The sequence below is a fragment of the Phascolarctos cinereus genome, unplaced genomic scaffold (genome assembly GCF_003287225.1).
Source record: "Phascolarctos cinereus isolate Bilbo 61053 unplaced genomic scaffold, phaCin_HiC Scaffold_5;HRSCAF=322, whole genome shotgun sequence".
In the NCBI taxonomy this organism is placed as follows: Eukaryota; Metazoa; Chordata; class Mammalia; order Diprotodontia; family Phascolarctidae; genus Phascolarctos; species Phascolarctos cinereus.
The window spans coordinates 247,371,298-247,476,170 of NW_027555958.1; the positions used below are offsets into that span (position 1 = coordinate 247,371,298).

Below are 104,873 nucleotides of genomic sequence, written 5' to 3' on the forward strand. Positions count from 1 at the left end.
AATGCATCCTTCCTCATGTCTCATCATGTGGTACAAATCTCTGTGTGTTGTTCCCTAGGCAGCTATCTGCTGACTTCTAGTTCCAGCTCTGGAATCAGTCTTATTTGCTTTCTTTTTTTTTTTCTTTTGTATATTAGGAGAGGTGCATCTGATACTCAAGGCCATAGATTGTTTACCCTATGGCCTGATATCTTGGAGATGTTCCTGGCAGTTGTAGGGAAAGCTCTGTGCTCCATGGCTCCTGCATTTTGCTCACTGGTGGCCAAGACATTATTTCACTTGACCTCCTGGATTCCTGCCTTTACAATTGATACCTTGGAATCCTAAGCTAGACTTGACCTTGGGTTCTTCAGATCCTATCTTCCCCACAGTAGGGAACAACAGCCAGATTGTCATTTTCTGCTTAGCCTCTCCAACAGAACCCTGTTTCTACCCACGTTCCAGCATGATGGCATGAAAGCATTCTAAGAACATTTGCAACAAACTTTTGCAATGCATGAACAAATAGTATGTGGTGGGAACCCAAAGTGAAGTCAACATCTTGGAAAGAATCCAGGAAAGGTTCACTCATAAGAGAATAATGAAATAATCTACTTCCCCCAACCCTCAAGAGGAGAATGAAACAGAAAAATCCTCATCATACATTTTTTCACTTCCTGTATTTGGTGTTCAGCCAAACTGGCCTCCCTGATGTTTCTCACACAGGGCACTCCATCTCCCACCTCTGCCTTTGTGCTGACTGTCTCTTATATTTGAATTACATACCCTCCTCACCTCCGCTCTTTAGAATCCTTTGCTTTCTTCAAAACCCAGTTCAAATACAATTTTCTGCATTAAGCCTTTCCTGGTTTGTGTCCCCCTCTCCCCAGCTTTCTTTTCCTTTTTACTTTTCTTTTTCTCACCAGTACCTTTCTTTTGAAAGTAACTTTGTATTTATTTTTATATACTTGCATGTTAACCAACATGCATTTATTAAATACTTAATATTATCCAGGCATTGTGCTAAGCACTGGAGATACAAAGAAAAAGCAAAAAAAAAATTGTCTGTGCCCTCACAATCTAATAGAGGAGACAACTTACGTAAATCAAAATATACCTGATAAAGAATAGAAGAAAGGTAACCTTCAAAGGACCATTAGCAGCTAAGGAGACCAAGAAAGGCTTCCTGGAGGACGTGATGCTTAAGTCAAGAATTTAAAGGAAGACCCAGGATCTTAAGAGTCAAGAGTTGAGAGGGAGAGCTTTCTAAACACAAAGAACAGCAAGTGGTGTAGATTGACTAGATCATGGAGTGAATATTGGAAGAGTAGGAAGGGAGCAGGTTATGAAGAACTTTAAATGCCAAACAGAAGATTAATTTTATATTTGATCCTGGAGACAGGTATCTAATGGAGTTTATTGAGCAGGGCAGTGACATGAGGAGATGTACACTTTAGGAAAATCACTCTTGCAGCTAAGTGAAGGATGGATTGTGGTGGGGAGAGACTGGAATTAGGGAGTCTAATTAGTAGGCTGTTGTAATAGCCTGGGAGAGGGGTGATGAGAACCTGAACCAAGGTGGTGCCAGGGCGAATGGAGAGAAGGGGACATATATAAGAGATGTTGTGAAAATAAAAATGACAAGATTTCATAATAGATTGGATTTGTGGAGAAAAGGGTATGTATGCTAGAGATGTAATGGAGAAAAAAAATAACAAGATTTACTAAACCAACTAATTGGATAAATGAGATAGGCAAGAAAGTAAATATCAAAAATGATTATCAGTCCCACTTGGTAGAAATGTAACCTCCTTGATGGCAGAGAATGCCTTATTTTGTATTTGTATCTATCCTGAACATCTACCTCAGAGCAGACACTTAATGAATGTTCAGTGATTGATCAATTAGACCAGTCCTGTTATAATGACTTTTGATACATTATGTACAGCACATATTGCTGGAAGAGTACCATGGTACCAGAGTATAACGTAATAATATATAGAGAGATAAGTTCTTAAACTTTACAAATGGAAACTTTCAAGAATCCAGTCACTTCCATGTTGCAATGAGGTATCAGAGTAGGACTTTAGTGGAAACTAACGTTGCAAATAAGCCATAAATCCAAGAACTGGCTTTCATATGTACAGAGTAGAAAGCACTGCTGAGATTCCACAGTTACTATTAATGGTGTAACATGAAGGGGGAAAGCAGAATAAACTTAAGATCCTTAACATTTACCTCATGCATTTACTTCCTTGTTTAGATATTGATACTGTAATGAACTTATTGTTTGCTTATAGACAGATAAATGTGAATGAGTAATAAAAGTTACAAACTTTCACAGAAAAAAAAAGAAAGATATCAAGTTGTAAACTTGGGTGACTGGAAGGATGGCAGGCTTACTTGACAGTAATAGAGTAGTTCAGAAGAGGGTAGGGCTGTGTGTGTGTGTGTGTGTGTGTGTGTGTGTGTGTGAGATGAATTTTGTTCTGAATGTATTGAGTTTGAGATACATATGGGGCATCCAGATGGAAATGTCCAACAATCAGTTGGTGATGTGGGCCTGAGTGAGGAGAGAGACTAGAGCTGCTATCAATCCATTGTTTGTTTTAATCAGCTTATTTACATATGATTCTTGCCAGAGTCTAGAAGGATATCTCTGAGAAAGAGAGGCAGAACATCAGCTGATAAAGAGCTGGCCCTGAGACCTGGAAGACCTGAGTTCAAGTCCTACCCCTGACACAGACTGGCTGTGCCATCTTGAGCTTAATCTCTCAGTGTTCCATGTCACTTTCCAAGTTACAGGGAACATACCCATCTGTATGAGTCAAGAGTTTCAGCAGTGGGGGCTCAGGGTGATGGCTAGTAGTAGAAGTATATCCCTTGCCCCCACCTCCATCAGGGTTACTCTTAGGATTCTGAAAGTGAGTAGTAACAGCATGGAGCTTGCTCCTTCCCCATCCCCAAACTTGCCAGTTTGAGAGAGGGCTGGAGTGAGTAAATGAACCCAGAGGGAGATGGAGAAGAGAAAGACAGGACAAAGAACAGAGACAAGACAGAAAGAGAGGACAGAGAAGTGAGAGAGGAGGAAAGGAGAGAAGAAGGGGAGACAAGGAGAGAGAAAGGGACAAGAGGAGGAGGGGAAGGAAGAACAGAGGGAGGAAAAGGTTACAGATGTCATGTCAATTTAGATGCCACATTGCATTTGGGTTGTAGACACACCCAGGCTATACTAGTTTCTATTTTAGGAAAAGATTGGGAGAGGGGTGAGAGGAGGATAGAAGACTCTAGAAAAAAGAGTATGAATGGCTTCCCACTAGTAGACAAAGAATTCAGTTTGCTGCGCAATTCAGAGCATTTGTTAATTCTTTGGCAAATCTTTTATACAGTACTCATCACTTATCTTTGATTATTGGCATTCAATCTTCTGCAAAGGTCTTCCTCAAACACCTTCTCTAGTTCCTACTTTTTGTCTGGCCTACCACACATGACTGGTTCCCTTATTTTTCTGTAAGGAGAAGTCTTTCTGTTTATTTTTCCACTTTGCCCCATGTGGGTAAGGTCTGGGCTTTTTGATCCACAGCATGTTTTTCCTGAGTCTCCAGTATGGTGTTTAAACAGGTTTTCTACAAAATGGTAGAATTTTAGTGCTAGAAAGGGCCTTTGTAGATTATCTAGGCCGGAGGTGTCCATAATGCCATGAACAAGATGACCCATCTTGTTCTCTCCACCATTCTCCTTCCCCTGTCAGTTAGGCATGCTCCTCCTTAGGCAGGCAGGTGGGCAGGCAGTCATTCTCTAACCAGCTCCCTCCCCACCTCCCCCCGACCCCTCCCCTTATGTTCCCTGGTCTCTGAACACCGTTTAGGGCACCTGGAAAGGGGACAGGCAAGCAGACCCTTCTTCCTTAGGAGCAGGGACACTTTCAGGGCCTCACCTAGATGGGTGGGATGTATGCCTCACAGGCTGGGGATTCTCCATGGACTCAGGTGGCCAAGCTGGACTGAGAGGGGGAAATGCATGAGCTTTTTATTATAGCCTACCTGAGCTCTTCTCGAATCTTCTCTAGAGGCAACTAGGTGGTGCAGTAGATAGACTCCCTGGGTCTGGAGCTAGGAAGTCCTGAGTTCAAACCTAGCCTCAGACACTTCCTAGCTGTGTGACCTTAGGCAAGTTACTTAACCTCTGTCAGCCTTGGTTTCCACAACCAAAAAATCCTTTCTCTAATAAAAGCCTGTACCAGCAATATTCTTAAATGCCACAAGATGGGACTATTGCTCCATGACAGTAAATTTATGCTCCACATTCTAAAGTGGATGGGATTTTTTTCCTCGATTAAAGTTGAGAATGAGGAAAGGGGAGACTATGAAGATGTCTATATTTTTAACCTTTAGGGAGACATTCAAATACTTTTTATAGCAAATTCTGGCTATTTAAAAATTGAGGATTGTTTTTAATTTGAAAAGAACAATATTGAAGAAAGAATGGTATTAGCCAGTCATATCTTCACAACAGAGTTCACCCTTTAGTTAGCGATTGAATTAGATGACCCTTTAAGTTTACTGCCATTCTTACTGGATAATTCTACAGTAGCCTCCTTTACTTCCAAGGTTTTGGTGCACATGGAGACTGTTATTTCAAACACAGTAGCCACTGAGCTGCGTGTTTCCCTGATCACAGGGAATACAAGAATAAGAGAAATGTGTGTGTGTGTGTGTGTGTGTGTGTGTGTGTGTGTGTGTGTGTGTGTGTGTGTGTGAGGAGCTTTTCTTCCCTCTAGACTGGCTATAGAATCTGGATTCACATTTCCTGACTGTCATGGAAATGATTTCCAAGGTTTCTTTGTTAACTTGAAAAGGTGTTACATTCCAGGTGGAGGGTTATTAGGGAGCTTTCAATAGTTGTGAAACCGAATTTCAAAAAGTGACACTGGGTACTTTGGGGCTTTTCTTTTTTTGGGGGGGGAGATGGGAGTGGAGCACTGTGGGTTGTTGCCAGAGCATTTTGCAGGCAATAAAGAAGCCTGTTTGGAATATAGCCTGAGGAAGAAAGAAAACAAACCTTTATTAAGAGCCTCCTATGTGACATATTATCTAACTATAATCCTGGGAAGTAGACGCAATTAGGATTCCCATTTTACAGAGGCTGACAAAGCTTTACTGACTTACACAGTATAGTACTGATAAGTAAATGTCTAAGACTGGATTTGAACTCAGGTGTACCCTGACTCCTGCACTGCCTAGCATCCCTAAGGAAGGTTTTTTGGTTTGTGGCAGAAACCCATAGTTGCAGAAATAACGAAAAACAACTTTAGAGGGCCTCAGAAATCTGATCAAGGCCAGGACCTGTCACACCTCCACAGGAACTAGGATGAAATAGCCTCTGGACAGAAGTGATAGAATCAAAGTGTGGAGGAAGATATATGTCTTTGGACATGGCCACTGCTTGGGTTGCTTTGGCTTGACCATACTTATCTGTTACAGGGTTTTGTTGTTTTTGATTTAGAAGGCATTGGATACGGATGGTAATGCCAAAAAAAAAAAAAAAGGAAAAAGCATGCTACATCTACATCCCTGGACTTGGAGTCAGGAAGAAGATCTGAATTCAAATCCAGCCTTAGACACTTATTAACTGTGTGACTTCTAGGCCTGATTTCTAATTCAATTAAAGAGTGACCCTAGGCGAGTCACTTAAGCCCTGCCTCAATTTTCTCATCTCTAAAATGGAGCTAATAACGGTCCCTACTTCCTAGTATTGTGAGGATCAACTGAGATATTTACAAAGCATAGTGCAGTGCCTGACACTTAATAAAATGCTTGTTCCTTTCCCTTTCCTAAATGGAGATGCTCCTGGGGTTTTATGGTGTTAATATTTCTTTTTAAAAAAAAGGAAAAGAAAAGAAAAGAAAAGAAAAGAAAAGAAAAGAAAAGAAAAGAAAAGAAAAGAAAAGAAAAGAAAAGAAAAGAAATGGGGCACCTATGTGGCACAGTGGATAGAGCACTGGCCCTGGAGTCAGGAAGACCTGAGTTCAAATCCAGCCTCAGACACATAACACTCACCAGCTGTGTGACTCGGGGCAAGTCACTTAACCCCAATTGCCTCACAAAAAAAAAGTATTAAAAAAAAAAAAGAAAGAAATGATAACCAATGTGGGGGAAGTTGCTATATTTTACATATAAGCACATATACTTGGGAACAAACCCTTATTTGTCAAGTTTTTCACCGAAGTTTTAAAATTTGTTTTTAATGGCTCTTGATATCTATTCCTCTTTCTAGGCCCTACTCTCATGCATTCTTTGAGTATGGATCTAACCATGCATTCTTTTTGTTTGTTTAATTTACATTTATATTGATGTCTTTCATTTTTACATCACTTTCATTTTCAAAAACATATCTCCTCTTCCCCACTCCAGATTGCCATTCCTACTTAAAAAGAATGAAATATAATTTATTGCTGTATTTTTTGAATCTTCTCTTACATTCTGCCGTAAGCAGGGCAATGCTTTGTTTTTCCTTTCTCATTTGGTATTTAAGTTTTAATATTTAATATTTTTCTTTTCTTATTGTATATTTAAGTTTTAGTATTTAAGTTCAAAATAATTACATTTTTTACAAAAGAACAAAAAATAAAGGGAAATGGAGAGAAGTTCAGCAAAACTAACCCACATATTAATGACAGCTGATTATATATGCAATGTTCCACATCCGTTCCCCACCACCACCACCATCTCTGCAAAGAGAGAGGTGCATTCTCTCTCTCTCTCTCTCTCTCTCTCTCTCTCTCTCTCTCTCTCTCTCTCTCTGGAACAGCCTTTGATTATGAATTCTCACAAGTTAGAGAGTAGTGCTAGTTGATATGGTTAATGAATGTAGTAAGAAAATGGTTGTTGGGCTAGGGATGGTGAGACTGGGGACTTGGTGTGTGGCAGGAATGTGGATGGAAGCATGGTGAATGTGGCCAGACTGCCATTCATGCTCAAGTAGGTCCTATGAAGCTAGAAAGGCATTTTAAAATAAATTTATGTATTTAATTTTAGTTCTCAACATTCACTTCCATAAGATTTTGAGTTCTAAATTTTCTCCCCATCTCTCCTTTCCCTCTACCCCAAGATGGCACATAAATTGATATAGGCTCAACATATACATTCATATTAAACTTATTTTCACAAAAGGTATTTTTTTAATTAAATTTTATTTTATTTTCAAGTCGTCTGCCTTCTCTTTCTGTCACTCCTCCCCTCCCTCCTTCCAATAAGAAAGTAGGAAAAACGAAACCCCATTACAAACATGAATATAGTCAAAGCTAAGGAAGTATTGACATATTCTGTGTCTATATCAAGAGTAGACCAGGTAAGTTCAAACAGATTCCAAGAGGTAGGTGAATACCTGTTCTTTCCAAGTATGCCTGGCATTTCCATAGAAAAAAGGGGAAGGAAATAAGCATTTATATAGTGCCTACTGTGTGTTAGGTCCTGTACTCATTTGATTCTTACAACAACCCTGGAAGATAAGTGTTATTTATTATTTATTATTAATATTACTTTATATGTTTGTATATTATATATATATATACATTCTTATTTATTATTATAATTTATTATGAATAAATATGCTATTTATTATCCCCATTTTACAGTTAAGAATGTGACCTGCCTGGGACCACACAGCTAGTAACTGTCTAAGGCTGACACAGTTTGGGGTTGCTGGGAACCCCAAAGTGTAAGGGTACAAGGAGACTCTGCCTGGAAAGAATTCAATCACCCAGGCCTCCTTTCAGTCAGAGGGAGGTTTATCATAACACCAATAGAAGCAGGCTAGTTTCTTAGGGAATCTGCAGCTTGATAAGAATGGGACTGATAGTTTTATACATATATATATATATATATATATATATATATATATATATATATATATAAAATATATACACACACACACATATATTTTTTATGTATGTGTATATATATAAATATATATATATATATATATACATACACACACATATATGTGTATTTTTTATGTGTATATATATATGTGTGTATATATGAAAGGAAAACAGGTAAATAAAAAGATTTTGATGTGATTAAGAAGAGGTAAATTGTCTGGGGTGGGCCAGGTCCAACCTTGAAAAGATTAGCTGGGATTAAGGAGTATCAAATAAGGTAATTAAGTAATCAAGATGGGCTGGGGTAGGTCATATGCTTTGGGGGAGAGCCAGTGATCTGGGCAGCTGAAAATGTGGAAAAGTTCAGGGACTGGCTTGCTTCCAGACACATAGTCTTTTCCTTTAGGAGTCCAGGTCCCATAACCCAATCAAGGTCATATTTGAACTTAAAACTTACAGATTCCTGGCCCAGTACTCTGTTTCCAGCACCATCAGCTGTCTCTAGAGCTGAGTAAAACAATATTCTTCCACAGGGACTAGTGTTCAAACCCAGGTCTATTTCTAGTAGCAGGGGCCAAGTAGACCCTCAGACATCTCCTCCTTCCCCTCTTCCCATCCCCACTCCCCCAGGAAGGAAAGGTAGAACTATTTGGTAGGGCTGAAGGAGCTAGAGACTAATAGGAAATTTTAGAATCATTATCAGGTGACAATTTTTTTTTTAGAAATGGCAGCTCATGGAGACCATCTTCTAAAGGTGAAAGGCTGATCACTTTACATCTATTTGGAAAGTGTCCACACTGATAAAATGGTTACTTGTTTTAAAAAAAAAGTATTTTGTTGTTGTTCAGTCATATCCGACTCTGTGACTCCATTTGGGGTTTTCTTGGCAAAGATACTGGAGTGGTTTGCCATTTCCCTCTCCAGCTCATTTTACAGATGAGGAAACTGAGGTAAACAGAGGTAAGTGACTTGCCCAAGGCCATACAGCTAGCTGGTAAATATCTGAGGCTAGATTTGAATTTAGGTATTCCTGACTCCAGGCCCTGTGCTCTATCCACTGTACTACCTAGCTGCCCTAAAAATTATTTAGAAAATATCAATTATCTCCACTAGGCTGCTGAGAGGCAGTGTGATAAAGAACTGGCCAGGGAGCTATAAGTTAATATCCTGCCTCTGACACATATTGCCTGGGCAAGTCACATACCACTTGAAAGACCAAGGTCTCAATGATATGCCAAAAAAAATATTCCTTTGAAACAAAATTTTTCATCCTACTTTTTTTTCTGTGTTCCTTATGGATAAAAAAAGAGAAAGTGCACCGTGTCCATTGACAGCAGAGGCAATGTTAAATTCTGGGGCCATTAGTGTTCCTGGCACCTCTCAGTGCTCTAGACAACTCAAAGACTAGGCTATAAATTGCATAGAAGATGCTAGAAGGAGTCTCTTCTCTTTACACCAATGAAATCACTGGTCCAGTACCCATCCCCCACTAGAATCCAACTAGGATGAAAATATAGATTAATTTGGGGAGGGGGAGAGGACAGAAGGATGCAATCAGAAATGGGAATAAATGTGAGCTGTTAGGAGAAAATGCTGACTCTTATGTCTTTTGATCTCATAGGGCCTGCCTCTCTTCAATATGATCTCATCGTTGTATCCCAGCCAGAACCCAGGGAACCTCTCTACATGGCCCTTGGATATATAAATAATCAACTCTTCCTTCACTATGATGGAGAGAGTAGAAGAGCAGTGCTGCAAAAACCATGGAATGATACAGAGGAAGGGAGAAAAGTCTGGGACAGGGTGACCCAGGACCTTGAGGAGAGGGGGAAAGAACTGAGAGTGACCCTTCAAGATATTCTGAGACAGAACAACCAGAGTGACAGCAGTGATGGTGAGTGTGAAGGATAGGGGTATGGGAAGGGCGGTGGTGAAGACTATGGGAGATGGGGACTGAGGTGGGAATAAGACCATGGGCCTACTGGGCCATGTCAGAACTTCCCTTCTCCCTTTCCCATGGAGCCTATTTTAGAATCTCAAAAGGACCCAACCTGAGTTCCCTTGTAACCTGTATGGGTGGATTAGGGGAGCAGGGAGAAGGTTGTGCCTTAATTGAACACCAAGCAACAAGGTGAAGATGGGCAGTAGTTATTTATCCTAGGGGTGGGTGGTTTCAGGCTCTCACACCCTTCAGGCCACATTGGGGTGTAAGCTCCAGGGCAACAATAGCACCAGAGGGTTCTGGAGGTTCCGATTTGATGGGCAAGACTTCCTGACCTTCGACCCGGAGAGACTCAACTGGACTGCAACCCATCCAGCGGCTAAGAGAATTAAGGAGAAATGGGAGGACTGGTTCCAAATGAAATTCCCTAAAGTCCATGAGGAGGAATACTGTTCTATTCGGCTCCAGAGATACTTGGCATCCTGGAAGGGGATCTTGGAGAGGACAGGTAGGAATCGCAGGACAGGAGTTTTCCTTTTGATTCATGGGTGTGGTTTGTGCCTCAGATATGGTGTATTGTGAGTTTAAAAGAGTTTATAGGAATGATTGATCCATGGCTCTCCTCCCTTGAAGCTTTCCTTATTCTCAAAAAATGCCTGTATCGTCTATCTGATGAGGCCCACACTCTATTCCATTTCAGAGCTACCAACTGAGGTGCCCCCTGGACCTAACCTCTTGTCCCGTGGACCCCTGCAGGTTGAACTACTAATTATCAGCATAGGCCTCATCTTTGCTGTCCTCGTTGTTGTTGGAGCTCAGCTGTGGAGGCGGATGCAGGCAAAGCCAGGTATGGAGGACCAGTTTGTTTATGGAGTTGGATAAAAGAGACTGTTGGGTGGCGGAAATAACCGATAGAGCTAACGGAACTGTAGGCAAGGAAGGAACTTATCAACAATTCTCTCCTGGCCCAGGGAGAGGTGGAATTTAGCATCATCAATGTTTCACCTTCTCTCTCTTCTTTTCCATAGTAGCAAGAAAGGAAACGTGTGTTTATTAAGTGCCTACTAAGTGCTTTACACACATTATCTGATTTGATCCTCACAACAACCCTGGGAGGTAGGTGCTATTATTGTCCCCATTTTACAGATGAAGCGACTGAGGCAGCTAGAGGTTAAACAACTTGCCCAGGGTCACACAGCTAATGGTCTGAATTTAGGTTTTCCTAACTCCAGGCCTAGAGATAAATCTCCATCCACGTACCACCAATCATGCCTCAGGCTCTACTTACACCTTGATTGGCAGCATGGAAAGAGCACTGAAATTGGAAGCAGGAGAAGCCTGGGTTTGAATGCTAACACTGACACTAGCTATGTGATTTTGTTGTTGTTGTTGTTGGGGTTTTTTCAGGCAATTGGGGTTAAGTGACTTGCCCAAGGTCACACAGCTAGTGTTTGGTCTGAGGCCTGATTTGAATTCAGGTCCTCCTGACTTCAGGGCCAGTGCTCTATCCACTGTGCCACTTAGCTGCCCCCTAGCTATGTGACTTTGGGCAAATCCTTAACCTCTCTGAGTTTCCATTTCCTCATCTGAAAAATATGGACAATACTACTTGCTCTACCTCCATCACATGATAGGAGGAAGGTGCTTTATAAACCTGAAAGCGCTATATAAATAGGAGTTTCTTGCCCTACAAGATCTATGGAGAGGGGTTGATTTGGGCTAAATGAACCAGAGATGATGCTTATAGTGACAAAGGAAGGGTATATGGGCTTCAGTCCTCTTGACCCCCCAACCCCATTTCTCCTCTTAGCTAACCTGAGGGACTTTTCTTACTCTAGCATGCATTGGAAAGGAGAGAAGAGGGAGACTATGGACAGGATAAGGGACTCCACTCTCCTTATTCATATTTCCTTTCCTTTCTTGAATCTGACTTTTCTTGGCCCCATATGAGGTTTTCTTGGAAGAGATGTTAGAATGATTTGCCATTTCCTTCTCCAGTTCATTTTATAGAAGAGGAACTGAGACAAACAGGGTTAAATGACTTGCCCAGAGTCACCCAGCTAATGAGTGTCTGAGGCAAGGTTTGGACGCATGAGGATGAGTCTTCCTGTCTCTAGGCCTGATGCTCTATCTACTATGCCACCTAGCTACCCATCTCCATCAATAGCTTTCATTTAGTTATCTTTCTTCTTCTCCTCTCCTTCCCCAGAGATTAGACCTACCCGAAGAAGTGAATGGAAATCTGCCCACCCTCTTTTCCGAGGTGAGTCACTGTGGGAAATTCTAAGGAGGGTACGGGACAGAGTGAGGTAATGTATTCTCCGTTCTTGAAAAGGAAGAGATAGAATTTGGTAGAAAGGGTTGGATGGATGGACTCAGGCTCCCAGGATGTTGCCTTTAGTGGAGAATTCTGACCAGATCAGTATATTCTTATTTTCCTTCCATGTCACTACCTTTTTGTCGAACCTAACCTGACCATCTTTAGATTTTGCACTCTTTTAAATCTAATCTCCTGGGCCAGGGGCAGAAGGAATTCCCTCTGTTTCCTCAAGGAATTAATCACTGTTCTATGAGAGAATCATGTGGGGGATTCATAATTGAAAGAGGAAGTTGGAAGGAGGGTAAAAGACAGAGCCCCAGAGCTATTGGAGATGACAGTAGCCTTGGGTCTGTGCCTCTTAGCCCCTTCCACTAAGTGTTTCCTCCTTGCGCATTCTGGGAGAGAGATCATCTTGGCCTCTTGTTCATTTTTGCAGGTTTTGGTAACTTCAGAGAAACTCAGAGTGTGGTGTAGGCAAGACTTGGAATCAGGAGATGAGGGTTTGTATCCAAGCTTCAACACTTAATAGCAGTATATTTGTGGGAAATTCACTTTATCCCTTGGAGCCTCAGTTTCCTTGTGTGAATAATGGAGGAGTACCTATGCTATAGGGTTATTGTGATCAAAGAATTCTGTAAACCTTAAAACACTATCAAAATGTAACAGTTGATGGTGATAGTGAGGAAGGCGGGCTAAACTATTCTCTCCCTCAGTGGAATGGGTGGCTGAGAACAATTTGTTCCAATGGCCATGAAGGCAGCTAAAGCAGACACTGTAGAGGGGCTTAGAGCTCGGTTGGAAATCAAAGACACCAAAGTCATCCACTGCATCCTGGGCCATCACCAGTGATCCTGACTTTTGTCTTGCCACTGGACTTTGATGACTCTAGAAGAGAGAGTGAGGCTGATGATTTTATGCAACTCTGCCTCATTTAAATCCAGTTCATAAGTCAGGACATTGTCCCGTGATATCATTGGTCCTCTTCAGAAAAGAAGGATGAACAACAACTTGAATTAGGGACATACAACTTTTTTTTCTTTTCTCTTTTCTTTTTTTTTTTTTATGAGGCAATTGGAGTTAAGTGATTGAGTGAGTATTATATGTGTAAGGTCAGATTTGAACTCTGGTCCTCCTGACTTGACTCCGGGGCCGGTGCTCTATCCACTGCACCATCTAGCTGCCCCTGTTTCATTCTTTCCTGCTTCATGGGAGGGGCCTTCTTTTTGAGCCTGGTATACCAGTAACAAGACCTTTGGGTTAAAGAATTAAAATGACCTGCCTACAATTTGCTCCCTCTAGCTTGACTCTAAACTGGCTTGTGATTTATTCCTGAGAATAGCTGAATTCTGAATTCGTATGCCAGGCTCATACAGTCTACTAAAGTTCTCCCTTTTCGTACTATAGTTGATAGCTCCAAGCCCCCAGATCATTTCCTGGTGACCAAACATTTTGCTTCTTTATAGTAAAGATCTCTCCCTTATTCTCTCTGTACTTGTAAACTTGGTATAATGTAAACACAGTTTAGCATTTTTGCTAGCCAGTAGGATTTTATGCTAGGTAAATGGGATTTGATTTGAACATTACAACCTAAGAACAAAAGCCAGCCCATCCGGATAATTGGAAAAGGAAAAATCCTATTTGCTATCACATAGAAAAAGTGCCTAGATTCCTCTGGTCTCTCCAGCTGACCTCTTGGAGCTGTGAAATCTATGATACTGCTGCTCTGGCTTCTGCTGGATCCCAGCATTGGGATCTGATATGCTTTTATTTGGCAGCATTTTCTTTGCACCCACATCCTTTTTCCTGCTTGCTTGGTTCTCACCTTTCTTCCTGCTTGGGAGTCAATGTTAGGCCCTCTACTGTCTATTTCTGCCCTAAAGGCAGGCTAGAATGGGTTGTTATTGTTTATTCTATTTCAGGCCTGAGCTCTAAAGATTCTATATGGTTGTGCTGAGCAGACTGGATACCCTTACCCCTGCTCCCACCACCCCAAACACACGCACTTGTTGGGAAGAGCTGAGAATGATGCTACAGACTCCTCAGGAAGCCGTCTTGGCCCAAGGGGCTCTGATCTAAGAATAGATTAGACAGCCCCTGGACAAGACCAAAACATGTCCATCTTGAGATTGCTGTTCAATAACGTACTTGAGAAAGGAGACAAAAAGAAGGAAAGGAAGCCAGGGGCCCACCCGGAGCCCATGTTCTATGTGGGAGTAGCCACTGCAGGATGGAAGGAAGAGTACAGTTCATTTCCTGCAAGCCCACTCCCCCCCTCCCATAAGTCTAGAGACAGATCACTACTTGTCTTATGGGAGGGGAGAGAGTGAGTCAGAAGTTGTGTCTCCTTTCAAATGAGGAAGTACCCTGCCCCCATGCCCATGTTACAGGGCAAATTGATGACCAAAGCTTCACCCAAAGCCTGCTATGTCATGCCAGAGTGCTGGGTTAGTAGCACTGAAGTAGTCACACATCATCCCCTGTGTGGCCATGTGTTGAGCCAATACAGATGGTTGATCAGAACCAGGGAGGGCAACTCTGAGCATGCTCCATGAGATGGCTCTTATTTCACATTAATTTATATAGGGATATGTACACCTGAGAATAGGGAAGGAGGAAGAGAGAGAGAGAGAGAGAGAGAGAGAGAGAGAGAGAGAGAGAGAGAGGGAGACAGAATGAGAACATATGAAGGAGGTGATAGCCCTGTAGTATACTGACTGATCTGTGTGAAATTTTTTTGTTGTCCAAGAAAACAGTTTATTAAGATGTCATGAAAAATATTTTCAAAAATTAGATGAAGTCCAAATATGAAAGATAAAATAAGATTTTGCATGAAAATTAACATGATTTTCATAGTAATATTGCTAAGTTCCACACTAAAGTAAAGCTCCTTCCTATAACTTCCTTCAGTCTGTCTCCATCTCAGTCTTGGTGACTCTTTTAAGTCTTTGTTCTTAACCAGGGTTGTCAAGTGTCACTGATAGAAGCTAAGCACTTTAAGCAGCAGCCACATTCCCAACAAGAAGCATCTAGTTAATTTCACTTCTGCTTCTGCAACATGATGTAAAAGAGAACAGGGGGAAAAAAGTAGGGGTTTTTTTTTTGTTAGTTTGACTTTCTCATTTTCAAGTCAAAGTACTGTCTCCTTAATCTTCCTTGGTGATCTTGAGTCTTCAAATCTACCATAGCTTGACCTCATTTCATTTGACACCATTAACTGCCCTTGTCATTTCAAAAGTTAATATATCCAATATAGAATTCATTATTTTTTCCCCAAAACCTACCTCTCTTCCCAACTTCCTTATTTCTTTTCAGGACATCACTTTCATTCACTCCCACCCCCATCCCCATTCAATCTGTTGCCAAATCTTGACTTTACCTCCATAACCTATCTCACATCCATTTTCTTCTGTCCTAAGCAACTACCCCAGTTTAGGTCCTCTCACCTGGACAATTGCACTAGCCTCCTAATTGGCTTCCCTGTGTCTATTCTCTCTCCTATTCAATCTATCATCCACATAACTACCATCTTGGTATTCCTAAACCATGCCATGCTCCTGCTCAAAAAGATTCAGAGGCTTCTCGTTACCTCTAGATCAAAAGGCAAAGGCTTGGCATTTAAAGTCCCCTTCTCTTCACTACAGCAGGGGCTATTTTTGTCTTTCTTTGTAACTCTGGTGCTAAGTACTGTGGCTGGTACATGTTGTTATTTCAGTCATTCTACTTGTGTCTGACTCTATGAACCCATTTGGAGTTTTCTTGGCAAAGATACTGGACTGGTTTGCCATTTCCATCTCCAGCTCATTTTACAGATAAGGAAGCAAAGGCAAACAAGGGTAAGTGACTTGCCCAGGGTCATACAGCTAGTAAGTGTCTGAGGCCAGGTTTGAACTCAAGAAGATGAGTCTTTCCTGACTCCAGGCCTGGCGCTCTATGTAGAAAACATTAAATAAATGCTGGTTGGACTCCTCGGATCAATATTATAGAGTTTGCACCAAAATTATATGTATTTGGTTCATATTGTCCCTATTCAGAGTTAACTTTGGGGCTCTCAAAATAAAGCGCATTTCTAGGTCTTTACAGATGTAGCCAAAATAGATATAGTTTCTATGCAAGTATTCAAGGTAACAATGCATATGGGATATAGGACAATGTTCATTTCTCCCCATAACATTGTTTTAGCATTAGACTTCCACAACATAAGTTCTTCCACATGGTTGATAAGATATTATAACTTTATTTAAGCACAGTTACAAAATTTAGATCACAACTCTGGTGACGGTGGGGGGCAGGGCTCAAAACTCTTACTAAATCATAAGAATTCTACCTTTCAATGCAAAAAGTACTGCATTATTACAATTTTTCTTTTTTTAAAATTGTATTTGTTTTATTTTAATTTATGAAATGAAACAAGCATGTCTATAACAGAATAATAAAAAAGATTGCAATGAAAGTACAAATCTATTATGTGCAACTTGCTATTCCTTTTAAATATGTAATAAAGAAATTTATCATGTAAATACCTTTTTTTCTTTCCACCCCCCCCCACACCCTAGAGATGGCTATCATTAGACACAAGTTTTTAAATACACACACACACATACACACACATATATATGTACACATACATATATATATGTATATATATATTTGAGATATAAGACCTTTATATGAGAAACTGTCTATAAAAATTTTTTCTCCAATTTTCTGCTTTCCTTCTGATCTTGGCCATATTTGTCACAGTAGAATTCCATTATGCCCATATACCACAACTTATTTAGCCATTTCCTAATTGACAAGCATCCCCTCAATTTCCAGTTCCTTGCCACCACAAAAAGAGTTGCTATACATATTTTAGAACATATAGGTTGTTTTCCTTTTTCCCTAATCATCTTTGGAAAAAAGACCTCATAGTGGTGTTGCTGGGTCAATCACATGTCTGATATTCTCCCAAAATTCTACAATACAAGAAAAACTAGAAGCATAAAAAATATCATGGGTTTTTTTTTAATTTTTAAATGTAATACCAAACTGCTCAATGTGGGGTCCAGTCTTGCCCAATGTACAATAAAAGAAAATGAGGCAGAGATCCAATCCAATAGCACTTTATTAAAGGGTCCATGGCCCCCCCTAAGGAAGACCTTAGGTCTTCCTCACAGTCTGAGATGCCTCCTTTCCTTAAATGCTTAGTTTTATAGTGCTTGATACCCAGTTGATACAGTAGAGGCAAGGTAAAATATGTAGTCTCATTGGTTGATAGACCTATATCTTATCCTTCCAGGAGAATCTTCAGTTTATGCTTGTGATAAATTAACTGGTAGAGGATATCCAAATATACCAGAGCTGATAGTCTTTCATTGGTCCCATGTTGGGCAATAGATTGAGGAATAGACTTGTAAGCAGATCCTGCAATGAGAAGATAGGATCACCCATTAGTCAAGTAATCATAGGACCTGTTGGCCAAGTGCCATAGGGCCATTTCCCTAGCCAAGGGATAATAAGGGTAGAAGTATAATAAAAAAAATAACTGGGGCACTTTCCATATCATTGAGTCACTCCCCACCACACTGGGTTTGGCCATTTACTCATCAGGCATTGGTTAAGCAAATGGATTTACTAGATTGACAAACTGTATATCAGTAAACAAGTACAACAGTAATATTCAATGCCCCTGTGGAGCCAAACTCAACTTAATAATACTAACCAGGGGTCTACATTAATCATTTCTCACACCAAGTTCTTCTCAAGTCAAATGTCAAGTATGCTGTTGGATAAAATTTTAACTTAGCCTTCTTAGAAAATCATTTATCTCATTACATTCCAAAAACAAATAAAAGTAGTCAACATTTATACTGTGCTCACTATGCTAAGCACTTTAGAATAATTCTATTCCTCCAGCAATCTTGGGAGGTGAGTGCTATTATTTATTATCCCCTTTACATATAAAGAAGACTGTATAAATTCTTCTGATACACCACAACTATTAATTCTTTTTTTGGTCTATGTTTTCTTTTGCAACATGGCTAATATGGAAATGTTTTGCATGACTGCACATGTATAATCCATATCAAATTGCTTGCCTTCTCATTGAGGGAGCAGAGAGGGAGGGAGAGAATTTGAAACTAAAAATGTTTTAAAAAATGTTAAAATTTTTTGTTTATATGTAAATGAGAAAAATAAAATTAAATGCAAAAAAAGTCAATTATTAGTTTCTGAATCTGAAAAACTGATCTGAGTCCTATTCCACTGTTTTAGTAGTTTTAGCGTCTTCTTTTAAATTTTATGGCCTACAAATGATTTGGGTGCAAAGTGGCAGCCCCTTACAATTTTGAGGAAATTAGTGATTTAAGAGAAAGTAATTGCATTGCTGCCAATTTTCCCAAAGGGTAAAGAGAGACAGATGGGTTAAAATAATTTGGAATGAACAGAAGAGAGTATTGATCTTGTATTTCCATTTCTTTCATGTATTTATTAACAAGTTTAATTAGTATTGCAGAGATTCTTTTCTGTTTTCATGGTAGTAGGTTTCCCATTCAGGTCAGTGCAGCATTAGTCTTAACCTGTGTTATCTTCATTTCTGATAAAAAACCTAATGGTGACCGCTGGCATATGCTGATCCGATATGTTACAATTTCGTATTTTGTGTTTCTTCAGTAATAGAGAGACAGTGAGGGAAATGCTCAGTGGAATAAAATGAAAGGTTTTTTTAAGAAATGAAATAGATGCTTTATTTAAACATTTCTTTCTTCTTTAACATAAAAGGCATTATGGTATGTAAGTGGAAAGGAGATTTTCTTAAATTGATTGATAATAAATTGGGTCTAATGCTTTCACCTAGATGTTTTAGAAATGTCATGTGGTATTTTTAATGTCAAGTGCTAAATTGCTAGTTCTGCTCAAATAAACAGAGACACATTCAGCCTTATAGCCTAGGCTACTGTTCTAGTATTCCTGCCTCCTCTTTCCGTTTCTGCTACTGCAGTTTTGGGTATCTAGCCAATCTTTCTTTTCTATCTTTGCTGACTTCCACTCAGTTGAAAAAACTTTGTAAAGACTGATTCAAGCATAGAACTATTGATTTGCTCACCACTATGCTTACCTGTGATAGGCCGGGGATCCACAATCAGTTTTCTCATCTGTACAATGGCGATGTTAATATTTTTACAGATGTCAAGACAAAGGAGAAAAGATTCTAGAATTTTATTTCCCATCACTAGTGTGAAGAGAGTATTTCTTATTAGCAGAAATATTCTGGGCTATGTTTCCAGGGAGGCTGTATGTTTAGCTCGAAGCATGGTGACATGGCCAAGTGAAGAATCTGAATGTCAAGGAATGTATAGACGAAAAGTTATCCCTTTTTTCCCCCCCTAACCTTCCATCTCATAGAATCAATTGAGTCTTTGTCTGTCGACATCATTATGCAATGGCTACACATACAGCATTCTGGGGAATATAGTACAGAGAATTTCCAATGCTCTTTTGATTCTAAGACTTTCGGGAAATCAAGTTTTAAGACCTTTTTGTCTTGGTAAGCCCTCTACACCTGTACTACGTTACTTACAAGGTTGTTACACAGATCAGATGAGGTAAATTAGATGTAACATGGTGCTGGGACAAAGTCATTGGGTGGATCAGAGGCTCCTGGAGCCTCCTACTTGATATTCTGAAAGCCACGAGACCATCACTGATGAGAAGGTGCCTATCATTCCTGTGAGAGAAAAGAGAACTGAAATTTTTTGAGAATCAAAAAGAAGAGGGGCAGCTAGGTGGCACAGTGGATAGGGCACCGGCCCTGAAGTCAGGAGTACCTGAGTTCAAATCCGACCTCAGACCAAACACTTGACACTTACTAGCTGTGTGACCCTGGGCAAGTCACTTAACCCCAACTGCCTAAAAAAAAAAGGAAGAGAGAGAAAAGAAGAACTTTGGGAGCATGGGCCTGGAACTGGGGAGAAACAGAGAAAAAAACAAGAGAGGGAACCTTGTGAGATACTTGATGCCATTACTGATGTTGCAATAGTTGAAGCTGGAACGGTCCTACCAAGAAAAGAGGTGCTGGGAAAAGGGCTATGGCTGAATGACATAGGGCAACCTGGAACCAGCGAAGAAAGGTGAAGACTGTCTAATGTGGAAAACAAAAACTGGTGAACTTCTCATCTTCCCACCCCCTTAGTTCACTCTGCCTTACTCTCCTGAGTCTAAATCCCCTTCTTCACTTTTCTAAGACATTATTTGCTTTCTGTTTTGGCACTTATTTTTTCTAATAAAAACTTTTACTGTATTCATTTGTGTGTATGTATTGAGGAGGGCATTAAATGCAGTGAAGGGGGTGAGAGTTGGTGGAGGACAATGAGAGAAAGAAACAGAGAGAAACTTCTTATTTGCTGGGATTATCAGGTGAGGGCTCACAGCAGGGAAAAGGTCAAATGAAACTATACTCTCCTATTCTCCTCTCCCTAGCTGGTTAGAAAGCCCTATCCTCCTCCATCTCCCAGGGTGGAGTCGGGGCAATAACTAAGGAAAAAGTTGGACCTATTGGGATGCCTGAAGTGAGGAATTGGGAAAGAAAGGCTTTACTCAAAGGAGGGACTGAAAAATGGGGTCAAGAAGAGTCAGACGAGACTGAAAGGACTAAACATCAACAACAGCAGATAGCATTCCTCTGCAGTCAAACAACTCCTATCCCCATTCACTGTCAGATAAGCAAAATGCTATCTAAATGTAAATTATGATGTCAGAGTTGTGGATGTGTGTCCTAACATATCCCCTAAATGGGAAATTAACTTCTTCTTTTATCATCACTCTTAATTTAATAGGAATGGTGCTCCAATCCGTTATAAGACCCCTGACTAGATTCTGTTCAGCTCACTTTCAATTTGCCCTATATGGATTTTTCCCACTCTGGATTATCTCGATTCATCTCAGACTTTTTTTCCCCTTTACTACCCAATAGAGGTTGCAGCCATATCTTCAAATTTTTGGAGGCTGTTTAGGGAATACAAACTGATTAAAATATTAGAAAAGTTCAAGCTTCAATTAATTAAATTTCTAGTATTTAAAGACACTACTGTTGCTGGGTATTGGAGCTAAGAAGCCAACAATTAAACAATCCCTGACCTCAGGGAGATTACATTCTGGTGGAGGAGGGTATATACAATGAATCCAGATAAGTGTAAAAAGATTGGGAGTGAAGGAGACAAAGGAAAGGTCAGACAAAAAGGCTCTAGGAATATTTAAGAAGAGAGAGAATACAAAATAGCTGGGAGGATCTGGGGAAAGCTTTTGGAGAAGACGAGAAGATATCAGAACCGAGAGTAGAAAGAAGATAAGAATTTAAGGGGGGGGGCAAGTCAGGCCATGGGAGATGCCTTATGCAAAAATACATTTAGGCAAGATATGAAATATAGAGTTAAAAAATAAGTAGTTAAGTTTGGTTACAATATAGTTACGTGTGAAGAAGAGAAATGTAAAATAAGCAAGGCTGCCAGAGTTGCAGCAAGATTGGAGAAGGAGGGGAAGGGTAAATGGCTGAGTATTTTTTATTATATTCCAGAAGCAATAGGGAACCATTGTAGGATTTTGAGCAGGGGAGTGACACAATCAGATCTGGACCTTGGGAAGATTATTTTGGTAGCAATGTGAAGAATAGAACAGGGAGGAGAGAGGTTGTAATTATGAAGTCTAATTAGGAAACTTTTACAATGTTTTAGGGAAGAGGTGCTGAAAGAAGTTTAAATTAAGAGGAAAGGAACAGGCATTTATTAAGTGCTCACTACATCCCAAACACTGTACTGAACAACTTTACAAATATTTCCTCTTTAATCCTCACAACAACCTTGGAAGATAGGTTCTATTATGATCCCCATTTTATAGTTGAGGAAACCAAGGTAAATAGTGGTTAAGTCACTTGCCTGGGGTCACAGAGCTAGTAAGTATCTGAGGTAGGATTTGAACTCAGGTCTTTCTGACTCCAAGCCTGGTGATCTATCCACTGCAGCACCTATCTGCCTCTAATTAGAACAATGACTGTGAAAATGGACAGAGGAAATAGATTCAAGAAGCACTGAATCCTAAACCTGACCTGTACTCTTCTACCAACGTCCACTAGTGTCCCAGGCGGGAAACAGAATAGGCTCGAACTTATACTGGAAGAGTCTGGTCCTGACTCAGGCCAGTCCCCTGGTGGTTTAGGTTTGATTATAGAACAAAAGAAGATAAATTGTAGCTCATTCAACACTTAAGAAAAGGAAATTTACTTAGCCATAGCAAAAGAGGGATATTTATACAGAATACACATTGACAAAGCTCGGTTACCTGAATTGCCAAGCAGAGCAACTTGTGGCTGTTTTGTACTTAGAGGGGTGAGGAAGTGATGTCAACAGTTTGAAGCTTTAGTTATCTGAGTCAATCAAGTAGCAAGGAAAATGTTGATACTTTTTATGGGAAAATGAGCCTAACTCTCATTGTGGGAGGGGGGAGGATGTTGCTCCTACCCCAAGTCCCGAGGTAGTTAGCACAAATTCAAGGGATGCTTGTGGCCGAGGTAATTCACAGTGCCTGGAGTCACAGCTCAGGCCTGGACATCCTTTCTCTTCCTCAGACTGTCATTTGCAGGCATGCTATTTGTGTTGGATAGGCAACTTCACTGCTAAACTAGGCTGCTCCCTAGCTGTGCTGAACTGATTCTTCACAGGGCATGGCATTTCAGGTGGACAGGCTGACCTGGCTGCCAGGTGGTGTGGTGAATAGAGCTCTGGGCCTGGAGTCAGGAAGTTAGTGTTGTTTGGTCATTTCAGTCTGACTTTTCATGATCCTGTTTGGGTTTTCTTGGTAAAAATCCTAAAATGATTTGCCATTTCCTATTAAAGCTCATTTTGTAGATGAGGAACTGAGGCAAACAGGGTTAAGTGACTTGCTCAGGGTCACATAGCTAGTATGTGTCTGAGGCCAGTTTTAACCTCAAGAAGATGTCTTCCTGACTTTAAGCTTGATGCTGTATCCACTGTACCACATAGCTGCCCAGAGTCAGGAAGACTTGAGTTCAAATCTGGCCTCAGACACTTACTAGCTGTGTGATCCTGGGCAAATCAAACCTCTGCCTCAGTTTCCTCATCTGTAAAATGGGGCTACTAATAGCACCTATTTTCCAGAGTTTTTGTGAGGCTCAAATGATATAATATTTGTGAAGCATTTAGCACAGTGTCTAATCAGGAAGGGGGAGCCTGCAGCCTCAAGGCCACATGTGGCCCTCTAGGTCCTCAAGTGCCACCCTCTAACAAAACAATTTGTTCTGTGAAGTTTAGATTCAGTCAAAAGGCTGCACTTGAGGACCTAGAAGGCTACATATGGCCTTGAGGCTGCAAGTTCCACACCCCTGGCAGACTCTTAATAAATGCTTATTTCCTTCCTTCCTTCCTTCTTTCTTTCTCACCAAGGCAGTTTTTGATGCTGTGTGTGATTGGTCACAAGTTATGTGATGCAGTTGCATAACCTTTCAGGGTGGTAAATGACAGGGGCAGGGTTAAGGTTTGAGAGGAGTGCCAAAGGGAAACCAAAAGCTTCTCTCCAGAAGAAGTATGTTCTCTATGTTTTTGACAAAGATGAAAGAAATTACTGAAGCTTATTTTAGGAAGACTGTTAACAAATGCTACAGTCACAGTATCAACCTACCTCAGTGACTCCCAACATCTTGGGCCACCAAAGAAGACAGAACCATTGCTAGTCTCAGTGTGCTCCAGATCATCAATGAACCAAATGCTGATGCTGTTGCTTATGGCTTGAACAAGAAGTTTGCTGCTGAGAGAAATGCCTTTGTCTTTGACCTTGGAGGTGGCCCTTTTCAATGTCTCCATCCTCATTTTGAACATGATGTCTTTGAATTCAAGCCTATAGTTGGGAACGCCTACATAGGTGGAGAGGAATTTGACAATCGTTCCATTACTGAGTTCAAGCACAGATACAAGAACATAAGTGAGAACAAGAGGGCTGGCTGTTGCTCTTGTACCGTTTCTTGCAGAACCCAGGTCAGTATTGAGATGAGCTGCCTCTATGAAGGTATTTATCTCTATACCTCTATTATCAGTCCCCACTTTGAAGTGCTGAATGCTGCCCTCTTCCATGGCACATTGAACACCATGTAAAGGCCTACCTAAGGGATGATAATCTAGATAAGTCACAGATCTATGACATCATTTTGGTAAGCAGTTCCAATCCCATCCCCAAGGTCCAGAGACTTCTTTCTATAGGACACCTTCAATGGCAAAGAATTGAACAAGAGTATCAGTCTGGATGAGGCTATTGCTTATGGTGGACTTGCTGTTGTTCGATGTTATTCTTCTTTCCTTAAATATTGAAACTGTTGTCTGAATTATGACAGTTTTGATCAAATTTAGTGCCACCATTCCCACCAAGCATCTACAGACCTTCACCCCTTATTTAACCAATCTGGCATGTTTATCTAGCTTTATTGACGCTGAGAGAGCAATAATAAAAGATAACAACGTACTTAGTAAGTTTGATCTCATTGGGCTCCCCTCTCCCCTTTTCCCCAGGGTGTTCCTCAGGTTGAAAGGACCCTTAGCTTTGAAGTAAATTGCATCCTTAAAGAATCTGTTGTGGATTGTAGAGCACCGGCAAGAAGAATAAGATCACTATCACCAAAGACAAAGGCATGAAACACTGAAGATAAGAAGAAGAAAGACAAATTATTTTCCAAACGCTCACTTAAGTCTTGAGTTTGCCACATGAAGGTGTCAGTGAAGACTGAGAAACTCTGAGGCAGCATTACCAAGCTTAACCAGAGAGCAGAATGCATGCCTGGAGTACATTCAGTGGATTCCCAGGGGGTGTGTGTGTGTGTGTGTGTGTGTGTGTGTGTGTATTTCTAGCAGCATTATTATAGTACCAAAAAACTAGGGGAGGGGGAGTAAGTGGCATGCAATTGGGAATTATTAAACAAACTGGGGCACTTGATATTATAATATTCCATATAATATATAGTTATATTATATATTATATAAACACATTATAAATATAAATTAAAACAATTTATTTACATTATTTATATATAATTTATATTGTATATATTTGTTCTATTTAATATAATATATTATATTATATTATATTATATATAATTATATTTATATATAATTTATATTATGTTAATTGATAGTATACTATTTAATATATTTATACATAGATAAACAAATAGATATAATATAATATATAAAAATACATGTGTTATATATGAATATATAAATTATATATAAATATAATATATCGTTATATAATTGTATTATAATACAGCATATAATATTATATTCAATAGCAATGTATGATATATTCGGTATATATTATATTCAATGTTCAATAATATAATAATGATAATGAATATTATGATGTAAGGAACAAAATGAAGAAAACAGTAAAGCATGGAAACATTTGAACCAATGCAAAGGGAAATAAGAAGAACCAGGCAATCAATATATTCTATTTCTTCAACAATGTATATGGGAAGAACAACAAAAAGGAAATTGAATGCTATGTAATTATAGTGATGACTTAACATCTTTGGACCTTAGTATTCTTATGTGTTTTCATTTGCAAAATGGAAGTAGGGAGGTAGGGAGGGGGAGACTAGATAACTTGGAAGGTCCGTTTCAGCTTGTATTATATATTTCAAATATACTCCATAATACGATTGCATCTCTCTCCCCCTTCTTTTCAGAGGTAAAGAAATATGAACGTGGGATACTTAAGGTACTGTCAGACTTGATTTATGTGTCAAATAGTTTTGCCGAACTGCTCCTCCAACCCTTCCTTTACCACACCTCTTTTTTATTCTTTGTTCTAAGGGATGGTTCTTTGGATGAGGGAGAAGAAAGGGCTATATAGGGAAATGAAATGATGTAAAAAGCAAAGAATGTCGCTATATTGGAGAAAAAGCTCTTTTTTTCTCTCTCAGATTTATCTGCAGCAGGATCCTCCACCGTGCTCTTGTGGGAGGGCAAGGTACAGAGATGTTTGCTTTATCATACTGCCTAAGCACTAGGTTATGCACATTTGGCTTTAAGTATCTTTCATAATGGACTCACCACAGGGGAGTCTGTATCCTAACACAGCTTTCCCTCACTTCCTGTCATGGGAGCGAGCACACCTCCCTGTTTATAGACCCTAAGTGTACCATCTTCTGGAGACTAAGCTGGGTAAGGAAAGGAAAAGTTTGAAGGCTTGGACCAGAGTAGGGGGTATATGAGACAGTGTGTCCTGTTGTCACAGGGGGGCACAAATTGCCAGAAATTTGGCAATGGGAGAGTGCAGCAGTACAGGAGGATAGGCAGGCTTCTATGTCACCTGAAATTTGAAACAAAAAAAAAAATCCATTCCAGGGAATGGCCCATTCAAACTCACCTAGTCCTCTCTACACCTCTCCCACTTGCCCTTTCTTTCAAAGTGCCTGACCTGCCTGTAATGGGTAGCTTTTCAATAACTGGAATGGGAAGAAACAGAAATGGTGGAAGGAACCAGCTCAGATTCATGAACATTTTAAATCCAAGCATAGCAAATCTCAATATGTAAAGTTCCCAGCCTTTCAGAAGGACTCCAGCACCTTTTTATTCACCCTCAGCCCCTTAATTCTTGGGGAAACAGGTGAATCTCCACTGTGGGGAGAAGAATGAGTACTTTGGACTAAAGCTGTAGGTTAAGGGAGTTAATCTTAAGTGGAATTGTCTTGCCTCTGTGGGTAGAGGGGTCTCCATCACTGGAAATATATATGTATATTTTTTGTGAGGCAATCGGGGTTAAGTGACTTACAGCTAGTATAGATCACACAGCTAGTATGTGTCAAATGTCTGTGGTCAGATTTGAACTCAGGTCCTCCTGACTCCAAGGCCAGAGCTCTATCCCCTGCACCACCTAGCTGCCCCAATCACTGGAAATCTTAAAGAAAAGACTGAATAGACTCAATAGGAATGTTGAGAGGATTTTATTCTGATAGGGATTGAACTAGATGAGCCCTAGGATCACTTTCTTCTCTGAGATTCTGTAATTCTATGAACACTCCTAGTCTAACTCTGAATGGTAACCTCTGGAAAGAGTATTGAGTGTGAAAAGATGGATCCACAAAACTACACCAGTGAAAGGAATATGTGGAGGTACAAACCTTAAATGCTTCCATCCAAGGCTTTGAATTCACATACCGTATCAGGAATGCTTTCTCTTCATCGTCTCTTAGACTTTCACTCCTCTGTCATTGTTACTGGTCAAATTCCATTTCTCTAAATATTGCATTTACTTTGGCATGAATTTGCAGGCTCACAATCTCAACTGATTTTTTTCTCAAGAATTTTTATACTTTGTTTTCTTAAAGTCAATAATGAAGAAGCAAAAATGTAGCAAAAAAAGAAGTCTTTGGTCTTCTTGTCATTTCCCTGGACCAAAACCTTTTTCTCTTGGGTTTTCCAACCTTATCCTGACAATGAATTCAGGCTGAGCTCAGTGTCTTCCCTGGCCCCATTTGTAATCTTCCTTCATACTCCTCCCTGACATTCTGGGTTCCTTTTCCCCCTTCTCCAAAAGCCTAGTGAGCGATGTTGAAGCAGGAGAAGAAAGTTAAGAAGATATCAGAAGGAAATTGCACAAAGAGAACTCCACACTCTTATGCTATAAGGAGCTGGTATTGATCATAGATATGGTAGGAGGAGGGGAGGTAATGAGGAAGATGAGTGTGGTAAGGTTCAGACATCCATATTCCTCATCACGTGATGTAAGTCCCTACATATGCATAAAGAACAATTAGTAACTTGGGTGCCTTATACATCCAATACATGTGCCTGCTTGGATAATTCTCTCATTATCATGACCTTCCCATGAATTATTGTGATGGTTTTCTGTCCTTCACTTCCTCTTTGTCAGACCTAATGTGGCATTTTGTGTTAATCTTGCAAAAAAAAGGGGTTTTTTGAAGGAAGACAGGGAACCCCTTAAACATCAAGCTGTTCACGTTGTGGAACACAGAACAAACTTCACCACAAAGGTTATTCTCCAAGGAAACTATTCTAATTATGGCATGTCCCTAGTTTTGCCCTCCTAGAGAATATCATAGTTAATAAGTAATACCTTCTAGATATTTGAATGGGGAACAGGTGGCATTATAGTCTACTCCCCCCCCCCCACGTTTCCCAGTGGGCATGAGAAAGAGACTTTAGCTTTCTATAATGGATATAGGGCAGGATCCTCTTAATCCAAAGAAAAGGCCCCAAAGGCATCATATGGATTAGATTCAAGGAGAAGTCTTTCTATTTATTTAATAGAAGTCAGACTCCCCTTGTTCCAAGCTGACTCCTTCCATTGGCAGAGATTGGGATAAGAAGGCAGTGTTCCCTTTGGGAGATAGTTCTGAGGTACAGCTTTGGGCCCTAGCAGGAAGATACATGACTAAAAACATATGATCAGAGGTAGCAGGCATGGTTCTGGAGTTTTGCTCTTAACCTTGCTTCCTGAGAAGCAATGTGATATGGTGGAAAAACCACCTGTGTTGGAGTTGAGAAGACCTGTTTTAAAGTCCCGACTCAGACGCCTATTCGATGCAAGCTACCTAATTTCTCTGGGCCTCAGTAGCTTAATCTATGAAATGTGGATAATAATACCACTTTTCTCCCAAGGTTGTGGTGAGGATCAAATGTGTTATAATGAGGGACTGACCAGTGAGGACTTGGTTCTGGCAGTATATACAGGATGTTCTGCCTGCTACCAACTCAAGTCAAAAGTTCAGTGAGGCTGCTTCTGGGTATGAATAATGAAGGGCCCACTGCAGCATATGATTAGATAGTCTGTGATTTCCTGTCACCAAATAGAAGAAAAGCCTTTTGATTGGCTGCTGAGATAGAATTAAGTATACATGCAAGAGGTACTAACCAGCTGAATCAGCCTCTTCATTTCCTGGTGGTAATTCGTAGCTGGTGAGGAGTGCTGTAAGCCTCTAATATAGGGAGAAATGTAGCACCTACTCTGTCCTTTGAGGCTGACATGACACCTTGAGCACATAGTGCGTCTATTTTTATGTCTCCATTGCATTTCACTTTCTATTACTCTTAGATGAAAACATGCTGGATTCCTCACCATCTCTTATCCCATACCCCGTATCCAAGATGTTACCATGGTCTGCTCATTTCACCTTTGCAACATCTCTCAAATATATTCCCTTCTCTTCTCTGACATTGCCACCACTCTGGTGCCAGGCCTCATCTCCAAAGCCTGGGTTGTTCCAATAATCTGATGGTGGAAAATCTGTCAGCCTCAAGTCTCTACACTCCAGTTCATCTCCATTCAGCCACTAAGGTGATTTTCCTAAAACACAGATCTGATTATGTTACCCCACCCCCGTTACAGAAACTCCCTCTGGCTTCCAGGATCAAATACAAAACGCTCCGTTTGGCATTCAAAGCCCTTCATCACCTAGCCATGCCCTACCTTTCCAGTCTTCTTACATCTTACTCCTGGACACATAGTCTTTGATACAGTGACACTGGCCTCCTGGTTGTTCCAGGAACAAGACACTCCATCTCTGGGCATTTTCTCTGGCTGTTCCCCATGCCTGGATTGTTCTCCTTCCTCATCTGTCTACTGACCCTCCTGGCTTCCTTTAAGTCCCAATTACAATCTCATCTTCTGCAGGAAGCCTTCCCTAACCCCTCTTAATTCCAGTATTTTTCCTTTTTGTATAAAGGACATATAAAGAAAGACAATGTGTGTGTGTGTATACACATACATATACACCTATTTGTGTCTAATAGTAGCCTTCTCTAGAGTAGGGGTTGGGGGGAGGGAAGAAAAAAAGGACAAAAAAAACAAATTTATATGATAACTTTATTATATATTTCAAAGGAATTGTACAGTTTCACATTGCAGTTTCATGTGCATCATCTTTTTTTTATTATACTATGTTATGGAATGCTTGTTTTATTTCACAAGTTAAAAATAAAATAAATTTTAAAAATACTTTCCCTCTCTTAATTATTTCTAATTTATCCTGTATATAGCTTGCTTTGTATGTTTGTTTGCATATTGTCTTCCTCATTAGATTATAAACTCCTTGAGAGCAAGCGCTGTCTTTTGCCTCTTTGTATCTCCAAACCTTAGCACAATACCTGTCACATAGTGGGCACTTAATGAATGCTTCTTGAATTAAATTGAAGATGGAATGAACTAGACTAGGGGCTGACAAACTACAGTACAAGGGCAAAGTCTGGCAGGTTTGTTTTTATACAATCCTTGAGCAGAGATTGGTTTTTTTACATTTTAAAATAAACTTTTATTGTATTTAAAAAAGAAGGAAAAAACCCAACATTCTTAGCTAGTAGGTAGTACAAAAACCTACTTCCCTTAGACAAGGCCTTCAGGCTTTTTATTTTTTTTTTTTAATTTTTATTTTAAAAGGTTTAACTGGAGTCCAGACCTGAGTCTGCTAGCATCTGAGTCATATGCATAGCTGGAAATTACACAAGCAGCTAGCAGCAAAGAAATGACTCATTCAGAAGAGGATCCACCATCTTTGGTAAGTGGGGTGGGAGATGAAAGTTTTGTAATAACTGCTTTGTTTTTAGCCTCCTTTCCCCAGGGATTGAGGCAGGGGGAAGGGGACAGGCCCATGATTTGGGAGTGGAAAATCTGTCAGCCTCAAGTCTCTACACTCCAGTTCATCTCCATTCAGCCACTAAGGTGATTTTCCTAAAACACAGATCTGATTATGTTACCCCACCCTTACAGAAACTCCCTCTGGCTTCCAGGATCAAATACAAAACGCTCCGTTTGGCATTCAAAGCCCTTCATCACCTAGCCATGCCCTACCTTTCCAGTCTTCTTACTCCCAAGCATGTACTGCAGCTTCTCAGAAAGGGGCCATTTCACAGAAACCATAAGATGCCTACCTGGAAGAAAGAAGAGGATCAGACTAAAAAGTCTCCAAGATCCTAGAACTAGGATGCTTGTGCTAGCTCTGTCCATCAGAGCTGGTATGAACCAGCTTAAGTCAGTTCTGTGGTCACCAGCAGAAGAATTTTCAGGTTCAGCAAGCAAACACTGAAAGAGGGAGTTCTAGGTTCAGCAAGTGAACTCTGCAAAAAATCTCTGGTATGTCAAACTTAAGGGATGCTCAGTCTGCCTCTTGATTGGCTGATTCTGATTCCCAGGTCAGTCTGGCCTCCTCTGCACAGTAAGGAAGTGCAAGTTAGTAAAGTCATTTTTCACATTTCACAGATGAGGAAACTGAGGCAAACAGGGTTAAGTGACTTGTTCAGAGTCACACAGCTAGTAAGTGTCTTGGGCCAACTTAGGTCTTCCAGGTAGGCATCTTATGATTTCTGTGAAATGGCCCCTTTCTGAGAAGCTGGAGTACATGCTTGGGCCACAACACAGTGGGGAAATTCAAACCCCTGGTGGCAGTATCTGATGAGACCATGACATGGCCATTCCCACTCATCTTTGTGGCTTCTGTGTGTGCTGCTTAAACCCAAAGTAACCCCAAAGTAAGCTCAGTTCCAGCTGTAGTGCCATATGCATGCTGCCTGCTTTGAGAGAAAATAAACATGCTACAACCTAATTCCATTTGTCTTTCTTAGACCGAACTCTGGAGGATGACAGAAATGACCATGAGACAGAAGTGGTAAACCACTTCAAGAGCTTTGCCAAGAAAACCCCAAATGGGGTCTCGAAGAATTGGACAGGACTGAAACGAAAAAGGCAGTGGTATCAAGTTCAAGTAGAACCTGGGCCTGCAGGCTGCATATTGATTTAGTTTTAAAATGTAATGTTATCTATTTGTTATTGTATTTTTATTTTATTTTGTTAAATATTTCCCAAGTATATTTTAATTTGGTTTAGGTAACACAGGAATATTTTGGCCTTAGGCTTTGTGTTTGACACCTCTGGCCTAAAGCACGAAGAATTTTCATGACTGGTGCAACATCAGTTAGTATTTATCAGAGGTGGGATGTGAACCCAGGTCCTTGTGGCTTGGAGCCCAACCCTCTATCCACTAAGTCATTTTGACTCTTTATATGCTAATAGTCTCCATCAAATTTCTTTCTTTCTTGAAAATTGTGTTGTTATTTTGTAAAGTTTGGTTTTTCTGTGACCAAGGCCCCAAAGATCCCAAGAGTCCTGGCATCCTAACAGATTTATGGCTGCATGCAGCAGGATGAAACAAGAGTTGGTAAAAGTTCAGGCTTTCCCCTCTTTGAAAAAGACACAGGACAGTTTAGTTCTCTTGTTTTTGCTAGAAATGGAGAAATTAAAGGGCAGAAGGTAACAGTTAGCCCCTGGGATCTTTAATTCTATTTCCTAAGCCCTATGGTAAGCCCAAGCTCCCAAGGGTGACCCTGTACCAAAGGTTTTTTGAAAAGGTTCATGATTAACTACACAAGTGGCTTTGTGGACAGTAGAGCTGAACCTGGAACCCAGGCTGGTGAAGTCACCTCTGATTTTCATGATTTTTTAATTTCAGTCCCCCAAAACTATGATAAAATGAGCTGGTCCATCCAGTATTACCATGTACCTGACTTCATACTGAAGACAAACATTTGGAGTACTCCAGTGGCCTATTAATCCTAGATATAGCATAACCCTCTGGAAGCTCCATTTTGGACCAGAATAGGCCCTGAATTGAATCAAAGGCAGAGCAAACTGTCTTCTCTGCTTTAAGGCATGCACACATTTATCTGTAAAATACCAAGCCAAAACCTTTTGGAATAATCACAGGCCATGGTCAGATTATCAGAAACTATGAGCATAAACTAACTAGAGTCACAATCATAGTATTTAGAGTTAAAAGAGGACTTTGGAAATCATCTGAATTGATTTTACTGATAAAGAAACTGAGGCCCACAAGAAACTTAGCCAACACCATTGCACTGGTGAACTGGAATTCCAAGTGGTCTTCTGATTCCAATATACAATTATGGTCCACAGCCCCAGGAAAGATTTTTTTTTTAATCAAAAACAATGTGGCGAATGACTCAACAAAGGAACCTTGGGGCTTTCAGAGGCCTGAGGTGGAGGGAGAGAAAAAGCTTGGTTATTGTGCTATCATGATTAAGAAGTCCAACTCCCTCATTTTGTGTGTGGAGGCAATGGGGGTTAAGTGACTTGCCCAGGGTCACACAGCTAGCTAGTAAGTGTCTGAGGCTGGATTTGAGCTCAGGTCCTCCTGACTCCAGGGTTGGTGCTCTAACAACTCCCTCATTTTATTGAAAAGAATGCATGTGATTACTGAGCTGCTGTTACTTATCCTCGAAACATTCCAGAGAATGGGAAAGATGTTGTCAAAGGACTGCCAAGTGAAAGAGTTGTGGCCTGAGTTGTGTTTTGTTTTGCTTTGTTTTCAGAATGGAGGGGGAGGGGGAGGAGGACAGCTAGGTGGTGCAGTGGATAGAGCTCTGGCCTTGAAGTCAGGAGGACATGAGCTCAAATCTGGAATCAGACCAAATACTTGATACTTACTAGCTGGGTGACCCTGGGCAAGTCACTTAAGCCCAAATTGCCTCACCAAAAAGAAAAAAAGAGTGGGGGGTCAAGGAAATATAGTAGGGCTTGAACAGGAGAGAACAATGGGATGAGTCTCCCAGTAAAGGTATGGATTGAGATTGCAGGGTATGGATCTTTGTTAAAAAGGGAACCACATGCGGAGGCAGACAGTTGTTCCAGACCTTGGATGAGAAGTCATAGGGAATACCTTTGCTTTGTCCTTCAAGGACTGGTGTTGTCTCATTGTAACTAGGGATCAAGAGTCTGACTTTTATCAGAGATACTGCCTGCTCTGGGGTCCGTAAGACTGAGCTATAAAATGATCACCCCTTCTACCTGTTTTCAGCTTTTCTTTTTATATGTTGCTGGCCACCATTCCTTCCTATTTATTATCCCTGCTACATCTATAGAATAGGTTTTCATTACCTCTTGCTTAGGAAATTTCAGTAGGCTCTAAATAGGTTTTCTTATATTCAGTTTCTCTCCTTTTCAGTCCATCCTTCTGTATGTTGTATCACTGTGCTCCAAAATTTGGAGTCCCTGCTGCTTAATGAACAAGATTCCAGCATACGCCTTCCTTGCTCTCTGCCCACTGAATTTTTTTTTTTACTTTTCAGGCAATTGGGGTTAAGTGACTTGCCCAGGGTCACACAGCTAGTAAGTGTCAAGTGTTTGGTCTGAGGCTGGATTTGAACTCAGGTCTTCCTGACTTCAGGGCCAGTGCTCTATTTACTGTTCTACCTAGCTGCTCCTGCCCCCTGAATTCTTATCCAACCTTTAGGGTCACCTCAAATCCTTCCTGTTCCTTGAAGTTTTCCCTTATCCTCCCAATTATTAAGGACCCTTTCTGTCTCAGACCTCACTTTGTTTTATGTCTCTTTCAGGTGCTTTAAAAAAAAAGTTCCTTTTAAAAAATTTATAAACTCTACAATCACCAACAAACAAAAACATACAAAAAAATTAAAAAGGATTGTATGAAACAATGAACTTTTATGATTCATAGTTAAAATATATATGTATATATGTATATGTATATATGTGTGTATATATATATTAGACAGTGGTAACAATTCTTCTATTTCCCCAAGCATTTGTAATTTATTTTTAGTTTTAACATTCACTTCCATAAGATTTTGAGTTCCAAATTTTCTCATCTCTTCCCTCCCCGCACCCCAAGACTGCATGTAATTTGATGTAGGCTTTACATATACATTCATATTAAACCTATTTTCACATTAGTCATGTTGTAAAGATGAATTAGAACCAGTGGGAGAAAAGTGGTAACAATTCTAATGTCCTTTTTATGTATTACAATTTTCTATGTTTGACTATAAGTTCAATTAGAGCAAAGGCCCTAACTAAATTTAAATTTTGTATCTCTCCTAATATCCATCAATATGTCTGCACACAGCAGTCTCTCTCTCTTTTTTTTTTTTAGGCAATTGGGGTTAAGTGACTTGCCCAGGGTCACACAGCTAGTAAGTATCAAGTATTTGGTCTGATTCCAGATTTGAGCTCATGTCCTCCTGACTTCAGGGCCGGTGCTCTATCCACTGCGCCACCTAGCTGCCCCAGACAGCAGTCTCTTTAAAAAAAAAGTTGAATTATTTAATTGAATTCAAGCTGTGTCACTTTCATCCCTACCTTGTTTTTTTCTGCTTCCCTAGCCTTTGCTTACATTCAAACCAACTTGAACCTAGGAACAATAAGGAAAGTTGAAAAAATTAAAAAGCAATAGGTGTTTACTATAGGCAGAATACAAAGAAAAGAAGAGCAGAGACACAAGAGGGGAAGACAAGTTGGCAGGTAGATTTACAGCACAGTTGCTGTTCAGTCATGTACGACTCTTCCTGACCGTCTCAACCTTCATTTGAACTCAATTCCTGCCTAACTCCAGACCCAGTTTTCCATCCACTGTCACACCTCGCTGCCCCTCATAGTACAGTACTGATAGGGAATTAGAAGAGTGCTGGTTGTCATTTAAGACTTTTTTTTTAATTTTTAGGCAATTGGGGTTAAGTGACTTGCCCAGGGTCACACAGCTAGTAAGTGTCAAGTGGTCTGAGGCTGGATTTGAACTCAGCTTCTCCTAACTTCAGGGCCAGGGCTCTATCCACCATTTAAGACTTTTGGAGAGTGGCTCAATTCCCCATTTCAACAGGAATGTTGTTGTGACAGGATTGTTGTTTAAATGGCTCCTTGGAGAAGAGTTTTCTGGAGAAGGGTTGATCTAATGGAAGAAGACTCCATATATTTCTATTCAGTTATGTTCCTTCTTGATGCAGAGTGGCTCCTTGTTCCATTGCTCAAAGACCTTCAAAAGCTTCTCATCACCTACAGAAAGAAACCAAAACTTCTTAGAACGTTCCAGTGGTTGGCTCCACCCAACATTTCACAGAACCATAAAATTTGACAGTTGGAAGGGAACTTAGAGGCCATTTAGTCTAATTCAAGCCTGAAAAGGAGCCCCCACTACAATATACACCCCACTTTAGGTGGAGTGCTCATTCCCCCTCTTCCCCAACATCAAATGTCAATTAGCCTCTTTGCAACTTGTATCATTTGCTCCTGGATTTCCTCTCTGGGGCCTAATAGAACATATCTAATCCCTCCTCCACAGGAAACCTCTTCTAATAATCAAAGACAGTTATGCCCCCCTCTCCCCACCTCTGAACCTTCTCTTCTTCAGGTTCACCATCCCCATTTCCTTCAGCTGATCTAGATATGACAGAATCAAGTCACTTCACCACTCTGGTTGCTCTCCTCTGGGCCCTCTTCCACTTATCAATATCCATACTAAATGATGTCCCCCAGAACAGAATCTAATACTGCAAATGTGATCTTTATCAGGGTTGAGCACAGCAGGACCCTTACCTCTTTATTCCTGTAATTTATACATTTCTTCATGAAGTCTAAAATTGTATTAGCCTTTTTGGCTGGCCATATCATATTGCTCCACTAACACCCCCAGATCTTTTTCAGATCAACTTCTGTCTTACCATGCCCCTACCATATGATCTTGGTGAATTTTATTTTTTGAACCTAAATGCAAGAAGTTACATTGGTTCTGATTGGAATTTTCCTTATTTGATTCAGATGAATGCTTTAGGCTCATTATCTGGTTATGTCAGCCAACCTTGTCAGCTTTGTATTGCTTGTAAATTTGAAAAGCATTCCATCATACCTTTATCCTAAGCGCTGACAAGTGTGTTAAAGAACACAAGGCCAAACATAGCCTCTCTCTGGAGAGGCTCTCCACCAGAGGCTTTCTGACAAATTGACATTGAACTATTAGTGATTACTCTTTGGGTCCAGCCATTCAACAAATTCCAAATCCATAAGACTGTTTTACATCTAGCTTACACCTCTCCCTTCACTTTTTTCCACCAAGAAGCATGAGATACTCTACCAAATGGCAGCTAGGTGGTACGGGGAATGAGTAGTCACTGGACCTGGAGTCAGGAAGATCCAAGTTGGAACTTGCCTGAAATACTTACAAGCTGTGTGACCCAGGGCACTTAACTTGTCTGCCTCAGTTTACTCACCTATAAAATGGGGAGAATAGTACCTACCTCCAAGGGTTGTTAATGATGCTGAGAAAATATGTATAAAGTGTTTAGCAAACCTTGAATGCTATATAAATACAGTTATTATTATCAAATACTTCACTAAAATCTATATAAACTACCTAGAAAGTATTCTCCTGATCTACCAGTTGCATAATCCTGAACAAAAGGAATTAAAATTAGTCTGACATTTTCTAATTCCAATCAACAAATGAGTATTTAAGCGTCTACTATGTGCCAGTTATTGTGCAGGGGTTATAAAGACAAAGAAAGAAACAATCCCTTCTGGCAATATATTACATTCTAATGGAGTATAAATCCATGTAAAACATACAGCATAGAAACACACACAGAGTAACTAAATATGAGATAGTTTAGGAAGGAGGGTGCCAATAGTTGGGGAGATCAGGAAAAGCTTCATGCAGAAGATGCTTCTTAAACTACGTCTTAGAGGAAAAAGAGAACTCTTTGAGATGGAGATAAAAATGGAATGCATTCCAGGCATAGGGGATGGCCAATGCAGAGGCATAGAGATGAGAGATGGACTATTGTGTCTCAAAGTGCAGGATGGAAAATAATGTAAAGGAGGCAGTTGGTGGCGCAGTGGATAGAGAGCTGGCCCTGGATTCAGTAGGACCTGAGTTCAAATCTAGCCTCAGATATATAACACACAAATACAGGGGGCAGGAAGGTCAAGGAGCCAGGACAGAAGTTGTTTTTTGGGTTTTTTTGGTGGAGGGGGAGTTGGGAGATCAGCAGAGTGGTATTTTATTGTTGGCCTTTGCCTTCTAATCTTGTCCTTGATGACACCTCATGAACCAGCACCAGTCCCAAGAAGTCAGGCCCTCAGGGTACCACTCTTTGTCACCTCTTACCTTAGATGTTGAGGCTACCTGAGTTTAGGAAGGAGAGCTGACCATAAGTAATCTGAGGAACCTTCTGCTACCCATTCGTGCCTTCCTGTTCTGTGGGATTCATATCCATATCCTCCCAAAAATTCACCTCAAGAGGTCCACCCATTAGGCTAGGGGCCTTCCTTGCCTCCTCCTGTCTGAAAGACACCAGTAGAGTACTCTGCTTATCTACCTTACTCTTGCCATAAGACCAATCCATCTTTTCTTTCTATCATACAGTTGTCCGATGAAGGCTTTTACCCCTATTCTTCTTCAAAAGTCCTTGTTGGCTATATATTGCAGCCTGCTCATACTCACCATCTGCCTGTCTCTATTACCCTGCGTGTGATACTCATTTTTAGTGCTTCAGAGGCAGCGGTACGGCATGCTCTGTTGCCATGTAGGAACCCTTAAAATGTTAGTATTAAAAACATGGGCCTTTACTTTCTTAAAAACTGGGGGGAAATGGGGAAGGGGAGTGGTCAGAAAAAGAGCTTTGCAATTTTACCAGAGCCACCGAAGATGCTCTTCATCTCCTGTTCAATTCATTGTCCCTCTGAACTTCCTGTGCAGATACCCTTGTCCAATAGTAATTGGAAGAGTTCTATAATAGAGTATACTGTTCCTAGTCCTCAAAAATGAATTGTTCCTTGCCTTCACTACCATCAATTACCTCCTCCAAGGCCCCATGAAAACTTACCTGAAAAAACATAATTGTCTGAATCCTTCTTAAGAGGATTTCACATTCTGGAAATGAATAAGAGGAGGGTCACCTAAGGAATTAATTTATTAAGGAAATATGTCCAAGGGGAAGAGCAACATGTTATTTAGAATAGTAAATACTAGGGCAGCTAGGTGGCACAGTGGATAGAGCACCGGCCCTGAAGTCAGGACAACCTGAGTTCAAATCCAGCCTCAGACCAAACACTTGACATTTACTAGCTGTGTGACCCTGGGAAAGCCACTTAACCCCAATTCCTAAAAAAAAAATACACACACACACATATATGTATATATATAAAAGAATAGTAAATACTGGACAATGGACTTTTATACTCTTCACACAGAAAAGAGAGGTCTGAGTTGGAAGGAGATAGATAGGCTAAAAAGGACCAAGGGGGTCCGCTAGGTGGCACAATGGATAGAGCACCGACTCTGAAGTCAGGAGGACCTGAGTTCAAATCTGGCCTCAGACACATAATATTCACTACCTGTGTGATTCTGGGCAAGTCACTTAACCCCAATTGCCTCACCAAAAAAATAAAATAAAAGTAAAATAAAAATAAAAAGGACCAAGGAAGTTTCATGTTTAAAGGTCTAGAAAAGCTCTTATGACTCCCCATACCTGACAACCACAAGAATTATGATGGAGATGATAGTAAAAATTCCAGTGAAAGCTCTATCGTTAGTGCCAGTGGGCATGTTCCCAGATGTCGTAGAACCACGTGGATATAAGATAGGTGTTGCTGTCTCTGAAATAAAGAAAGCTACTTTAAGTCAGAACACTACCCTGTGTCACCTTTAGAGCTCAGGTACAGAACCAGAGGCAAGATTAGGGAAGTTTTTGCAAGTTGTGAGTGGAGGCACCTGTCTCTAGGTGTTCAATACCTGTCTTCTCCGGATTCTGCCTCTGGTAATTCCTGAGATCAGCAGCACAGTGCCCCAGAATATAGGCCCAGATGGTCAGTTGAGACTTATTTTTTTCTAAAGTTTTCTTGACTTCCTGGGCCTCCGGAGTGGCTACTGTCCAGGTCAGGTTCTCCAGGGATAAACTGAGGAAGTCTTGTCCATTATATCTGTAGTTCCAGAAGCCTTTGGTATAGCCGTCCATTTGGAGCTCACAGCCCAGAATGACCTGGAGAGTATAAAATCCTGACCGCAACAAGTTACTACACTGTATCTGATACTTTCTTATGTCTGCCACGTAGGTTCCATAGTGATTATACAGCTCCCCCATCCCAACACACACAAAAAAACTTCATACTCACTTTCTTTTTTTTCAGTTTTTTGATAAATGATCCAAAGGATTTCTGCCAGCTCCTTCTCCTGTTTCATGAGATATTCAATATCTACTTTTTCCAACAACTTCCAATCTACATTTTGACACTTGACTTCACAGGACAGGATTTTCCTGTTATTTAAGTAGCCATGGATCATATATGAGAACTGTTTCTGTTCAGGGTAGAAGTTTGCAGTTAAATTGTACCAAAGCTTTTGGGACCCTGAGAAAGACAAGAACAATACATCAGTAAATATACGCTCTGGTTCTAGCCTCCAAGTGTCACTGTGCTATTTTCATCTAACATTCAACAAGCACTTGATGAAAGGGAAACAGATAAAAGTGAAAAGTAGTCCCTATTCATCTTGCTCATACAAGGTCCTGAGTTCTGAGCTATAGTTACCCTGATGTTGAGTTTCTGAGATTGTGTTTTATTTATTTTTTCTTTTTGGAGGCAATTGGGACTAAATGACTTGCCCAGGGTCATACAGCTAGTAAGTGTCTGAGGCTGGATTTGAACTCAGGCCCTCCTGACTCCAGGGCTGGTGCTCTATCCACTGCATCACCTACTTGTCCTGTATGGTTCATTTTTGAATGTGACAAAGTTATAGTATCCTGATGAGATATGGAGATCAGAACTGTTTTATGATTAAAGGATAAATGTAATTTATCTGAATATAGGTGGAAAGTGAGATTTTGGGTTCCTAATCATAAGGTTCACAGAGAGGACCCAGTCTGAACTCAGAATAATAAGACAGATAAAAGGACAGATGTCAGAATTGCATCAGCTAAACTTGAATCTAGAATTGATAAAATTGTTCTTAAGGATGAAATTCAACTGAACACAGGAATATTTTGGAAGCAGAGAACCAGGAGTCACCTAACAGATTAACTACTCTGGCTGAGACATAGTGCCGAGTGAGGTGTTAATTACATGAAGGATCTAGCAATGAAATCATTTGTTCAAAACCAAAGCTGTGTTCATCAAGGAACTTTAATGGACTGTTCCTGAGACCAAAAAAAAAAATAGTAATAATCAAAGTTTCCAAGTCTAGAGTTGTGAATTGCCTCAAAAATATGGGTTTTCTTCAGTCATGTGCCTCCTTGGAAGGTTTCTGTGTGTCCACTCTTCTTCACAGATATTGAGTGCATCAGTAAAGTGAGAATGTGACCAAGTTTATATGTATGAATTGTGATATGCTTTATTATTCATGCATTTGCTTTAATCTTTGAGTACCTTGGCTTTATTTCTTTTGACTTATTGTCATATAAATGTGTCATTATTATAAATGGCTAGTTTTATGTAAATGGAAGCACATTGGTGGAGGCTCAAGAGCTACAGTGGTGAGTAGAGAGAATTGTATTCCCCCTACTTACCACTACAAAGTTACTACTACTTCCCCCTACAAATTTATCCCTAGGACCTAAGAAAGGTCCACAAGATGGTTCTGCTCTGGAAACCTAGACTTGTACTGATTTAGAGCAATTTAAGCCAGCCCAGAGAGTAAGTATTCATATGCTATGTGTAAAAGGTGTGAGGCATTTCAGTTGGATAATTATCCCATGCGCCTATTACATTGATCTTCTCCAGGCTGATAAACTCGCCTATTCTTGCAAGCTCAGAAGTGATTCTTTCACCTCTGATCCCATACTCCAAATGTTTTCAAATTGTTTGAAACAAATTGCCACTTCCAATACATTGTTTAGATAGCTGCACAAAATATAGAATCCAGTTGAGTACTCCCATTTCTCCTTCCTTTGGGAACAATTGTTTACATGCCCAGGCTTGCATGGAACAGAGTCAATGGGAATGCTCTTCCAGAGTGTGCCAACATATTAGCCCAAGCTTTATCCAGGTCTGTGAGGCTACTACGTGCAAAGTGCTGTGTTGTAGCAAAGCTACAGAAAGAAAAGAGGAATAGTCTATGCCCTACCGGAGCTTATATTTTAGCCTATATTGGAAGTAAGAGGGAAGATAGCATAAAACAGTACATATACACAAATACACCATGATGCCACTTTAATGAACACTACCAAGGAGTCTCAGGATGTCATAAGTAGCTATGGCAACCAAGCAGACTTTTACCCAGGGGTCACAGAACTAATGATGGTGGCCTTAGAGAGGATGCTGGGAGGAAAGATTAAATCCATCTTGTTAAGCTATGTGGAAGAGTAGAAAACAGACTAAGGGATCAGAGTGAAATGCTCTTTCTCTAGGTACTTTCCACTTCAATTTCTGAGACTCTTGTGGCTTACTATGGTGGATGGTAATGAGTGAGAGCTGCAAGATGGTGCCAGTGGAAGCAGCTGATTGGGGAGTGAGCTGATCATGAGCACACACATGAGTTAATGACACTTGTTTTTTTCCTTTTTCCTTTTTCTTCTTTCATCTCTAGCCAATGAGAGGCCCTCCATTAACTATCCAAACATACACTTACTAATTCCCCTTCATCCTGGAGAAGAGAGGAGTTAAAGGAAGAGAAGTCTATTGTGTTACCTTATCAGCTTCTTGTAGTGGACATCCCCACAAACCTTTCTCCAACTGATTTCTGTCACTCCCTGGTTTATAAACTTATAAAAGAAAAGGAAAACCAGTGGTCACAGATTTTACCCAGGGTCAATTGGAGAGAGGAGAGATTTTTGCCCTTAAAGGGAAACATTCCTCTTCCTCAGCACAAGTCAAGATGGGAAGGAAAGGAGGACCTAAATCTTCATGACACAGAGAAAGTTTATAAATCTTCAATATCCCATGGATCTAATAAGAGAACTCCTTCAAGTGAACTTGAGCCACTTAACTGAGGACTTGGGAAGGGGTGCTGCAAATGAAGAATGGCATTCAGATAGTTTAGCTTTGGTTTGCTACAATGGTCAATTAGCTGAGAGGATTTCAAGCACCAAACCAAGTTTCCCATCAGAACTAGCCACTTAGGTGGATTAGTGGAATAGGTTAGGCATACAAGACACAACAGTCAGTAACTATAGTAATCTACTATTTGATAAACCCAAAGACTCCAGCTTCTGGGATAAGAACTCACTATTTGACAAAAACTGCTGGGAAAACTGGAAAAGAGTATGGCAGAAACTAGGCATAATAGACCAAAATCTCACACCATACATGAAAGTAAAGTCAAAATGGGTTCACAATTTAGATATAAAGGCTGATACTATAAGCAAACTGGGAGAGTAAGGAATAGTTTACCTGTCAGATTTATGGAGAACGGAAGAATTTATGACCAAACAGGAGACAGAGAACATTATGAAATGCAAAATGGATAATTTTGATTACACAAAATTGAAAAGTTTTTGCACAAACAAAGCCAATGCAACCAAGATTAGGAGGGAAGCAGAAAACTGGGAAAGAATTTTTACAACCAGTATCTCTGATAAGGGCCTCATTTCTAAAATATATAGAGAACTAAGTTAAATTTATAAGAATACAAGTCATTCCCCAATTGATAAATGGTCAAAGGATATAAACAGGAAGTTCTCAGATGAAGAAATTAAAGCCATCTATAGTCACCTGAAAAAATGCTCTAAATCACTATTGACAGAAAAATGCAAATCAAAACAACTCTGAGTACCACATCACACCTATCAGACCAGCCAACATGACAAAACAGGTAAATGATAAATGTTGGAGAAGACGTGGAAAAATTGGAACACTAGTGCATTGTTGGTGAAGTTGTGAAATAATCCAACCATGTTGGAGAACAATTTGGGACTATGCCCAAAGGGCTATAAAAATGCATAACCTTTGACCCAGCAATACCACTTCTAGGGCTGTATCCCAAAGAGATCATACAAATGGGAAAAGGACCCACATGGACAAAAATATTTATAGCAGCTCTTTTTGTGGTTGACAAAGAATTGGAAATTGAGGGGATGCCCATCAATTGGGCAATGCTGAATAAGTTGTGGTATATGAATGTAATGGAATACTATTGTGCTATAAGAAATGATGAACAGGCTGACTTCAGAAAAACCTGGAAAGACTTGAATGGTCTGATGCTGAGTGAAGTGAGCAGAACCAGGAGAACATTGTACACAGTAACAGCCACGTTATGCAATGACTAACATTGACAGACTTAGACCTTCTCAGCAATGCAAGGATCTAAGACATCTCCAAAGGCCTAGTGATGGAAAAAGCTATCCACATCCAGAGAAAGAACTGTGGAGTTTGAATGCAGATGGAAGCATACTATTTGCTTTTTTCTGTTGTTGTTTTGTTTTGTTTCTTCTTTCTCATGGTTCCTCCCATTGGTTCTAATTATTCCTTACAACATGACTAATGTGAAAACATGCTTAATATGGGGCAGCTAGGTGGTGCAGTGGATAGAGCACTGGCCCTAAAGTCAGGAGGACCTGAGTTCAAATCCGGCCTCAGACCAAACACTTGATACTTAACTAGCTGTGTGACCCTGGGCAAGTCACTTAACCCCAATTGCCTAAAAAAAAAGAAAAAGAAAAAGAAAAGAAAATAGGCTTAATATGAATGTATACATAGAGCCTATATCAGATTTCAAGTCTTGGGGAGGGAGGTGGGAAAGGAGGAGGAGAAAAATGGAAAACTCAAAAGCTTATGGAAGTGATTATTGAAAACTAAAAAATAAAATAATTCATTAAAAAAGAACTAGCCAATTAAACAATATATTATTGTTACACCCAAGACAATTAGTATATTACAGATAAGCACTCCTTTTACATGTGTGGGCATACTATAGGTGAGACCCAATCTAAGCTTATTTTCTGTGTATGATTCTATCCTGTACATTGGATAACATTCCTTACAAGTGGAAGCTGCTATTTCTTTTATATGTGGGAGGATAGTTCTCTTTACCCTAATCCTAATTTCCCTAAACCTAATCCCAGGACTCCATTTTTCCCACTAGTTCACCTTGTTCAGAAGTACTATGAAGGTCCTCTCCAGCTCTCTCCATTTGTCATTTTCCCCTTAATCTGCCTCTCTATCTCTCCAGCCTTTTTTTTTTTGTAATTTAAGAACATGAAAATATAAGAACCATCTTTTACTCCTAGATATTCTCTCTCCTCTGAGTTTTTACAACACTGCTCTCTCTTGGTTTTTCTCTTCCATATTTGACAATTCTTTCTCAGTCTCTTTGCTGGATAATCATCCATGTCTTACTCTTTAAAGCTCTGTCTTTTGTTTCTCCTCTTTGCAATTTATATTCTCTCTTGGTGATCTCATCAGCTCCTCTGGGTTTAATTTTCATCTGTCCCTTTTCACTGGCTGTCCTCCATGGCACTCCTTCGTTTACCTTTCTTCTTACTCCCTTCTTAATTCTTTACATTCTGGCTTCAGTCTTCAATGGGTGTCTTCATTTTCTTTCCTATCAATCTCTTTTTAACTCCCTACAGTCTGGCTTTTGAACTCATCATTCGATTGAAAAGATTTCTCCAGTTATCAATGATGTCTTAATTGCCAAATCCAATAGTCTTTTCTCAGTCCTCATCCTTCGTGACCTCTCTACAGCTTGTGAGACCATTGGATCATCTTTTCCTTGATACTCTTTTCTTTCATGGTTCTCTTCCTACCCCTCTGACCACTCCTGTTTCCTTTGCTGATCCTTATCCACATCATGCCTGCTAATTGTAGGGGTCTCCCAAAGTTTTGTCCTGGGCCCTGTTCTCTTCTCCCTCTGTTCTGTTTCACTAGGTAATTTCGTTATCTCCCAAGGTTTCAATCATTACTTCTATGCAGATGACTCTTATATCTACTTATCTAGCCTTAATCTCTCTGCTGAACTCCATGTCCACATATTCAAATGCCTATCAGATATCTCAAACTAGATGTCTGTTAGACATCTTAAACTCAATATGTCCAAAACTAAACTCATTAATTATCCTTTCCCCAACTCTCCCCCTTTTTCTTAATTCCCCTATTACTGTGCAGAATATCACCATCTTCTTATTAAGTCACCTAAGCTCACAAATCAGCTGTCATTCTTAACTCTCTTTGCTCTCTCTCACCCACTCTCTCGTACCTTCCCCCTATATCCAATACATAATTAAGTCCTGCCATTTCTATCTTTATAACATATCTCATATACTCTCCCTTTTCTCTTCTGACCCTGAACCACCCTGGTGCATGCCTTTATCACTTTAATCTCTCCCCATTCCCAGTTCATCCTCCACACAAATCAATCTTCTTAAAGTCTTTTCCCTGAGATTATTCCTAATTTATCCTATATATGTCTATTTGTACATAGTTGTTTGCCTGTTGTCTTCCTCATGACACTATTAGTTCTTTGAAAGTAGGCTTATGAACTCTTTGGGGTGGCAAAGAATTGGAAACTGGAAGACGCCCATCAGTTGGGGAATGGCTGAACAAGTTGTGGTACATGAATGTAATGGAATACTAGTGTGCTATAAGACATGATGAGCAGGCTGATTTCAGAAAAACCTGGAAAGACTTACATGAACTGATGCTGAGTAAAGTGAGCAGAACCAGGAGAACATTGTACACACTAACAGCAATATTGTACAATGATCAACTGTGAATGACTTAGCTCTTCTCAGCAATACAATAATCCAAGACAATTCCAAAAGACTAATGATGAAAAATGCTAACCACAACCAGAGAAAGAACTATGGAGTCTGAATGCATATCGAAGCATACTATTTTTACTTTTTTTTTCTTTCTCATGGTTTTTTCTTTTTTGTTCTGATTCTTTTTTCACAGCATGACTAATGTGGAAATATGTTTAACATGTACATGTATAACCTATATCAGATTGCTTGCTGTCTTGGGGAGGGGAAAGGGGAAGGAAGAAAAGAGAACTCAAAATTTTACAAAAATGAATGTTGAAAACTATCTTTAATGTAATTGGGAAAAAATAAAATACATTAAGGGAAAAAAAAGAAATTCATGGGAACACAAAAATAAAACAAAATACTTCAAAGGAAAAAAAAGTAGGCCTGTGATTATACCTGCCAAAACAGACACAAGAGCTACATGAACATAAATATAAAACACTTTTTATACAAATAAAGTCAGATTTAAATAACTGAAGTAATATTTATTGTTCGTGTAGGTAAGGCCAACATAATAAAAAAAAGACAATTTTACCTAACTAATCTTTTTATTCAATGCCATCCTAATTAAATTACTAAATTACTAAAAAAAATCTTACTGAGCTAAAGAAATAATAACAAAGTTCATTTAGAAGAACAAAAGGTCAGGAATTTCAAAGAAACCAGAGAAAAAAGATGTAAAGGAAGGACCTTACTTACTTACTAGACCTTAAATTATAAGACGAGAGTGTTGTTGAAATGTAAGATGGATAATTTAGATTATGTTAAATTAAAAATTTCATGTATAAACAAAACCAATGTGGCCATGAATAGAAGGAATGCAGAAAATTGGGAGAAAAACTTTCATTAGACAATCTCTCAGACAGTATGTGAGTATGTTGGAATACTGCTGTGTTGTAGGAAATGGTGAGCTGGTTGATTTAGGAAAAAATGGAAAGACTTGGACATATGAAGGAAGATGCTATCCAGCTCCAGAGAAAGAGATGACAAGTAGAAATATGTATGGTACGATTTTACATATATGTATATGAGCATATATGGCTATATATGTGTATGTTATAGAGATCTGTGTGTGTATCTGTGTTCAATTGTACCCTTCTTTGGGGGATGGAAGGAATAGTTAAAAGTATACAGCAGAGAACAAAAGAAAACCTAGAAGGAAGCAAAGCAAAGCTGGGTAGCTTTGAAAACAATATGTAGTATTTATTATAAAGGTTTTCTTGAAATGGAAATTTATTGTTTCATATTGAATTCTCTTATGTTCTGCTGTGTACATGGAAATCTTTTTTCTCTTTTCTCACTTTGTATTTAAATTTAAAATGAATAAAAAATTTACAAAAAAGAATTTTTTACATAAAAGTAGAGACTGGCTTTTTGGTGAGTTTGGGGTTTGGGTTTTTTTTTTTGGCCTTTGTATACCTAAAACTTGACACATTGCCTAGCACATAGTAGGCACTTAATAAATGCTAACTAACTCTGCCTCAACAGAATTCAAGACTCAGCTCAAATACCACCTTCTACTTGAAACCTTTTCCCTATTACATAGATATTTTTGCATATAATCCTCTATCTCTCTAGTTCTCAGTTTTGCTGGCACATAATTGTGCATAATAGCCTCTGATAATTCTTTTTATTCTGTTGAGATTTCACATTGCTCATTTTTTGTTCAGTTAATTGGATTTTCCTCCATTTTAAAAGTCAGATCAGCTAAAGGTCTATTAGTTTTACTAATCTTTTCAAAGAACTAGCCTTTCATTTTAAGTCTGTTTTCCAGTTTTTCTCCTCTTTCAAAATTGCCTTTTTCCGAATTATTTCAGTTTATTTGTTCATCCTCTGTCTTAAGTTGCTTATTCAGTTCACATGTACTCTCTTTCTATTTTGTTAATGCATTTTCCTCCTTTCTACCTCAGTGAGAGCTGAGTCTGGCCCCCCTACCTCACCTTTCTCACTTCCTCCATGCTGCAATCTTAGATCCCACAACCAATGACAAAGAGTCCCCACTCATCCATTCATTCCCTCAACTCAGTTTGTCAGTTGTCCTCTCATTGAAGTAAACTCAGTTGACATGGGAGTAGGACCAGCTCCTCCTGGAAGTGAGAAGGCAATATTGCTCCTTCTTCCCAAGCCTCTCCTCCAGTTAATTCTAGGGGTAGGCAATAGGTCACAGCAAACTACCAATTCCCACACCACTCACTCACTCAATCAATATTTATTAAGAGCCTAGTATGTACTATGCACTGTGCTAAAAGTTGGGGATACAAAAAGAGGCAAAAGATAGTCCCTGCCCCTAAGGAGCTCACAATCTAATGGGAGACAAGAAGCAAATATATACAAAGAAACTATGTACAGAATTGTTCAGTCATTTTTCAGTTGTGTATGACTCTGTGATCTCATTTGAAGTTTTCTTAGCCAAGATACTGGAGCGGTTTGTTATTTCCTTCTCCAGCTCATTTTACAGATGAGGCAAACTGAGGCAAACAGGGTTAAGTGACTTGTCCAGGGTCACACAACTAGTCTGGGGCCAGATTTGAACTCAAGAAGATGAGGCTTCCCCAGGCCTGGCACTCTGTGTACTGTGCCACCTATGTACGGAATAGGAAATAATTAAAAGAGGGAAGGCACTAGAATTAAGAGGAGTTGGAAAAGGCTTCTAAGATGGGATTTTAGTTGACACTTAAAGGAAGTCATTGCAGGCTTTAGAGAAAATGCCCAGAGCCAAAAGATGGCATGTTTTGTTCCTGGAACAGCAAGGAGGCCTGTGTCACTGGATCAAACAATAAAAGAACAGGGGATAAGGTATAAGAGGACTCCAACTGGGAGGGGGCTAAGTTATGAAGGGCTTTGAACACCAAACAGAGCATTTGGTATTTGATCCTGGAAGCAATAGGATGCCGCTGGAGTTTACTGAGTGAGCCCCCTCCCCCCAACATGGTCAGACTTGCACTTTAGAAAATCACTTGGATGACTGGATGGAGTATAGATTGGAACAGGGAGAGACTTGAAGCAGACAGACCTGCCAGGAGGCTATTGTGAGGTGATGAGAATTGGTGGCAGTATCAGTGGAGAGAAGGCGGCTTATTCAAGAGATGTTACAAAGGTGAAATTGATAGGGCTTGGCAACAGATTGGATAATCAATGTGAGAGATGGTGAGGTGTCAAGGATAACACCTAGGTTGCAAGCCTAAGTAAGGAAAGATAATAAGTTCAGTTTGGGACATATTGAGTTTGAGATGTCTGAAAGACAGTTGGAGATGTGAGATTAAATGTCAGCAAAGACGTTTGGGTAGGATAGATAGATCTGAGAACTATCAGCATAGAGATGGAAATTAAATACACTGGAGCTGATGATATCACCAAGTGAGATAGTATAGAGGGAGAATAGGGCCCAGGACAGAACCCTTTGGAATGGAACACCTACCTGGTGTTCAACTAGGGAGACTGAAGAGGAGCAGGTCTGATAGGTAGGAGGAGAAAGAAGAAAGAATACTGCCAGGAAAGCCTAGGGAGAAGAGCGTATCAGGAAGGAAAGGGTCATCAACAGTGTCAAAGGATGCAGAAAATTCAAGTATGAAGATTAAAAAAAGGCCATCGAAGGGGCGGTGGGATGGCACAGTGGATAGAGCACTGGCCCTAAAGTCAGGAGGATCTGAGTTCAAATCTGGCCTCAGAGACTTGATACTTACTAGCTGTGTGACCCTGGGCAAGTTATTTAACCCCAACTGTCTCACAAATTAAAAAAAAAAGACCATTGGACCTGCCAACTAAGACATCATTCATTGGTAACTTTGGAGAAAGACTTTTCAGTGGAATGTTGAGGTTATAATAATAATTATGAACAATGCTGTTAACAATCATTCCTGGTGTTGGTTTACTAAAATTAAGAAGCTTCATTTTTTAAGAAGAGCCAAATATAAGTGTATTGGAATGTATGTAAAAGAAAGCAAGGGAATTCTTCCCACTGTCCAAAAGCTCTGACAGTTGTAATCAGGAAGAACCTGCAGCATTATTCCCACTGCTCACAGCTAAGTTGCAAGGACAACTTAGTTCTGTATGATAAAACTATGAGACGAAGTAGTCATTGGTTTAAAAGCACAATTCACGGTTTATTTTAGTTTTTACAAAAACACTAAAAGAGAAAAACCCCCACAAAGCTTCTATTTATCCTACAATCCAAATTTCATTCCATTAAAAAAAAATTCGGCATGGTCTAGTGGCTTAAATGAACATTTTAGGTCCTCCAAAATCAGTTAAGAAATTTAGAGTAATCATTTAAGAGCATCTCTATAAAACCGTGGGCCAGAGTTGCCCCGGATCTCTGCAGACAGCATGCACTATCACCTCCACCCTGGCCTAAACCCAACAGCACTGTGAAGAAGAAAGTTTAGGGCAACTTTCTACCAGATTAGTTTTCACGCTGTCCATAGCAGGAGGAGTAAATCTAGCCCAATATGACTGTGATGTTTCTCTCTACCATCCCATTCAAGCCAAAGCACAAGCCCACCTCCTGGACTAACAATATAAATTACTTCCAACCCTACCTTACTCTTACCACCAATAATCAATATTCTCAGCAGACAGAATGTCAGCCGACCACAAGTATTACCTCATCCAAACAGTTGTATTTTAAAGGGGGCAGGATCTCAGTTTGGAGCGAGGGGAAAAGGCAATAACACTTAAGTTCAAGTGTTTTATTTCTTGGTAGTTTATAGCATCGGAGGGTCAATTTCTCCGAGCCTGGAGCTGACCAATCAGCGCGCGCGGGGGTGGGGAGAAGGTGGGGGAGGTCCGAGGGTCGTAGGAGGGAGGAAGGTGAGAGGAGAACCTACACACCAAAAAGGAAGGGACCAGGACAGGAGACTATCTCTGCCCATTGATTGGGGTGAGGGAAGAAACGAACTGTCCAACCTCACCACCTTCCCCCCAAAAAAGATGCCTGAGCTATTTCCTCACTGAGGAAGAGAGTTTAGTGATGAACATGCATTTATGGAGCACCTAGATCACAGCGTTGGGGACTGGCAGAGTGCTTACAGATCATCAGCAAAGTATAGTGGGTAAAGCGCTCAAAAGACCTGGGTTCGAATCCTGCCTCGGACCTCTTAATAGCTTTGTAGACCTGAGGCTCAGTTTTCTGTTCTGTAAATCAAGAGGGCAGGGACCCAAAGACTTCAAAGCTCCTGTTCTAAATCGAAGATCCTAGGATCTAGCCCCCCGTTTTACAAATAAGGAAACTGAGGCCCAGGGAGGCTATAAGCAACGTAGTCAAGGTAAGTAGTTGAGGCAGACACTCAAGTCTGGCGCGCTGAGGGGGTTGGGGTGGAGGCGCGTGTGCTATTGGCACCCCTCCCCCCAATCCAGGAAATGGTGCGAGGTTGGAATCCCCACAGCACCCGGCGGTCCGGTAGGATGCGCACCGAACTTGCGAGCGTGGGAGCTCAGCCCTAGTGGAGCAGGATGTGCCGGAGAAGCTCAAACCGCAGTCTCTGCCACCCCTGCAGGGCCCGTCAAGCTCCAAGAAGGGAATCTTGAACGAGGCTGTGGTCACTTCCTCAGTTGCGACACTTAGCACAGTGGTCTACGCCCCCTCACCCCCTTCCCCGCGCTTGATCTATTGGGCCGGATTAGGGCTAGGACTGGAACTGGAGGGTTGGTTAGTGTTGCAGTCGGAGTCCGAGTGTGAGTCGAAATTAGGGTTGGGTTAGAACATACGTTTTGTACGTGTTTCACAGCCAACTTCTCAGCCTTCTGCCCACTTTGAACTTCTCCTCAACTCTCCATATATCTTAGACACTGCTACCTGTCTAGTCCTACGAGATCCACACCCGCCCTATCAGCTTCAGTCACGTTCTCTACCAGCTCATTCAATTGTCTGAGGTGGCAGAATCCCTCTTTTACAGGCTTAGGCTGGGTCTAACTCCCTACCCCATTTTCCCTGGCCACAGTCTGGACTCAGTGTTCTTTCCTGAACGTCCCGAAGCCTCGGAATGTGTCCATCCCCATTTTCCATCCCAACTTAGTTCTGAAAGTTCTGCACGCTCAGTTCCTTCATCTGCAGCTCCTTGAACTCACCTGATGAAACAGCCAGAACATTCAAGATCGCTAGAGCTATTCCCGGCGTGGTCAGGAACCAGAAAGGGGCACTGCGGGTGGGGGCCATTGGTCTCCTCGTGCTCTTAAACTCGCTGCTTTTTCTCTTACAACAAACGAACCACACACACACACACACAGAGCTATTGGAAATGGACTATTTTTCAGCTGGCAACGGAGCTATGCCTAAAGCTCACTAGACCTGCCTCTCTCCGCCCACTCTCCTGACCCCTCCCTTTTCCTGTTCTCTTGTTCACCCTCAGCCCAGAGCACTCGGGTTTCTTGTTTCTTTTTTTATATACCTACAACATACTTTTATATTTAATTTGCAAATGAAGAAATTTTGAATGCTGTGGATAAGTTCACTTACCTTGGTACTGTACTTCCCAGGGATGTATACATTGATAATGAGGTTGATGTTGGCATTGCCAGAGCTAGCTCAGTGTTCGGGAGGCTCCGAAGGAAAGCGGGGGAGAGAAGAGGTATTAGACTGACTACCAGACTGAAGGTCTACAGAGCTGTTGTGCTGACCTTATTATTGTATGCCTGTGAAACCTGATCAGTATACCAGGGCCATGCCAGGAACCTGAATCACTTCCATTTGAATTGTCTTAGGAAGATTCTGAAGATCGTCTGGCAGGATAAGATAGACACCAGACACCAAGGTCCTTTCTCAAACTGAACTGCCAAGCATTCAAACTGTACTTCAGAGAGCTCAACTCCAGTGTTGTTCAAATGCAAAAAACCCAAGACTGCCCCACTAGGCAAGTGTTCACATGGTGGTCAGAAGAAGTGATACAAGGACACTCTCAAGGTCTCTCTTGAGAACTTTGGAATTGATTGTGTGATATGGAAGACACGGGCACAGAGACTGCTCAGCATGGCATGCCCACATCAGAGAAGATGCTGTGCTCTATGAGCAAAGCAGAATTGAAGCAGCTCAAAAGATAGGGGAGATGCAGATTTAGAGAGTCCACCCCAAATATTCACATGGACTATTTGTGCCCAACCTGTGGTAGAGCATTGCGTGCTTGTCTTATCAGCCACAGTAGGACACACTCTAACTTGATTCTAACAGAGTGCTTTCTCTTTCTAAAATTCTTCTCTTGTCACACTTCCAGGCTGCAAAGACTCATACTGTGATGCTGTAGCTCAATGGGCTGGTTATTCCAAGCCTCCAGAAATGTTTTTCCTGACTGGGAGCCAGGGGATAGAGGCTACCTTGCCACCACTTCGTGGTGCTAATACACTCCCTTCTCTCTAAGCTTTCTTCTCATGTCAGAAAAAAGGCTTAGTTGTGTGAGCCCAGATTCACTTAACCCTACATCTGTAATTCTGATGGAAGTTCTGGCTTTTGATCCTTCACTCACTGGCAAAGCTTGGGTGACAGACACACCTTGGAGTCAAAAATATTTCTACCCTCCCCAGAGTAAAAGGGTTTCCCCACCCACTAGCATTTCCCCGCCTTTTTCTTTCCCAGGTCTCAAGAGCCACTTTTGGGTTTCTCACTTTCCTCCTCAGGGATTTCCCCTCACAAACCTTCCACCCTGTGAGAGTCAACTTCCTGACCCCTCTGGGCATCTCCATCTATTTAACTGTCCTCAGGTTCTCTTTGACATATCCCTTACAATTTCCCAGGTGGCCTTGGCTCACCTTTCTCTGGGTATTCTCACCTGCCAACAGTTCTCTGCCCTTTTCCTTCCCAGATTTCAAGAGCTACTTTTGTAGCTCAATCTTCTCCATCAGGGGGCTTGCCCTTCACAAAGCTTATATTTATAAGTTTATAGTTATAATACAGTTTATAGATTTACAATTCACTATATATTTTTCTCACAATAGCCCCATGAGGCCTTCCTCAGGGCAGTTATCATAACCATAGATTACTGTCTTGTGGTGGAGGGGTTTGCATAGCTCAGTGAAACTGGGGTGGAGGGAAGGGTTCTGACAAAAGGTGATCCATCGGAGAAAGAAATGGCAAACTCCTCCAGTATCATTGCAAAGAAAACCTTACCGACAGTACCAAAATCAAATGAGCCTTAAGGAATCATTGCTAATAGTATGGCTAGTGGAAATGATGGAATTCCAGCTGAGCTACTTACAATCCTAAAAGATGATGCTGTTAAAGTGCTGCACTCAATATGCCAGCAAATTTGGAAAACACAACAGTGGCCACAGGATTGGAAAAGATCAGCTGTTCCAATCCTAAATGGCAAGGAATGTTCAAATTACTGAACAATTGTGCCCATTTCATGCCAGCAGTTATGCTTAAGATCCTGTAAGCTAGGAGCAGCTAGGTGGCGCAGTAGATAGAGCTCTGGCCTTGGAGTCAGGAGGACTTGAATTCAAATCTGACCTCAGATACATGACGCTTATTAGCTGTGTGACCCTGGGCAACTTACTTAACCCCGATTGCCTCATCAAAGGAAAAAAAAAGAAAAAAAAGATACTGCAAGCTAGATTTCAGCAATATGTGAACTAAGAATTACCAGAAGGGCAGGCTGGTTTTCAAAGAGGAAGAGGAACTAGAGACCAAATTGCCAACATTCTCTGGATTATGGAGAAAGCAAGGGAATTCCAGAAAAAACATCTACTTCTGCTTCATTGACTACACTAAAGCCTTTGACTGTGGATCACAACAAAGATGTGGCAAGTCCTCAGAGAGATGGGAGTGCTGTATCCTTTTACTTTTCTTTTGAGGAACCTGTATTCAGGCTAAGAAGCAGCAGTTAGAACTGAGCATGGAACAACTGATTGGTTCAAGATTGGAAAAGTAGTATGACAAGGTTGTATATTGTCACCTTATTTAACTTATATGCAGAGTACATTACGCAAAATGCTAGGCTGAATGAATCAAAAGCTGGAGAAATATCAACCATCTCAGATACGCAGATGATACCACTCTGAAGGCAGAAAGTGAAGAGGAATTAAGAAGCCTCTGGATGAGGGTAAAAGAGGAGAATGTAAAAGATGGCTTGAAGCTTAACATCAAAAAACCTAAGGTCTTAGCAGCTTGGTCCCATCACTTCCTGCTTTTGAATTGTGGTGCTGGAGAAGACTTTTGAGAGTCCCTTGGAGAGCAAGGAGGCCAAATCAGTCAATACTCAAATCAATTAATCCAGGCTACTCACTGAATGGTCAAATACTGAATCTGAAGCCTAAACACTTTGGCCACATGAGAAGATGGGACTCACTGGAAAAGACCCTGATGTTGGGAACGATTGAAGGAAAAGAAAAATGGGAAGGCAGAAGATAAGAGAGATAGATATATGGAAACAATGAACATGAACTTGGACAGACTTCCAGAGATAATGGAGGATAGAAGTGTCTGGAATGCTATGGTCCATGGTGCCAGGAAGAGTCATGACTGAACAACAGGAGGCTATTGAGGTCATTACAATGCACCCTGCATCCTTTCATGCTAAGTGAAATTTGGAAATGTGACCTGCTAGATCTTGTCAAGGAAGCCTGTAGCTGATGTAAAACCCAGGTGTCCACTTTCACCAGGAGTCCAACCCATAGGACGGCTATAAACCCACCCTGGAATAACTGTTTTAGCCAGTCCCACCACTACCACCACTACTTACCTGGATGGAGCCAGAATAAATCCATGACTTCTCCTATTGCATGACCCTGATCTCTGTGATGACAGTAATGTTGAGTTGTATCCTATATTTTAGAGAGGAACCAGAATACTTGTCAGCTAAGTTTCCCCATGGTATTGATCCAGAAGCAGTGAGATGCCCCTTTCATCTTCTGTACATAGGTATGGTGGCCTAGTGGGAATTACAAGCTCAGTGGGGGAAACATGATGGCAACAATAGGGAAGTAGGAGAAAAGTGAGGGCATGATTGGGGTCATCTCTGGTGTTTTCAGAGGTTCTGTAGTCCAGGCCATTGCATCCAGGATGTTAGCATAGCTGTCCAGATCCTGGATGGTTCCTTCAGGGTGCCAGAGTGCTGGAGCTATCTGTGAAGTGTTTCAAGGCAGTTTCCATAGCAGAATCGGGTTGGGATGGAGGGGAAGTGTTGTCAGCAAACTGCTCTGCCTAGTTACCAGCAGATAAAAAAAGAAATTCACTCACCTCCCAGGGCTTTCCTTCAGCCTATAGCACTGTCAGAAGTGAAAAACTCAGAGATCATACAAATGGGAAAAGGACCCACATGTACAAAATATTTATAGCAGCTCTTTTTGTGTTGGCAAAGAATTGGAAATTGAGGGGATGCCCATTGATTGGGGAATGGCTGAGCAAGTTGTGGCATATGAATGTAATCGGATACTATTGTGCTCTAAGAAACGATGAACAGGCTGACTTCAGAAAAACCTGGACAGACTTCTATCGTCTGATGCTGAGTGAAATGAGCATAACCAGGAGAATGTTGTACACAGTAACAGTCATGTTGTGAGATGACTAATATTGATAGACTCAACCCTTTTCAGCAATACAAGGATCTAAGACATCTCCAAAGGCCTCATGATCGAAAATGCTATTCATATCCAAAGAAAGAATGGAGTTTGAATGCAGATTGAAGTATACTATTTGCTATTTTTTTTCTTCTGTTGTGTTTTGTTTCCTCTTTCTGGTGGTTCCTTCTATTGGTTCTAATTTTTACCTCCAACATCAGTAATGTGAAATCATGTTTAATAGGAATTTAAAAAAAAGAAGTGAAAAACTGACCATGATGTTACCCTTCCCCACAGTCTGAGAGGTCATCAATATTCTGTAATTGGCAGTTGGGAAGTACTGTAGCACTGAGTCTATCCCCAGTGCTAGGGGCCAGAGAAATAACAGATAAAGGTAGGAAAGTAGAGGTCAGGTGTTTGGAAGTGGGATTGGGAATTTACCATAAACTCTCTGGAGTGCTAGCTGTCCTAAACAAATGGAATGCTGGCTAGAAGTGTGAGTGCAAGTTTCTTTTTATGAGTGCTTGGATGGGCTGGCTGGGTCCGAGTGCAATCAATAACCTCCAACTCAGCCTCTGGCCCCTTCCTAAGAATTTTAGGACTGAAACTTGTAACCTGAGAAGGATGGGGTTAACTTTGGATGTGAATGGAAAGAAAAGTTTCATGGGCCTGTGGGAATGTGTCGATGACCACAATTTGCAAGTCTTTTGCTAAACTTCCAGGGAAACTTCAAAGCTCCTAAATCAGTCTTCAAGTTACTCTTATCTCTGAGGCAGCACTAGACTGCCAGCCCCCAGAGTCTAGGAAGAAGTGTGGACTCTGTCCTTTCCTTGGGATTTTGGGAGGTTAATATCCCAGACATCTGCTATAAACTCATTTGCTGAGCTGAGCCTGGCTTGTGATTTCACAGATCGAGGTGCCCAAGGTAGAATGGAAGGAAAACAGAAGTTCTCCACTACCCAGCACTGTAATGTCCATATGTGGAACCGTAGGTTACAGCAAATGGAGAAATTTTGATTATTGTGGATAAGTTAATGTACCTTGGTCCACATAGATGATGAGATTAACTCAAGCATTACCAGAGCTGGTTTGGCATTAAGGGAGGCTCTGAAGGAAATTGTGGGAGAGAAGAGGCTGCCTACCAAGCTGAAGGTCAACAGAGCCATTGTGCTGATTTCATTGTTGCATGCCTGTGAAACCTAGACAGCATTCCAGTGCCATGCCAGGAAAGTGAACTGCTTCCATTTGAATTGTCTTAGTAAGATTCTGAAGCTCACCTGGCAAGATAAGGTACCAGACAAGTTGAACTGCCAAGCATTTAAGCTCTGCTGTAAAAAGTGCAACTCCCAATGGTCTGGCCATGTTGTTTGCATGCTAAACTTACATTTACCTAAAAAACTATTTTATGGAGAACTTGAACAAGGCATGTGTCAGAAGCAATACAAGGACACTCTCAAAGTCTCTTATGAACAAGCCTTAAAAAGGCTGTTAGGTATCTCTATATTCAACTCTGTGTGTGTGTGTGTGTGTGTGTGTGTGTGTGTGTGTGTGTGTTGTGTTCGGAGGAAGGGAATAAGAATTTATATAGGGCTTACTATGTGGAAGGAACCATGCTAAGTGTTTTACAAATTTATCTCATTTTATTCTTACAACCACCCTGGGAAGTATGTATTGTTTTTATTTCCATTTTAGAGATGAGGGAAGAGGTGAAGTGATTTGTCTAGGGTCTTGTTGTTTAGTCGATTAGTTGTGTTAGACTCCTTGTGACGCCATTTGGAGTTTTCTTGACAAGGATACTGGCGTGGTTTGCCATTTCCTTCTCCAGCTCAATTTACAGATGAGGAAACTGAGGCAAACAGGAGTAAATGACTTGCCCAGGGTCACACAGCTGTTAAGTATCTGAGGCCAGATTTGAACTCAGATCCTTCTGACTCCAGGGCCAGCATCCTAACCACTGTGCCACCTAGCTACTTCCTTTGTCCTTTTCAGAGAAGAATGAGGATCATCTCATAACTATTCTCCTTGTCCTTTCCCCTATGCTTGTAAACTCTTCTCTTGTAACCCAATTATGAAAAATAATCAGTTCTACCCTTTCATTCCTCTTTTGTATACTACTGTATTCCTTTTACCCTTCTTTCCTTTTTCTTTCTTCAAATCCTCAGAACAGAACCAATCTATCCCACAAGTTCTCTGTTTTATCTATTCATCTTCAAGACACTTTGACATTAGCATGCTAGCATTATATCATCATATAGCTTCTTCCACTTCTTCAAATAAATGTACCTTTCTAGGATTCTCTTTAAGAGCAGCTGGGTAGCATAGTGGATAGAGCGCTAAATTAATTAGTGAATTAGTAAAGACCACTTTCTGTAGAGTTCTACAAAATGGTACACAAGCAAGAACTGTCTGTCTATATCTTCATTGCAGATCCTTTCTATGTTAGGGCAAGGTGAACCTCCTTTTCTTAACTGTATAATGACTTTCAAGTGCCTCATTCCAGCCTAGCATGAAATCTGAACTAAGGGTGCTGATGTTAGAGTTACCTCCTGACTCTTTCAGGATGGGAGGGCTGAATTTTCTGGGCTTTTGACTGTAACTCAGGACAGAGGTCTACAAACCCTGGAATATTCTGGGTTGAGTATTCCTGCATTGAACTGGTCATTACATTGGTCACATGGCCACTCCAGGTGGCTTCTAAGGTCTATACTTTGGGTTTCTGACTTTCTCAGGTGAACCCTCCACTCTCACTGCTTATGGACACAGAGCCTTTCTACACATGCCTCTGGTCCTGCTGGCAAGGCTTGTTTGCCTGTGCCAGTACTAATTTTGCTGATAAGCCCAGTTTCCTATTGTCCATGGGCTTCTGAAGGATTTTTTTTTGGGTGCAGTTATAGCATGGATGTCACACACTGTAGTTTCTAATTGGATTTCTTGATCATTATTCAGTCTGGTGCAATTTTCAAGTTTTTGCTGGAGTAGGTGTGGGTGATCTGCCTCCATTCACATTTGTTGGAGACTTACAAAGTAGCTTCATAAAGATACTCAGCATCAATTGTCTCTAGTCCCCCAATATCTTGGGTTCTCTGTTCTAATTTACCTTATGCTTAATGCCAACTTCCTAACTTGGACTGCCCTTTCCTAGATCTATCTCTCAGCTTTGTAAACGTCAGCTGTCTGTTTTTCTTCTTCCAGTTTTATTTCCTTGGCTCCAGACTAGGGCTTGACTCATTCACTCCACTTGCTCTGGACTCTGTACCTTATTTGTGTAGATCTCATTCACCATGAGTATACTATAATCTCCTGGAGGGCACAGGCTGTGTCCTTTTTATCTTTGTATTCCAAGCCTCCAGCAAAGCTCTCTTTCTTTCATACTAAAATTTTTGGTGAATTGAATTGAACTTGTATAGAGCTGAGCTGAAGTGAGTTGAATTGTATGGAAGATACAGGTATAAAAAGGCCCTAATTTATGGCTCTCTTCTGCCTCCTTCTGGGTCATAGCTACTATGACTACTCCCAGAAACTGTCTTAACAAAGTTACCTCCTTTAGAATACAACTTCAATGCTTTCTTGCTGAATTGTATGTAATGAGTGCTTCCACTGCTATAGCATGGGGATGTTAATGTGAGTCTCAAAGGAAAGCAGACTAGATATCTCTAGCTTCTTCTCTGCCCACCCTTCTCCAAAGAAGATTTTATTTCCTGCAGGAAGGAGAAGCAGGAGGTTGGGAACAGAAACTTGACCAGTTGACTTTCCTCAGAAAGAGGGGAACCCGAGGTAGAAATAGCTCTCTGTTTCCTTAAATATTATTAGTTATGGGGATATGGTTTTCAGGTTCAGGCTAATTTTTTTGTGGGGGGTGAGGCACCTGTGAATATGGTAGTGTGTGTGATAGACTGGTATGACAGAGGGGGTGTATGTCTCACTGGGACTGTATATATGCATGATGACAAATTGTGATGTTTCAGTTACTTAATCTGAAAAATGAGGGGGTTGGACAGATCTCTAAGATCCTTCCTACCTCTAAATTTCTGATCATATGAGTTAGGTGCTGGAAGAAAACAGGTAAGACCAAAGGTAGGTGTAGGAAAGAGGGAGGGTCTATGCATGGATGACTTTAATAAGATTCTTAGACTATGAGTGACTGACTGAATGAAAAAGCATTTATTAAGTGCTTACTATGTGTCAGGCTAAGTATTGAGGAAACACATTATTTTTAAAAGGAACAGTCTCTGTCCTCGAGAACTTTCATTCTACTGGGATAGACAATTCATATAGGGGAATGGTGAGCAGAGAGAATATATGGAAAGGATGTGTGTGTGTGTGTGTGTGTGTGTGTGTGTGTGTGTGTGTGTGTGTATGCGTGTGCATGTATATGGTGTTTCAGAGGCCAAGTATGTTAAAGGGTTTGTGATTGTTTTCTGTGGGTGACTTTTTAATTTCATATGGTTGGAGAAATGGACCACAGCACATGTGTCAGAGAAAATGAATGTGCAGCTATAGGTGAGAGTGTGATTGTGAGTGGCTATGAAAGGGCATCAGAGTATGTGTGACAGTGACTGTATATGGAAGTGTCAGAGTGTGTGTGACTGTGGACTGAGAGTATGTGAAATTGGTAGATGTGAGAATGTCAGAGAATGTGCGCAACCAGGAGTGTCTAGGAGAGCCTGATTGAGAGTGTCAGAATGTGCTGGGTTGAACAAGGTTGTCAGGACGGTGGGATTGTGTGTTACTGTCAGGATATGACTGAGTAAGGTCAGAGTGTGTGTAATCAGAAGTTTTAGGGGCCTTTTATGGTAACTACATGTGAGATGCTGTACATAATTGTGTGTGAGCTACGTAAGAGTGTTGTCTGTTTGTATGAGGGGTGTCTGAGTGTATTTGCATGTTTGAGATGACATATACACATTTACCTGTTCACCCAATTCACTGGTGGCCCTTTGTGGGAGAACGAGGGAATGTGGCTGTGTGGAATTGGCACAGTGTGTGTGTGTGTGTGTGTGTGTGTGTGCACGTGTTGTCATGGAGGACCAGCGTGTGTTTTTTGGGGGGAGGAAGGGGGGAAGTTCCTGATTCTAACTTTGGTTTGTCGTCATTCTAGCCCCTCTTCCCTGTTTCCAGGACTTCCCTGGTGCCACTCCCCTTCTGCCCTGGATTGAGACAAGGGCTCCTGTGTCTTTTGCAGACCAGGGCTCAGGGAGGGGAGAGAAGGGAGGAGCTGTTAGGACCTTCTGGTTAAGAGGAAAAAAGGGGGCAGCTGCTTTCTCAATTGCTCTTTAATAATGGAAAAAGCAATGGCTCAGGATTCAGATTCTTCTGAATTGGACTTGGTTTAAATCTTGCCTCCAAAGCTTCCCATGTGACCTTGGATAGGTTACTTGATTTCCCTGGACCTCAGTTTTCTTATCTGTAAAATGTATGATTTAGAACAGATTGCCTCTAAGGTCCTGTTCAGTGCCGACCTTCTGTGATTCTATAAATGGGCTTTGACAGGAGAGACTGAGCCCACAAAAAAAAATCTTCCTGGCTAAAAGTGGACACAAGACACAGAAACAAGACTGAGAGAAGGTGCAACCTCTATTCACTCTCTCTCTCTCTCTCTCTCTTGCTTTAGGAAGACTCTTACAGGTTGGAGGAGAGGATGAGATATTACTCAGAAGCAGAAGGGATGGCTGTTTCAAAGCCTTAAATTCAATGTCAAAGTTATGTGGCCATGATTTTGGGAGCTTGCCATGATGCTGACAGATATCCAGGAGACTGGAAGAGAAACAAGGGAGGGGAGGGCAAGGGGACATTATGAATGTCTTGGGGGATGCAGGGAGAACCTGGATCCTACTGCCAGAAGACAGGAGGGTCCCAGCTCAGGGGACAGGTAAGACACATAGAACAGAAGAGGGTGGTAGAAATGCTGCCAAAAGCTTTGATGGGGCCTCTCTCATCCCTTTACCGTGAGGGGAAACTTGAAGCCTAGAGATGGAATATGGCTATGGCACGCCAGCCAACTGCTTCCTAACTGCTTAATGGCAAGTTTGGAATAGAAGAATGGATACAATGGGCCTGACCCAGGGAGCCCAGGGAAACATGCCACTTTCCTCTGAGGCAGCTAGATATACCTGGCCCAGAAAGAGTCAGGATGGGTTGAGCCAAGCTAGAGCACTGTCATTAGGCAAAGTGGTTGTGAGGCAACTTGGGTTAAGGGATAGAAGTCCTAGGGTCAGGGAGACCTGAGTCTGAATCCTGCCTCTTAGCTAGCTGTGTGAACCCTGGGCAAACCACTTAACCTATTTCCGTTTCCTTACCTTATAGAATGGAATTAGTATCTCATAGAGTTATGAGAATCAAATGAGATAATGTATATAATGTTTTGAAAACCAAAGAACATTTTATAAATATTGAATCATTATTATTATTATCATCATCATCATCTTCTCCTCTTTAAGAAATTTAGGGTCATCTAATCTAGGGAGAGGGTGGCTAGGTGGCGCCCTAGTACACAGAGAATCAGTCCTGAAGTCAGGAGGACTCATCTTCCTGAGTTCAAATGTGACTCAAACACTTACTAGTTATGTGACCTTGGGCAAGTCACTTTACCCTGTTTGCCTCAGTTTTCTCATCTGTAAAATGAGCTGGGGAAGGAAATGGTTAACTATTCCAGTGTCATTGCCAGGAAACTCCAAAGGAGGTCATAGTTGAACACAACTGAAACAACTCAATGACAACAAATCTAGGGAGAATGATATGCAGGGGGTTATTATTTCTGAGTTTTTATAGTATTTTTTTACCTTATAAGTCAGCCCCAGAGAATGCACTCTTGTGATCTAGAGTGAGTGGAGAAAGTGGGAGAAGGCAAAAAAGGGCTACATGCCAGGGCTGAGTACCTCGGCAGAAGAGAGACAGGAAGGAATTGGGATTTCAGTGAGGCAGGTCCCAGAACTGAGGGAACCAAACCAGCTCAGGAGCCAGAGGAGTCTGAGAAGGTGCCTTGAGCTGGAATTCAGTGGCCAAGGAAATGAAGAGAGAAGTAGGAGGGTGACAGCCCAGGAACCGAAGGCAGGTTGTCTGGACTGGCTCTGGCAGAGGACCTGGAACCCCAGAAAATTGCCTAAGGAGCCTAAGACCCAGAGCTGAATCCTTCACAGAGAACAATCTCCCCAGTGACATGCAGTAGATCAGGGTAGGACCCCTTTTTCCTTGAGACACAGTGCCTAAAGATACTTTCCCCTCTCCTCCCAGTTCCTTAATTCCCACATTTCTTTTTTTCTTTCTTATTTCTTATTATTATTTTTTGGTGAGGCAGTTGGGGTTAAGTGACTTGCCCAGAGTCACACAGCTAGTAAGTGTTACGTGTCTGAGACTAGATTTGAACTCAGGTCCTCCGAACTCCAGGACCAGTGCTCTATCTACTGTGCCACCTAGTTGCCCCAGGCTAACTTCTGATGGCTGTTTCTTAATTAAGAAGTAGGACTCAAACTTTATATCCAAGGTTTGACTCCCGTCCCATCCAATACCAATGCTACCATGAACACATCACCATAGGTAGCCATTATCGAAGTTGACAGCAAAACAGAAATCAGACAAAGTATACAAAGGAGAATATTTGCCAGACAATAGAGAGTAAAGGAACTCTCCCTTTGAAAGCAAGGTGTAACCAAGAAAGAGAGTTTTAGTTCTCACTCAAGGGGAAACTCCTTGAAGTCTCCAGAGTAGCAAGCTAAAAATAGGGACATGATGGAGACTGTCTGCTCTTCTCATATCAGCTTGTTTCTAGAGGCTTTTCCTTCAACAGCCTGAAGTGGGCTTGGTATTGTCCATCTTCTCTCTTAATGCTGGAAGCCAGAAACATCAGAACCCAGAGAGACTGAAGAACTCAGAGAAACTCAAGACTTGTAAAAAGTCCAGAGACTTGGGGCAGCTAGGTAGTGCAGCGTATAGAGCACTGACCCTGGAGTCAGGAGGACCTGAATTCAAATGTGACCTCAGACACTTGACATTTACTAGCTGTGTGACCCCAGGCAAGTCACTTAACCCCAATTACCTCATCAAAAAGCAAGAAAAAAAAAGATGGAAGTCTAGAGACAAGAGACTTAAAGAGAATCCAAAGAGACTGAACCCTTTCCTCTGGCCCTTCATGCAGGTATGAACTATTGATCTCTACAAGAGGAGAGACTTCCATACCAACGAACTCTAGGATTCAGATTACATATAGTTCAAATGAGATAGTATATTTAAAGAGCTTTGTAAACCATAAAATGCTATATAAAAGTCAGCTATGGTTATAAGGATAGCGATAAGCACTGAACCTGTCATTTCATTGGTATAGGAAACTCTCTCAACCAATGTAGGCTGACACCTTCTCTGTAACTTATAGTCTTAGAGAGTTAACTAGAGCACAGAAAAGTTAAGTGACTTATCCAGGGTCACATAGGCCGTATATGTCAGAGATCTGAACCTAAGTCTACTTGACTCCAAGGCCAATTCTCTATCCAATATGACACATTGCCTAGAGCTATTATTAAGTATCATTGTTATTATTATTTGCAATTACATTATTATTACAATTATTGTTGTCATTATTGTTTACAAGGCCTTCAGCCTATTCATCATAGTCTATGCTTGCTGCATCAAGTTTCCACAGATTGACTTATTTCTTTTTCTCTTCTTTACACTACAATCCTATCTCCATTTGTCTCAAGGTCTGCTCATTTAGGGGGAAAAAACCAATCTCCCCAAATTCCCCCAACTCCCTTCCCCCACCCCCAAAAACCCCCCCAAAATAAGCCATAGAAACCATGTAGTGCAACTTCTTTATTTATTCTATACATAAGGAAACTGAGACGGACAGAAATATAATGATTTGTCCAACCAAGGTCACATAGGCAGAAAGTAGCCCAACTTGGATTCTGCCTGTTCTCTAGAAATATGGAGGGGAAAGTACTTCTCATACAAACTAACCTGCTGGTCAACATTGGCTGGCCATTTTGTAAGAAAGTTAACTTGAAGAAACATTCAGAGTTTCATTTTTGTAAGCCAAGATCATGTTATTATGCTTCTTCTCACCCCACCCTTCACCCCCAAACTAGCATGCAGTAAGGTAAAGTTTCTTCCTCCACATAAACCTCTCTAGTTTCCTGCTAGGAAGGGAAAGCAGGGACACCTCACACCTTCACACCATTAATAAAGCCTCCCTTGGGACTGACACAGGCACTCTTCCAGGAAGGCAGGACAGGTCAGGGCAGCTAGGTGGTATAGTGGATAGAGCTCTGGCTTTGGAGTCAGGAGGTCTTGAGTTCAAATCTGACCTCAGACACTGGACACTTACAAACTGTGTGACCCTAGGCAAGTCACTTAACCTTGATTGCCTTACCAAAAAGCAAGAAAAAAAAAAAGACAGGAGGGCAAGATAGGAACAATGTTGAGGGTAGGAGAAAGCAGCTCCAGAGGCTGGTGCAAGGGGCTAGGTGTCAGTGCAGTTAGGGCCTCTTATGGCTGTAATAATTCCTGTGATGTTTCTCAATGCCAAGTTCCCTAGTCACCCCCTTTTTTTCCTTCTTGAGAGCCCCAAGATCTGCCTCCCTGTTTTTTCTTCTTCCCCTTCTCTCCTCCCATTTATTGCTTCCAATCCTAATTTCTTTCCTTTTCCACCCAACAAAGGATAGAACTTATCTTCTTTTTCCTGAAGCAAACACACAGACCATTTATATTTTCTATATTTTTAATTTTCAAAAATCATTTTCTCGCACAGAAAAAAAAATATGGAGTCTGAATGCAGATGGAAGCATACTATTTGCTCTCCTTTTCCTTTGTTGTTTTGTTTTATTGCTTCATTCTCACGGTTCCTCCCATTAGTTCTAATTGTTCTTTACATCACGACTAATGGGAAAATATGCTTAATATGAATGTATATGTAGGGCCTATATCAGATTGTGTGCCGTTTTGGGGGGGGTTTAAAACTCAAAATCTTATGGAAGTAAATGTTGAAAACTAAAAATAAACAAATTAAATTTAAAAATTCCTTTTTCAATTGCATGTAAAAATATTTAAGGTTTTCTTTTTTACTTTTGAGTCCCAAATTCTCTCTCTCCCTCTCTTCCTCCTCTCCCCCCTTCTTGAGAAGGCAAGCAATTTGATATAGATTATACAGGTGCAGTCATGCAAAACATTTCCATAATAATTTCTGTTTTCTAACTAGTAACAGTGCTTGGATGGTTTATTGCTTGGTAACACAGGAAAGTAGACAAGGATAAAAGGTTTTCTTATGATAATAACTAACATTTATATAGTGCTTTGTGCACATTATCTCATTTGAAGTTCACAGCAACTCTGAAGCTGAGACTTGGAGACATAAGCGACTTCCATGGTCACATAACTAATAAATGATAATTCAAACCTAGATCTCCTTGACTCTGTTAAACACTTTGTCTACTACAGTATGCTCTCCTTTTGGCATGGTGCTTATTGGAGCATTCATGAATACTTACTGAAGCCATAATTGTGATTCTAAGGTTTTTTGACCTTTTGAATCAGTTCCAGGTGGAAAGCTATGTGAAATGGGAAGGGCTGGAGAGTAATAATAGTTAGCATTTATATAACACTTTAAGTTTTGCAAAGTGTTTACAAATATCTCATTTAATCCTCAAAACAACTCTGTGAGATAGGTTCAATTATTATCTGAATTTTACAAATAAGGTAAGTGAGGCAGATAGAAGTTAAATGACTTGACTTGCTCAAGGTCACACATTTTGTATGTATCTGAAGTCAAATTTGAACTCAAGTCTTCCTGACTCCAGGCCTAGTTCTCTATCAGTTGCCCTACCAACTCCCTCTAGTCCTGGAATAAAGCCCTAGCTCAGGAAGTAAAGCTGGAGAGATAAGTAAGTCACAGAAAACATAAACCAGAATAAAAAAAAATGCAAATCTAGAGCTCTCCAAAAAGAAGGAGCTGGTAACTTCCTAACAATTGTAAGCAGAGTCTCAAAAGGAAAAAAAATGGATTTTCCACAAGGACTACATGAAAATCTAGATGAAATTAGGCAGATTAAAAAGAAAACAGAATAAAACTTGTGGAAGAAAGAATTAGAAGGAGAATATGTAACTTAGAATAGAAGATGGTAAAATTTACCCAGGAAATGAACTACCTGAAAGCTAAAACAGATAAAACAGAAATCATACTCCATGGGAAAGCAAGAATTATTAGAACAAAATATAAAAGTTTGCAAAAAATAGAAGAAAATACAAGGTATCTGATACAAAATAAGCAAAACAAAATTTGACCGGTCAAGTGGAAATAATTTTAAAAATTAATAGATGCCTTGAAAAGTATGATAAAAAGAAAAATCTTAGATACTATATAGTTTTTGAAAAACATAATAAATGTAAGCTGTCCAGATCTATTAGAGCCACAGGGCAAAGTAAAGATAGGAAAGATCCATTGATGATTTCCTTAAAGGAACCCCAAAAGCAAAACTACCAGGAATGTCACAGCTAAAATCCAGAGATGTCATTGGTCCAAATCCACTTTTTAAAAAATATTTCTCAAGTGTTTTATTCCAATCACAATTTAGTTTACACTGAGTATCTTTAAAATATTGTACACAAAACATAATACAACAATTCCAAAGACAGTCTACTTTCCCAAGTGAATGAAATCTCATGTGGTAAGTTAGTGTCTTACCTTCCCATTTGTTTCATGGCACCTCTCTCCCTCCAGAGGACTGAAACTTGTGCCAACTGGACTTTATTAATTTGAGGCATTAGAACAAGTCTTCTAGGAATGCCACATTTCTGAAGGGGCCTTTGCATGCCACTGGCTATATTTCCCCCCAAGTAAAACATGCTCAAAGATTCCTTCCTAGCAGCCACTAAAAAAGAATCTACAACTACTGTCTTGAAGTCAATGACATTCTTGGAAAAAGAAAAAACATTGAACTGAAAATAGCAGGCATACTCATCTACTATATAAAGGTCAACAGAAGAAGGCACCAAATAAACAGTTAATAATGACAACAAAATAACTCTGAAAAGGCAACAGTTATGAGGGCTTCAGATGACAAACTCAGTAGTGTGAAGCTTCACTGCTCTGTCAAGTCTAAGCTCATAAATTATAATTCAAGTTCGTATTTTGAAGTAAAAATTTACTGTCCTATTTTAAATTAGTTCTACTTTGTCCACGAAGTATGTTTTAGATTCTTTTATGTAAAAATACTCAAACTTTTGTTGTGTGGTCTAAGAGCAACAGGAAAGGAAGCTTTTTCTATGAACAAAATTAAATCAGATCACATAAGCAATGAGACGTGTACATGTTAATATATTTTCTGTGTATTTACAATAAATTCATGTTAATACTGTGACAGAAAAAGTAATGGATTGATCCACAGTATATTATAGAAACCAGGTTTTAAAGATGACTATATCTTTCTAAATTAAAAAAAATTATAATAATATAGGGTTTCTCTTGTTTCTAAAGTAGACTCTAATGTAATGACAAACTCCTGGTAAAATAAAACTGACAAAACCTTGCAGAATGGCAAAGCCCAGAATCACAGGCACTGCAAACAAGCAGAAAGCAGTGAGTAATTTTTTCCAGTGCTACCTAATTAGAGTTGTTACCATTTGAGAGACAGTGTTCTTTTTTATTTGGTGGCTTAAGACAAAATAAAGAACTCGATTTGAAAACGTCATTGATCTAAAGCAGCCACAAACAAAAAGCTACCAATTGGGTGCAAAAAATATAGCCTTATAAGTATAGCACTAAAGTGTAATTACATAACATACCAGACTAATAAATTATGGATGAAAATTCCATAACTATTTTAACCAATTTATCATTATTAACCAGTGAAGATGTATACTGGCACTAAGTTTTCTTCCCTAAAAATTAGAACAGTGTAATTTCTCTAACCACTTCAGACTGTATTTGGAGTGAGGCTTTGGAAACCCTCTTCTGAGTTTTCAAAGAGGAATAGTATTCTAAAATATTATTATTTGGATAGAAATTATTGCCATGAATTTTGATCACCCTAGTATTCAGGCACAATTGAAATACTGGCAAAACTAGTTTCAAGAGAACAAAATAAGTTGAGGTCAGAATTTTGAAATTCAAACTTATTCATGATAAAAATTCAAAACAAAACAACAAAAATCAAACTCCACAAAAGTAGAAAAACTTGATATCCTAACTGAATTCCTCAATCTTCCAAGGGCCCGTATTTAAACAAATCCATCTGCACAAACCTAAGAGGGGGAAAAAATAAGAACCATAGCATGTCAGTCTCATTTTTCCAGTTGATGGTCTGTAAAAAAGGCTGATCTCAGAGGAATATTAACACTTTTGTTTTCCAGCAAGTTACTGTCGTATATCCATTAGGTTATCACTTGGCAAAAAGAGGGAAGGGAGAAGGGAAAAATCAACAGCCCCAATTACCAAGTCAGGGACAAGTGTAGCCAGGTCCTGGGATTACAACAGGTAAGGGTTTAGATGAAGTATTCTCCGCAAACTGCCCTTCGTACTTGTCTGTAGTTACCGGCTAGATGTTCATTTAGAAGTTAGTGTTTCCCTATGCACCAAGAGCAAGTAAATTAATGTCCTTTTCTAATTTCCATTTTAATTCATCTTCTTCCTGGCCACTTAGAATGCCTTCCTTCAGCTGCTTGATAGGAAAATGTTTTCTTTTTCCATTGGTGAAGAGATGATTTCAAAACAGAAAAATATGGAACTGCAAATCCTGAGATGAAAATACGGGGAAATTAAAACCGAAGTGCTTCATTACTCCAACTTCTGTTTCAGTATTTTTCTGGAAGACAGCTGGCAGAATAGAGAGAACTGCTAAAATCATCAGGGCAAATGCTGAGTGAGTTCCAGGAAACAGCTTCTTCTGCTGTTGTAAGCTGGAAGAGTGTTGGTCCTGCTTTGACTGCTACGAAAGATGGCGGTGAAACACCTTCCAGGAAGCCTCCGAGGGCCTGGTCCGGGGGGTCCCTCGCCTACCTCCTCAGCAAGCTTCCCGACCCTGCCTTTCGCCATGGACGTCGCCGCGGGGGGAACCAGAGGGCGCGGGCTCCCTCACCACGCCGAGCCAGAGCCGTCTCCACACACGCACAGCTTCTGCTGGGGCCGCCCGAGCTCACTGCCGCCACCTCACCACGGGCCCCAAATCCATTTTCAAAAGAAAATACGCCTAGCATCCAGATATCCAGAAAGAAAATCAAAGCAGGGGTCAGCAAACTTTTTCTGTAAAGGGCCAGCTAGTAAATATTTTAGGCCTTGCTGGTCAAGTGGCAAAGTAGAGGATATTATGTAGATACTTATATAATACGAAAAAAGAACACCACATTTCCACAATTTTTTTTTGTGAATGAAATTCAAAATATAAGAATAATGAGTTCAATGTTTTGTATAGGTTTATTAATGAGAAGAATGAAATTTTTTTGAGAGACTAATATGTCACTTAATTGGTGTTCATATTTAGTGTTTCCTGTTACCAAAATCAGTTGTAAATGTTCATCTGTTAATGCTGATGTGTAATGAGATTTTACTTCTCATCTCTCTTAGTCCTCTGAAGCAGTCTTTTTAAAAAATATTATTATTATTATTGTTACTATTATTATTATTATTTTAGGCAATCAGGATTAAGTGACTTGCCCAGAGTCACACAGTATCTGAAGTCAAATTTGAACTCAGGTCCTCCTGAATCTAGGGTGCTCTATCCACTGCACCACCTAGCTGCCCTTCCTGTGGGGCAGTCTTAAGCTTTTTTAAAAAAAACAATTAATTAATTAATTTTTGGTTTTCAACATTGACTCCTATAAGATTTTGAGTTTTAAATTTTCTCCTTCTCCTACTCCTCTCCCCGCCCCCAAGACAGTGTGCAATCTGATGTAGGCTCTACTTATACATTCATATTTTCCCATTACTCATGATGTAAAGAACAATTAGAACTAATGGGAGGAACCACAAGATGAAGCAATAAAACAAAATAACAAAGGCAACAGCATTATACTCTTTGGGTGAAACAGTAGCCCTAAGCCTGATATAGTCAGTACTGTATAGAGTTTTCCAGGTCTGCTCCTCTGGCTGGACACTAAAATAGTATTCAACTATTTCAATCTAAAGACTGATTAGGTAGTAGAGAAGACAAGTCATCCCTGCTGGGTTTTCCTTCTCTTGGGCTATAGATGATTGCTACCGGGCAATAATCTCAGGCAACTCTTCACACAACAGGAAACTGATTTCCTATGATCAGCTCTCAGGGCATCCATAGACCTTTTGCTTCCTCAATCAGGTTTCAAATCCTAGATGGTTTTAAAAAGTAACAATCCCAGGTAGCTCCTCAGGCAGCATGAGGGTTCTGCCCATTCTGACGAGCTTTCACTTAGTTACAGCAGTCTGCCAAGCTTCAAGCTCTCTCAGCAGATTGAGCCTGAAGCAGCTGCTGTTATATTCTGATGCTTCTGGGCCCCCCCTTTAGCTTCTTTCTTTAGGTGGCTGCTAAATCCTCCTTTCTGATCTCTGGCTTCTCACCTTCTTATGGCCTCTCTTCTCCTTTGCATTCTAATACCTAAAATCAGGCCCTCCTCAAGACCAGACCCTTCTCTGTTGTTTGTCTTTAATTTTAGAATTGGGCCAATGACATCATGGGTGACATCTCTTTCGAATGAATTGGATTTAAATGAGGCAGAGTTGCACAAAGTTGTCAGTCTCACTCCAGTCAGTAAAGTCCAGTGGCAAGACAAAAGTCAGCATGGCTGGTGATGGCCCAGGATACAGTGAATGATCTTGATTTCTTGGATGTCTGACCAAGTTCTAATTCACACTGAAGAAACCCAAAGCCCACGTTTCTCTCTGGTAACAGATACACAAATAATAAACAATTTTCTCATAGTTTCCAAATAGTTCTTTGATTTATATGATTGCTCAGCTACAACAATCATATATAAATGAACTATTGGACAATATGCATTCCAAGTATCCTTATTTTCAGTCAGTACTGGCGCCTTGGGGATACTTTCAGTTAGAGTTAGTATATTTATCTCTCAGATTCTCAAAATTGTGTTAACCTGCTTTCCCCACAGTATTACATACAAAATACACAGTATTTTTCTTCCCCTTTTAGTAACTAAAATGTCTATATTTGAAAAGGACAATATTTTACACATGCATTTTAAAGTGCCTCACTGACACTCTATTTCTTTTTTTTTGGGGGGGGGAGGGCAGCTCCAACCTCCATCCTCTCAGAAAAACCCATTGCAACCTTTGTAACAAATACGCATAGTCAAGAAAAACAAAACCACACATTGGGCATATCTGAAAAATTTTCTCAATTTGACCTTTCCCTCTCTGTCAAGAGGTGGGAAGGATGCTTCACCACTGGATTTCTAGAAAGTTGTTCATTTTATTGATTAGAGTTCTTAAGTCTTTCTAAGTTGTTTTTCTTTACAATTTGGTAGTCACAGTCCTAGGGCAGAATCTCCATTGGAACATTGCTTTGCATCTAATGCTGCTGTGTTCATCCTTGCTGTGATTTCCCCCCACCCCCACCCCCGTCTATCCCTTTGCTGTATTGCCATATGCTGGTCTTTGAGCTGAGATGCTCTGTTGCATCTCTGCTACTGCCATTGGCAGGTTCCCACTAAATTATATCTGCCACGTGATCTTTTCTTCATCAGATCTTTTAGGTCAATGCCTCAGTGTTCCAGCATAAATGGAGATGGGTGAGCAAGAAAAATGAGGGAGGGTGGATGGATGGTACTCTAGTTTGGTAAGAATGTAAAATACCTAAAGATTTTGGGATCTTCAATATAGAGCAGTTAATTCAGCCACTGATGGAATAAGATAAAAATGAGTGATTTTGAATTGATTGGATTATACCCACAGTAAAGGAATGAGACAAAGAAGGTAAATCATTATAGGAAATTAGGAAAGAGTTGTCATAGAGGTAAGTGAATTAGGAAAAATTAGCGTAGCCTTAGTTTGTGGGAACCCAGGAAGATTCAGGAGGTCCTCTCAGAAATAAAGAGCCTTTGGAAGATCAGGGGTTACGGAGACTTACTGGGCTAGCATGTTGGGGAGGGGGGTGCATTTCTTAAGAGTCCTCAGGTTTCCAGTTCCTTTGGCCTTAAAGGTCCAGACCTTTTGGCCAGTAGTAAGATGGAGTAGAAGGAGGACCCGGTCATCTCACCCATACTTCTGTTAGGTGTGGCAGGGAGTTGGGGATTGGTGTGGGTGTGCTGTCCCTTACAACAGAAAGAGGAGAATGTAAGATGTAGGCTTTGAATGGAGGTATGGGGGGTAAGAGTGACACGAGAGAAGATACACTATGAAAATGGACTGCAGATAACCACTGGAGGCAGAAAGTAGCCCATTCCAGGAAAACAAATGACCAGATTGCAGCTAACTACCTGCTACAGTTTATGAGAGTAAAAAGGATCCAATCTATAGGTTCTTTTTACCTTTGCTTCTCAAAAAAATGCTGGGGATAATCACACCTCGGTTTAAACCTCAGGTAAGAGGAAAAAATCAGCCTCTGAAGCAAAGCTATTGAATCCTTCAATTGAAAACAGTGCTGCATTTTAACATCTATTTGCATTTTCTATAGAATCTGCTTGTTCTAATAAATCACACAGCCATTAACAGTGAATTGTTGAATACAATTAGTTAGGTGGTCCAAGTTAAGAATGACCAATTAAAAAATGAGGCTCTAGTTAATTAGAAGTTTGTTTTTTGTTTTGTTTTGTTTTTTGGTAGGGGAAACTGTGATGGGTTGGGATGTGGAAGATCCTGAGATGGAGCTAACTTAGAGTTTGGCTGTCTTTTGTTTCAGGTTAAGTTTAGAGGACCACCAATTTAGGGCTAGAAGAAATATTAAGGTCATAATAAATTATAACAAATATTTGTTTTTCAGTCGTGTCCAACTCTTCCTGAGCCCATTTGGAGTTTTCTTGGCAAACATACTAGAGGGGTTTGCCATTTCCTTCTCCAGCTCATTTTATAGATGAGAAACTGAGGCAAACAGAGTGAAATGACTTGCCTAGGGTCACATAGCTAGTAAGTGTCCAAGGTCACATTTGAACTCAGGTCTTCCTGACTCCAGGCCCTTTACTCTATCCACTGCACCACCTAGCTGCCCTAATAATAAATATTAGGATCATAAAATTGGAACAGACCTCAGGTATGATCTGGTTCAATTTACTGATTTTAAACGTGAGGAAAGAGTTTCGTAAGTTAGGATTCTAACTCAGGTCCTTTGACTTCCTCTTTTTGCTTTTATTTGTAGCCCCCAGAGATTAGCACAGATTCTGGCAAGTAAGTGGTTAATAAATATTCGTTGACTGACATCAGGCCTCCACCTCTCCAGAGAGTTAAATTTTTAAAAAATATATAATAAATAATATATAACACATTATATGACAAATTGTAAAACATATGTGTATGTGCACACATATCTCTTGCTCTATACTCGGATTAAATGCACGGGAGCAGGGAAAGTTTGGCTAGACTACCTTTAAGCTCCCACTGGCCTAGAATAAGTTTGTGAAACTATAATGCAGCAACCACCTAGGGCCGAAAGGTGGATAAGCCATATTAGAATCAGGACTTCTAGCTCCTCTTCTTCCACACATAACTACAGCGCAACCCTGGGCCAGTCAATCTTACCGTCCCCGGGAAAATCCCTGGCCTGGTAAATCGCAGAACAGTAGCCAATGTCAATCTGCTCTGATAAAGTGTCCTCACTGAGACCGTGTCCTACACCAAAGAAATCACAAATCTGGAACAAACCTCAAACCCAGCTTTAGGCTGGAGGAAGCCTTAGCCAGGCCTCACCGCCGCGATGGCAGTGTCCCTGGGGGTGGGCGGTAAGCGGTTGCACATCAGGCAACTCTGTTCATTTAAAGCCACCCAAACCCCACAACTAAAATTTTAAAACTGCGCAAGACTGCAGCTTTTCCTAGAGGAAGTTTAAATCCTTTCGGTGCCTCCGAGCGCCGCAGAATCTACGCTTCTGTTCCCTGCACCCCACACTCGGTGAAGGGCAAGACTCTGCCCCGAGGCAGCTTAGATCTCCCAGTATCTAGGGGGTGGGGTGGGTGGAGGGAAATAGGGGAGGTTGGGAAGAGGTGCCGCTCCGGGGCCGGGCAGCTGTTGCCCAATGAGAGGTTCCTGAAGGCGGGATCGACCCTCAATGCCGGAGGCTCTAAGCTATAGCAAGCCAGCCTTACCTGGGCCTCAGGCTCCCCTGGCTCCTGGGCTCAGAAGTTTGAATCGCCCCGGGTTCAAGGAGAGATGGGCGTCCAGACACTCACGTTTCTTCGGGTCTCCTGCCACCACGCTACTATGGGTGTTACTATTATTGTTGGAGCTACTGGTTGTTACTGTTACTGGTGCAGCCGCCGCTGCCCGTGACCGCGGGGACTCGTGAGTGCGGGGGCGCCGTGGGTGTGCCGGGAAAGCTGGAGGTGGCTGGGTCTGCCCGGACTGCACTGCCCCATCCCCCAATTCCGACCTGGGACTCTGGCTCCCGGCCATTTTCAAAGGCTCCACCCTCAGCTATTCCAGAGACCCCTCCAGTTCTCTTTTCCACCCCTCCCCCCTTTTCCACCCTCACGCTGTGTTCCCTTAGGTATCGGGCACCGGGCCTAGATTGTCTCTGGTGAACAGGATGAGCTCTAGAAGGTTCCCCGTAGAAATATTTCTTCGTAGTCTGATTGCAAATCTGACCTGCTGCAGTACAGGACAAGTTTATGGCCAAGATTTATACCATTTTCCCAACTTCAGTATCACACACATAACAGATGCACACCATGTTATGGTTTGGGGAGGAATTCTGAGCCCGAATTTCACTTCAAGATACCCTTTCTCCTAGTTCTGGGTCGCGGTGGGCGAATCCCCTCCAGTCTCTAGACAGATCTGACCCCAGTGTTTCTCCCTCAGCATCTCACCATCTGCGTTATGACTTCACGGTTGTCTCAGCCCAGCCAGGGGCAAATCTCTTTTACTGTGCTGGGGTACCTTGATGGCCAGTCCTTTGTGTGGTGCTGCAATGAGGGCCAGAGAACAGAACCCTGATCTCCCTGGTCCCCGGTGCAAGGGCCCTGGTCTTGGGAGAGGCTGAATAGAAACCTGAAGACCATGGCCCAGTGCCTTATTATCAACCTGAAAAACATTATGGGAACCAGAAAGGTGGTGAGCTGTGGAGGAGTGGAAGATAGAAGCTTTCTCCAAGATTATAAGGCTAAGGTTTTGGGGCAATAGAAATGGTAGTCCATGCTAGATCCTTCCCCCCCCTTTTTTTTTTCACTTGGATCACTTCAGCCTTGTGATGCACTGGGGAGTGGGGAAGGTTCTAGAATCAGAGAGCCAAATTCAAATTCTCTCTTTGCTATTTCTTACCTTTCTTGACCTTGGATGAGTCACTTCAGATTCTCTGCACCTCAGTTTCTTCATCTGTAAAATCAGGGGTTGGACTGGATGACTTTCTGGTATGTAAAATGGTGGTGTTGGACCAAATGGCAAGTGAGGTCCCAGCTCTTGATCTAAAATCTTAGTAACCTTTCTAGCTCTAAATGGATCATTTTATGAACCCTGAGCCCCATTAATGTATGAAATGGAGATAAAGTCCCCAAAGGGACAGGACTTAATGTCATAACTCCCCCCAACCCTTCAGACTTCTTTTCTTCAGAAAAGATATTAGACCCCAAGTCTTAGAGTTGAACTTCAGAGGGTATCTACTCCAATTCATGTAAAAAATAATCTCTATATCATCCCTGACAAGTAGATATGTTGACCTTGAATAATGATTTCCAGTGTGGGGAGCTCCATACCTAAGTGATTGTTAAGAAGTTTTCCTTACATGGAGCTGAAATTGCCATCCCAGCAATCTCCCCCCCCCCCATTACTCGGTATGGAGAATGGGTGGGAGTGTTGGTGGTTAAGCAAACAGACCTAATTCCTTTTCCTCGTGACAGTACTTTAAATACCACATTCCCTCAGTCTGGTCTTCTCTTGGCTAAACATCCACCATTCATTCAGGTGACTCTCTTAGGGAATGATTTAATACCATCACCACCCTGCTTTGACCTCCTCTGTATACAGCTGCTTGTCACAGGACATTAGGGCTTGTCTAGTCCAAACTCCTTAATTTTACAGATAAGGAAACTGAGGCCCTGAGATGTGGTCTGATCAGGACACAGAATATAGCAGGACTTTAACCTTCCCTAGTCTAAGTACTGGGCTTCCATGAACACAGTTTATTCTATTATTATTATTATTAGTCACATCACATTGTTGACTTATTGAACTTTCAGTCTACTGAAAGGCCTTCTCCCCCAACTATTATTAATAAAAATTATTTAATATTTTGCAATCCAGTGAAGTAAGCCAGTATCTTTGAAATACACCTACCTTTGCTCCCAACCCACAATATACCAATCCTGGACTGTAGCTAAGGGAATCCTGGGAAAATAATCATTGGGTGGGAGCGACTCCCTAAATGGGTTTTCTGTTTTAACTGGGTAGGGTCTGGAATGGGGAGATTCCAGGGTCTCACACCTTCCAGGCCATGGCTATGTGTGAGTTCCACAGAAACCAGAGCAGCCCTGGTTTCTGGCGGTATGGCTATAATGGACAGGAATTCATGTCCTTGAATTTAGAGATGCTCAACCTGAGAGAAGCCAAGACAAAGAGGTAAGAGGAAGTCAGGGATTACCAGAGGAGAGCAGGCCCAGATCTGGACCTCTTTGGGCAGACCTGCCTCCACCCTTTTAGGAAATATCTTGAGGTTGGGGTGTTGGCACCACAGAAAACACGTTCCAGGGACTAGGGCTCCTACGTAGCTGATGAACAACTGAACAGAAGAAAAATTGTTCCAGAATCTATTGCAATTATTTTCTGTCCCCCCCCCTTTTTTCTTTTTGGTGAGGCAATCAGGGTTAAGCAACTTGCCCAGGGTCACACACTTAGTAAGTGTTAGGTGTTTGAGATGAGATTTGAACTCAGGTCCTCCTGACTCCAAGGTCAGAGCTCTATCCACTGCACCACCTAGCTGCCCCCCTGTCCACTTTTTGAAGCTCTCAGTCTCTCTAATCACCCCCCAAAAAACCCCAACCTACAGGTCAAAACTCAGCTTTTAAGGAAATTTACACTGCTTACTATCAATCTTGGCTCTCCTTGACCAGGCCTCTCAGCACCATGCTCACATAATATGTTTTTTTTTGTAGGATGCTTGTTCATGTTGATTTTTTCTCTCTCTCTTGCTTTTGGGTCTTGTCTAACATTTTTGATGAGGAGATCCTAAGGGTGAAGAACTGTGTCTCCTTCATTAGACTAGGAGCTCTCTGACTTAGAGAGCAGAAGTCATGTCTCTGTCTCTGTCTCTGTCTCTTTTTATTGATTGCCTCATCTTTGCTTCTTTGGATCTGGAAGATTTTGACTCTGGGAGAGTTTAGTTCAAGGTAGTAACTGATTGATTCATTACTTCTACAGCAAAGCTGTATGTTTAGGGGTCCAGGCTTTGCCTTGGTCATTGAGGTCCAGTAGAACAGAGGGCAAAGGATTTAGGGGATTGAAAATCTGATATCTGACTTGAAGTCTCCCTTTTCTAGTATTGTCAATTTATTAAATATGTGCTGTCAAAGATCCGCCATGATAGGAAATACAGATTCTGGCCTTCTTTCTCTCCATGGTTCCTCCATCAGTGCATGTGACCCACCATGGACCTTAAGTAAGAAGTCAATTCTAAGATGCCAAGCATTCAGTTTCTATCCCCCAGACATCACCCTGACATAGCTTCAGGATGGGAAACCAATGAGCAAGGGGACCCACGAATCTCAATCTGTCCAACCACAAGGGGATAGAACTTATCGGAGCTATGTGAATGTTGAGGTCCCCTCTGGAGAAGAACCCAAACGTGCTTGTCTTATGGAATACCGGGGACTAAATGGAACTTTCACTAGGACCTGGGGTGAGAAGCAGGGGTGAAGGGGTGGGAGAAAGGAAGTCACAGGGGCTCAGCCCTAGTGGGAGAAGGATTAGTGTCCATCAAAGCCATTTTCCCTTTCAGAGCCACACTGGCCTAAACTCCCTCCAGTCTGGATCATTTTGAGATGCCTAGCCTCTGTACTGGTGCTTGGGAGAACTACAAGTGTCTTTATCTGGGGGAGATTGAGAAGAAAGAGAACAGGTTTTAAAACCAAGGAGAATGTTTGAGGGGTGGGTTTGGTTAACTGTCTCTGCTTTCCAGTCATCAGCCTTTGACCTGGGTTTCTGCCACCCCTCTCCAGGTTTTTTTCTTACTGAAGATTCTTAGACTGCTTTTGCCTATTTCCCCCTCTCCCCTGCTAGGAAGAAGCATCTATGTTTGGCTGAGAGTAGGAGACATTATTAATCAGGAGTGGTCCTGCTAGATCCCCAGAGAAGGAGATATCTGGGTTTGGGGGTGGGTGACAGACTATGGCTCTACAATGCCACGTTATTTTATGTCCTTTCCTAATTTACTCCTTATCTTTCCCTTCTTCCCTATTACCTCCCACCAAAGTGGACCAAGGAGATCAACATTCGTCTCTGCCACGTTAGTGAGAGGTAGGGGAAGGTGAAGGGGAGAATCATTATGTCAGAAGCAGAGCTAGAAGAGAACTCATATCAAGGGCAAAAAGAAACCAAGGCCCATAGAGGGAAAGGGACTTGTTGCCCCAGACATGCCAGAGTTGGAATAGGATCCCAGTCTCTCAAGTCCTAGTTTCTTGTTTCTTCCATTATATTGTCTTTTACTAAACAAGATGATTTATGTAAAACACTTTGCAGGGCAGTATATACATTTCTTGTTCTTGGTCTTCTCCTCCTCTTCCTCCTTCTCTTCCTCTTCTTCCTCTTCCTCCTCCTCCTTCTTCACTAGAGAGCTCATGGGGAGAGAAAAGAAAGGGCATGGGGGAGAGGAATGATTTCTCTGATTACATTTCCTTCTTAGTTTTTTTTTTAACCCAGCAATATCTTATCTCTCATCACTTTTTTCCTCTAACCCCTAGACAATAACTGTAGTGCTGATTTTTTTTTGAGGTAAGATGATTGGGGGGGAGGGGAGCACTTGTGGGTCAAAGGATATGTGCTACTGGGTTAGAAGATTAATTCATAGGAAGACAAATCTGAGATGGGCAAGCATAATAAGGTTCTAAGGAGTTCCTCCTAATAGTGGCTGACTTAATTTTATTCCTTTCTCTTGCCTTTCAGACACACTGACAGAAGCTCAAGGGTCAGTAGAGCCAGATTTCCCCACCACTGGTCCTTGGCCCAGCTGGTCTTGTTCTGACCCCAACTTGTTTCCTTCCCATCCCCCATACTGACTTCATACTGTTTCATTCCCTTTGACTGAGGAGTCTGTGGGATCGAAGGGCAAACAGTACACCAGCCTAGGCATTCTTCCCCAAATCAATGTGTCTGTTCCTTTCCATTCCTTGCCACACAATGAATCTGTCAGCTTCTTCTCCCTGAGAGGTTGACTCTAAAGCCTGATGGAGGAAAGGGTGCTCTCTCTCAAGAAGTTGCAAGATGAAATCTCTCTGCTGCCTCTTCCCAACCTTCACTTTGATGGTTTTTTCATCATCTGTGTTGGGATGCTCTGACTTTGTACTTTAATAGAACCTTGCAAGAGAAATTTCTGAGGTCAAGTTTGACTTGTCTTTTCAACTTTTGTAGGGATCCCAGAACAGAGGAGCAAGAGACTGAGGGTTCTAGCTCTGTGGATTGAAATCCTCCTATGTCCTGATACCTCCTGAAAGATCCAGAACCCCTACCAAGGAGAACCCCCTAGACTTTGGGGGGGATGACTCTCCACTCCAGGTTTGGTATGATCTATGGAGAAGGGACATCTGGGACTTCACTTTAGTGTTTCTTGAGAGTACTGTATTCCTAGGGTTACTCTGTCTTCATATCTCTTCAACAGTCCAGAGACCTGGGTGACTTCCCTTTTTCTTTAGCTATGGGAACTTCAAAGATTTGGATCACAATCCATCCATTTGGGCCATTGTCCATGCCCTCCTTTAAGATTGCCCAACAGTGGACAGAGGGTCCACTCAACTTTTATTTTTTTTGGGAGGGAGTTATTATTCTAGAGGTCTCAATGGTGTATAGACCTCAATGGGACACACACAAGGATCTAGCTCTGTCTCATGAATATTGGTACCCATGTACCCTCTTCCAGATACAGTAATGTGATGAATTAAGAAGGCATCAGTTGTCATCTGAAAAGCTGAAGGGTTTGTGGGAGAGAGGTGGCTTCTGGAGATATTGGAGAATAGGGATATAGAGACCTATAGGCAAAGGTGTCCATCATGGACTTGGGCTCTCTGAGCAGAGAAGCACATAGCATAGTGAAATGTGGTGAACATAGAGTCAGAAGACCTGGGCTTCTTGCCTTGGCTCAAGTACTTACTGGCTTACTACTGAGCCAGCCAATTAACCTCTCTGTGCTTCAGTTTCCTAGTCTCTATTCTGAGGCTAGCACTACTTGCTCTTGTTACCAAAGATGCTTTTTGTGAGGCTCAAATGCAGCTATGCATAAAGTGATTTTAGCATAATACACCTGTGAGTATTTGTAGTATAGGGCAAAGAATCCTAGCCTGCTAGGCTAGAAGTCATGGCATAGAGGTTCTCCACCCCACCCCATCTCATTTTCTTTCATCTGTGAAAATTCTAAGATTCCTTCCAAGTCCTATCATAATTATGTAATCAGTTATTGTGAACTTCTAGGGGCAGGGAGTTGAATATTTTCTGTTATAAAGGTAAGGGTCTTGACTGAGACTTGATCTCCTCCCCATGGGGGTCCCCCTCCCTTCCCTTTCCTTCTCTACTGGAAGACAGATCTGCAGACTGCAGGACTGATGCATGACAAAGGGGTTTAGATGGCTGAGGGTGAAAGGGAGGTGAGGATGGCTGGGGAGGGGCCCCAGCTCCTTCCCCTGCTAGGATTCTTCCACTAACCCCTTTCCTCCATACTTTCATCCTAAGACCTATAAAGGAGAGGAAAGGTGAGGTGAATATGGCTCCATCTTCATAACTCCCCTAATAACCTCCAGAGGCAAGTTACATCCCAATCTTCAGCCCAAGAGTAGCTAAACACTTTACTAAAACAAGATTTAGGGAGAGAGCTGCACACCCAGGTATGTATAAGTTTGTAATCAGAGGAGACAGCCAGCTGTGTGTACATATATTGGGGAGAAAGGAGGCTGCATAACCAGGGAAATACCTGTCTGTATACAAACCAGGGACCCAGGTGGCTCACATCCAGAGATATTCATGAGCTTATGCACCATGAAGGGACACATAAGAGACCTTTACAAGTACCCAGAAACAAATGCAGAGACAAACATGAAGACACTGACAGGAGACTCTGATACCCTCTAGGCAATAGAAGTCCCCACAGGCCAACCTATAACCCCAGACAGACACAGGGGAGACACAAATACACAAGTGCTGGAGATTCATGTATTCCCCAACACCCAGGGAGAAACAGATACAAGAGCCAAGATACAAGCTGGAGTCTGACCAACAGTACAGGGCTTTAGTGGAAAAAAGCAGGCCCCTCCTCAGCAAAAAAAAAAAAAATTAGTGTCTTGTCTATGATAGATAATAAGCATTTCACTTGAAAATTTGAATTTTGAAGTTAATTGTCCTCAATTTGACAATTTGTAGTCCCCCTCCCCCATTTTTTCTTCTCTGGGCCCAAAACTCATTCGCACAAAAGTGTAAATGACCCATAATGATTTAATAATGTGTGAGCTCTCCTTGAGGAGTTAACCCAGGCTTGTGCCAAAGGAATTACATTCTAAGTGTGGATTCTATCTGGTGGAATATTTCAAGAGGGAGGGAGGTTACTTTCCATTGATTAAAAATGTCAACTTTTCCTTTTGAGCTTCAGCAGAAGCTATCACCTCCAAAGCACATCAAGAACCTTAGGTGAAATTTCATGAAAGAGGAGTCTGACGTGCATAGATGAAAGAAGCCAGAGCCCCTTATGGAAAGATGAAGCCTCCTATATCCCTGGCCCCTGAACTTCTTAATTACCTGGCAAGCAAACAAAAAAACAAATCAGCTTGTCCCTGGAGTAGAAGAATATTAAACTGACCTAACAGCTAATGATGTCCTTTTAAAGGAAAAAGAATAAGAAACAAAAGGAGGACTTTGGGCTCTCTGAAATGGAAGAGGTGGAGAGAAAGGGCAAAAAGAACATTGAAGAGGAGAGGGCTTGGACCCTTGGGTATCTGGGGGGTGGGGAGAAAAGGCAGAGAAGTGGGAGAGAGCTGGACAATTGTGTCTGTGTCCTGGAGGGAGATTCAGGGTATGGGGGTAGTGGAAGCTGGGGGGCAGGAAGCTGGCCCCAGGGGAGCCATCAGGACTCATTGAAGGGCTGAGCACTTGTTTAGGGTTAGAGCTGCCTCCTCAGGGGATCGGGATTGTCCAGCCAAAGCTATTGTCCTCCCTTCCCCCACCCCTTCCCCAGCCAGCCCCTTTGAACCTGACTCCGGAGATTCCCTCCCCCCCCCCAATAGCCTGGGGCTGGATATCTGGACAAGAGAGGTAAAGAAGGCGGAACTGGGGTGGGGTGTCAGACATTTGGGTCCCTGAGGGGGAAGAGCAGACTGGGACGCATTTGGCTGGGTATCTGAGGGGAATTGGATGAGGATCTGTGAGCCCCAGAGAAGCTGATGCCCATGCTCTGTTCCAGAGTAGAGGATTGGGGGTGAGAGGAATGGAGTGACATCTAGGGTACTGAGAGAAGGTGACACTTGGGGGAGGGCAGTCCCATGGCTAGGGAGCAGGTAGACATTTAATCCATGAATTAACTAGAAGATACCTACTTGCCTGGGTACCCGAGAGGTAGTCAGTTAATAGGGGAACCTGGGTCCCTGAATGAAGGATGCAGTTACAGGGGAAACGAAGTCTGACTTTTTGACCGCATCTCTGAAGAAGAGAAACAACTGTGTGGGGTGGGAAGGGGACAAGATACAGTTCAGAGGAAATATTGGTCTAGAAGAAGAGAAACACGAAGAAAATCTATTGGGAGACCCTAATGAATGAATAGGAAGGCAACTGAGCTGTGTAGGTGACCTTAAGAGTCTGACTCTGCTCCTGCCTCAGTTTCTCCCCCTCCCCCTACCTGGGGCGGGGGCAAGGGCGGGGCCAGAGGTCAAGGCCGGGGTGGGAGGGATTGTGGAGGGAGGGGTTGGATTGTCCCCTTTGCTCTCAGTCCTTAAAACCCCGGGTCGGGGTGCCCTGCTTCCGCATGGCCGGACACCTGGCTCCTGAATATTTCTCGCCACCCCCGGGCGGTGGCGGGGCCGGAGGGTCAGAGCCTACGTGGAATTGGCCCGGCTTTCAAGGCCCACCGGGTGGGGCTGGAACAGGGCCGGGACCCGACGGGTGGGGAATGGCCCCGTACCACCCCTTGTACGATATGTGGGGAGGGGGCGTCTACTGTGAACCTCAGCCCAATGTGGGAGTGATGGCTCAGCCTGCTCAGGAGATCGCAGTCCCCGACGGCGATGCAGGACCCGGGGTAGAGAGCCCTTCCGAAGGCAGCTCCCCAGAGCCCCGCGCCACTGGTCGAGTCACCAAGATTGAGCCGGTGGAGAGTGGAGACGAGGTGAGACTGGTGATGAGGAAAGGTAGGATGCAGAGATCCCCGAGGGAATGGAAAGGCTAGGAGTTTAGCTATCTGGGTAAAGTCTGGGCAGGAGGAGATCGGGGACACCTGAGCTCAAAAGGCCAGAAAGGAACCCACCATCTTCTGGCATCTGGAAAAGGAGCTCCGGGCGCGGACATGGGGGGCCCTGAAAATTACTCAGCTGGGAAGTGGGGAGGTAGAATAAGATTCCAAGGTCTTTAGAGGGACTAGAAGGCCCTCTAGACTAGAAGGGACTGAAGGAAACTTGGGACAAGATGCCTGAAGCTAGAGGCGGGGAGGAAGAAGGATGAGTGCTGGATTGCTGGAGGGATCCTGATGCCTGTGTACTCTTTGATTAGGCTGTTTCTGTCACTTTGTGGGTCCATCCGGATGTTCTATGGCCCTTTTTTAGTTTGTACCCAAATAATTGTGCATTTCTCCTACCACCCTACCTTATCCCCTATCCCTTCTTCCCTCTCACTTCCCTTTGCAGTCTACTGCAGAGACTGGGTTGGGTGGTGGTGTATCGCAGTTTGCGGCCTCGGGCTTAGCCATTTTATCTGGTCAGATTGATAGAGCACCCATTCTCCTAAGGTATTGTTCCCTGGAAATGGTGGGTGGGACTGTCCCATATCTTATTTTGGGTGGAGAACCTAGATCTCTGAGGTTGGTGTGGATGCTAGTTTTGGGGAGAGTTTGTCGCTGGATATAAAATGTAGTTGAGTGGCTGTGGGGGCCTTTTGTTTCTGGGAGGTAATGACTAGCTCTGCCCTCATCACTGTCTGCAAATTGTTTAACTTCTGGGTATCAGTTTCCTTATCTGTAAAACAAGTGCTTTGAAATAAATTATTTCTAAAGTCACTTAACAGCTCTTAGGATTGTATGAAATATGTAATCCAAACATTCATGGATTCACCAACTATGGGTTCCCTCAACTTGGGGGGGGCTGCAAATGTTGAACAAACATGTGTGAGATCCTACTGAGCTAAGCTCTTGGAAATAGGAGGATGGAATTAAGCATAAGATGTGACCTCAAGCATACAGTTACCTCCATTGGTAGGTGAGACCAGGATGGATATGAAATGAAAGACATAAATATTAAGTTCAGATAAAGTGCTGTGAGAAATTTTAAAAGGGAACAGGAAGTGCATAATAGAGAAGGTGGGACTTACTTGGTGGGGACTAGTTAGGTCTTGAAGGAAGGGAAGAATTTCTTAAGGCAGAAGGAGTTTGGGTGAATTCATTCCAGATATGCAGGAAACTAAGAGACAACTTAAGTATTCCAGTTTGGCTGGAATGTAAGGGGAGGGGGGATGAGACTACAGGCTGAAGTTAGGAGTGAGGGTCCTTGAGTGCCAGGATTAGGAATGTATATTGCATTGAATGGACAATAGGGGAGTCTTTGAGGGCTTTGGAACAATGGAGTAACCTGATGAGAGCCGACTGGATTATTTTGACAGGAACTGTGAATGATGAACTGACTTCTAGATGAAGAAGTCAGGGAAGAAGGAAAGTGCTCACTTGGGTGGTGGAGTGGGGGTAGAGAGGAGACTGGACAGAGAATACAAAGGACATTCCCTGTTCTCAAGGTATCTGCTATCTAGTTGGAGAGACCAAGTCTAGTCATTTAATGAAAACAATAAAGTCAACCTTATAGGACTATTTTGTACCCTCAAAGGATTTTGGAAAGAAGGAAGATGGAGAGGGTTTTATGGAGTTAGGTTAGAGCTGAGCTAGGCTTTACCAAAGATTTGGATGGGGGAGGGTTGGGGCATCCTTGCTGAAATAGCCTGAGCAAGATATCAAAGGAGGAGTTAATGTGAGGTGTATAAAAGAGGGATGTCTTACTGGAGTGGTGGGAAATGTTGTTGGGTAGGTAGGTAGGATTGTGGAAAATCTTAAAAATGCCCAGCCAAGGACTTGGTGTTACATATAGAAAGTGGGTGAGGAGGGATGTATGTATGTATGTAAAGTAGTAATGATTAGAATGCTGTTTTAGGAAAATTATTCTGGCCTCAGCATGCAAGATCGGTTGTAGAAGGATGAAGACTTGGAACCAGTTATTGTAGTCATTATTATTATATGTTGCATATGTAATGCATACATAACAGGTAATGATTTTATTGCAACTTGGCTGAAAAGTTTCATCTTGGTCACTCTTCCCTATGTTCAGATTCCTTTCTCATTACTCATCCTATCCTTGCTGTCTTAGAGGACAAGGAAGGAGATCTCTTCCCCATGGCTGACACCCCTTAGTACTTGATTATTATCTCACATATTTCTAGGGTCATTCCCTCTGGCATTTTCAATCTCCACCTTTGCACTTGCTTCTTCCTTTCTACCTACAAAGCTATCAGATCTCTTCTTGCCTATGAACAGTGTTTCATATGTTCACTATCTACACCAAGGCTCTTCACTAAAACACATTGCATGCTGGCCGTTCCACCCCAACAAGCTGTTTTCTCATCATTCTATTGAAATAAAATTCTCCAGTCATCAATAACTTCTAGAATGCCCAACTTTCCTCCTCATCCTTCTTAATAAGCTTTGTTTTTGTCTTGTATCCTCAGTACAATACCTTAATAAATATTTGTTGAAATTGAACTCAACCTGGCAGCTAGGTGGCAGTAGTGGAGCGCCAGGCACCTGAGTCAGGAAGACCAGACAAGTTTATTTTCTGAGCGACCTTACTTAGCCTCTGTCTGCCTGAAATATAAAGAAATTCTGGTCTACTCCCAGCTTTTCAACTGTCACCTGGGTGACTTCAAACATTTTCATTCTCTCACGTGTTCTCACATCTCAACTTTGCTGTAATATCTAATTGCCTATGGGACATTTCTTCTCCCCCCCCCCCCCCATGTTCCCTCTGGTGCTTTGAATTGCTGCATGTCAAAAATAGATCATATCCTTTTTTTCCTATCCCTAGACTATTCTTCTTTATATGACTTCCCAAGTTGTGTTAATCGTCCTGCTATTCCCTCTCTTTCACTTCTTTACATCCAGGTACCATGTCTGGAATTATTCTTTCTATTTCTGCTATTAGGGCCCAAGGATAGACCCTATTTAGCTTTCATCTGGACTGTTGCAATAGACTGTTGCCTGATCTTCTCAACTCCAATCTCCTTGAACAAATCTTCCTTGTTCCCGTCCCGTGTATCTGGCTCTAACCTGCCTTTCCAGCCTCACTCTTACTCCATTCCAGCTAAACTGGACTATTTTCTGTTCTAAAATGGTCCCTGTTCTTTTTCATCTCCATGCTTTTGTTTGAACCTTTTTTTCCTCTTCTGCCTGGAATTTTCTCCCCCATGTTTAAATGTTGAATGGATGGAGAAAAAGCAAACTGGTACAGCAGAGAGTGTGGTGCTGGATTTGGAGTCAGAGGGCCTGGGTTGGATCTCACCTCCGGAGGCTAACTTCGTGAGGGTCCCCTCACACCTCTGGGCCTTGTTTGTAAAATGAGGGGACTCGGCCTAGATGATTTCTAAGGTTCCTCTCAGCTCTAAATCTGTGATTCTGTGATCTTTCAAACCTTTCCCTGGTTTTCTTGCCCACTTCCAAGATAGGGAAAAATAGTCTTCATCCTCTGAACTTCCAAAGTATTCAGTAAGCACTCTTGGCACTTAAACAAATCCTGCTTTGTGTTGTGGTTTTATCTGTATATTGCTCTTCCCTTAGGTTGTATTCCTTAAGGACAGACTGTGTTATTTGATCTTCCTGCCCCCAATAATACATGGTTATTAATAAAATGATATGAAATGAATGAATAAGCAGCATTTGGTGACAGATGGCACATTAACCCAGGTGTTTTTTACATAATAGGCATTTAATAAGTGTTGAGTGAATGCATATAGGTGATTAAAGAAAGGGGTTTTCCCCATCAGTTTCAGATCTGGGGTGAGTGCTATCTCCTATTTGCTTGGGTCTTTTTTTTCTGTTCTTCTGAAATCCCCTGTTCATGCTTCCACAGCAGCCACAGGAGACCCCTTCCCCAGAGGAGCTGGAGCAGTTTGCCAAGGAGCTGAAGCGGAAGAGGATCACTCTGGGTTATACCCAGGCTGATGTGGGCATCACCCTGGGGGCTCTCTTTGGTGGGTCCTTTTCTATACATTTCACCCAGAGGACTTCTTTCTCCACTGCCTCATTTGTGACCAGGGACAGAACTTCCTGAATCCATCCCTACCTTAGGTGGGGGGAGCTAGATTCTGGGGGTCCTAAAGGTGGGGGGGGGGACAGGGCAGGGAGGAGTTATGGGACTGTAGGGGAAATAAGGATTTGGGGTCTACAGTGAAGGTAGAAATAGAAGGTTGGATACCAGAGTCCCTGAGGGGAATAGGGGGCCTTAGGCCTACCTTCATTATAGTGCTCCCCCAGCACCAATTCATCCTTCTCCAAACTCCAGGCAAGGTTTTTAGCCAGACCACCATCTGTCGCTTTGAGGCACTGCAGCTCAGCTTCAAGAACATGTGTAAGCTCCGGCCTTTGCTACAGAAGTGGCTAGAAGCTGCAGATGACAATGACCACCTTCAGGAGGTAAGGGGCAGAACTGAGGGGTGGTGGGGTGGGTGTGGAGGTGGAATAAGCCTGAAGAAGAGTGGATCATTTATTTCTCTTTTAACTCATTAATATAGTGCTTAAAGGTTTATAAAGCTCTTTCCTTACAAAGCAACCCTGTGAAGTGGGTAGTGCCAATATTATCCCCATTTCACAGACAAGAAAGATAATGGCTTGGAGACTTGTTTGCAGGCACTGTAGTAAGTATCCTAACCAGTCTTTGAACCTAGGTCTCCTGAATCCAAATCTGTTTACCATTTTTTCTACCATACCCATGTACTTTTGCTTTTTGGTGAGGTGATCAGGGTTAAGTGACTTGCCCAACCGAGGTCACACAGCTGGTAAGTGTTAAGTGTCTGAGGCTGGCTTTGAGCTCAGGTCCTCCTGACTCCAAGGCCAGAGCTCTGTTCACTGTGCCATCTAGCTGCCCCTACCCATGTACTTTTAAACTCAGTGTGTGCCAGTTTCCTTCTCTTTTTATTTCCACCAATCCATACCCCTAACACCGAACACCCAGTTTCAGTCTGTCACCTCAGCTTTCCTATCTGTAAAATGGAAATAATAAGACTGCTATTCTCACTCAATGTGAACTGATATTACTGATAATACATGTGTTATTACTGCTTTTACCACTATGGTAGAAGTTTGTTGTTCAGAACATTTATCCTTCCAGAAGAGAAAACTCAATTTATGTTGACTTTTTTTTTTTTGGTTGTTTTTCCATCCTTTCTTACCTCAGCTGTGCAAAGCTGAGACAGTCCTCCAACAAGCCAGAAAGAGGAAGCGTACAAGCATTGAGAACGGAGTTCGGGGAAACTTGGAAACCATGTTTCTCCAGTGCCCCAAGCCCACACTTCAGCAGATCAGCAATATTGCTGAGGAGCTGGGACTTGAGAAAGATGTAAGTGCTGCTAACTCTTCCTTAAGAACCTGGAGATTCCCACCGCCTTTGTGGTTTTGTTCTGAACTCGCCTTTCCATTCTTCCTTCACTGATTCTTTACCATCTCTTTCCCTCATCTCTGACTTCCTGAACCTTTTCACCCTGACCTCCCATCACTGCCACCCATCCATTAATGAATCCATGGATACTCTACGAAGCCTGTCAATCAAAGCCACCCCTTCCTACCTTTTGGTAGCTGGTAGCCCAAGGAAGAAAGCTAGAGGTGACCAACTTCAAATGACTCCTAGAAATATTAGAGAAAGGAGGTTGAAGTCTATGCCAAAGAATCATACATCTCTAGCTGTAGAAAGGACCTTGGGGACAAGCTAATCTGACCTCTTCTTACCAAGGAAGAAAACGAGGGATTGGAGCAGTGGACTGACTTGTCCCAGTTCACCCAGTGGCAGAGCTGAAACAGACCCAGTCTCCTGATGCCTGGTCCAGTGAGGGCTCTTGACATTAAACCAAGTTCTGAGGTCCTTTCCAACTCTTAACATTCTATAGTACCATAACCGGCCAAATATAGGTACTTGTTAGGCACTTACTTTGCCAGGATTATTTTAAGGCACTATTAGTAAGGATACTATTAGTATCCCACAGGTAGTGGGATAGGGTCAGTGAGGGATTGAAGGTAGAGCAGATACATGGACAGAGAGTCTTAGAGAGAGGCTTAGAATCTAGTTGAGGAGATAAGCTAAAACCTATGAAACAATGAAAAATATATGTAAGTATGATTGCATTGAGTGTTTAAGTCTTATGGTTAAAAACAATGAGTTGTGTTTGGGCGCGAGTGGGAAGTCAGGAAAGATTGCATAGTGGAAGTGGAGATTTTAAAGTGGGCTATTTTATTTATTTATTTATTTTGTTTTTAAAGTGGGCTCTTAAAAAAAAGGTTGGGTATATTCATGATGCAGCTAGGTGGCCCAGTGGATAGAGCACTGGACTTGGAATCAGGAAGATCTCATCTCATTTGAACTTGTGTTCAAATCCAGCCTTGGATACTTAAAAGCTCTGTGACCCTAGGCAAGTCACTTAAAACCCTCTTGCCAAGAAAACCGGTCTGTAAGAATCGGAACCAACTGAAATGACTCAACAGATTGATGATAAACAAGGAAGGATAAAAAAGGCAAATAGGACAAAGTCACGGAGGCATGCAATGTTTCTGCAGTAGATGAAGGCAAGCAGTACAAAATAAGGAGTTATTGTCGATGAAAGGCATGACATTATGGGTAAAAGGAATGTTTGGAGGAAGATTATCCTGGTTTCATGATGGGGATTAGAGAAAGATAGTAGACACAGGAGGTAGGAAAGTGGGCTCTCTGGGGTAAAAATAACAAGGTAATGGCAGCCTAGTTGAATGTATGTGAGAGAAATTACAAAGGAAGAATTATTCAGCTCTTGGGTGGGATATAGAAGGAAAGGGATGAATATAAGATGATGGCTTGAATTTAGGACCATCATAATTCTACTGACATAAATAGGGAAGTCCAGAGGCTGCATTTAAGGGGTGGTAAAAGAAATGATGAGGTGATGACAATACATAATGTACGTGATGAATTTGAGGCAATAATAGAGACACAGGACATGCTGTAATGCTTCCATAACTTCTTTCCTCTGAGGAATAGCTATTTCCTTCTATGATCACTGAGCTATCTCTGCCTTAAGCCCGGCCCTTCTCTCAAGATCCCCATTCTTCACTGAAGGAAAGGGTGAAGAGGGGTCACCCACAGGCCTAACCAGTATCCCCAAGGTATTTCATCCTTCCTTCAATTGTCTTCAGACTTGTCCTCTTTTCCCCAATCATCCATTGCATAAGCACGTCTCTTACTCAACAGTTTTCTCTTTCTCTCTCTTACTTATTCTCTCTTCCTATTTCTAGGTTGTCCGAGTTTGGTTCTGTAACCGGCGTCAGAAGGGGAAGCGTAGCAATAGCAACTCGCCCCGAGAAGATTTTGAGGCAGCTGGCTCCTTCCCTGGGGCACCTATGCCTTTCCCCCTAGCTCCAGGCCCTCCATTCAGTCATCCCAGTTATGGGGGCCCTCATTTCACCACTCTCTATTCCCCAGCTCCTTTCACAGAGGGGGATGCATTTTCCTCTCTCCCTGTTACCCCTCTGGGCTCTACCATGCATTCAAGCTGAAGGGCTTAGCCGATCCTTGGGTGGAGGAGGTGAGAGACTAGAGATGAAGAACCCAACAAATAATTGTTTTAAGGTCTAGGAGCTAGACGATTGAGCTCTCTATATCCTGGGAGTATTTAGGGACAGGGAAGGATGGGATCAATATTTCAGAGATTCATAAACAGATTTTTTGAGGGGAATGGGTGGGAGGGAAGTTGGGAAGTTTGTTGTTTGTTAGTTCTGCATCTCTTTCATCTCCCAACTCTTAAATAAAGCAATCTAAAAAGCAAGTATAATCGAATCAAAGCCCTTCAAATATTTAAAGACCTGTCTTGGGTCTCCCCTATGTCTCTTTCAGATTAAACATTCCTAGTTGCTTCAACCATTCATTAGGTAATATCTAGCATTTATGCAGCACTTTCAGGTCTGCAAAGAGCTTTTTGATTTATTATCTTATTTTGATCCTCACAACAACCCGGTAAGGTAGTTGCTGTTGTTATTCCATGTTACAGAGAGGAAACTGAGGCAAGAGAAGTTAAATGATTTGCTCTGGGTATCTTGGGGTAGAATTCAAATTTGGGTCATCCTGACACTATATAGTCATTAAGTTGCCTGTGCCATATAACATGATCTTCATGTATTTCATCCTCTTGGTCCAAATACAATGGAGTACCACAAACTGAACATTATATACTAGATTTGGTGTGACTAGCAGCACAAAGCTTGCTAGGTTGCCACCAGTGCAGTGGATTAGAGTGCTGGGCCTGGAGCTAGGAAGACCCGAGTTCAAATGTGGCCTCAGATACTTGCTAGCTATGTGACACTGGGCAAGTCATTTAACCTCTGTTTGCCTCAGTTTCTTCATTTATAAAATGGGAGTAATAATAGCACCTACCTCCCAAGGTTGCTGTGAGGATCAAGTGAGATCATATTTGTAAAGTGTTTAGCATGGTGCCTGGCACTGTTTAATGTTAACTAAGGTTGTATGGTGGCTTTTTTTCCCCCTCCTGTTGCATTCATATAATTGGTTTATATTGAGTTTTGTAGGTTGATAAGATGCCCAAATCTTTTCCATAACATTTGTCCTTTGGTCCAGAACTTTGAAGTTGAATTTTTCTTAACCCAGGTGTAGCACTTACTCTTACAGAATTCAGATCACCTAGGATTCAGAGCCTGGGGGGAGGTCAACCTCACTTTCCTATAACCAATCAGTTGCCAACTCTTAAAATAAATTATATATCTTTGCTGCACCATTACAGTAGGATTATTGGATCATGGATCTAGATCTGGAAGGTTCTTTTAGACATCTGGTATGGTGCCTCCCCTCCCCCACCCATTTTTAATCTATCCTCCATGCACAAAGACCATCTAATTGTAGGCAAGCTACTTAACCTACCAGAGTGATGTTACTAAGGCACAGGTATGTCATTCCTTGCTCTCCCTATTAATTCTAGGGTCAAATACAAACTGCAGTAGCATTGAAATTCCTTTATAATCTGATTTTAGCCTTAAAACTTGCCACTATGATCCAGCCAGATTAGCTTTCTTGTTCTCTGACCATACAACATGCCATCTCCTACTTCTATGCATTTTCATATGCTTTTCTCACACTCCTCCCCCTTGATTTTTTGAATCTCTAGTTTCAAAGCTTAGCTGAAACTTCCTCTATATAATAAGACCTTTCCTGATTTCTACTAGGTGCTTTAGGAAGGAATCAAGTATGAAGTGTGTCAAGAGAAAACAGTATGCTTTGATCTACGTTCAGACTATAGTTCTTTATAGCATTTTCCATCATGAAACTTCTGGAATTTAGACATTCTATTTTGAATATATTATGTAAAATGGAAGGACTTTTTGCCTTTGTCCAATGCAAAAGATTTATTAGGAAATCACACTGATTGAACATTAGAGTCCTAGCCCTGGCCCCAGTTGTGCTTGTAGGGGAGGTAGAGTATGAAAAAGAATAAATGGCGAAAGGCAGCTGGATTGGATGAAAGGTATAAAGAGGAGACCTGTGACAGGTTTTGAGGGTATGGAGGGATACAAAGTATCTAAAGGTGTGGGTACAGATACCAGAGTCCTGGGAAAAAAACTTAAGCCCAATAAAGAGGACATTAATACCTACTGGCCTATATCCCTACTCTGCCAGCTATACAAAACAACTTGTGTTTTCTGTACATGAATCAAGGGCATTCTTACTGAGGGAAAAGTAAAGATGAATAGTCTGTTGCAAGCAATAATCAATACACCATATCTTTACCATTTCACAATTAACTGAATTACAGGATCACTATATTCAAATGGATACAGTAGTGTAAAAATATCAAAACATTGCCTTATAAGCTCTTTTTCAATAAGAGAATTTCAAAATTCCCTGAAAGATACAACTGTTCAACAATGCTTGTTTGCCACTGCGGTGGGTGGAGGAGGTGCAGCAGAAAGTCCCACGTTGAAGAGGAATTCTCTGGATACTGAGTTCCTCTAGAGGGTGCTCTTGGTAGATGGCTTTGTTCTCAACCTCAAAATATTGCAAATATTCTAAGCCTAGTGGAAAATTAATAGTAACTCAAAACATTGGCTTTTACCTTAACCGAAAAGATCAAGTGGCTAGATCAAGAATGTCTGTTGTCAAATTACAATGTTCACTTGTATGTACCGTTGCAAGGCAAGCAAAGACCTGGGTTTTTTTGTATTTTTTTATTATACCAACATTCTTCTAATGTTACTGCAGGGCAATGAGATGAATACAATGGACTGTAGGATTAAAAGTGAATATAATGCAAAAGGTGATGAAGAGGCCAGGTGGATGAGAGTAGGCTGAAGCATAACCAAAGAGAAACTCCAAGGAGTAAAAGACCTCAAAGAATTATATGATGGAAACAGAAGATGGACAAAGGATAACAGGTGGAGCCAGTGCTCCACTTGGTATCCCTGAAATAAGTGGACTCTCTTGTAAAGGACTAAAGGGAACACGTTAAAAGAGTCACATAATATGGGCAGTGTTGGAGAGAATTTCTAGATTTATGGGATTGCAGATCCATTTTATTTTTAAAAATTATTTATATGCTTTTATGTATACATATGGCCTCCCCTTAAAGAATATAAACTTGAGGGTGGGGACTCTTTCATTTATGTCTTTGTAACCTCTGAGGTTGACACAGCCAATAAATGCTTGTGGATTGATTATCCACAAGGCTACAGTGGAAGGGACAGATGAAAAGGGTTTAGGCTCAGATCTTGCCTGTGACCTTGAGCAAATAAGTTACCACCTTCTAGGCTTCAGTTTTGCTATCTGTAAAATAAGATTTGGATTCGCTAATTTCTAAATTTTCTTCCATGCTGTAAATGTTTAACACTTGATTCTCTGAAAGACAAAAGATTACACACGATACACTTTTAAGTTTAATCTGCATCGATACACTTTTAAGTTTAATCTGCATCGTTGACGTTTTCTCTCTCACTTAAGTTTAGACAATCAGCAAAACAATAAGATATATCAGGCCTTGCTGTTAATTTCTGAAGTGTAAATGCACACACTGAAAATTTAACTAGTGACTCAGTCTGTTCTAGCTGACTGAAGCACAATCTTTCTTCCAACTCTAAATCTTAGATTCTATTATAACAGGAAGGGGGAGGACCTGCATACCTGTGATTTGGTACAAGGTACTCTCTGTGTAAAAAATTCCCTCTACAGATGTAGATTAGCAATTTTCTTTCTTCTAGAATTAGCCTGAAGCACTGAGATGTTAAGTTACTTACCTTGGTCACACGGCCAAGTCGTTCATCCTTTGTGTTTGAAGGGACTAATGACATCATGGGGTGATGTGAGTGAATTGAGTTCAAGTGAGGCACAGCCAGTATGTGTCAGAAGACTTGAACCCAGGTCTTGACTTGAAGAGCAGCATTCCATCTGCTACACCACCCTGTCTCAAAGGGCTTACTAAAATCCAGGTATGGTATTTGCTGTTAATGGTCTAGAACCTTGCTCAGTGTCACGCAGGTAGCAAGTAACAGGGCTGAGGTTTGAACTCAGGTCCATTGACTTCAAATCCAACACTTTCTACTGTATCACATTGTTTATTCCTATTGGATGGATTCTACAGTTCCTTCTATGTCCTCCCCTAAATTTCAATTAATTATAGGTTTGGAAGAAAAGATAATAAGCTTAATTTTGTCAATGATGAGTTTGAGATACTGGGAGGATACCCAAGTCATTCAAACCACTGGAAATATAGGTCAAGGGGCAGGATTAGAGAGATTGATTTGGATATCATAAGTGTACAGGTGATAGTCTGAAGCACAGGTTTGGGGTAAATGAGGTTTCCTAGAGAGAGCACATATAGTGAAGAAGCCAAAGAACAGAACTTTGTGAAACACTCAAAAGAATTATGATCAAGAAAAAAAAATTGAAGAATAAGAGAACTGGGATGGTGTGGTGTCTGAGAAGCCAAGAGGAGAAAATATCCAGGAGCTGATAGTCAAATAGTATCCAAAACTGCAGAGAGGCCAAGGACTTGCGGGGAGGGGGCGGGGAACCTATAGGATTTGGCGAATGGGAAGGTGGTAGAGTGAACTTTGGAGAGGTCTTTACCTCTGTTATCTGTTAAAAGACTATCTTTATTTCTGGGTTTTGGATTGTTCATGTGCCTTGACCTACCATGTAAATGAAGGATTCCTGTGTTTACACAATCCAAGTGTCATAATGCTCAATTACCCTGTTGGGTCATGGGGAAGTGTTTAATCCCTATTGGGTGATTCCTTGATGCTTTTCTGCTGACTTGTGCTGTTTATTGTATAAAAAGGCCCAGCCCATATTCACCTCTAGTGTCAGTTTGGCCTAAAGGATGCCTGTACATCCATCTATCATACTATGTATCCCAGAATTCAGGAGATCAGAGATTCTGGGTCCAAGGGGTAAACTATATGGAAGATGAAAAACATATTTGTGCTAGGTACATCCTTTGCCTGCCAAAGTCTTGATTAGACCTGTTGGTGGTGAATGTGGCTGAATTTTCCTTGATTAACATTCCACACCAGAGAAGCTTATCAGTCATAGTCATTGATGACTTTTGAAAGAGTAGTTTCAGAAATGGGGTGTGGATGGAAGACACATTACAAAGTACTGATGAGGAAGTGGAGGCCTCAAGTATACCTTTTCCAAGATAGTTGATAGTTAAGGAGAAATGAGAAGGGACAGTAGCTGGACAACTCCACAGTAGGATCACAGCTGAAAAGATTCTTCCACTATAACATACCTGACAAATGGTCCTTCAGCCTCTGCCTGAAGATGAGAAACATAAGTGAGGAGTCCAGTTAGTCATCAGTAAGCCATTTTATTGTTGAATCGTTTTTTCAGTCTTGTCCAACTCTTCCTGACCCCATTTGGGGTTGTCTTGACAGAGATAATGGAGTAGTTTGCATTTCCTTCTCCAGCTCATTTTACAGATGAGGAAACTGAGGCAAGTAGGGTTAAGTGACTTACTCAGGGTCACCCAGTTAGTAAGTGTCTCAGGCCCCAATTTGAACTCAAAAAGATGAGTCTTTCTGACTGCAGGCCCAGCACTCTATGCACTATGGTGCCACCTAGCGGCTCCTAAGCATTTACTAAGTGATTACTATTGTGCCTGGCACTCTGTTAAGTTTCTGAGGAGACAGAATCAAAGAATGAAATAATCCATATACACAAGAAGCTTCCATTCTAATGAGCTAGACAAGTACTTATATTAAAACTTACATTACATTTATAAATACTTATGCTATATAAATACTTACACTACAAGTACTTATGTAAATACTTGCTGCAAAACATCCTAAATAATCCTTATAAAATTAGCTAAAGCTTTCAGATGGACCTGGCAGCTGGAGAAGTTATAATTGATTCAGGTGGAGTATGGCAGAGCTTTCTTGAAATGGAAGAATAGCCAAGAACAGTAAAAAAATGAACTGTGAATCATTGCTATGAAGAAAAAATGCTTGTCATAGGCAAGTCAATACAAAGACTAGGATATTAAAACTTGCATAAAGGTAATTTTTATTTATGAATCTCACAGTTTAAAAATTATTATTTAGTTTTCAACATTCACTTCCATAAGATTTTAAGTTCTCAATTTCTCCTCCCCTTTTCACTCCTCCCTCTCTAAGACAGTGTGCAATCTGATATAGGCTCTACATATAAGTTCATATTAAACATATTTTCACATTAGTCATGTTGTAAAGAAGAATTAGAACCAATGGGAGAAACCACAAGAAAGAACAGTCACAACAACAGAGAGCAAAGAGTATGCTTTGATCTGCATTCAGACTCCATAGTTCTTTTTCTGGATGTCACACTTTTTTTCATTCACACTTTTCTTCCAAAGCTATATTAAAATCTTGTCAAAAGAAGTCCAAGTAGACTTATAAGTTCTAGATACTTTCGTCAAATTAAAGCATCCAGTCAGTCAACAAGCATTTTAAAAGTGCTTGCTATGCACTGGGTACTGTGTTAAGTACTGGGGATAGTTGGGGTATTGCAGCAAAAAGAAAAGACAGTGCCTTCCCTCAAGGAGCTTATATTTTCACGGAGGAAGATAACACATAAAAGGGAACTGGAAATGAAGGGGAGGGGAAAGTACCCAATGTCTGGGTTCAAATCCAATCTCAGGCACATGCTGACTACGTGACCATGAATGAGTCATTTATCTGAAGTGTCCCCAGTCCATTTTTGAAGACTGAATTAGTTGAAGGAACTGAGGATATTTAGCCTGAAGAAAAGATTATCTTCAAGTATGGGAAGGGTTGCCAAGCAGAAAAGGGATTAGACCTGCCTTGTTTGGTCCCAAGGAAGAACCAGAAGCAATGAAGAGTGGAAGCTGCCATAAATCAGATTTAGACTTGATGTCAGGAAAAATTCCTTAACTGATATCCAAAGAATCCAAAACCAGAATGGGCTGCTCCCAGTAAAGAGGGACAGGGTGGGGATGTCCCCTCCTTGGAAGTGTTCAAGCAGAGGCTGGAAAACCACTCATCCAATATGTTATAATGAGGATTCCTTAGTTATGTCATTGTTGTTCAGTTGTTGGTTGAATCTGACTCTTCATGACCCCATGGACCATAGTACACTAGGCCCTTCTATCCTCTACTATCTCCTGAAATCTGTCCAAGCTCATGTTCATTACTTCCATGACACTATCTATCCATCTCATCCTCTGCTGTCCCTTTCTCCTTTTCCCTTCAATCTTTCCCAATATCAAGGTCTTTTCCAATGAGTCCCATCTTCTCATTATGTGGCCAAAGTATTTAAGCTTCAAGCTTCAGTATTTGACCTTCAGAATAGTCTGAATTATTTTCTTTAAGTATTGACTGATTTGATCTCCTTGCTGTCCAAGGGACTTTCAAAAGTCTTCCCTAGCACCATAATTTGAAAGTGTTGATTCTGTGGGGTTCAGCTTTCCTTATAGTCCAGTTCTCACAACCATATATAGCTACTGCAAAAATCATAGCTTTGACTATATGGACCTTTGTTGAAAATTAAAAATAAATTAATAAAAAAATTATTTTAAAAATTACTTTAAAAAAAGATATTTGGAATAACAAGCAAGTTTGGCCTTGGGGTACAAAATGAAGCAGGGCAGAGACTAATAGAGTTTTGCCAAGATAACTCCATGGTCATACATAGCAAACACTCTTTTTCAACAATCCAAAAGGCGATTCTATATATGGACATTATCAGATGGTCAATATTGAAATCAGATTGATTATAAACTTTGCAAGCAAAGGTGAAGAAGCTCTATACAGTCAGTTAAAACAAGACCTGGGGCTGACTGAGGCTCAGATCACGAGCTTCTTGTTGCAAAATTCAGACAAATTGAAGAAAGTAGGGAAAACCATCAGAACCATATAGATGCGACCTAAATAACATTCCTTATGAATATGAAGTGAAAGTGATGAATAGATTTAAGGGATTAAATCTGGTAGATAGAGTGCCTAACGAAGTATGGACAGAGGTTCACTATATTGTACTGGAGGCCCCAACAAAAAACACCCCAAAGAAAAAGAAGAGCAAGAATGCAATGTGGCTGTCTGATGAGGCTTTACAAATAGCTGAGGAAAGAAGGAAAGGGAAAGGGAAAGATATACCCAAATGAATGCAGAATTCCAGAGAATAGCAAGGAGAGATAAGAAGGTTTTCTTAAAGGAGCAAAGCAAAGAAATAGAGGAAAACAATAGAATGGGAAAGACAAGAGATCTCTTCAAGAAAATTAGAGCTATCAAGGGAATGTTTTATGCAAAAATGGGCATGATAAAAGGCAAAAATAGTAGGGACTTAACAGAAGTAGAAGAGGTGGCAAGAATATATAGAAGAACCATGATGGTGTGGTTACTGATCTAGGGCCAGACATCCTAGAGAATGAAGTGAAGTGGGCCTTAAGAAGCTTTGCTAACTTAGTGGAAGTAACAGAATTCCCGTTGAGCTATTTAAAATCCTAAATGATGATGCCGTTAAGATGCTGCACTCAATATGCCAGCCAATTTGGAAAACATAACAGTGGCCACTGGATTGGAAAATATCAGTTTATGTCTCAATCCTAAAGAAGGGCAAAGCCAAAGAATTTTCAAATTACCAAACAATTGTGCTCATTTCATATGCCAGCAAGGATATGCTTAAAATTCTGCAAGCTAGAGTTCAGCAGTATATGAACTGAGAATTACCAGAAGTGCAGACTGGTTTTTGAAGACGACGAACTAGAGATCAAATTGCCAACATTTGGCTGCACTACAGAGAAAGCAAGGGAGTCCCAGGAAAAAAAAAATTTCTGCTGCATTGACCACACTAAAGCCTTTGACAGTGGATTACAACAAAATGTGGTAAGTTGTCTTACTCGTCTCCTGAGAAACGTGAATGCAGGATAGGGTAATGGATTGACTACGGGGTGAGAGAGAGCAAGGATAATATCAGCCTGGGAGAGTGGAAAAATGCCTTGCTGATTGACAAATAACTTCTCTCCCCCCTCAATTGTCTCTTTCTTTGATTGGAGGCCCAACGCTCAGATCTGACTTTGCAGGTATTTATTCCGCAGTAGTTTTGCTTGGTTTTGTCTTCAAAAAATACCACGCCTCACCCAGGAGAAGCAGGGTCACCTGATATCTCATCTTCATGCTTGCCGGCTGACTCAGTTCTTGATATTCACTCTACACCTTCTCTCCTCTCTCATTGGAGGGCTGGAGGGGTACAACAATAAAGTTCTCCCAAAGTCTTCCTTTACAGGTGGCTGGGATCTGGACTTTTTAGGTAACTCTTTATTCTTGTTTTCCATCAGCACTTCTTGCTTAGTTGGGACTCCATCCTACCTCCTCCTGACCCCCTTCTCCTTCTTAGTTTCCTTTCATGTGTTGTGTTTCCTCGTTAGAGTGTAAGTTTCTTGAAGACAAAGATTGTTTTGCTTTTTCTTATTTGTATCTGCAACACTTAGTACAGTGCCTGGTCCATAGCAGATGCTTAATAAATGTCTATTGAATTGAACTGGTTACCTTTTCCACAGAAATAGGGAAGTTTGAAAAAGGAGTGGGTTTTAGAAGAAAGGTATTTTAGACATGTTGGATTTGAGATGTTTCTAGGACATTGGTAACTTTTGAAAAAAGTTTCAATTGAATGATGAAGTTGGAAACTAAATTTCAAAGGGTTGAAGAATGAGAGGAGAGAAAATGGAAGAAAGGAACACGTAAAACTTGCTTCAGCTCAATACTTTACCCTATCAAGATCTTTTTGAATCCTTTCTGCCATCTAATGATCACTTAGGGTAGCTAGGTGGTGGAGGGATAGAGCTTTGGGTCTAGTGTCAAAAAGACTGGGATTCAAATCCAATTTCAGACACTAGCTGTGTGACCCTGGGCAAGTCATTTAACCTCCACCTGTCTCAGTTTCCTCAATTTTTAACTAGGAGGTAGTAATAGCACCCATCTCCCAGGGTTGCACAGGGTCCAGCACATAGTAGGTGCTAGCTATTATTATCATCATCATATAAATGCTAGCTATTGTTATTATCATCTTCCAGTGCATTAGCTAATCTGCCTCACTTTGTAACATCTACAGATTTGATGGGCATGCCACCCATGCCTTTATCCATGTCATCATTAAAAAGGTTAGATAGCCTAGGACCAAGCACAGATCCCTGGGGCTGAGGTCCCCTCTCAAGATGACATTGAGTCAATTTTTGTCCAGCCTTTCAATCCATTCTAACTACATCTAACTGTGTTGTCATCTACTTCCATCTCGCCTTCTTTCCCACAAGAATAGTGTGAGGTATTCTAAAAAATCTTTTGCTAAAATTTAAGCAAATTCTACCTATGGCATCCCTTCAGTTCCTAGCTGAGAAAGCCTATGAAAGAAGGACATGAGATTAGCCTTTCCATGACCTTCTTCAGATGTTCATTAACCATCTCTTTAATATGTTCTAGAATCTTACCAGGAATTGAAGTCCAGGCACTGGCATATAATTCATAGACTCTGCTTTCTTGAAAATGGAGATACTTGCCCTCCTTCAGGTCTTGTTAAAGGAATAATTTTTTAGCTTTGAAGAGAACTGAACATGCCTGTAGTCAGATGGGAAAGAACCAATCAAGAGGAAGGGTGGGATGATGCATGATAGAAAGAGAATGAATTCTATGGCTGTAATAAGATTTTGTAGGAAGGGGAATTTGGGATCAAGGGCATAAGAACCAGCAATGAGCAGGCCTTTTCCTTTGAGAGAACAGGGAAGAAGAGAATAGATGAAGATGCTGTAAAGTTTTGATGTGAGGTGGAAAGAAGCTAGCTGAGGAAGCTCTAGTAAAATGGATTCCATTTACCCAGTGAAATGGGAAGCTAGTGCATATGGAAGCATGGGGAGATGAAGTCAAAGTTGGAGACTTGAGGAGAGAGGGAAAATTGTAGAAAGAGACTGAATACACTAGAATTGCCAAGTAGCAGTCAAGGTTCCACTGAAATTACAGTATGCACAATGTTACTGGGAGAAATCAGCTGGATTTCATAACTTTCTCCACTAATGCTTAATAACCTGGAAGAGTGATAATTATGATGGTAAGGGTCACCCAGAGTTGGAACAGGTCAAGAGATTCTAGGGTGGTGCCTGGTGATTTACTAGGGTCACAGGCCTCTGGGTCACATTGCTCTCCAGATAGCCTTTCCTGTTGAATTTCTAGCTGCAGTCAAATCCAACTGAAAAGTCACTCCATGTAGAAACTCTTGACAGTTTTTCTTCCTCTTCCCCCAGCTAGCCTTTCCCTAACTGTGACCTCATTTCTGCTCTTTACTTCCACCTTTCTGACTCACTTGTATGATTATTTATGTCTTTTCCCCCTACTAGCATTTAGCACCTACTAGAGCCCCCTACTAGTGAATTTAGGAGGATTCTTTCTAAACTTCATAGCTCCTCCAACCCAACACTAAATATAGTACTGCACACAGAGTGAATTTAATAAATGTTTGCTGTCCTTGGCTTCC

At 41.3% G+C, this 104,873-nt stretch overlaps 3 protein-coding genes and 1 pseudogene across 12 annotated transcripts in view; 3 read left to right on the forward strand and 1 right to left on the reverse strand.

Moving 5' to 3' along the window:
• The window catches only part of LOC110199310 (MHC class I-like protein MILL1), a 23,000-nt gene extending 4,678 nt beyond the window's left edge, over positions 1 to 18,322 (forward strand). For 3 of the 4 annotated variants that reach the window (XM_078155486.1, XM_020974093.2, XM_020974092.2), the window contains exons 2-7: positions 9,483 to 9,755; positions 10,039 to 10,311; positions 10,504 to 10,650; positions 12,013 to 12,066; positions 12,560 to 12,623; positions 14,043 to 18,322. In XM_078155486.1, the coding sequence (XP_078011612.1) occupies positions 9,483 to 9,755; positions 10,039 to 10,311; positions 10,504 to 10,650; positions 12,013 to 12,066; positions 12,560 to 12,597 (785 nt within the window). In that variant the 3' untranslated portion in view covers positions 12,598 to 12,623; positions 14,043 to 18,322. Of the gene's footprint in view, positions 1 to 9,482; positions 9,756 to 10,038; positions 10,312 to 10,503; positions 10,651 to 10,831; positions 10,920 to 12,012; positions 12,067 to 12,559; positions 12,624 to 14,042 lie in introns of those variants that run through there. The other variant, XR_013487083.1, reaches the window with a different exon arrangement.
• Positions 18,323 to 35,366: 17,044 nt separating this feature from the next.
• LOC110199312 (MHC class I-like protein MILL2) lies at positions 35,367 to 76,435 on the reverse strand. Of its 5 annotated transcripts, XM_020974100.2 has the most exons (7): positions 76,347 to 76,435; positions 56,321 to 56,402; positions 40,090 to 40,323; positions 39,710 to 39,973; positions 39,447 to 39,588; positions 38,802 to 38,848; positions 35,367 to 35,976 (listed from the first exon to the last, which is right to left on the reverse strand). In XM_020974100.2, exons 2-6 carry the CDS (start codon positions 56,343 to 56,345, stop codon positions 38,842 to 38,844), a joined length of 672 nt encoding a protein of 223 aa, XP_020829759.1. In that variant the 5' UTR covers positions 56,346 to 56,402; positions 76,347 to 76,435; the 3' UTR covers positions 35,367 to 35,976; positions 38,802 to 38,841. The 5 variants fall into 5 exon arrangements, 4 of the variants coding, with proteins under 4 accessions (XP_020829759.1, XP_020829758.1, XP_020829755.1 ...); XR_002321972.2 differs by lacking the exon at positions 56,321 to 56,402 and having other exon boundaries at positions 39,447 to 39,573; XM_020974099.2 differs by lacking the exons at positions 56,321 to 56,402; positions 76,347 to 76,435 and adding an exon at positions 52,719 to 52,942 and having other exon boundaries at positions 39,447 to 39,573.
• Positions 76,436 to 76,453: 18 nt separating this feature from the next.
• POU5F1 (POU class 5 homeobox 1) lies at positions 76,454 to 95,115 on the forward strand. 3 transcript variants are annotated; one of them, XM_020974090.2, is made up of 6 exons: positions 76,454 to 76,542; positions 81,814 to 81,962; positions 89,748 to 89,868; positions 90,180 to 90,310; positions 91,071 to 91,232; positions 93,152 to 93,609. In XM_020974090.2, the coding sequence occupies exons 4-6, from the start codon at positions 90,242 to 90,244 to the stop codon at positions 93,410 to 93,412; spliced, it is 492 nt and encodes a 163-aa protein (XP_020829749.1). In that variant the 5' UTR covers positions 76,454 to 76,542; positions 81,814 to 81,962; positions 89,748 to 89,868; positions 90,180 to 90,241; the 3' UTR covers positions 93,413 to 93,609. The 3 variants fall into 3 exon arrangements, with proteins under 3 accessions (XP_020829749.1, XP_020829748.1, XP_020829747.1); XM_020974089.2 differs by lacking the exon at positions 81,814 to 81,962 and having other exon boundaries at positions 76,455 to 76,542; XM_020974088.2 differs by lacking the exons at positions 76,454 to 76,542; positions 81,814 to 81,962 and adding an exon at positions 85,356 to 85,759 and having other exon boundaries at positions 93,152 to 95,115.
• LOC144457673 (patr class I histocompatibility antigen, B-1 alpha chain-like) lies at positions 76,956 to 81,324 on the forward strand (annotated as a pseudogene).
• Positions 95,116 to 104,873: the final 9,758 nt, after the last annotated feature.

Excerpts from the sequence above, each read along its gene's own strand:
- POU5F1 (XM_020974088.2), top strand. The coding sequence starts at position 85,400 with ATGGCCGGACACCTGGCTCCTGAATATTTCTCGCCACCCCCGGGCGGT. Across the intron at positions 85,760-89,747 it reads CGGTGGAGAGTGGAGACGAG|CAGCCACAGGAGACCCCTTC; the intron begins GTGAGACTGGTG and ends ATGCTTCCACAG. Across the intron at positions 90,311-91,070 it reads ACAATGACCACCTTCAGGAG|CTGTGCAAAGCTGAGACAGT; the intron begins GTAAGGGGCAGA and ends TTCTTACCTCAG.
- LOC110199312 (XM_020974096.2), bottom strand. The coding sequence starts at position 52,806 with ATGGCCCCCACCCGCAGTGCCCCTTTCTGGTTCCTGACCACGCCGGGA. Across the intron at positions 39,974-40,089 it reads AAAAACTGAAAAAAAAGAAA|GATTTTATACTCTCCAGGTC; the intron begins GTGAGTATGAAG and ends TGTTGCGGTCAG. Across the intron at positions 39,589-39,709 it reads GCAGAATCCGGAGAAGACAG|CTTTCTTTATTTCAGAGACA; the intron begins GTATTGAACACC and ends GACTTAAAGTAG.